The 144179-nt window shown below is 45.4% G+C and overlaps 1 protein-coding gene across 2 annotated transcripts; it reads right to left on the bottom strand.

Moving 5' to 3' along the window:
• Window positions 1-31926: 31926 nt before the first annotated feature.
• On the bottom strand, window positions 31927-132208 carry LOC147441613 (uncharacterized). 2 transcript variants are annotated; one of them, XM_086483187.1, is made up of 9 exons: window positions 132038-132208; window positions 77793-77903; window positions 77331-77555; window positions 77063-77263; window positions 76752-76940; window positions 76467-76553; window positions 33327-33454; window positions 33136-33216; window positions 31927-32331 (listed from the first exon to the last, which is right to left on the bottom strand). In XM_086483187.1, exons 1-9 carry the CDS (start codon window positions 132173-132175, stop codon window positions 31950-31952), a joined length of 1542 nt encoding a protein of 513 aa, XP_086339313.1. In that variant the 5' UTR covers window positions 132176-132208; the 3' UTR covers window positions 31927-31949. The 2 variants fall into 2 exon arrangements, with proteins under 2 accessions (XP_086339313.1, XP_086339314.1); XM_086483188.1 differs by lacking the exon at window positions 31927-32331 and adding an exon at window positions 32361-33007.
• Window positions 132209-144179: the final 11971 nt, after the last annotated feature.

Here is a 144179-nt window from a genome sequence, read left to right as displayed (position 1 = left end):
GGATTTGTAAAGGACCATACTAGTAATATTGGTTTCTTTTGCCATACTTGGGTGACCTTGGTTGTCAAAATTTCTTTTTGTTGTTGTTGGTCCTTTGGTTGAGAAGATTGGCTCGCTCCATTCTCCGTAACACTTTGTCTATCATGTCTTCACATTTCTTGAGAGCTAGAGATGACTTCAATCTTCTTCAGTATGTGTTGTTCTTTTGGCATACATTCGTATCTGCATCGTGTGATTAGCGTGTCTTTGCAGATATCCTTTGCCTTGACTGTGACATTGTCCTTGATTTTGCCTTTCGTGAAATTGCGATTATTTTCAAGCTGAAGTCGTTTGATTGAAGAATGTTTACCTGGCATCTTTGGTAGCCAGATTCTCCGATTTCCTTGATAGTAACCTTGTGCTTGAAGAATTGTAGATGGCACTTCCCATGATGTTTGTGATGTCGTCTTGAGATGTACAAGAGTGTCATTTGTGGGATTTTGTACCGATGATGTTGTGAAGGCCAGTTTGATTTGAAATTTCCTATGTACTTGTGACGGCCTTGTTGGTTGGTCTCCTTTGGCGAGAGGAATATGAGCCTTGTTGCTGTTGCAGTCACTTTTTGAAGCCTTTATTTATTGCATAAGCTGAGATTTTTGGTTTTGGTAACCAAATTTCCTTATGACCTTCATAATAGCCCTGCTCTTCTAGTCTGTATTGGGAGGCTATCCAACCCATGTCTGTATCTTCCATGTGTTGGCTACGATCATCTACCCATATTGGGTCCTTGACTTTGATTTCTTCAGCTTTGATGTAGACCTTTGAAGATTTTTGTCAACGATGATCTCGCAGTGTAGGGTATTTTGGTTGAAAAACTTTCTTTGGAGTCTGCCTTGGACGTGGAAGCGTATTGACCGTTGATGTAGAAGAATTATCTTGAACTTGAGTGGATTGGACTGAAGACTTTGATTGAAGAGGATGTGTGTGTTGGTAGGACATTTGTGTGCTAACTTTAGCTTTTCCTTTGTGAGCAGCCGATAATCTTGGAGCGGTTGTAGGCTGGCTTTCTTGAGACCTAGTTATGATGACCATTGTTGAAAATCCAGGTTCTTCTTCAACTGTCTTTGCCCATTTCTTGGACAAAATCAAATGTGTGCTCATTTTTGATGAATCCACCACTATGAATTTTTCTTTAATGACCTTTGACCGTAATAAGGGTGGCTTCTACAATCCCCAAACTTGTGACCTCGATTCCATGTGATATGGAAACCTTTACCTGAATTTCATACAACTCCGGCTTATCTAGAAGTAACCATAGCCCATAAAACATGACATTCGTCGTGGCAGTGGTGTTAAGTATGGAGCCTGATTTACCCTTGTAATTTTGTGTGGTGAAAAGCGCACATTTGTAAGGCCCCCATTATGAGGAGAAGCCATCGTGCGTGAAGGAAAATCACTCACCGGAAACCAAAATTTTCACGAACAAGAATCAGGGGCAACTTTAGGGGCCTCGGGGGCGGAAGCCCTCGAGACTTTTTTTCCCCCTGGCCGGAATATTCCTTTTCGCCGGAATATTATGGCCGGACGGCGGCCGGAAAGTGGTCACAAAACAACCGGTCGGTTGGCCGGTGGCCAGTAGTCAATGGTCGGTGGCCGGTGGTCGGAAGTCAATGGCCGGTGGCCGGTGGTCGGAAGTCAAAAGCGGACTTGTCTTCTCAAGGGCGGCCACACATGGGCGGATTGGAGGGTCCGATTTGGACTTATTTGCACAAGGGCAGCTACACATGGCTGCCTCTCATAAGAGAGGGCAGCCCTTTTGGCCTATAAAAGGAGGCCATTTCTACACACATTTCATAGTGTGAAGTTGATGCAACAAGGTGAGTGTGAGGTGGTGAGAGTGAAGCAAGGCGGGAGCTCTATTAAGGGTTTAATCCCTTTGTAAACTACTTCTTCTTTTGAAGTGCTAAAGCCATTGAGTGGCTGCTTTCCCGTGGACGTAGCCCACATTGGGTGAACCACGTATATCGTGTGTACTCTCTCTCTCTCTACTCTATAATCTCTTGTGTGTGAAATCTATCTCTCTCCATTAAGTAATCTACTCAAATATCTATTTAGCTATGTCTTATTTCCTAACAACTGGTATTAGAGCAAGGTTTGCTCATAGCTAAATTATCTCAAGGAAAGGATTTCTTGAATTGAGTGGGAATTATGGCGGAGGAAGGGAAGCTCAAGATTGAGAAGTTCAATGGCAAAAACTACCAACATTGGAAGATGCAGATTGAAGACTATCTCTACCAGAAGGACCTCTATTTGCCACTAGGCGGTCTTGCGAAGAAGCCTGCAACAATGGCAGATGAAGCATGGATTGTCCTTGATCGAAAGGCACTGGGAACAATCCGGTTAAGCTTGGCATCAATGATGGCCTTCAATGTTTCGGAGATGAAGACCACGGAGGACTTGATGAAGTCACTTGACGACTTCTATGAGAAACCATCAGTATCCAATAAGGTATTTCTTATGAAGCGCTTGTTCAATCTAAAGATGGCAGAGAATGGTTCAGTTGCAGAACATTTAAATGACTTTAACACAAACATAAGTCAACTTCGATCGGTAAAAATCAATTTCGATGATGAAGTGCGAGCTCTCCTTATACTATCATCTCTACCGGATAGTTGGGACAACCATGTGATGGCTGTAAGTAATTCTATCTCTGGTACAAATACTCTTAAGTTTGATGATGTTGTGGGTGTTCTCCTAAGCGAGGAAATACGAAGGAGAAGCACAGGAGAATCATCAAGTGCTGCATTGTCAGTGGAAACAAGAGGAAGGCCTAAGGAGAGGTTCAAAAGCCAAAAGGGTCGTGATCACTCAAGAAGGAGCAAGTCACGCACAAAGTCAGTTCTTGAATGTTGGAACTGCGGCAAGAAAGGCCACGTCAAGAAGGATTGCTGGTCCAAGAAGAAGAAGGAGACAGAGTCTCAAGACAACAAGCCAACATCGGAGGCCAATGTGGCAGGTAAAGTAGAGCAAGATGCTCTAATTCTCTCATTAGACAATGTGTCTAATTCCTGGATAGTAGATTCCGGGGCTTCATTCCATGCGACACCACACAAGCAACATTTCCAAGACTACACCAAAGGTAATTTTGGGTATGTATACTTGGGAGATGATGAAGCTTGTGAGATTGTCGGCAAAGGTACAGTTTCTGTCAAAACTGCTAACGGAAATGAATGGAAGCTTAAAGATGTTAGGCATGTTCCTTCTCTTCACAAAAATTTAATCTCTACAGGACAATTGGACGATGAAGGTCACAACATTGCATTCGGAAACAAATGGTGGAAGATCTCAAAGGGATCTTTGGTGGTTGCCAAGAGAGAAAAGGCCGTTACACTTTACTTGTGTATTGTTAGCATGCAACCTTCAGCTTGTGCAGCAACTACAGAAGTTGATAGTGCAGTGTGGCACTATCGACTTGGGCATATGAGTGCCAAAGGAATGCAAATCCTTCAAACAAAGAAGCTTCTACCAGGTTCGAAAGAAGTAGACTTAGAGTTCTGTGAAGATTGTGTTTATGGTAAACAAAAGGGGGTAAAATTTCAAAAATCAAGGAATGAAAGAAAAAATTAAAAACTTGAGTTGGTTCATTCTGATGTTTGGGGTCGTGCAAGTACACCATCACTTGGTGGCTCATTGTACTATGTAACATTCATAGACGATGCGACTAGAAAAACATGGGTTTATGTCATGAAGAATAAATCCGATGTATTTTCCATATTTCAAAGGTGGAAAGCCTTTGTGGAGAATGAAACAGGTACCAAGGTTAAATGCCTCAGATCCGACAATGGAGGCGAATATTGCAGCCAAGCTTTTGAAAGCTTTTGTGCTAGCAATGACATTCGGAGGCAAAGGACACCTCAACAAAATGGGATTTCGGAAAGGATGAACAGGACAATCATGGAACGAGCACGAAGCATGCGGCTACATGCAGGCCTACCGCTTGAGCTTTGGGCGGAAGCTATAAGTACGTCTGTGTACTTAATCAATCGGTCACCCTCAACGGCATTGGATGGGGGAGTTCCAGAAGAGGCATGGACAGGTAAACCGGTGAATTATGCATTTCTCAAAGTGTTTGGGTGTGAGGCTTTCATGCACATAGATAGAAGCCTAAGATCAAAGTTAGATGCAAAGTCCAAAAAGTGTTTCTTCATTGGCTATGGAGAAGGTGACTTTGGGTATCGCCTATGGAATCCTGAAGATGGTAAAATCTTAAGGAGTAGGGATGTAATTTTTAACGAACAAAATATGTACAAAGATTACTTGGAAAGAAAACAAACAAAAGAAACAGGTGATGAGTACATGGAGCTTGAGGACGGTGAAGACTCAAGGACTGCAACAAACAGTGACAATGTGCAACAACGTCAATCAAATGAGGAGCCTCAACGTATTCCCCAAAGATCTACAAGAGCAAGTCGACCTCCAGAAAGGTTTGTTCCTTCCTTCAACCATCTCTTGATCTCAGATTCTGGAGAGCCGGAATCATACGAAGAAGCTATGCAACATGAATCCAAAGAAGAATGGACGAAGAGCATGCAAGTGGAGATGGAATCATTACATCACAACCAAACATGGGAGTTGGTTGAGTTGCCTAAAGGTAAGCAGGCACTTCAAAACAAATGGGTGTACAAGCTGAAGGAAGAAGAAGGTGGGAAGAAAAGGTACAAGTCTAGGCTTGTGGTAAAAGGGTTTTCTCAAAAGAAAGGTATTGACTTCAATGAAATATTTTCTCCTGTTGTAAAAATGAACTCAATTAGGCTTGTCTTAAGCCTTGTGGTTGCTCATGATTTAAATCTCGAGCAAATGGATGTAAATACGGCATTCCCTCATGGTGACTTAGAGGAGGAAATCTACATGCTTCAACCAAAGGGGTATGAAGTAAAAGGTAAGGAGAAAATGGTTTGCAGATTAAAGAAGAGCTTGTATGGTTTAAAGCAAGCATCAAGACAATGGTACTTGAAGTTTGATCGATGGATGTTGGATCATGGATTCACAAGATGCAACTCGGATCACTGCGTCTACACGAAGAATTTGGGAGATGGGAAGTTCATCATCCTAATGTTGTATGTTGATGACATGCTGATTGCAAGTGCTAACATGCAGGACATCAAAGACCTAAAAGAGGAGCTGTCTAAATCTTTTTCAATGAAAGATTTAGGTGTTGCAAAGAGGATACTTAGTATGAAAATATCAAGGGACGGGACGAAGAAGAAAATAAAGCTATCTCAAGAAGATTACATCAAGAAGGTACTAGAAAGGTTTGCAATGCAAAATGCAAAACCAGTTTCTACACCTTTGGCTGGTCATTTTAAACTAACGAAGGATATGTGTCCAAAGACACAAGAGGAGATAGACTATATGTCTAAAGTTCCATATGCTGCAGCGGTAGGTTCTCTAATGTATGCTATGGTCTGGACAAGGCCAGACATTGCACATGTAGTGGGAGTTGTGAGTAGGTTCATGGACAACCAAGGTAAAGAGCATTGGCAAGCTGTGAAGTGGATACTTAGGTATCTAAAAGGGACAACAACAAATGATTTGTATTTTGGAGGAACTGATATTTTTCTAGAAGGGTATGCTGATGCATATATGGCAGGTGACAAAGATACTCGAAGGAGCACTACTGGCTATGTGTTCAAGGTTGGAGGCACAACAGTAAGCTGGGCTTCAAAGCTGCAGAAAGTGGTTTCACTTTCTACCACGGAAGCAGAGTATGTAGCAATGACGGAGGCAAGCAAAGAAATTATGTGGCTTCACAGATTCTTAAAAGAGCTTGGATTCAAACAAGACAATTGTGTCTTGTACAGTGATAGCCAAGCGCTATCCATCTGGCGAAGAACTCAGCCTTTCATTCAAGGACAAAGCACATTGAGGTGAGATATCACTTCATACGCACTCTTTTGGAAGAGAGACAGCTAAAGCTAGGAAAGGTGCATACAAGTGAAAATCCTGCAGACATGTTTACAAAGGTGGTCAACAAGGAGAAGTTGAGTTTTTGCTCATCTTCAATCGGCATTCAAGGATAAGAAGCCATAATGGAAAGCAGTCCTCACAGGTTTGGTTTGGAGATCAGTCTCCAAGTGGGAGATTATTAAGTATGGAGCCTGATTTACCCTTGTAATTTTCTGTGGTAAAAGCGCACATTTGCAAGGCCTCCATTATGAGGAGAAGCCATCGTGCGTGAAGGAAAATCACTCACCAGAAACCAAAATTTTCACGAACAAGAATCAAGGGCAACTTTAGGGGCCTCGGGGGCGGAAGCCCTCGAGACTTTTTTTCCCTCGCCGGAATATTCCTTTTCGCCGAAATATTATGGCCGGACGGCGGCCGGAAAGTGGTCGCAAAACAACCGGTCGGTTGGCCGGTGGCCGGTGGTTGGAAGTCAATGGCCGGTGGCCGGTGGCCAAATTCAAAAGCGGACTTGTCTTCTCAAGGGCGGCCACACATGGGAAAGCCATTGAGTGGCTGCTTTCCCGTGGACGTAGCCCACATTGGGTGAACCACATATATCGTGTGTACTCTCTCTCTCTCTCTACTCTATAATCTCTTGTGTGTGAAATCTTAACAAGTGGAATCTATCTCTGCTGTGAAATTGGACTTCATTTTCTCATGCACATCCAACAAGAATGTGATCTTCTTGTTGGCAGCCAAGTAACTGATGTCCTCTTTTCTTTTGGTACTTGTCTTGGACTTTTGTGTCTTGGAAGCTTTGTCATCCTCTTGTATGTTGAACTTCTTTGTCATTTGACTGGTTGTAGCATGTCCCAAGTGCTTACTATCTTCTGATCTATAGCTTTGGGGAAGGTCTATAGCCTGAGCTGCTTGTTGGTCTTCATTGCTAGTTTCTGACTGTGACGCCTTGATTCTTGATTTTAGAAGCTCTCTGTCACTATTTAATTCTTCTAGCACTTGAAGGTCATTCAATGGTGACTTTTCTTCTTGGAAATCTTTTGAAGCTTGTGTAGCAGGATGTTGAGGTTGACTCTCTTCTTCTAATGCAACGGTCGCCATGGCCTTTGGTTCACATTGCTCCATGGGTTCTCTGTTTGAAAATATACATGCATATCCTTCATTGATTGTCCTTGGTAGTCAATCTTGGAGTCGGTCATTTCCTGTTCTTCGGTGGGTTCTAAGACTTCAGCTACATCGTCTTTTAGCTTCTGCTGGTCTTTGATTTCTTCAATCATCCTTGTAGAGTCTACAGTATAGGAATTCTCTTGTAGAATTTCAGCTTCATTCGTTGAATTTTCTTGCATGCCTTTCGCTTGTGACGTGGCATTAAGATTTGATGTTACCTCTGCCACCTCTTCTTGGGTTGACTTACCATCTTCAGAATCTTAGCTTCTTTCACTCTCGAACCTTGAACTGCGAGCTTCATCTTCATCACCTTGTGGATGCTTTGACTTGTCCTCACTGAGGTTCTTTAAGCGATCTTGAATCAGCTGATTCAATTGATCTTTTTTGAAAGCTTGATTCTCTATGATAATGTCGTTGACACCGTTGAATTCAAGCAAATGTGTCTTGAGCCTATCTTTTGTGCTCTGTGACAAGATCTGCTTCTTTTTTGGAGATCTCGTTATGGATTCTTGCTTCCGTTCCCTTGTTGTCACTGTCCGAACTTTGCTTTTGGCTTGTTGCTTCTTCTTTTCTTGGTAGAGCTTTGTTGGGCAGTTCTTGATTAAATGACTAATGGCACACTGGTTGCAATATACCTCTATCTCAGCATGTGCACCCTTTGGACGAGGTAGCTCTCCATAATACTGCTGATAATGGTTTCCTGTGGTACCTAGATACAAATATGACCTCTTCTTTGCATGCATGAACCTATAGATTACGAATGACTTAGGTGTATCCACTGGCTTCGTATCTTTATCCTCCATCATCTTGTCCTTGAGAAGCTCAAAATAGCTTCCATTATTGCGTGCATACAAGATCAAATCACTATCCATGCTTTCTAGTAGTCGTAATGCTAATTCTTCCATCAGCATATGATCTTTGACGTGGGGCTTCTTCATAGCCTTAGGGATATGTTTCCGAGTTGATTTTGGCGAGGTTTGCACTAAGGGTGAAGATCGAACTGAATCTTTGTTTTTTGTTTCCTTGGATGGTGCTTTTGGACGGGGTCCAAGTATGTGACTTAGAGGTTGCCCACAAATGCTAAACTCGTCCATATTTTTCACATCATCTATTTCATAGTGCCTATCGTATTTGTCGACCACAATGACATCTTGACCTGACCTTCTACATTTGGCATTTTGAATTTCCAATGGTCTCTCCTCCGGCTCGGCATCTTCCAATGCTTCTTGAAATTCCACTTGGGCTCCTGAAAAGGACACTGCTTCTTGTAAAACTGGACTTCTTAATCCCACTCTTGAAGAGATTAGGTCTCTTTGTTGAGTTTGAACTCCCCCCATCCGAGAGGGTTCCATATCTGATGTTGGCATCTGTTTAATGCCTGATGATATGACTTCTTGTGCTTTGTTAAGTAGCTCTTGAGACCAAGCTAGTTCTTTTTGAAGTTGTGCTATCTTCATAGCTGGTACTTCCGGCGTATTCCCTGTTTGTGCAATTTGGTGTGCTTGTGCTTTGTCTTGTGCTGGTGCGGTGCACGAGACTTGTGTCGTGTCTTTCCATGTTGTTCCTTGTGTTGTGCCACTCATTTGTGCAGTGACAGCCGTAGTTGTTAACTCTTCTAGCTGCATATCAAGAGGTAAAGCCATGACTAGATGATAGACATTACCAACTTCATATTTTTAGTCTTCCCCTCTTGATCCAAATATTCCAGCTACAAAATATTGGTTACTCTCTGGAGGAACTTCATGATTTGTGGCAGCTTTGTAGTAGAGACCTTCCTCATCTACATAGAGGGTACCAATTTTCCGTTTCCCATCTTGAGCTTTGTACAGAAAAATACTTGGAGGATATGCGTAGAGTTCTGTAAGTTGATCCTTGTACAACATTTCTATCTCATTGTCGATGTATTTTCCGTGCCTCATGTAAATTGATCCCAGACAGTCTTCCATGAAATCTAGATGTGGGTGTAGTACATTCTTCGTTGTTTCAACTTCCACCTGTTGAAATGTCCAAGTTTCCTCTGTATATTTCTTTGTCTTGATGTACAAATTTCGATTGACATCCTCATAGCATGGCAGTCCTTGTAGTGGCAAATCAGATAGATCCAAATTTTCTCTCTTGTAATTTCTGTGGATGTACTTGAAGCTTCATCTCGGCTGGTCTGATTCCTTTGAGATGCCATTGTTTTTGTCTTGACTCCCTTGTTGTACCTGTTCAGTGATAGCTCTAATTGCTTGCCTCAATGCTAATAAAAATTATTAGCATCCTTGTGTCGGTCTTTTTCGCTTGAGGTCCTTCAGCTTTTGTGGATGCCTTAATCTCTGAGTTTTCTGAACTGGGCTTTGCTTGCACTGCTTCAACTTCTTAGCTCCCTTGCTTGCCAAGGATGATACTGACTTGTCTGGCTGCTTGCTTTGCCTAGAGCTTTTTAGCAGGGCTCGATCTATTGGAAGCACTGTGATAAGTTATGCAACTTACCACTATACTGCAACGATTGCTCCCTTCGTAGCGATTCTTGAGTCGAGCTAACCTGTGTTCACTTTAGCACACAATCTGCAAAATTCTATTTAGCTGGCAAACTTTTTCACAATGAATGCAAAAATTCTTGATGTGCCTTTGACGGCCACACTTGTTCCGTGGGCTCGGAAGTGACTTTCAAGTTCGCTTTTAGCTGAACTAAACTTAAGCTAGCACAAGAGAATTATGCACAAGTTGCAGTGATTTGCTAGCAAAAATCTTGTGTTAAAGTTCTCCAAAACTTGCGACTGTTGTTGCAAAATCAAGAGTCCTTGTGTATGGTCTTACTGCTACCAGATTTGTGTATGGACGCTCAAATTTTACACTAGACCGTAGTTAACTTTCACACCTTCCCGCGGGTGACCAATGGTTTTCCCAAAAGATAATTTCAATCTGCTAACTTAGCAGTCTGTAATGGTCAATTAGAAGGCCTAGAGACCAAATCTGGTTTCAAATTTCAGCTTCCCGATGATGAAAATCTCACATGCACTCGTGTCTGCTCTAGGTTGATTTGAGCGGTCTGTTCCAGAGCCTGGGTTGACTCTAGCCGATGACCTCGCTTATGGCTCACTAGCCCCTCTCCGAGGGAAAAGTCAAAACTATGTTCAAAATCGTGACCGTTTTCTCACAATTCTTTCGAATTGTCAGTTTTAAATACACCTGACTTCCGGATGCATTTTGGGGCCTTAAACGATGTTTTTTTTTTCAAAGTTGACCTAAATGGTTGCCAAAGTCATACATTTAGTTCAAGTTTTGCTCTAAGATCTGTAGTGTCGCTCTCAGGCTACGTTTGATATAAAAACTTTTCCAATCCAATACCGTTTGTGAAAGTTACGGCCAAAATAGTGAAATGCAGTTTAGAATGGTCAAAATGAGTCCAAATTCAATTTTAAAAGAAGATTTGGGATCTCTGTGACACTGTGAACACCCTTGTATGGTCAAAATTACAGTTGGACCCTAAAAATGGCATGGAGACATCCTACGCCCAAATTTTTGTTTGCTCAGAATGAAGCACGATTTCGTTTAAAGATTCCCCTTGAGTCTAACAACACCTTGGTATGCTCAGAATTTCAATTGGACCTAAAAATCACCTTGAGACATCCTACAGGTAGGATGTCTTTTTGCTCAGAATGACTTGAAATTTTCATCCCAGCTTCTCCTTGTTGTGCTGATCACAGTGGTGTGCTCACATGTTGGTTTGGAGTCCTAAATCAAGCTGGAGACATCCTACGCGTAGGATGTCTTTTTTGCTTTGTTTTAGCTCAAACTTGCACTATAGCTTCCCCTTGATGTGCTAAACTCACAGCTATTTTTACTTTTTGATTCTGACACCTATAGGTTGGTCAAATGATCAAGAATCTGTTCTAGAAGCCAGATGTCCGATCTGGTGAATTCCCAAGTCAAATCAACTCCAAATTGGACCAAATTTTCCTAGGAGGCTTATCTAAGGCTATTTGACAGCATGGTATGATCACAATAGAATTTTGGTCTCAAAATCATGCAGTAGACATCCTAGGCGTAGGATGTCTTTTTGCTCAGAATGAACCCAAACTTGGACCAAAGATTCCCCTAGTCTTTAGCAGCCCACTGGTATGCTTAGATTTGAGTTTGGATGTCAAAAGACCCCAAAACTAGCTATTCTTGCCTTTGTCCGTCCAAAAACGCTAAAGTGTGTTCAATCTTCACTTTCACTGACCCAAATGAGATGAAATTTATCACATGCACTCAATACAACATTTAGAACATGACTATGGAGTTATCCTATGGTTTGGTCTCAAAATTAGACCTTGGACACAATTTGGGTAGGATGTATGGCAATTCTCCTCTTTTGGCTTTAATCTGTCAAAATTTGGTCAAATTTTCACTTTCTAGGTGAAAATAGGGTAGAACCTACCTTCTAAACACACTGGTAACCTCAGATTTTCAAAAAAATGCCCAGATCACCCTGTAGACATCCTACGTGTAGGATGTCTACTGCTTATTTTTTCATACTGAAGTGCCCATGATGCTTCCTTATGCTCTCAGCAAGTGCAAGTATGCTTCACACTTGTAAAAACATGCAAAAAACACTCAATTTAAGCCTTTGCTGAAATTTTACGTTTTTTGACTCCGCCTTTTGGCTTTTGGTCAACAAAAATAGGGAAAACACTCAAGTCAATATGTTACTAGGGTAAAACCTACCCCCTGAACACACTGGTAACCTCAGTTTCCCAAATTCTTGCCCCAAAACCCCCTGGAGAAATCCTACACGTAGGATGTCTACTATCTTAAAATGCAATTTTTTTTCTTGCAGTAGTACTCCCTATGCTCTGTAGAGCTCTCATCAATAATCACAGAAAATTTTGGACTTCAAATCAGCTTCCAAACACAATTTACCGTCTTTCCTACTTAGCATTTTCCACTTCTCTGATGAGACAACAAATAAGACATGCATAAAGTACTCTAGATCAGCAACAACAATCAAGATATCCTACTTACCCTACTCCTACTCATCATGTGATATGGTGATTATGATGTCTTGGTTGCTTCCTGGCCTCACAAGGACTCTCAAGTCAACCTACCACCACATCTACCACTCCAACTCCTACTCTCTACACCACAACCTACTACTACCTAATACTACCTAAGACGGAAGATCCAGGCTAGAAACACGCTCCCTAGACTCCTCCTAAGACCTAGAGAGTCCACCACCCTCTGATCCTATCTAAATGTAAAATAGTACTCTGGCAAGCCAGAGGGACCTCTATCCTCAAGGACTAGTCTCGGTCACCTACTTAGGGCCCTCGTCCCCGGAAGCGGCGCCAATGTTGGCGGATACGCTACAACGGACGTCAGCATAGCGAGAACTCACCTAACATATAATGTCAACTGAGGACGAAGCTCGACCCGCAGGCGCGTGGAAGCAAGCAAAGGGTGTCAACCTCTACTCGACCGACTAATGACTACTTCCTACAGAGATATCAAATCTACATGCCATTGGTTCTGTGAATGTGAGAGTCTCATATGATGCTACCTCAAGCCAAAAGCCCATCAAAAAATCTCAAAACTTCACGAAACTCAAGGGAAGTCCTACACACACTGGAAGGCTGCTATCCCTAAGGTCTTTGACCACAAATCCTAACCTAATACCCTCCGTGCAGAAAACGTGTGGGATGTCTGGTCGAATTTTACAGGTCACTGTTTCTAAAATCTAACATGCCTAATGTGTAGCTCTACTCGCTCTGATCACGTGGATATGCTAAAATGCAAAAACGGACAACGTTTACTCACCGAAACTCCAAAAGTAGCTGACAAGTGAATCTGCCAAAACACAGACGAAAACGCGTGATGTAAGCATCAACGCGTAGCTCTTCTCGTGGGCAACACGCTGCTGCTATTCGTTTGCAATTCCGACCACCGTAGCTCTTGTAGCACACACACACACACTCTCTCACTGTCTCGCAGTCTCCCAGTCGACACAGAAGATAAGATTATTAGAAGTCGCCTTACAAAGCTTTAGGTTTTGGTTTATATACTAAACCTTAGAAAACCTAATGTCCGGCCAAAATGACCTAATTTGTCCCTAGGCTTCTATAGATCTTAATTACAACACCGTGAGCTTGCTTTGCTCATCCAACAAGCATCTGCGGTCAAAATACAATTGCCGACTTAAAATATGAAGTTCCTGTAAACATTACAAAAGTGGCCCTGATGGCTTAAAATGATAGTAACGGGATATTCGATGATGTCCATGAGCTTGTATCTTCACATTATAGCATCCATCTTCATCTTCATCACTTCATCAACATCTTCATATGGAATCTTTGAGGAATCTTCATGGAATCTTTGTGGAAGCGTTGTTGAAAGGTTGGCCTGTCAACACAAAGGACAGTATACAATCACCTATGCTCTCTTACACAAGACATTAGCATGGATGAGAGAATTCTTGATGAGATTTCTATGTGAAACGTTTCCTCTTAGAATGCATTGAGTGCAAGATACACCTAGCATAGATATGGCAAGAAGTAGTGGGTAGTTTTTACCAAATACAAAGTGAGGATTTCTCAATAGACAAAGTCTCTAAGAGTTCTCTTATAGGAGGGTATGCTGAGTGAGGTATTGTTGAAGAAGCGTTGATTTGTTTTTGTTGGATGCAACGATGGGGCACCTCCCCAATTGTGATCACACTAAAGGAGTAGGGCACCTCTCCAATTGAAAAATATCACTTTCCTTAATGTTCTCAATGCATGTAGATACTAAGGTCTATCGGATGAGAGCCATATGATTTTTTATAGCGTGAGGGAAAAATTTGGCGTTATATCAGACAAAACGCACTACACTTGCATGGTTGACTTTTTTGGGTGAGCAAGGAATTTTGAGAAAACTATGAGAATATCAAGATGATGAAATCATTTGAATATCCTCTTCAATTTAGATGATTGTCAAAAATGGAGAAATGTTGAGCTTAGATAATTGCCCTTTGAGCTCGCAAAATAGAGCAAGAGAAATGTAACATTGCAGTATGTGTGTAACATTGTTTGAAGTTAAAACTGCAACAATGCCTTGCAAAGTTGTTCTACTAAATTGAATGCTCCATGTTTTTTCGCAGAAGATTCTACAAGGACAATATAGTTACAAGGACACCATCTTTGCTACCTAGAAGATTTCGTTGGTCTTTATAACCTAACTTCTTGTTTAGATTTGACACTGCACTAGAATTTGGAACCTTTAAATATTGCCACTGTCCTGCCAAGGGCATATCTTGGGGAGGTCACGGACATGGGCCAGTAAGTGGCCGGCTGCCAGTGTGGAACAGGGGATTCAGTAGCCAGGGGCTATATAAGGGAGGCTGGGCGATGAATCCAGGTTAGGCAGTTCCCTAGGCTTTACACTGGTATCAGAGCTCAGGGGAGGAGGGAGCTATGGAGGAAAGCTTTTCATGGAACGAAGGCGTTGCATGTGTTCTCTCTCTCTCTCTCTCTCTCTCTCTCTCTCTCTCTCTCTCTCTCTCTCTCTCTCTCTCTCTCTCTCTCTCTCTCTCTCTCTCTCTCTCTCTCTCTCTCTCTCTCTCTCTCGGATTTGGAGGTGAGGCATGGCCTTCCTCTCTCTGCGGTCTTTCTCTCACTCTCTGTCGTTATCAAACTGCTAAGGGCAGGACCATGACATCGCATGGACCGGATCCCTTATGAGAAGGCTGAGCGAGGTCGAGCAGAGTTGTGTAGCGATCATGTGGGTGCTCTTAGAGTGGGAGAGATTCAATTCTCAACCTGGCCAAAATCTGGCACAAATGGGTTAAGCGGGGTCGCGGCTCCAAGGGGAGAAAATATCAACCCTGCAACGCATCAAGAGGAGCAACACAGTGCATGGTGCCTCATCTTCTTCCTCGTGCCACGCTACAGCAGGCCACCACCACCGTTTTACTTCTCCTTTTTCTACTTGGGGGCCACCCATGGTCACAAGGTGGCCACTCTTTTAAGGTTTTAAGGGTGCATGCCCACCCCAGGCACACACCTAGCAGTCGCAAGTGACTGCTATGATGCAGAAGGGCTACAAGGTGCGCGTTTTTGAGAGATGTATCATGTGAAATTTTAATAACACGGATAGAGTCTAACGAGGACATGTTGGTTCAAGAACCATGGAGGCTTGAACACACCAATCATGAAAGGGGTTTGATTGGAGAAAGGTTTCAAGAAGAGCACCATGATTCATGCTGAGCAACAGTACAATAGTGACAATGAATGTCGATACACACAGGTGGAATATTTGTTGATTATTGATATGCCTTTTGTCAAGGATCTTGGTATAGCATGCAAGGCATGTGACAAGCTGTTTCCAATCGGACGGTATCCTCAGTGGGTTGACAAGGTCGCTGATACGCAGATTTATTTAGATATGACTTGCTTTTGAGCTTATTTTGCAGAATGATTTTATGAAATTGAAGAAGATAGTACAACTATCTTTCCTACGTCTCTGAACATTGTTTCTAATTGGGACAAAGGAGCAAGGCTATATCCAAAGACACTCATTGTCACGGTTTGTGTAACCCAACTAGAGCATTGACGTTTTCAAGGCCCTCGACATCAAGAAGTAGATCATCCATTGCACCAAGCAACAGTGTCTGGAGAATCATTTCTCGGTTTTCTTTTTGCTTCCAAGTCATTCGATTTTCGAGTCGGCAAGATTTGTCGACAGGTGTACTTACTGATGTACGCAATTGATTTTTGTTTATTGAACATCTGCTTGATAGCTATGATATGCAACAGACATACATACACTTTAGGCACACAAAGCACAAGCATGGCTTGTGAAAATTATTGTAAGCACCACAAATTTGATTGGTTTAAAGAATGGAATCAAGCATGGCTTGAGTACCAACCGCCTTGCTCCACAACACAGCTTCCCAACGGTTTCATTTTGATGCAAAAGCATAGAGAATTGGCACTATTTTGGAATCTCAAGAAGATTGACACATTCTATTGCTTGACTTGATGAAGGGGGCACATTGTTTGGCATGGCCGGCTCCTTCTTACTGTGTCTTGAAGCTGACAAAGGATGCTTACCACACAGTACTGGTTAATTTCAATCGAAATTGCTCGACACGGTCGATTCTTTTTGTCATGATATCTGCAGCCACACGTTAGCTCTCCGCCCAAACATATTTATGTGAAGCAAGGCTTCAATGTAGGAATCTTGCATTGACATTTTTCCCGTTTGGGGTATGCTATGAGCACACGCCCTTGGGGAATTTCTCCATATGCCTGCATGACATTTCAAGGCGTGTATATGATACATACACCACCTTTCTCTCGTGCAACAGAGATGGTTATGATCTGCATTTGTGCGAGCTTTTCCTTCAACATCTCCAGACAACTAGTTACAACAGGATAACCAGGTTGGCTAGGACAATTATGGATATACAGGTTCAGATCTGTTTTTTGCTAAATGCATGCACACTGGGTGTTATGTTCCCTAGTGTTTAGCAAAGGCTGATTTGGAATGGCATGCGTATGCATAACGTGATTGCTTATGAAGCATTTTGCACTCTATGTGCAGTATCTCTCTGAGAGTACTTTTGGGCCTACTAATCACCAATAGAGGTCATGGCTCGGTTTGGGTGCTTGTGGATCTTACAAGTTAACCATGATGGTTATTCAGAACATTGTTGCTTCATCAGCAATGTTGTACGATATTGTGATCTCCATTTACTCATTATCTAGGATGAATGCCTATTAAAAGTGGGGGAAACACACCTCAGTATTATCAGTTACCCAAGGGGATAGGCAGATTACAAAGTGTAATCTGGTGCTAAAGCAAATGAAAAGTGCGTACATTAGCACCAGGCAATCCGATTAATAAGCATTTATTGCTCTACTTGGAGTTTGCGTATCATAAGTTAAAGCATGTTTGTGACTTAGTTTAGTCCATTCATGTTTAAGTTGGTTCTCAACTTTGAACACTAGTTATGGTGGGATTGTTTACCGATGAAATTAGTGAACAAGTCAAGGACTTAAACTTGGATGATGAGATATGTCAGCAAGTTACTTTCATGAAAAGTGAAAGCGATACTCTTTCGGGTACATCTTTGTTGTGATAACTCATTTAGCATGCTCATGTGTGTTATAAATGGAGTCTACACACTCTGATTGGATAGGAACTGGTAACACAAGATGGTTAAAAATGGACAACAATGTGGAAAATCAAGATGTTACTCTTGGTTTCATTGAACCTCCTACTGAACCGTGTTCGGGTCAAGCAAACAGCTGGATCCATGAGGGATTCCACGATGAAAAACATTAGTGTATTATTACTCTTGTTTTCGAGGACGAAAATGCTTCTCCAAGGGGGGAGTAATGTCATGCCAAGGGCATATCTAGGGGAGGTCACGGAACTGGTCCAGTAAGTGTCCGGCTGCCATTGGGGAACAGGGGATTCAGTAGCCAAGGGCTATATAAGGAAGGTTGGGCGGTGAATGCAGGTTATGAAGTTCCCTAGGCTTTATAGCCACCACCTTAGATATTCTGGTCATTTTGGGATAGCCATGTAAGATGAGCGTAGATTTATGATGAGGACATACACTATCCACCTCACCTTTGTATTCAAGTCAAATATATAAAGATGAAGTTAAGAAATTGAGTTTTGGTGATGACTTGATATTGTGATGCTACAAAAGCTCTAGACATATGGAGACTCGAATAGAGTTGCAATATGTGGCAAAGGTGAGATAGAGCCATTACAACACATTGGGATACTATTTTTCACCAAGATGATGACAAAAAGCTTTAAAAAGGTGAAACAATTACAAAAGTACAAAATTAGAAGCTCTTAAATAAAATGGACTCCTTTCCTTTTTTAAAAATTGACCATGCCCTCTTTATACCAAGGACACTTTTGTTCCATACAAATTTGCATTTGAAACACTTGGTTGACACTTCATACTATCCATTAATCATACACATACATTTTATAAAACAATTCAGTAGAGTACCCTTTGTACGAGAAACTCATTTACAAAAATAGTTTGGTTTTGAGGTTTCCTAAGTTGATTTGCTAGGTTACGGGTAGGTATGTTGTTTGGTATTCCTCACAATATGATGTTCAAACAAAACTAAGTAGAAAAGGTGCCTTTTTAAAAGTTACATCTCAAAGAGAATAATAGGTATACATGAGCATACATTCCCACAAACAAAGACACTCACGCATGTTACATTTGATTGCTTGGTGATTGAAGGATTGCATAATCTAGTGTAGATTTTTTTCATGCCACACTAATATTTGACGATATCCTTAGTGTAATATGAGCGTTAAATAATGTTTTAATTCCAAAAGCTCAAAAACAAAAGCTCACAAATATAAAATCCCCCTTTGAGATGATCTTGTAATTTTTTGACATATCACAAGGAGTAGAAACTACCACTAAATGTGGTTAGACCTTCCCTACAAGATGCACAAACATGAGCATAAGCACACATACGAGCCTCATAAGCATTGTAATGTATGCGTGCTTTGCACCACCAACAAAATAAAATGATGAATATGCATGACAAAGATCAATTGATGACAATACATGAAGCCAATAAAATGAAGATGAAGAAGATAACGACAATGACATCAAGAAGGAGACAATTTTGAAGAGGACACACATGACGACCTCTTCACACAAAAATGAATGAATGAATAAATAATTTTGTACTACCTAGGACGATTAGTGAACCTACTAAGTCTCACGTGAACCATAGTGATGAATCCAATTGAGAACTTCTATGATGATGTATCATGGGACATTGAACCATCGTGATGAATCAAATTGAATCGCCATGATATATCAGGTAGATGAATCATGTTAGCGTAGGAGTACACCATGACATGAACCAAAATACATGAAATATTTATAAAACCCTTAGTTTGGCTTAAGGGAAAAATTGTTAGGGTAAGCCCAACTTGTGGCACCATATGGGAAATCCCTCTAGCCACCTAGGAAAGATGATATGATGAGATGGTCCAATAGCAAGAGGATGCAACCTCTCTAGCCAATGATTGTAAAGCATTGAGCCTATTTAAGAGGCTATTCTCTAATCAATCAATTTCACTTTGAGATATCATTGTGTCTATACTCTCTCTCTCTCTATCTATATATATATATATATATATATATATATATAATTTATTTATTTATTTACATACATACATATGCTCTTGCTTGTGGCGTAATCCTTACCCTAATCTCCATCTCTCTAATTGTAACCCTAACACCATGGTTACACTAAGGCTTCATCCTCCATAGCCTAACGTTAAACCATTGGTGATTAGGGAACACGCTTTCTCATCCTCCATGACCTAATGCTAAACCAATGGTGATTAGGAATACGCTTCCCAACAACAATTGTAACCTAATCAGCCTATATTGTGCACATATCCTCATATTTTACACATGGTAAATTGGGTAAGCTCAAAGTGACATTGTTGTAGGGTAGATAGCAGTGAATTTCCCAGTCACATAAGCTAAATAATGTGTGGGAAGAACCTGGATAGATGTTAGTCATATACAACTCGTATTTTGTTTTACGTCTTTTATGTGTTTCTTTTGAATAGGTAGTATACATGAAGACGATGCTAGGTATTGTTGGATTCGGATGGAGTGGGAGAAGCATCCTATATGTGTTTTTTTATTGTATATAGTGTGTGTGTGTGTGTGTGTGTGTGTGTGTGTGTGTGTGTGTGTGTGTGTGTGAGAGAGAGAGAGAGAGAGAGAGAATGTAGACTCAAACTAGATTTGATTGTTAAGCACTTAGAAAGAGCGATAGAAATTCTTTGATTGTTAAGCACTTAGAAAGAAGAAAATCTTCTTTCATAGGCTTCATAAAGTGCTTCTCCCAATCTCAAAGATCCAACAATCCATTCTACAAGTGCTCTTGACCCTTGACCCTTCGTATGGGTTTATGGCTATTATGTGGACACACATAGCTCATCACATGAATTTGCCAAAGGCACCCCTCATGTCTAAAGGCAAATCTCACTAATCTAATACTCTAAAGGGAACTTTCACTAATCTAATACTCATCTCTTGGCACCAAGTGGAGGTTCATGCAAAAGGCCCAGAGCTTTAGGACATAGCCAATATTCAACAACCCTCCCCATTAGCTTTAAATTACGGTAGATACTTTGATAAATACACTCATGTCCTTCAAAGGGCTCTAGCTCAAATAGACTCCCTCTCAAAAAGAAATATCATGGTAGAGACAAAGCACACTTACATATCTCAAGTGAGAAGCAAGTCACTTTTGCAAGAAAGTTACTTTGCTTGTTTTGAGAAGCACACATAGAGCTTGAGCCCTCTGTTTAGCATAATTGGAGAATGCAAAAATATAGGGATCTAAGAACCTCTAATTGAGGTAATTAGAGGCCAATTTGAAATTTGATTTTGAGGATATTAGCATAGATAGTCAATGGTACGTAATGCCAATTATGTTGAGAATTGACCCTAAATCAAGAGAGAAATTGATCAAAGATGTCTCCTAGGATCCGTTTACTCAACACAATCATCAAACTGACGTTTGGAATCAATGATGGCCCTAATGTGTTACCCAATGAGTGTGTAGGGAGAGATTACGTTAGGATTTTATAAGAAGTATCCTATGAAGACAAATCAGGACTAAACCGTAAATGCTAATGCAAGTACTACACACACCTCTTCACTAATCAAGGGCAATATGATGAATGAGGGTAGTGGGCTCATTGGATTCCCAAGAAAATAATAATCAAGTACACATAGACTAAGGAGTACTTAGATTAGTAGTATGATTAAGGGAGTTCTTACTAATCTCATAATCATGTCATACAACCAAGCGGAGATTAACATAGAAGGTCAGATTCGTAAGACATAGCTTGTCTTCAACAAATATGTTCACCTTTTAGTTAAGAATATTTGCCCAAGCATTCATATTCAAGCCATAGCATCAAAAAAGGTACGAAGTTAGTGTGGGGAAGAAGCTAGTGCATTGAGCCTATGGCAAGCCATTCAAGTTATAATTAGGCATTTGTGGTACGTGGCTACAGTGATTGTAATTGATTTTAGGTTGATGTTGTAGCTATGCTTGTAGCCTTTATTGAAGGAAAAGGAAGCCCCATAGTAGGCTTTGCATCATTTCCCCAATTAGTATACATACTAGATAGATTTTTAATACAAAAACTACTAGAAGCTTGCTTCCAAAGAGGATTCTTGAGGAATACACCCATTGCCTAGAAGAGATAGTAACTCGAGAACCTTTCCAGTGGAGGACATTCCCCTATCTTGATCTACAAAAAATCATTGAGGAGAATTGTTGTTCCCAAACTAGGTTATCTTAGTTTTTTCAAATTGTGGCACCATGCTTGGGTGACTTGACCATATATTCAGAGGTGGTCCTCTCCTTATTGGGAAAATCAAGTAAAAAAGTTTAGATGCACGGAAAATCAATCAAGAGGAAATTACCGTCACCTTTTTATAGCATCATCATCACATGAGACTAGTGATGGGACATGCTACTTAGGTATTGATAAGTTACGCATTAAGAATGCTAAGTGGTGCAATGAAGATCTATAATTCTTCTTTCCGGTTTGGGGTTTACATATTGAAGTGTCATGAATATTGTTGAATGACTCTTCATCAAGAATTGGTAGCTTGGGATCTGTAACCTCAAGGGCACTTTACATTTGCCTTTTTGCTCAATGGGAACTCAATGTAATATCCTTTGAAGAAGAGTCCCTGCAAGTATGCTTAATTTGTAATTATCCTTGAACAAGATTCCTTGGGCTTTAATCATTTTCATATTCTTCAATGGGACAATATCATTTCCATCCTCATCTATAAAAGGATTATGGTAGAAAACTTATATTTCTCAACATAAGTAACCATTGAGTCCTCATGTGTAGTATATGTTGTAGACTCAAAGTCTATTCATTGTAGAGGAATGCCTCATCCAAAGGACTCAAAGACTCTCCATCTCGGGAAGCAACTACAACTTCTAATTAGGCCAAAGAGATTCATGCCTTGTCTCCACCTGTAAAGGTGGCAAAGAGCTATGCTCCAATCAAGCAGCTTTATGGTAGTGTCTCCTCACCTTGGTCTAATGTGTCAAACTTAGCTCTAAAGAAACCCTTCCATGATAGGGGACTCTCTCTCTCTCTCTCTCTCTCTCTCTCTCTCTCTCTCTCTCTCTCTCTCTCTCTCTCTCTCTCTCTCTCTCTCTCTCTCTTACACAAACATGAGCCTTATTGCCCAAAACATCCATTCAATAGCCACCATCTGGAATTTTTCTAGCTTTAACTAATTTAAATTAAGGAAGTGACACAATCAAAACGTCAAGCGTAGCAAAGTGTTTATGAGACAGCATCTCTAGTATGAGAGCAAAAAACAAATAAAGCTTTAACCGATTTAAATTAAGTAAAGTGACAAAATCACAATGTCAAGATTAGCAAAGTGTTTATGAGAGAACATGTCTAGTATTAGAGAAAAAAGCATGTAAAGGGGACATCAAAGAAACTCATTGTGTAGAATATTGTAGTTTGGTAAGCAAAATAGGAGGCTTAAAGGATACTATCATGGAAAACAAGATCAATCAAGTAAGAGTCACTCTAACACTTTTGCAAAGAAGGTAAACAATGTGAAGATAATTGAATCCCCATTCAAGCATACAAGTACAAACACTTTATGTAAGAAACCATGAGTTTTAGTGTAAAGCTTCAATACTCCCCTGAGCAAACACTCTTTTTCACACCCCAAGATCCAACATGAACATAGAGTCGGAAAAGCTATATATATCCTAGACACAGTATAGTATTTGTTCCCTTAGATCTGTTCTCAAGTGTGACCATATAGGTAATTTAATGATAGGTTGAAACGTTAATTTTTCAATTGTTTGAAATCATGAGAAGGCAGAGAAAGCCTTATGTAATATCAAACAGCTCTAGGAATTATAAATATCAAGCAATATAGATCTAACCAGGGTACCAATTCAATAAGTTAAAGTGCATATCCAACCATCAGTCCCATCGAAAATCAACCAAGGTAAGTTATAGTCAACAATACAAAATAATCCTAACCACTAGAAAGAAATCATTGTATGGTGAAACCCTAGTCAAATGCAGGTAAGAGGATAATTCTAGCAATGTAGTCCATCTCCAACTTTATAGCCAGTATAGCACATAGGGAACTAGAACCTAGTATCAAAGAGTTACCAAAGCCTCCAAACAAATACACAAGTTTCTAGTAGTAGTAAAGATAAGCAAAGTGGGGAAGTTAGTGAAGACAAACTTAAGTAACAGCCAACCATTACAACTAAATAGGGCCCTATTTTACAATACAAAAATTTCTCGCAGGAGTATCCACTACATTCTGAGAAAGGGCAAAAAGCAGATAAAAAGTTATTTTGAGATAGCAAAGCATCTTCAATATCAGTATAGCCTCATGATTTCTAAGACCTGTGTAAAAAATATTAGGGGATCCAAATAATATAGGCAATGCTTGGCAAGTTAGTACAAAATGCCACAGTTTGGATAAAAGGGCGGTGGTAATGCGTGTGCTAGTCTCCACCCAACCGTGCTATCTTATAGCCTCCCCCTAGCATACACACTGTCCGGCCGTGCCGGTGGCCTTGCCCATAGGAACCATGTCCTTAATAGTGAAAGGGCGGTGGTAATGCGTGTGCTAGTCTCCACCCAACCATGCTATCTTATAGCCTCCCCCTAGCGTACACACTGTCCGGCCGTGCCGGTGGCCTTGCCCATAGGACCCATGTCCTTACAATAGAGCTCAATATTTAATCTAGTTAAAATTGAGAGTAAGAAGGGATACAAGTCATCAAGGTAAGATCCTCAAATTTCATAAACATATGGAATTCCAAAGCAACATCAACAATTACAAGTGTTAACAGATAAACCTTAAGAGTCAAGGCATATTTGACAACCTTTTGGGAGTTAGGAAGCTCCTTGCATTATTTCATTCAGGGTGAGCAGCCTGTAGATTCCAACACTCTCAAAGAGGGTTTAGCCTTAGAACATATTTCCATTTCTGTCATATAAGCCAAACAAAAATAGTATCAACTTAAAAGTATACCAAACCATAATCTATTAACTTTTCAAGTTAAGATCAGAATAGGAATAGCATGCTTAGTTTATGAGAGAGTACCATAGACAATGTATTTTGAGCTTAGTAGAATCCCAAAATTTCAAGCAAAGAAAGTTCATTTATACATTTTAAGGTCATACCATTGGGTGAAGAATCCCTCACCTTAAATACAAGTAGAAGGTGGGAAGAAGTAGGTAGCCATCACTAACCCAACCCATCAATTGCAGCTACACTGATGGCTATAGTCCACTCGCCATGCCATGACTAAAGTGCAGGGAGCACACACGTGTGTTAAAGAAAACCAGCTTCTAGAAGAACAAGTAGGGCCCTAGAGTTATGAAGCAAAATACTGACAATAGTAAGCACAACATGTCAATAAAGTAAAGTTACCATTGGGGTGAAGCCATAACAGGCCTACATCCATAGTCTTGATAGGGAGGTGGTATGTACCTTGTGTAGAATCATCAGAGCCATGGGAGGGAAACCTTCTACTTATGCATGGTCATCAAGCCAGATTCAAGTATCACCTTTTGTATGCATAGTCATCAAAAGGGGATGCCAAATATCCTACATGTGGTGGTTTAATGCCCTATTTCAATCAAGATTAAATCACAGAGACAACAGGTGTTGGCATACCTTCTTAAATGAGGGTCAATCCTGTCGATAGAACATGAGGAGATTTGAATACTAAAGTCAAGCCAAGAAGGAAGGGAGGAGAGTGTGATCTATGCGAGGCGACAGAGAATATGACAAAGGAGAAGAAGCAAAGTATGACCTCGTAGTGTGGAAGGCACAAGTAATTGCCTTCCCATAGTTCCAAGTAGGTGGGAGGGTGAAGCCAAGGGGGGGATCACACTAGATGCAAGCACTCTGTAAGGGAGTTGGTTGATTTTCAAAATAAGAGACCCTTTCTACGGAGTTTCCTTGAGGGACTACTGAGAGGGTTCCCAGTAGATCCAGGGAGCAAAAGAGGGTTTTGGAGGAGGTTCCCATTAGATCAAGGATCCACCACTCCAATAATGGAGTAGTTTTAGTAAGGTAAGAAGCACCTTAAAAGAGCATTATTATAGGCTAAAGATGAAGGGTAAAAACATTCCAAAATTTGTGAGACAGGTGAAAACAAAAGTGATCTAGAAGATTTCATAATCACATAATAGTAAATCAAGATACGTGATATCATAGGACAAAGCCCCATTTTTTGCATAGAGAAAAGTTTAAAAGATACTAGGTCCTTGAGAAAGAGGCTCGTCTAGTAGCACGTGTGTGTGTGTGTGTGTGTGTGTGTGTGTGTGTGTGTGTGTGTGTGTGTGTGTGTGTGTGTGTGTGTGTGTGTGTGTGTGTGTGTGTGTGTGTACTTGAAGCGAAGCTTTAGAAAGAGGCTCAGTAGGAAGCTCTAATCCTTGAGACAATGCTAAGCTCTGCAGGTCAAAAGAAATTGTGTTAATAAAAGAATATATGACTAAAGGTAAGAACTGGTAGCTTCTTCAACCTTCAACCGGCCAGGAGAACCTATAAGGGCCGTGTGAAGATAGTCCCATCCCTCAGGTATTAGTGCCAAGAATAACTATTTAGGACAAAAACCTACGGATATGATATAGTAACTAGGTCTTTGAATAGTATCCCTACTACCCTTGGTGTTAGGCGTGTGTGTGTGTGTGTGTGTTCGAGTAACAATATAACATAAGCACCAAATAATTCTTTCAAATTACAAAAGACTCTAGAAACTACGTCAGTGAAGGTGGTATAATTCCCATTCATAGTATAGAACAAACTTTATACATAAGTACAAGAAGAGTTAAGATCCTGAAGATATATAAATCCACCATCTTCAATCCAAGGAACTTTGAAAACCATAGTTGAGAAGGTAACCCTCACTTGCATCCATGGAAACAACACAACTTTCAATTAGCATTGGCACCATATGCAAGTAATGCATGGGTATCCCACATGTTATAGATGTCACCCAACTTAACTGCTTTCAAAGAAAAATAATAAGAAAGATAGATCTAGTTATATATTTAGAGATGGTTTCAATTACAAGGTGGATAACCAACTAAAGCCCCTTGTGCTTTACAAGCTCTCATGAGATAAGGACGGAGATGAGTTTTTTGAGGCAATTTAGCCTCAAAGTGGGCCACATATTCTTGTTTCTTGCCTTTACAGAGTTTGGCATTAATTGCCGCTATTTTTTAGGGTCAATGAAAACACTCATACGTGCGATCAATCTATACCTTGGAGTCACCTATAACATAAAAAGACATTAGTAAATAATCCCAACACCATTTAGTCGAAGTCGGAGACCATATGTAAGGTGGTAAGTGTTAAAATCTATATTCATTATTTTTTCAAAAAAGCAAGGGATGTGTGCCACAAATGCCCATATCCTCTATGTAATATGTGACCATATACGGCCTTATGAGCAGCTTAATTTACAACCAAAATTACAATAATTCACAACCCAGCCTCTAACCATAACCATATTCGACCACCATCCATTATAACCAACCAGTCATTCGGTGCATTTAATTAGTTATGCCCAAGAACCATAGACACAACAACATGGACCTTAACTGAACAAGAGTGGAACCCTCGATAACCAACCAGAGTCACATTACCTTAGTATAACCACCACGACAGAATTACCAGACCATACAGGCCGATGTCTATTACCCCACAAGTAGGTTACTACACTATTTAGGATCATACACCAATCAACCCCTCTATATAGGTACAGTAGAATAACCATTGTGGCCACCATCAATCATAACCTATTACACAACCATCCAATCATGGCTAAGTGAGCAAAATTTGATGGTATAGACTAGAATTGAGCTCGAGTAGTAAGCTCGGTTTCCAACCCAGAATAACCCTCTACACATACGATATAGACCATATTTGAGCAAGAGTAGTAAGCTCAGTATCCAACCCACAATCACCCAATAGAAGCATACATGTTGCGGTAATTAAAAATCAACCAAATTTACCAGGTCATGGTTTATTACCTACCAACAGGTTAACTTTATAGGTTCTATCACCAAGTAATAGGCAGGACTTCAATCATCTTATTTTAATCAAAACAAAGGTTCAAGTTAATAATCATCCAGTACAGTAAGAGGAAAGCTTTATTCAATGATTTTGATTAAAAAACCATGCCTATGACCGGTTTGTACCCATGCCAGGTCAATGATTATTTTCACCAAGTAGGTCAACATTACCATATAGTGTCTTTCCCAAGTTTGAAGCTTTTTAAGACACCATCAATCCATCATTGCAAGAGGCTACTTTCCTTCCATGTGAAACAACCCGAGCCAATGACAGGACCATCTATATACATCGACACAACAAGCCCTACATTTTGACAGGCAATCACAAACCAAGGGCACTGATACACACTATTACATTTTTTAAAGATTTACCAATAAAAGAAAATCATTTCCAACGGGAAAATAAACCAACCATAGCCAAAAAAAAGATTCAGTAGAAGTCAGATTACAGTACAAGTATGAGGGATGGTACCATAGCATCAAATGAATCATACCACATCAATCGGACAGTAGTCCATAACTCACCTGAGATGGAGTCGGAGCGGCCAACTCTATAATAGCATGCTTATCCTTGCCTTTAGCCATATAGATGATTACTAAACCCGACACCGTTGCAGAAAAAACCTCACTCTCTCAAAGCACACAAGTACTTACACGCTCACAGAAGCCACACAGTACCACGGCCAGCTTCAAGATGAAGATGATACAGCAGCGCCACATCATTAAATGGCCACATTCCCTCTTGAGTTAGTGAGGCGGGCCCAATTTCTATAGCAACCTCATCTCGTACAGAGAACGAGAGACGGGAGAGATAGAGAAATAAGAGAGAGTCAAGAGAGAAGGGGAACGAGAAAGGTAATGCGCAGTATTGCAGACTTGCAGTAGGTCATAGATGTTCCGAGCCGGTTATGGTGGGTGATGGCATGGGCAGGCCATGGCGAGCTGCAGGTGCAGAAACGAGAGAGAGAGAGAGAGAGAGAGAGAGAGAGAGAGAGAGAGAGAGAGAGAGAGAGAGAGAGTCGATACTCAACAAAAAAAACACACGCTATTGTTGATTGTATTCCTTTGTTAAAAAAAAAAACTTACAATATATAGAAAAACTTGTCATGCAAAGTAAAAAAGGAGCTCGAGTTCATCTGCATGCTCTAGGCAGTGTTCCCACGGGCTTGGAAACCCATCAATCCCGAACTAGACAGACCACTTTCATGATACCTCGAGATTTTGGTATACTCAGCACTCGTGAGTTTTAGGTTCTCTCACAACCAAGGATTTCTGGTGTATCCATAACGTGGTGATATGATAGTGAACCCCCCCTTAAACAGATAGGGTGTAGATTAAAAAATTAGCTACCAATAAATGGAGTTTTTGGTTCACTGTCGAACCTTGGGTTTAAGGTGTACTCAATAACCTCACGAGAAGTAGAACAAAATAGGACTTCAACAAAAAACTGATAATTTGGGAGGTCTTACCACTCATGTGTGGCAGTGTCTATAGCCCTTACAATTTTAATTTGACTAAAAAACATGAAAAGAGTTGAACTAAAAAGCTTCATTGTCAACAGAATATATTGGAGATTCGGTATCTCCCTGAATTTGACTTTTACCCTTTTGAAAGCATCTATTTGAAGGATGGTTTGTTTTACCACAGTGAACACAAGGATTCTTCTTGAAACAGTCTTTTGGCTGATGATTGTTGCACCCACAAATGGCACAAGATCTGGTACCAATGGATGGTCGAGATGAAGCTGAGGTAGAAGCACAATTAGTGACTGCATAGGCATTGGAAGTATCAAAAGAACTGATGGGAGATATTGCATTGGAGACTGTATATACACTAGGAATAATAGGAGAATTGGGACGGGATACCCTTCGTTCTTCTTCTTGCAATGAATTAATAATACCACCCAAGGAGGGCAACGGATCTTTTTCCTTTAAAACAATAACAATCTGATGGAATTTATCAGGCAAACTTTTTAACAAAACGGCTATGAGATCTTCTTCTGGTACTGGGGCTTCGACATAAACAAGTTGAGTTTTAATACTCTTCAGCCGGTTTAACTAAAGATGTAATATTTTCATGAGCACGCATAGCAAGAGAGTAAAGTCCATCTTTAGACTCGTCATTGAATACTTAACTTTAGCACCAAAAACCTTCTATAGCTGTATCTAGGCAGTGTTGGCAGATTGCATGTCATCTAGATAATGAATAAAATCATCTTCGAGAGATATCAGAATAATACCTAATGCTTGCTCATCCTTGCGTTGTTGCTCGGTAGATAAAGCTCTGGCCTTTGTCAGCTGATAGCGGCTTGACGACGCTCCACAAATTCTTGCACATCAGATATCCCTTCACTTTGATTTGCCAAGTGTGGAAGCCGAATCCATTGAATTTATCCACCTTTGATGCCATATTCGATATGCCAATGATAGCTTGGTCATGTTTGCTATTATGCTTGCGAAGGCAAGTAATGACCATCGACCTTGGTTAATAGAATTTCGAATTGCTTTTTAACACATCAGTGGATCCATAGCATAAAATAACCAAACCTTCAACACCGCTTTGAAGAGTCGGCAGCAACAACTGAATTTCATTCACTGGCCCATTTGCAGCAGCTTAAGCTTGAAAATAAGCCTCCAAAATCACTTGCTAATCTACTATGAGCACCGAGCATCAAGCACGGAGAGTGTGAATAGGCACCTGATTAAAGCCAAAAGGGGTGGACACTTGAAATTAAGTGTGAAACTAACCAAAAAGATAGCGAGTTCTGTAGCAGAGCACTACTGATGGCGAGATTAGAGCACTGTTGATGGCGAGATTTGCTTGCAACGAGCTGTAAAGGTCGAACTGGCAAGGCTTGCGGGGTCGAGATGTTGTCAGCATGCCAGGGCGACCACTTTGAGGCAGGTTTTACTCGTTTTGATGCAGGTCGACAGCCGGCTCCTCTACTGTGCAAGGGGCTGCTCTCACGACGCTTATCGAGCACAAGCCTCAAGGCTCTAATACCAATGTTGAGAGCAGGTTATGGTGGGTGATGGCATGGGCAGGCCATGGCGAGCTGCAGGTGCAGAAGAGAGAGAGAGAGAGAGAGAGAGAGAGAGAGAGAGAGAGAGAGAGAGAGAGTCGATACTCAACAAAAAGCACACGCTATTGTTGATTCTATTCCTTTGTTTTAAAAAAAAACTTACAATATATAGCAAAACTTGCCATGCAAACTGAAAAAGGAGCTCGAGTTCATCTGCATGCTCTAGGCGGTGTTCCCACGGACTTGGAAACCCAACAATAAAAGAGGTTAAAAAATGACAGAGCGATTCCGCCGCCTTCCTTCATAGCACTTTAATTAGCTACTAATGGTTAGGTTTTTATTAAAGGCACCTCTAAAAATATCCCTATTGATTTTACTCCAATAATTTACCCAAGGCTCCTTAGGTTAAATAGTCCCCAGTTAAAAAACACCACAAGGATATTAACACACGATCCCTAGTAATGTGTGTGTGCGCGCGCGCGTGCCCATTTCACCTTTCGTTGATGGTGATCGTATGTCTGACTGGAATCTTCGGAAAATGCCCTTTCAAGATATTTCTATCGGTCGGGCATATGCTCTTCTTCTACCTCAACCATGGCTTGCTGATCATTTCAACACTCTTTGGCACATGCATAAATCCGATATTTGGTGGAGAAGGCTTCTATCTGCATTATGGGCAAGCCATTTTCCTTTGAAGGAGCGTTTGTTTCTTTGGCGTTGTTTACTTGGTGTGCTCCCTGTGAGTACCTTTCTAAGGATGCACCATATCCGCCCTTCATCCTGTGTCCGTTGCTCATCTGCTGAAGAGGATGTTTGTCACCTCTTGTGGGATTGTTGTATTACTCGAGATTTTTTTTGTTGAGTATCTGCGTGTATATGGCTCCATTTTCCCACGACGATCTTCCAAAAACGGTTTTGGGCTTTTGGTATCTTCTCACCGGCGTTGCAACGCTTTGCAGTCTTCTTCATGTGGGTGAGGTTTTGGGCTTACTGGAGCCTGTGGGCAACAGCAGCGTGATGGCTATATGTTCCATCGCATTCATGCAGATCCCCTGCCTTTCTTCCAACTTTCCCTTGGGCAGTCTTCACGGTTCACCTTGGAAGTTGGTGATATCATTGCAGAGATACATCGGCTTTCCTATGAATGCTTTTAGCTATATTGTACAGCCAAACACTTTGTGTTCCTTCTCTTGTACTTCCATCTTTTTGGTGAGTTTTCCTCTCTTTGAGGTTTCCCATAGATAGATAAAGCAAATTGATTTACAAAAAAAAAAAGAGTGTGTGTGTGTGTGTGTGTGTGTGTGTGTGAATAATCTCCTACCTAAGGCATAGCTAATGTATTGAGATAATTAAGATTGATTAGGCCAAAGAGATCCATGCCTAAGAGCTATGCTCCAATACAGACTGCTCTGTGGTCGTGTCTTCTCAGCTTGGTCTGATGTGTCAAAACCTAGCTCGAAAGCGAGTCTCTCTCTCCCTCTCCCTCTCTCTCTCCCCCATGTACACACACACACACACACTCATTACATGTGCGTGTGTAAATAATCTCCCACCTAAGCACATGCCAATGTATTGAGATCATTAAGATTGATGGCCCTACTTCATTCAAGAAAGAAATAACTGCCCACGTATTTGAAAGAAGCTTGAGACTGATGTGTGCGAATTTCAGAACCAACTTTCAATAATAATAACCATCTAATATCCTCTCAAGGTCGTCCTCCATCAGCTCACCTTGAAACATAAGATGTTCCAAATCTTTTCCAATACTTAAGTGCACCATGTATATGTAAAACAGGTGTTTGCAAGGTCTATAATCATACCCTAATCTGGTGCTGCAAGCAAAATCAGGACATGTGCAAGATGGAGAGCTCGATATATGAACATGATACACATTTGAAGATGTGTGAAATGGTTTCTTTGCAATACGAACAATAAACTCCACACTCCTTTGAGGTACATGTATGAGCACACCTAGAATTACAGGCTTCAAGCATAGAGCCCGGTGCATTCGCGATGCTAAATGACAAGCTTGCACAGAAGACCTTCCAAACATCTTTGACCTGCCAAAGAGAGAGATCAAACAAATCAAAAAAGAAATGTTTATACCAGCTTAGCAACAAAGAAAGCATTTACTTTTAAGGACTCCTTTTTCTGCTTCTTCTTTTGTGTGTAACTAATATGTAGCCGTATATACTTCATCCAATTCCTAAAACGGTAGAAAAGGCTCGCTCTTCCTCATATGCTTACGCAGATCTCTTTCATAAACAGAGTAATGGCCAGTTTTCCCAGCTAGCAAAGTTGCACCCACAATAATGCTTGCCAAACAGAGCTTACTAACCTTGTTCCAAATAAGCAAATTCGCCAGTTTTGTAGTCAGAGGGGATGGCAAGCAAAAATATGTTGGAACTTCCATTTGTTGATTAGGCAAAAAGAAAAACCTGATGAAAAATTTCTTCGGTGCTTGTGGTTTCCTTTGAAGTTGCTGAGTAAGTTGACCAACTATCTTCAAAAGACGTGAAGGAAGTAGTTTTAGACAGTTAGAGTGCTGTGAACTATCCTTATGTGAAACAAAGAAGGCAATCCTAGATCAGAGATTGTTACTTTCGTGATATCTACCATCTCTTCAGGCATCCCCCTGCCCTCTCACTGAAATCTATGTTTTGTCATCATGGCACGATTGTAATTGCTAAGCAACATGGCAGGAAACAACCGCAAGATGTCAAGCACATCAACTACCTGGGAGGTTCAAAACTGTGTAAGTTATGATACGACTTGGTTCAGATTTTTCAATCAAACAAACGCTCCACTTGAAGAAGCAAGAAAATGAAAAAACTTGTAATAGATTTTCATTGTTAATGGTTTACCTGTCTGTCATACCATCTGCTGTATTTTCGACCAAAGAAGCCTTCACAAACGTGGTAGTACCCTCCAACGATTCCAAGTACCTGGGAGGTTCAGAACTAAGTAAGTCGTGATGTGTCTTGGTTAAGAATCTTCAATCAAACAGAGACCCAACTCAAAATAAAAAAGGAAAACCTTATCATTGAGTGTTTACCTGTCTGCCATACCGCCTGATGCACTTTTGACCAGAGGATCTTCCACAAACATGGTGGTACCCTCCAACAATTCCAAGAGCAGCAGCAGCATGTGTTGTGATTCACAATAAGTGAAAGCACAAACTACCTTGAATAGGGATTGTAAGAAAAATCAGAAATTGCCTTAGTGAAATTCGATGGAGTTTGATGTACACGATAACCACACCAGTTTCATTCATATGTGTGCTTTACCTAGAACTCACAAAGTCAGGCAGACATGATGCAACAGTGCATAGTATAACAACACCCAATCTACTTATAGGCCATATGTTTTCCATATATTTTTAGTGTTTCACAAGTCAATACATGTGATGGATTTCCGCCTTGTCCGTCGTGATCTATGTTAGGATCGTGCTTCGATTTGCAGAGGGCAAGGAAGCAACTAGGCTCTCGAGGTGTTTTGTTGTGCATCAGGAGCACTGATCAATTGGAGAAAGACTGTGCCTTTCTAGGTTGGCAGTGCTCCTACGCCTGATTGACACAGTCACCCGGAACGGGAACGGAAACGGGAGGGTCAAGAAACGAGACGAGAACGGGGAGGAGGGGGGCCCGGAACGGTTGACTGAAGTAAGGCTTGAATTACCTACATTCAGCTTAGCCACAAATCAACTCCTAAACAGTCCCAAAACTGCCCCCAAACCTGCCCTCAAACTGCCCCAAATATGTCCCACCAAATCTACCCCCAAATGCCTACTTTTTTGCCCCCAACTGCCTACTTTTGCCCATTCCGCCGTTCCACCTAACGCTCCATCTCGTTCCCCCCCGTTTCGGAACACCGTTCCGGTTACACCTTATTCCAGAATGGCGTTCCATTCCCGACTCCGTTTCGGAAACGGGACTCGTCCGGAACGGCATTTCGGAACGTTTGGGGTGCGTTCCGCCTGTTCCCTGTTACACTGCTGATTGGTCGTCAGGCAAGGGCTTCAAGTGGATCCCCCCAAGGTTTTGGTTGTCAAGTTGGCCTGGATTTGTGTAAGGTGCAACGGAATGAATGTTTGAACTTTGCTCAAGATGAGTGCTCCAAACTGTGCTCAAGGTTCCTTTTACTTACGGAAGGGAGAGCCTTTCGTTCCTTTAGTGAGAGAGTGCAATGGACACAAACAAAGTGAATGGACACTGTGAATGGAAGTGCATGAGACTGAGAGATAGAGAAGAGAATACGACACCAGAGACGTTGTAAAACCCTCCTCCGAAGGCCCCACTGTAAGGTGCAGCAGAATGAATGTTAAACTTTGCTCAAGATGAGTACTCCGAACTGTGCTCAAGGATTCCTTTTACTTACGGAAGGGAGAACCTTCCGTTCCTTTAGTGAGAGAGTGCAATGGACACAAACAAAGTGGATGAACACTGTGAATGAAGGCACTGAGACTGAGAGATAGATAGAGAAGAGAATACGACACCAAAATGTTGTCAAACCCTCCTCAGAAGGCCCTACTCTCTATGGCGAGAGCGGTCTACTATTGATTGCACAAATCTCTACAATGCTTAGACTTGCCGACGATGTCGACGACGATGAGGACAACGATGAGACGGCGGGCTGAAATCTGAAAATGCTAAGGGCTGAAATCTGCAAATCTTTATCTACCGAATTCTGCCTATATGTCAGTGACGATGTCGATGACGACGATGCGACGACGACGCGCTGAAAACGCAGATGCTGAAATCTGCGTTTTCCGGGCTGAAACTGCAAACTTCGCGGGATCTGACCGCACGGCGAGGATCTGTTGCGGGAAGGTGACATCTGCGAGGTTCGGGGGTTCTACTGCGGTATCTAACTGCTGAAAACTGAAAACGCTGATACTTGTTGGGGTTCCGTCGCGAAGATCTGCAAAAACGCTGAAGTATCTTGCAGATGCAAAAACGCTAGGGCTGAAAATGGTCAGGCTGTAATGAATCTACTAACGCTGGGGAGTCTGCTTGGTTTGCTATCGCCAAGAGTCTGCAAGAGCAAAAACGCTGGCTGATTTGGTCCAAAATACGCCAGCCTTCTGCTGTGATGCAAAACGCTAGGCCTCTTGGGGGTTCTGCTGAGAAGTTGCCTGTTGAGCGAGTACTCCTGCTCCTGCTCCTGCTGCCTCTTCTGCCAGAAAGTGCTAACTCTGGTTTGCTTATATATTAAATTAGCAAAATTGCCCAACCTACTTTCCAACAAAAGTCAATTAAATTAATAAGTGAAAAATGTCAAAAATAGGGAAAATAAGTTAAATGCACTGGAAAATTCCCTTGAAGGATTCTAATGGATTCTGATGGGAATGCTTATGATCATGCTGTGTGCAACCAGAGGATATGCATCTACACTAAGTGTCTGGACATGCACGGTCTGCGAACAGACTCACAAAAGTGCCAGATCAGTTCCTATTCTAGACCGACTTAACTGAATTGAACCTTGATCATGCTGTAGCTTGTCCACGGACACATAAGGTTGGATATGTCACGTGACATCCCCTCCTTTTCAAACTGAGGTACTGGTACCGAATTGTATGGCATCGAGGGAGATTGCCAATAGCATCCGGAATCCTGGAAGAGACTCTTCGCCGGCCCACTCTGATGTGTGGGTCGTGCGGTACTTGAGCTTCATAAAGGTCTACAACGCTTGCTTCTTTGGGCCGCCCCGAAAGCGGCACAAAGTCTCCTGTGGCTTCTTCGATGCTTCAACTTCGTCTAGAGTCACGCTTCTTCCGTCTTCAAGAATCTCCACAGCTGAAAATCCCTGAAACCATTTCCAACACAAAACCATGAGCATACATATTCCATGTAAAGTGAGTGGAAAAAATCTTGTCTTCCTAAAAGACTGTGCATGCAATGTAGATGAACCAATAGACGGAGTGCCAAACTGTTCACCGCACACACGCAAACAATGAGATCGACTCTTGTCTTGCTGATCTAAAGCAATCAACTGTGGCAATTCACAACGGAAATGCCCATGCTTGGTGCTCATACTTTCATGTGCTCTTTCTACAAATGTGTCATGCCAAGGAAGAGACATGGAATGTGATTTCCTTGAATGCATACTTTCCAGCTTTTCATGAACAATCCGCATACATTCGTGCTCATTCACGAGTGAAACGTGCTCAACGTACAATATGTCATGCCTAGGAAAAGGGATCACATAAAGACGCTGACTAAAATACAGGAAACGATCACGAATGAAACACTCGAACAATGGGTGTTGACTAATCATTTGAACACATATTACTTCTTGTGAGGGTTCTTTGAACCTAGGCTCGAGAGCCAAGATCGGTGCTTCGTAATTGATTGTCCCTGCAATGAGGTTATTTGTACTAGAGAAAGTATCAACTAACACATCATCCTTGTGAACACTCACATCATCCTCATGCAAATCATCATGCTTGTGAGAAATCACATCTTGATCATGCAAATCATCATGCTTATCATTGTCATCCAAATCATCATGCTCATCATTATCAATCAAATCATCATGCTTATCATTATCATTCAAATCATCATGCAAATCATGTGTCTTGCTTTGGAGAAGAAGAGACTGTGTCACCAGCGTGTGACTACTATATATCCTTTTTGTTGATTTCTTTCTTATTATCTATTTACTTTCACTTTTTGGAAACACCCCTCGGGAAATCTAACTGCCCTGCATTGCATAGCTAGTGTGGAACTGTCCAGAGGGAGTCCAGGTCTGAGGGCAAAAGAGCACTAACGTTGGACAAGGACTATGGTTAGCCAAGTGGGGTCATTGACTAGCCAAAGTGGAATCCTTTGCTACAGAGGCTAAATTTCAGTTCTGGATGTGGCCGCAGTGTACAAAGAGGGTCGGATGACCTAGAAAGATACAATGGCAGCATCTCCTAAAATTTAGGGAACTGCTATTTTGGGACCTGAAAATGTGTTGACGTCATTACCTCCGGAATGACAAAGGGAACATTTTCTTACTCTGCCGTGAAGTCAACTGGACAGCCGGTTGGGAGATTTTTAGGCGGCAACCCCGAAACGGGAAAATGCTTGTAAATGTGCCAAGTGGCACCTTCTGGTGCACTTGCCTCATGCAACAAGAGTTGGCGCTGAATTGAGGAGGGGGAGAGTCTCATTTTCAGTTTTGTCACAGGTTAAGAGCTATGGAGTGCTTGCTTTCCCTCTTATGCACAGTGCGGTGCCAGGAGTGATGCCCTGCACGCTACGCACTGCCCTCTCTCACCCCTATGGCAGTATGTTATGCCCCTCTAGTGGGCTTTTCATTTGACCAATGTACAATTATGTGGGTTCATGCGCGATTGCCGAGGCAAGAGCCTCTTGCACAGGTACTAGATTAGCTAGCGGCTAATCCCCCCGCAGGTACAGGTGATTCGGAGAGGTTTCACGCTCGAAATCTCGTCCGATTCAAAGGGCAAGTAGCCCTACAAGTGCGGGAGCTCGAGGACTTGCTAAGGATGCGACCGGCACGCGAAACGGAGCCCGAAACAGTGAATTACAGCCTGCTGTGTATTTTTGCAGGTTTAGGGTTTTGGCCCTAAACGGACCCTAATACCCCCAGGAGGTTCGGGGACGCAAGACGACCGCTGTACAGGTGATCTGGCGCATTTTCAGGGCTGAAAACAGAGAATTCAGCATGCTGCAAATTCTCGCCAGGTTTTGCAAAGTGCCCATATGCGTCGGGAAAGTCATGTAATGCGTGGGAATACTAGCCGTGAAGGGTTCTAGTACAATTATGCTGCCGAAATCAGGCCAGAACAGTCAAAATTCAGCCAAGGTTGTGCGGGGCAGCTTGGAAAGAACCACAACGTTTATTCCCTCTTTTAAACAATAAAGAAATACCGAAAGGGGCGCCTAAGTTAGGGGCCAATCTGGTGTCGGTCTTCTCATACAGGTGCATTCTAGCATCTGTATCCCATTCCCCTCTCTTGTGTCACTATAGCGCAGGAATAATAGACGACCAATAATGGGTGAAAGCTAAATCAAGGTTTGAAGTAAAGTCTACCGCCCTTTTTGGATTGAACAGGCCGGTTTCAGACTGAGAGAGTCTCCTTTTCCCAAATCTGTGCAAACTGCGCCTGCAGAATAGAAAAGAGTCGCAAGAACTCTTTCATGTGTCGGTCTCTCTGTTCTTGTCTTGCTTTGGTCTCGCGATCAAATGTTGCTTGTCTTTCGTTGTTCTCGCGATCCAATTTGGCTTTAATTTCTTTGGCCTCCAAGTCGTACTTACGCTCTATGGCTGCTACGCTTTCTTTGTAGTCACGATCGATGGCTGCCATTGTTTCTTCATAGGCCTTTCTTTCTGCTTCTCTTTCTTCGCGTTCTAACTTTCTTTCCATAAACAACTGTTTCAACTCCTCCATAGGAGTTAGTGCAATCCTTGTCGTAGATGGGGAAGGGGGAGGGTCGGAACAACCTCTTGGTGGAGAAAATTCTTCTTCGCCTCTCTCATGCTAATCACCTACAAGCGAAGTATCCATTCCGCTTCGAGTGATGACCATCCACTAAAGTCTTGGGTTCTTGTGGTCGTGGGTTCTTAAGTTCACGAGGAACTTGGGTTCTTGGGTGTCTTGGTTCTTGGGGTCTTGAGGTTCTTGAGGTTCTTGAAATTCTTCTTTTGCTTGCAATCTGTGTTTGAGAAGGATCTTCTCTTCACCCGAGCTTTTGCTCTTTTCTGCGGGCGCACCCCTTGGCGGCCTTGCGCTCACACCAAGGTTGCTTTTTTCCACCTCACGTCGATTGGCCGGCCGCTAAGTGCATGGTCCGCTCTCAATGAGTAAAAAAAGGCACAAACGGAGGCTGGACAAGCCCTTCTTTCCTGGGATTCCTGTCACTCTTCAAAACACGAATAGGAATCGACACACCCAAGTGAACTTGGGTTCGTGCGACCACAACAAGCAAAAAAAGTTCTTGTGATTCTTGTGGTTCTTTTGTTGAGTGATACAGAACACTGCCAAAGCTCTGATACCAATGAAAGGTGCAGCGGAATGAATGTTGAACTTTGCTCAAGATGAGTGCTCCGAACTATGCTCAAGGTTCCTTTTACTTACGGAAGAGAGAACCTTCTGTTCCTTTAGTGAGAGAGTGCAATGGACACAAACAAAGTGGATGAACACTGTGAATGAAGGTACTGAGACTGAGAGATAGAGAAAGAAGAGAATACAACACCAAAATGTTGTCAAACCCTCCTCCGAAGGCCCCACTCTCTATGGCGAGAGCGGTCTACTATTGATTGCACAAATCTCTACAATGCTTGGACTTGCCGACGATGTCGACGACGATGAGGACGACGACGAGACGGGCTGAAATCTGAAAATGCCAAGGGCTGAAATCTGCAAATCTTTATGTGCTGAATTCTGATTATATGTCGGTGACGATGTCGATGACGACGGTGCGACGACGACGCACTGAAAACGCAGATGCTGAAATCTGCGTTTTCCGGGCTCAAACTGCAAACTTTGCAGGATCTGACCGTGCAGCGAGGATCTGTTGCAGGAAGGTGAGATCTGCGAGGTTTGCTGGTTCTATTGCGGTATCTGACTACTGAAAACTGAAAACGCTGATGCTTGTGAGGGTTCCATCGCGAAGATCTGCAAAAACGCTGAAGTATCTTGCAGATGCAAAAACGCTAGGGCTGAAAATGGTCAAGCTGTAATGAATCTACTAACACTGGGGAGTCTGCTTGGTCTGCTATCGCCAGGAGTCTGCAAGAGCAAAAACGCTGGCTGATCTGGTCCAAAAAACACCAGCCTTCTGCTGTGATACAAAACGCTAGGCCTCTTGGGGATTCTGCTGAGAAGTTGCCTGTTGAGCTCCTGCTCCTGCTGCCTCTTCTGCCAGAAAGTGCTAACTCTGGTTTGCTTATATATTAACTTAGCAAAATTGCCCAACCTACTTTCCAGCAAAAGTCACTTAAATTAATAAGTGAAAAATGTCAAACATAGGGAAAATAGGTTAAATGCACTGGAAAATTCCCCTGAAGGATTCGGATGGATTCTGATGGGAATGCTTATGATCATGCTGTGTGCAACCAGAGGATATGCATCTACACTAAGTGTCTGGACGTGCAGGGTCTGCGAACAGACTCACAAAAGTGCCAGATCACTTCGTATTGTAGACTGACTTGACTGAACTGAACCCTGATCATGCTGTAGCTTCTCCATGAACACATAGGGTTGGATGTGTCACCTGACACCCACTCTCTATGGGTAGAGCGGTCTACTATTGATTGCACAAATCTCTACAATGCTTGGACTTGCCAACGATGTCGACGACGACCAGACGGCTGAAAACTGAAAACGCTAAGGGCTGAAATCTGCAAATCTTGTACCTACTGAATTCTGCCTCTATGTTGGTGACGATGGCGATCACGACGATGCGACGACGACGCGCTGAAAACACAGATGCTGAAATCTGCGTGCCACAAAAGTGCCAGATCACTTCGTATTCTAGACTGACTTGACTGAACTGAACCCTGATCATGCTGTAGCTTCTCCACGGACACATAGGGTTGGATGTGTCACGTGACACCCACTCTCTATGGCTAGAGCGGTCTACTATTGATTGCACAAATCTCTACAATGCTTGACTTGCCGACGATGTCGACGACGATGAGACGGCTGAAAACTGAAACCGCTAAGGGCTGAAATCTGCAAATCTTGTACCTGCTGAATTCTGCCTCTATGTTGGTGACGACGACGATCACGACGATGCGACGACGACGCGCTGAAAACGCAGATGCTGAAATCTGCGTTTTTCGGGCTGAAACTATAAACTTCGCTGGATCTGACCGTGCGGCGAGAATCTGCTGCGGGAAGGTGAGATCTGCGAGGGTCGGGACTTGATCTGCAGTGTCTAAGTGAAAACGCTGGTCCTATGGCTAATTCTGTCGTGATGATCTGCAAAAACGATGAGATTGTTCTGCAAACCAAAAATGCTAGGATTGTTTCCTGTCCTGCTGCAAATACGCTAGGGAATCTGCAAAGTCTGAGGTCGCCAAGCTGATGCAGAAGCAAAACTCTAGGCTGATCTGAGTCCTTGTCCAAAAACGCTAGCCAGTCCGCTGTGGAGCAAAAACGCTAGGCTATTTGGGGGTGTCCCGCTGAGAAGTTGCCTGTTGAGCAAGGTGCTCCTGTTGCCTCTTCTGCCAGAAAGTGCTAGCACTAGGTTTTTATTTATACAAACTTAGCAAAATTGCCTTACCTACTTTCCAACAAAAGTGACTTAAAAATAATAAGTGAAAAATGTCAAAAATAGGGAAAATAGGTCTATGCACTGTAAAAATGCTACTGATGGGATCTGATGGAAATCTGATGGTCATGTTGTGTGCAACCAGAGGATATGCATCTGATCGAAGTATCTGGACATGCACAGTCTACGAACGGACTCACAAAAGTGCCATATCACTTCCTATTCTAGATTGACTTGACTAAACTGAACCCTTGTCATGCTGTAGCTTGTCCACGGACACATAAGGTTGCATGTGTCACGTGACATCCCCTTCTTTTCAATGTGAGGTACTCGTACCGAACTGTATGGCGTCGAGGGAGATCGCCAATAGCATCCGGAATCCTGGAAGGGACTCTTCACCAGCCCACTCTGATGTGTGGGTCGTGCGGAACTTGAACTTCATAAAGGTTTGTAACGCTTGCTTCTTTGGGCCGCACCGAAAGCGACACAAAGTCTCCTGCGGCTCCTTCGATGCTTCAACTTCGTCTAGAGTCATGCTTCTTCCGTCTTCAAGAATCTCCACGGCTGAAAATTCCTGAAACCACTTCCAACACAAAAACATGAACATACCCATTCCATGTAAAGTGAGTGGAAAAAATCTTGTATTCCTCAAAGACTGTGCATGGAATGTAGATGAACAAAGAGACGGAGTGCTAACCGTTCACCACGCACGCACAAACAATGAGATCGAATCTTGTCGTGCTGATCTAAATCAATCAACTGTGGCAAAACACAATGGAAATGCCCACGCTTGGTGCTCATACTTTCATGTGCTCTTTCTACAACTGTGGCATGCCAAGAAAGAGACATGAAATGCGACTTCCTTGAATGCACACTTTTCAGCTTTTCATGAAAAATCCGCATACATTTGTGCTCATTCATGAGTGAAACGTGCTCAACGTACAATATGTCATGCCTAGGAAAAGGGATCACATATGGACGCGGACTAAGATACAGGAAACAATCACGAATGAAACACTCGAACAATGCGTGCTGACGAATCATTCAAACACATAGTACTTCCTGTAAAGGTTCTTTGGACCTAGGCTCGAGAGCCAAGATCCGTTCTTCTTGATTGATCGAATCTGCAATGAGGTTAGCTTCACTAGAGAAAGTATCAACTAGCACATCATCCTTGTGAACAATCGCATCATCTTCATGCAAATCATTATGCTCGTGAGAAATCACATCTTGATCATCATGCAAATCATCATGCTTGTGAGAAATCACATCTTGATCATGCAAATCCTGTGTATCATGCTTTGGAGAAGAAGAGACTGAGAGAGTCTCCTTCTCCTGAATCCTTTCAATCTTCGCCTGCATATTAGAAATGAGAGATGGAGAATGAACAACTTGCTTTCCACGAATGACAATGGGAGAGTCACTTTTGGCATTGAAAGTGAACGTATTGTCCATCCAATCAATGAGAGGGTTATGCTCACGAAACCATTGAATGCCCAAAATCATATCACATCCTGAGAGAGGAGAGACAAAAAAATTTCTACAGAAAAGCAGCTTATTGAACTATAAACAACACATCAAGGCACTCTTTCATGATGAGAGAGTCCATACCGAGAGCGAAGCCAAAGACCTCGAGAAGAGATTTCTAACTAACCTCTAGGCGGGCTCTCTCAACAAGAGAGGGACTGATCACATCATGCATACTGCCTGGGTCAAACAATATGACAAAACGCTGCCCCGTCATATGACCATAACATTTAATGAGAGACTCATCAATGGGAGGGTCAGGAGAAACTTGGGGCACACTCGTGTTGTCATTGATTGCATTGACAGAGGAAGTGGGTTCTGTGGGTTCTTTAGATTCATTAGAGTCAAACTTAGGATATGTTCTTTTTATGTGACCCTTAATGTGACAATGAAAACAACGACCTTCCTTAGAATAAGTGCTTTGCTCTTCCGACATGATGTATCCTCCTAAAATTCCTTGTGCTACCTTTTCATCTGGAGTAAGCTTAGGCTTAGCAATTGTGTTAGTCTTACCCTTAGGTTCTTAGGTTCATTGGAAGAGTTCTTTTCTAAGAGACTAGTGGAAGAATGGTTAGAAGAGTTACTGTTCTTACCGTTCTGAGGGTTCTGAGAAGTCTGGGAGATACTTGTCGAAGTCTTGTTCTCCTTAAGCTTTCCCTTGTTGTGCTTCATCTCTTGTGCGAGAGCAATCACTACTGCCTTGTTGAGATCGATTGGATCGAGCACCTCGACATCATACTTGATATACTCGTCCAATCCATAAAGGAATGCCTCTTTGCACTCAGCATCCGACTTACGTAATTGGGTACCTAGCTGCAAAACACGATTAGAGAAAGATATAACTGGCATACCATTTTGCTTGAGACCGCGCCAATTGTCTTTCAATCGTGTGAGGTACTGAGGTGGCATAAACCGTGCCTTGAGCTTGTCTTGGAAATCAGCCCAATTGAAGGAAAGGGGCTCGCCTTCCTCTAGGTGCGCGGCTAACTGTGCTTCTTGCCATGTGTGGTACTAATTGATGGCATCAGCGGTACATAGCTGCCGTCAAAACCTTGCTGTTTCCTGTCTTCTTAGTTGTCGCAAAATAAACGTTAAATTGATGCAACCAAGAATGAATAACCGTAGCATCCATTTTACCATCATACTTACTGAACTGGATCTTCTCTGTGACTGGGTTGTTGGAATCCGAATCTCGGCTTGCACCACTTGATGAACTACCAACATCTTTGGCTGGCTCCGACTTCGAGGCAAGAACTTGTCGAACCAATTCTTGAGTGCGGAGGTCTCTCTGATCCTCACGATCGGCCTCCAAGGCCGCTCGTCTTGCTTCGGCTTCCTCCTTTCTTTGTGCTTTTCTTTCCTTTCGTGCATCGCGCTCGCGTTCCAAAGCAATGCGAATCGCTTCTTGTTGTTCTGCTTTTCTTTCTAGTTATGTCATCGCAACGCGATTCGTTTCTTGTTGTTGTGCCATCATCTCCAACATCGACTTGACCATCGTCTCTGTCAGTGACACATCCAACCCTATGTGTCCGTGGACAAGCTACAACACGACAAGGGTTTCGTCAGTCCAGTCAGTCTAGATCAGCAAGTGATCTGGCACTTTCGTGAGTCTGTTCACAGACCGTGCATACCCAGGCACTTAGTGTAGATGCATATCCTCTGGTTGCACACAGCATGATCATAAGCATTTCCATCAGAATCCTTGAGGGGAGTGCATTTAACCTATTTTCCCTATTTTTGACATTTGCACTTATTAATTTAAGTGATTTTTGTTGAAAAGTAGGTAGGGCAAATTGAGTAAGTTTGTATATAAGCAAACCTAGGCTAGCACTAATTGGTAGAAGAGCAAGGAGAACACGGGCCACAGGCAGCAGGTTCCCCCCCCCTCTCTCAAGCAAGATCCCCCCTTGGTGGTGTTTCCCTCCAAGCAAGAACCTCGACATCCTAGCGTTTTTCATCAAGTCATCCTCGCCATGAAGATCCCAGCCACCTGGCGTTTTCAGCCATTGCTTCATTGCCACACCTCTTAGCCATTGGCGTTTTTCATCCAAGAAACCCTCGCCACAGATCTCAACCACTGGAGTTTTTCAGCAGGCCATTGACGCTGCCTTTTTCATAGCATTTTCAGCATCAGCACAGCAACAGAAATTTAGCAAGTAAAGACCGGCAAACCAGCGTTTTTCCTTGCGTCTTTAGCAGCAGCAGATTTCAGCCCTTGGAGTTTTTGGACAGCACTCATTTTTCGGCCCTTAGATCCGTCTCGTCATCCCCGTCATCGACATCGACGTAGCCTAGAATTGCATCAGTCTCATGCATCCACTTTGTACCAGTTTGTGCAATCAATAGTAGACCACTCTCGCCAACGAGAGTGGGGGAGGGTTTTACAACGTCTCTGGTGTCGTATTCTCTTCTCTCTCTATCTCTCAGTCTCACACACTCTCATGCACAGTGTCCATTCACTTTGTTAGTGATCATTGCACTCTCTCTCCCCTTTAGTTGGGATGATTTCCAAGACAAGCTCAAGGCGCGGTTTATGCCACCTCAGTACCTCGCACGATTGAAGGACGATTGGCACGCTCTCAAGCAAAATGGTATGCCGGTTATGTCTTTCTCTAATCGTGTTTTGTAGCTAAGTACCCAATTACGCAAGTCGGATGATGAGCGCAAGGAGGCATTCCTTTACGGATTGGACGAGTATATAAGTACGATGTCGAGGTGCTAGATCCAATCGATCTCAACAAGGCGGCAGTGATTGCTCTCGCACAGGAGATGAAGCACAACAAGGGAAAGCCTAAGGAGAACAAGACTTCCACAAGTACCTCTCAGAACCCTCAGAACGGTAAGAACGGTAACTCTTCTAACAAATCTTCCAACAGTCTCTCAGAAAAGAACTCTCAAAATGAACCTAAGGATAAGGCTAACACAATTGCTAAACCTAAGCTTACTCCAGATGAAAAGGTAGCACAAGGAATTTTAGGAGGATACATCACGTCAGAAGAGCAAAGCACTTATTCTAAGGAAGGTCTTTGTTTTCATTGTCACATTATGGGTCACATAAAAAGAACATGTCCTAAGCTTCACTCTAATGAATCTAAAGAATCCACACAACCCACTTCCTCTGTCAATGCAATCAATGACAACACAAGTGTGCCCCAAGTTTCTCCTGACCCTCCCATTGATGAGTCTCTCATTAAATGTTATGGTCATATGACGGGGTAGCGTTTTGTCATATTGTTTGACCCAGGCAATATGCATGATGTGATCAGTCCCTCTCTTGTTGAGAGAGCCCGCCTAGAGGCTAGTCAAAAATCTCCTCTCGAGGTCTCTGGCTTTGCTCCCGGTATGGACTCTCTCATCACGAAAGAGTGCCTTGATGTGTTGTTTACAGTTCAACAAGCTGCTTTCCGTAGAAAATTTTTTGTCTCTCCTCTCTCATGACGTGATATGATTTTGGGCATTCGATGGCTCCATGAGCATAACCCTCTCATTGATTGGGCGGAAAATACTTCAATGTTAAAAGTGACTCTCCCATTGTCCTTCGTGGAGAGCAAGTTGTTCATTCTCCCTCTCTCATTGCTAATGTGCAGGCAAAGATTGAATGGATTCAGGAGAAGGAGACTCTCTCAGTCTCTTCTTCTCCAAAGCATGATACACAGGATTTGCATGATGATGAGCATAATGATTTGGATGACAATGACAAGCATGATGATTTGCATGATCAAGATGTGATTTCTCACAAGCATGATGATTTGCATGAAGATGAGGTGATTGTTCACAAGGATGATGAGTTGGTTGATGCTTTTTCTAGCGAAGCTAACCTCGTTGCACATTCCATCAATCACGAAGGATTGATCTTGGCTCTCGAGCCTAGGTCCAAAGCACCCCTTCACGAAGAACAGATCTTGGCTCTCGAGCCTCGGTCCAAAGAACCCTCACAGGAAGTATTATGTGTTCGCATGATTCGTACGCACACATTGTTCGAGTGTTTCATTCGTGATCGTTTACTGTATCAGCGTCTTTATGTGATCCCTTTTCCTAGGCATGACATGTTGTACGTTGAGCACGTTTCACTCATGAATGAGCACGAATGTATGCGGATTGTTCATGAAAAGCTGAAAAGTATGTATGTAAGGAAGTCACATTCCATGTATCTTCCTTGGCAGGACACATTCGTAGAACGAGCACAAGAAAGTATGAGCACCAAGCATGGGCATTTCCGTTGTGAATTGCCAGAGTTAATTGATTTGGATCAGAATGACAAGATTCGATCTCATTGTTTGCGTGTGTGTGGTGAACGGTTTGGCACTCCGTCTATTGGTTCATCTACATTGCATGCACAGTCTTTTAGGAAGACGAGATTTTTTCCACTTACTTTACATGGAATAGGTATGTTCATGGTTATGTGTTGGAAATGGTTTCAAGAACTTTCAGCCATAGAGATTCTTGAAGAAGAAAGAAGCATGACTCTCGACGAAGTTGAAGCATTAAAGAGCCACAGAAGACTTTGTGTCGCTTTCGGCGCAGCCCAAAGAAGCAACCATTGCAGACCTTTATGAAGTTCAAGTACCACACGACCCACACATCAGAGTGGGCCAGCGAAGAGTCCCTTCCAGGATTCCGGATGCTATTGGCGATCTCCCTCGACGCCATACAGTTCGGTAATAGTACCTCACTTTGAAAAGGAGGGGATGTCACGTGACACATTCAACCCTATGTGTCCGTGGACAAGCTACAGCATGACAAGGGTTCCGTCAATCCAATCAGTCTAGATTAGCAAGTGATCTGGCACTTTTGTGAGTCTGTTTGCAGACCGTGCATGCCCAGGCACTTAGTGTAGATGCATATCCTCTGGTTGCACACAGCATGATCCTAAGCATTCCCATCAAAATCCTTCAAAAGAATTTTCCAGTGCATTTAACCTTTTTTGACATTTTTCACTTATTAATTTAAGTGACTTTTGTTGGAAAGTAGGTAGGGCAAATTGAGTAAGTTTGTATATAAGCAAACCTAGGCTAGCACTAATTGGCAGAAGAGCAATGAACACAGGCCACCAGTAGCAGGTTCCCCCCCCCCCCCTCTCTCAAGCAAGATCCCCCCTTGGTGGCGTTTTCCCTCCAAGCAAGAACCTCGGCATCCTAGCGTTTTTCATCAAGTCATCCTACCCATGAAGACCCCAGCCACCTGGAGTTTTCAGCCATAGCTTCGTCACCACACCTCTCAGCCATTGGCATTTTTCATCCAAGCAACCCTCGCCACAAATCTCAGTCATTGGCGTTTTTCAGCAGGCCATTGACGCTCCCTTTTCCATAGCATTTTCAGCATCAGCACAACAACAGAAATTTAGCAAGTAAGACCAGGAAACCAGCGTTTTTCCTTGCATCTTCAGCAGCAGCAGATTTCAGCCCCTGGCGTTTTTGGACAGCAAGACAAGAGCACTCATTTTCAGCCCTTAGATCGGTCTCGTCATCCCCGTCCTCGAGATTGACATAGCCTAGACTTTCATCATTCTCATGCATCCACTTTGTACCAATTTGTGCAATCAATAGTAGACCACTCTCGCCAACGAGAGTGGGGCCTTTGAAGGAGGGTTTTACAATGTCTCTGGTGTCGTATTCTCTTCTCTCTCTATCTCTCAGTCTCAGACACTCTCATGCACAGTGTCCATTCACTTTGTTAGTGATCATTGCACTCTCTCATTAAGAACGGAAGGCTCTCAAAGTGGCTTGGCAAGTCATCACTCTTCCTTGTTCACAAAGAGGGCTTGGGATCATTGACCCAACACAGCAAAGCAGAGCCCTTCTTGGGAAGTTCATAGTCAAAGGACTTCTTCCAGGTGAGAAGCCTGGAAGGAGTTCTTGCTACAACGGCTTCATGCTAGGTTGCCTCAGGCGGGAGGCCCTTGGCGACCTTCGACCAGATGCATCTTCACAGAGATGCGCAGAGTTGGTTTGAGCAGGAGACTGGAGGACCGCTTCGCTGTGAGTTTGCTTCGATCTTGGGAGCATTTGCGGCAAGGCCTGGAGTAGCACCAGCCTACTTGCACGGAGGAGCGCCTACGATAGCCCCTTGTTTGGAACCCCATGGTTAGCACTCAGAGAGGCCACTTGGTTAGTAGTCGGCCTCATGTTTCCTGGGGTCCATTGGCAGCCGGACCAGCACGCTCTTTAGGTGACTAGTTAGAGTTTTCAGGCTTGTCAGAGTAGTTACAAGGTTTCCAGCTACTACAAGGCATGAGAGGGATGCAGAGCATGTGCCAAGACATCTCAGAGGCAATTCCAGTTGAGTGGCTCACACCTCTCGAGCCAGTAGCACCCAGGTGGATGGGAGTCTTCACACGACTAGAGGTTCTCATCTCAGTTCGGGCCCGCTCCGAGATTGTTCCCTCCCTTTTTTTTCGAGTTACAAGGTGAGAAATGCTTACAGCGAGTTGCAGTAGAGGCCCCGTAGGTGGCAAAGTGTTGTTTTCAGAGGATCCGAGTGGTGGGCATCTGTGGGAGGACTTGTGTCATCGATCCTGACCCAGCAGCTCTTGAGACTGGACACTGGAGACTGTGGGCTTGGGAGTACTGTCCACTGGCACGAGTACAGTGGGATCCTAGAGAGTGGCTTTGGAGGGACCCTTTCTCTTCTGCAGACCACCCAGGTGTCCCTTTCTTTCAGTACATTGTTCGACTGGGACGTCACATACTGGCAGCACAGAGAGAGGCTCGCCCCGCTACAGCACCTCATTGGCAGGAGGAGGGTCTCACAGCTGAGTTCTTGGCAACCTTTTGAGAGAGGTTGTGGGACTCCAGACAACCGAGGCGAGTCACCTTGTTTTAGTGGCTGGTCGCACACAGAGCTACAGCAGTTGGGAGCTGGCTAGTGCACAGTGGTCTCTCAGCCGCATGTGCAGCTTGTGACCATCTTGTGGAGAGTCAGTGTTACTGTCTTTGGGACTGTCCTTTGGCACAACATGTGTGGCTTTGTGTTCTTCGGCTGATGTCTGCTCTTTCCGCGGCTCGACAGTACACTTCGGGAGCAGCTGCTTGGTCCACCCTCACGGGCCCGGCACTTCAGTTTGAGCTATCTTCCACCAGCAGGATGATAGTGATGCAGGGAGGGTGACCTACACTCCAACCTGCCACAGAGCTTACTCCACAGGAGTGGTGCAGTGAGAGAGAGGAGTGTTGGGAGCTCATCAGTGGCCTAACACTCTGGTTCATCTAGCGGGCCCGTTGCTTCCGCATGTTTGAGGCTCGCCCTCTGCCACCAACAGAGACTGTTCGCGATCTTTGGCTAGAGCTGATCCACACTCTCAGAGGACAGCTCGAGAGACTCCAGGGCAGCTCCGACCGCATGCGGGAGCGCAGAGAGGCTTTCCTTCGACTCTGGCGTCCTGGGCCTTTTTACACCATGGTCCAAGGTGTACTCAGATGGCACTACCAACCACCTGTGTGGCTTTTCCCTCCTCCCATCACTTGATTTAGCCTCTTTGTACATTTGATGTTTTTTCATTGGGAGAGTCTCCCCATCATGTTTGTTTTAGCCCTCTCCCGTAGAGGTGGTTGTAGCCCTATGGGCAGTTTCATTAACTAATAGAAGGATCTTTTTCTCGGAAAAAAAAAAGAACGGAAGGCTCTCCCTTCCCTAAGAACAAAAGGAACCTTGAGCACATTACGGAGCACTCATCTTGAGAAAACTACAACATTCACTTCCGCTGCACCTTACAGCCTCCATAGGATTTGGTACAACTCGTGGCGTAGATGGGGAGGGGGGAGGGTTGGAAAAACCTTCTGGTGGGGAAAATTCTTGTCGCCTCTCTCATGCTCATCACCTCCAAGCGAAGTATTCATTCCGCTTCGAGTGATGACCATACACTGTGATCTTGGGTTCTTAAGCTCACGAGGAACTTGGGTTCTTGTGGGTCTTGGGTTCTTTGGTTCTTGAGGATCTTGAGTTCTTGAGGTTCTTGAGGTTCTTGACGGTCTTGAGGTTCTTCTTTCGCTTGCAATCCGTGTTAGAGAAGGATCTTCTCTTCACCCGAGTTCTGCTCTTTTCCGCGGGCGCACCCCTTGGCGGCCTTGCGCTCACACCAAGGTTGCTTTTTCCCACCTCACGTCGATTGGCCGGTCGCTAAGTGCACGGTCCGCTCGCAATGAGTGAAAAGAGGCACAATGGGGAGGCTGGAAAAGCCCTTCTTTCCTGGGATTCCTGTCACTCTTCAAAAACACGATTAGGAATTGAGATGCCCAAGTGAACTTGGGTTACGTGCGACCGCAACAAGCAAAAAAAATTATGTGGTTCTTTCCTTGAGTGATACAGAACACTGCCAAAGCTTTGATACCAATGTAAGGTGCAGCGGAATGAATGTTTGAACTTTGCTCAAGATGAGTGCTCCAAACTGTGCTCAAGGTTCCTTTTCCTTACGGAAGGGAGAGCCTTCCGTTCCTTTAGTGAGAGAGTGCAATGGACACAAACAAAGTGAATGGACACTGTAAATGGAAGTGCATGAGACTGAGAGATAGAGAAGAGAATACGATACCAGAGACGTTGTAAAACCCTCCTCCGAAGGCCCCACTCTCTATGGCGAGAGCGGTCTACTATTGATTGCACAAATCTCTACAATGCTTGGACTTGCCGACGATGTCGACGACGATGAGGACGACGACGAGACAGCTGAAAACTGAAAACGCTAAGGGCTGAAATCTGCAAATCTTGTACCTGCTGAATTCTGACTCTATGTCGGTGACGACAACGATGACGACGATGCGACAACGACGCGCTGAAAACGCAGATGCTGAAATCTGCGTTTTCCGGGCTGAAATTCTAAACTTCGTTGGATCTGACCGTGCGGCGAGGATCTGCTGCGGGAAGGTGATATCTGTGAGGTTCGGAACTTGATATGCGGTGTCTAAGGGCTGAAAACTGAAAACGCTGGTCCGACGGCTGATTCTGTCGCGATGATCTGCAAAAACGCTGAGGTTGTTCTGCAAACCAAAAACGTAGGGCTGTTTCCTGTCCTGCTGCAAAAACGCTAGGGAATCTGAAGAGTCTGAGGTCGCCAAGCTGATGCAGAAGCAAAACACTAGGCTGATCTGAGTCCTTGTCCAAAAACGCTAGCCAGTCCGCTGTGGAGCAAAAACGCTAGGCTATTTGGGGGTGTCCTGCTGAGAAGTTTCCTGTTGAGCAAGGTGCTCCTGCTGCCTCTTCTGCCAAAAAGTGCTAGCGCTAGGTTTTTAGTTATACAAACTTAGCGAAATTGCCCTACCTACTTTCCAACAAAAGTCACTTAAAAATAACAAGTAGGTAGGGCTTGCTCAGAGACTGTCCCAGCCCTGTTCTTCGAGCTTCAGGGTGGGGGACGACTACAGAGAGTTGCAGTAGAGGCCCCGCAGGTAGCAGAGTGTTGTTTCCAGAGGATCCGAGTTGTGGGCATCTGTGGGAGGACTTGCGTCATAGACCCTGACCCAGCAGCTCTTGAGACAGGACACTGGAGGCTATGGTCTTGGGAGTGCTGTCCACTGGCACGAGTACAGTGGGATCCTGGTGAGTGGCTATGGAGGGACCCATTTTCTTCTGCAGACCGCCCAGGAGTCCCTTTCTTTCAGTACACTGTTCAGCTTGGACGTCATATACTTGCAGCACAGAGTGAGGCCCGCCCCGCTGCAGCACGTCATTGGCAGGAGGAGGGTCTCACAGTTGAGTTCTTGGCAGCTTTTTGGCAGAGGCTGTGGGACTCCAGACAGCCGAGGCGCGTCACCTTGTTCCAGTGGTTGGTTGCACACAGAGCCACAGCAGTAGGGAGCTGGCTTGTACATAGTGGTCTCTCGGCCACATGTGCAGCCTGTGACCAGTTGGTGGAGAGTCAGCGTCATTGTCTTTGGGACTGTCCCTCGGCCCAGCAGGTGTGGCTACGAGTTCTTCAGCTAATGCCTACTCTCTCCACGGCTAGACAGTACACTTGGGGGGCAGCGGCTTGGTCCACTCTCACGAGCCCGGCACTTAGTTTGAGCTATCTTCCACCAGCAGGATGATAGTGATACAGGGGGGGCAACCTACACTCCAATGGAGCCTGCTACAGAGCTTACTCCACAGGAATGGAGCAGTGAGAGAGCGGAGTGTTGGGAGCTCATCAGCGGCCTAGCTCTCTGGTTCATCTGGCAGGCCCGCTGTTTCCGCATCTTTGAGGCTCGCTTTGTGCCACCAGCAGAGACTGTTCGTGACTTTTGGCTAGAGCTGATCCATACTCTCAGAGGATAGCTTGAGGGACTACAGGGGAGCTCCGACCGCATGCGGGAGCGCCGCGAGGCTTTCCTTCGACTCTGGCGCCCTGGGCCGTTCTACTCCATGGTCCAGGGGGTGCTCAGATGGCACTACTGTCCACCTGTGTGGCTTTTCCCTCCTCCCATCTCTTGACTTAGCCCCATTGTACATATGCTGTTTTTTCATTGGGAGAGTCTCCCCACCATGCTTGTTGTAGCCCTCTCTTGCAGAGGTGGATGTAGCCCTATGGGCAGTTTTCATTAACTAATAGAAGGATCTTTTTCTATAAAAAAAAACAAGTGAAAAATGTCAAAAATAGGGAAAATAGGTCTATGCACTGTAAAAATGCTACTGATGGGATTTGACGGAAATCTGATGGTCATGATGTGTGCAACCAGAGGATATGCATCTAATCTAAGTGTCTGGACATGCACGGTCTGCGAACAAACTCACAAAAGTGCTAGATCACTTCCTATTCTAGACTGACTTGACTGAACTGAACCCTTGTCATGTTGTAGCTTGTCCACGGACACATAGGGTTGGATGTCACGTGACAATTCGTCTCTAGAGTAGCAGACTGCCCCCTCCTCCTATCCATTACAAGGAAGATGCTACACTGGAGTTTTGCACGGCTCTCTTTGGCTGGTAGAGTGGTAGTGGCCAACCAGGTGTTGTTGGCTACTATGTGGTACATCACGTCCTGTTGGATATTCTCGAGTACCTGTATCAGCTAGTTGGAGAGACTGATCAGGAATTTTTTGTGGTCAAGGCGCGACACTCAGTCAGCCAGAGCCAACCTGTTATGGCAAGTCATCACCTTACCATGTTCTCAGGGAGGGCTAGTAAAACCAGCCCGTAGGGCGGTGGACTTTGACTTTCACCCGAAACTTTACTTTAAGCTTTAACACACACACACACACAGAAACCTTGCAGAAGAAACTTGTAACGGAAATTAACACTTGAAAGCACACACAGCTCGGAAACTAGAATGTTTCGAGCAGACGCCGACAACCTGTAGGCCCCAAAAACTGGCGTCCCTTTCAGTATTTCTTTTATTCCTTTAGAGAGAAAAGTTACAAAACTTGAGTCCTGGGGATCTTCATTTGTATCCAACTAGATTACACCAGTTCTGGCAAAATTTTGGAAGCATAACGACCCCAAAACTCGCCCTGAACAAATCCCCCTGCTGGAATTCACATCCAAGGACTTAAAACCCTTTGTTTCCAGCCCAAAAACAGCAATTACAGCTCACTATATTTACTGGTTTTTACCCTGTTTTCAGACCTAAACAACCGGGAACTATTCTCTAACAGCGGGGAACTGTTTCCAATGCTTATGGCATCCATACCACTGCAAAACAGTCCAAAAACAGCGCATAACCAGCAGTGAAAATGCACCTGTAAGGTGAGGTTATCACCCTCACCAGTGCCTGCTTTTGGAGTAGTAGTTAGCTACTCCTGTTCCTGCTCAAAGAAGCTCTTGCCTCGGCACAGAAGCATAAGACCACACAACTGTACATAGGTCAAATGAACAGCCCTCTTGTGGGGCACCACGTTACTGCATGTAGGGGAGAGAGAGAGAGAGAGCAGTGTAGAGTGTGCAGGACATCACTTCTTGAACTACACTGTACATGAGAGGGAAAGCTTGCACACAATAGCTGTTAACTTGTAACAGGTTCTCAATGAAGCATCCCCCCAGCATAAATCGTGCGCCCCCTCTTTTGCGCTTGACCTGTAATGCATCTATGAACAAATAGATGCAAAAGGAGAAGAGTTCCATGGCTGCCAAAACCTGCGTATCACTGAAAACACAGCAAAACAACCCTCTAAACACGCATCTAATACCTTCCAATGCTGAAAATGAGCGCCTTGGTCCTAGGTAAAGTCATGGGAAGCTCAAAAACGCAGAGAAATGGCTGAAAATCAGAGTTATAAACCTTCAAAACTGCTCCAAAAGTCAGCTACGAGTTCTGTTCTCCCAGACTTGGTAAATTGGCGAAAAGTGCCAATTGGCACTCATGCATGCAATTTCCCCGCATTGGGCTTCCGGCTTAAAAATATCTCAATTGGTGCATCAATGGACTTTACAGCAGAGTAATAAATTGTTCCCCTTGTCATTCTGAAGCTAATAACACGAACAGATATCGTGGCCCAAAATAGCAGGAAATGCTTCCATTGGACTCTCACTGGTCATCTTTCACCACTGTTACCACGTCCAAAAATTGCAATGTAGCCCAGTTCTCGGGTGATTTTCTCTAGGTGACCCCACCTTGTCACCGTGCCTCCATTGAGTTAATTTCCTAGTATCGAGATGACTTTGAACCGAGTCTAAACACCCTTTTACTACTAGAATTTGAGTGCCGACCAACTTCCCATCTGCGGATGAAACTATTGTTTCACACTGGCCATACAATGTCTGACCATTTGCAACTTCAAAAAGAGGGTCCCAAAAAATTAAACAAAAATCATCGAAAAGAAACCAACAACTCAAGTTAGCAATTGCCATGTCCTCGTGACATAGCGCCCTCTTGCAATCGGAAACGTCCTCGATTGCGTGCCATATTTACATGCCATAGATGATTTACTGTGGTAAGCACCCTTTTATCATCGCATGTATCCGCAAGAAAGACTGTCAAAACATGTGTACAAATGACTTAATGAGACCTTCATACTTTTGTCAAACAAGGTACACTGCTATTGCACTGAATCCATGAGTACATTTAATGTGCTAGTTCTATCATTACCCCTCCTTTGCAGACGTTGGGTTGGGACATACGTAGGTTGTAACCCAAAGGCCTCAAGGTAAAGGTGCAATACATTTGGTGACTCTGACAGTTCATGCTTTTCCATCCACTTTGCATCCATAGGTGGATAGTTCTTGAACTTCACCAAGTAGCATCTTGCAACCTGTCCCTAGCTTTTACGTGTGCAAAAGACTCTTGCCTCTGCAAACGAGCATAATTCCACAACACTATAGCGTACTACCCACGACCAAGTAAGCTCAAATTTCAAGATGATTTACCAATGCGTCAAAGAATCCAAGCAATCGCCTCAGAGAATCGGCGAGCAACGTGCCACCTGGCAGACCCACATAACTCCCGCAGGAGATCTAGTGGCCAGTCTACCACCGTGAGGCCTCTCCCTATCTCATCTTGGTTCATACTTGCAAACCCTAAAAACACAGCAGAAAATCAGCCCTAATTTGACCACTTTTTGGTAGGGCGAACGCTGCAAAGGTTATGTAGAAACATGCGGAATTTCTTGTCTTCCTGTGAAGAGGAACCCTCTTCCATAATACCCTTCCCTTTGTCGGCCATAGTGTAATTCCAAGTTCCTATACTCTGTGTCTTCACCAAACCAACCGAGGCTCACTTCTTGAGGAAAAAGTGATTCTATCCCGGCAATGGAAACATGAAACCGGCCTGTAGGGCGATGGACTTTGACTTTCACCCAAAACTTTACTTTAAGCTTTAACACACATACACAGAAACATTGCAAAAGGAACCTGTAACGGGAATGAACACTTCAAAGCACACACGGCTCGAAAGCTAGGATGCTCCAAGCAGACACCGACAACCTGTAGGCCCCAAAAACTGGCGCCCCTTTCGGTTTTTCTTTATTCCTTTAGAGGGAAAAGTTACAAAACTAGAGTCCTGGGGATCTTCACCTGTATCCAACTAGATTACACCTGTTATGGCAAAATTTTGGCAACATAACTGCCCCAAATGTCACGTGCACATCTAACCCTATGTGTACTTGGACAAGCTACTTCATGACAGGGGTCCAGTTAGCCTAGCTTAGAAAGTGTTATGGCACTTTTACAGTGCATAGACCTATTTTCCCTATTTTTGACATTTTTCACTTATTACTTTTAAGTGACTTTTGTTGGGAACTAGGTAGGGCAAATTAGCAAAGCAAGTATATAAAGAAACCAAGCACTTTCTGGCAGAAGAGGAAGAAGAAACTTCGCGTTCAACAGGCACCTTCTCAGCATTACCACCTTCCCACAACCGACCTAGTGTTTTCAGACCATCTGAAAGCCTAGCGTTTTTGCATGACAGATCAACCCTGGCGTTTTGCATTGCAAATCAGCCCCCGCAACAGCACAATAGCAGATCAGCCCTAGCATTAGCAGATTTCCACAGCAAGACAACATTCAGCCCTAGCATTTTTGCATCAGCATAACCATCCAGCGTTTTGCAGATTCTCCGCGATAGAACCTCAGTTAGCATCAGCGTTTTCAGTTTTCATCAGCTAGACACTACAGGAGAACCCCCGAACCTCCCAGATCTCACCTTCCCGCAGCAGATCCTCGTCGCACGGTCAGATCCAGCGCAATTTACAGTTTCAGCCCGGAAAGCAGATTTCAGCATCTGCGTTTTCAGCGTGTCATTGTTGCATCGTCGTCATCGCCGTCGTCACCGACATAGAGTCAGAATTCAGCAAATAAAGATTTGCAGATTTCAGCCCTTAGCGTTTTCAGATTTCAGCCTGTCTCGTCGTCGTCGACATCGTCGGCAAGTTCAAAGCATCGTAGAGATTTGTGCAATCAATAGTAGACCGCTCTCGCCATAGAGAGTGGGGCCTTCGGAGGAGGGTTTGACAACATTCTGGTGTCGTATTCTTCTCTCTCTATCTCTCAGTCTCATGCACCTTCATTCACAGTGTTTATCCACTTTGTTTGTGTCCATTGCACTCTCTCATTAAAGGAACGGAAGGCTCTCCCTTCCGTAAGTAAAAGGAACCCTCGAGCACAGTTCGGAGCACTCATCTTGAGCAAAGTTCAACATTCACTTCCGCTGCACCTTACATTGGTATCAGAGCTTTGGCAGTGTTCTGTATCACGCAAGGAAAGAACCACAGAATTATTTTTGCTTGTTGCAGTCGCACATAACCCAAGTCTACTTGGGTGTGTCGATTCATAATCGTGTTTTTGAAGAGTGACAGGAGCCCCAAGAAACAAGGGCTTGTCCAGCCTCCCCTTGCTCTCGTCTCACTCATTGCGAGCGGACCGTGCACTTAGCGACCGGCCAATCAACGTGAGGTGGGAAAAAGCAACCTTGGTGTGAGCGCAAGGCCGCCAAAGGGTGCACCCGCAGGGAAGAGTATAGCTCGGGTGAAGAGAAGATCCTTCTCTAACACAGATTGCAAGCTAAAGAAGAACCTCAAGACTCTCAAGACCTCAAGACTCCAAAACCTCAAGACTCTCAAGAACTCAAGACCACCAAGAACCACAAGAACCCAAGTTCCTCGTGAACTTAAGAACCCAGGACTTCAGTGTATGGTCATTACCCGAAGCAAAATGGATACTTCGCATGGAGGTGATGAGCATGAAGAAGGTGAAGAAGAATTTTCCCCTCCAGGAGGTTTTTTTGACCCTCCCCCTTCCCCATTTACGCCAAGGATTGCACTAACTCCTACGGAGGTTTTCGACAAGATGTTGATGGACAGGAAGTTAGAAAGAGAAGAAAGAATAGCAGCCATAGAGCGTAAATAGGAAGAAAGAATGTTAGCCATAGCGCGTGAGCACGAGCAAGTACGCTTGGAAGCCAAAGTAAGAAAAGCCAAATTGGATCGTGAGCGCGAAGAAAGCCGAGCAGAATTTGATCGCGGGAACCAAGAAAGACAAGCAGAATTTGATCGCGAGAACAAAGCAAGAAAAGAGATGAGCGCCGACACATGCAAGAGTTGTTGCGACTCTTTTCTCATGTGCAGGCACAGATGCAAGAGAATCAAGAGAAGGAGACTCTCTCAGTCTTTTCTTCTCCAAAGCGCGAGACACATGATTTGCATGATAATTTGCATGGTCAAGATGTGATTACTCACGAGCATGATGATTTGCAGGATAAAGGTGTGATTATTCACAAGCATGATGATTTGCAGGATAAAGATGTGATTGTTCACAAGAATGATGGGCTAGTAGATACTGTCTACAGAAGTTAACCTCATTGCAGATTCGATCGATCACGAAGAACCGATCTTGGCTCTCGAGTCGAGGTCCAAAGAACCCCCACAGGAAGTATTATGTGTTTGAATAATAAGTCAGCACGCACTGTTCGAGTGTTTCATTCGTGATGCTTTCCTATATTTTAGTCACCGTCCTTATGTGATCCCTTTTCACAAGCATTACATTTTGTACGATGAACACGATTCACTCATGAATGAGCACAGATGTATGCGGATTACTCATGAAAAGATGAAAAGTTTGCACCCAAGGAATTCACATTCCATGTCTCTTCCTTGGCATAACACAGTATCAGAAAGAGCACAAGAAGGATTGAGCATCAAGCATCGGCATTTCCATTGCGTTTTGCCACAGTTGATTGGTTTAGATCAAAAAGTCAAGATTCGACCTCATTGTTTGCGTGTGTTTGATGAACGGTTTGGCACTCCGTCTATATGTTCATCTACATTGCATGCACACTTTTTACAGAAGACTAGAATTTTTCCAGTCACTTTACGTGGAATGGGTATGTTCAAGTTTTTGTGTTGGAAGTGCTTTCAAGAATTTTTACCCTCGGAGATTCTTGAAGAAGGTAGACACATGACTATAGACGAAGTTGAAGCATTGAAGGAGCCACAGAAGACTTTGTGTCGCTTACGGCGCGGCCCAAAGAAGCAAGCGTTGCAAATCTTTATGAAGTTCAAGTATCGCATGACCCATGCATCAGAGTGGGCCGACGAAGAGTCCTTTCCAGGATTCCAGACGCTGTTAGCGATCTCCCTCGACGCCATACAGTTCGGTACTAGTACCTCACTTTGAAAAGGAGGGGATGTCACGTGCACATCTAACCCTATGTGTATGTGGACAAGCTACTTCATGACAAAGGTTCAGTTAGCCTAGCTTAGGAAGAGTTATGGCACCTTTATGAGTCTGTTCGCAGACCGTGCATGTCCAAATACTTAGAATAGATGCATATCCTCTGGTTAGACACAGCATGACCATCAGATTTCCATCAAAAACCATCAGGAGCATTTTTACAGTGCATGGACCTATTTTCCCTTTCTTTGACATGTTTCACTTATTACTTTTAAGTGACTTTTGTTGGGAACTAGGTAGGACAAATTAGCAAAGCAAGTATATAAACAAACCTAGCGCTAGCTTTTTTTGGCAGAAGAGGCAGCAGGAACTTCGCGTTCAACAGGCACCTTCTCAGCAAGACCACCTTCCCACAACCAACCTAGCGTTTTCAGCCCATCTGAAAGCCTAGCGTTTTTGCATGACAGATCAGTCCTGGTGTTCTGCATTACAGATCAGCCCCGGCAACAAGAGGATAGCAGATCAACCCTAGCGTTAGCAGATTTCCACAGCAAGACAACATTCAGCCCTAGCGTTTTACCATCAGCATAACCATCCAACGTTTTGCAGATTCTCCGCGACAGAACCTCAGTTAGCATCAGCATTTTTAGTTTTCAGTAGCTAGACGCCGCAAGAGACCCCCGAACCTCGCAGTTCTCACCTTCCCGCAGCAGATCCTCGCCGCACGGTCAAATCCAGTGCGGTTTGCAATTTCAGCCCGGAAATGCAGATTTCAGCATCTGCGTTTTCAGCGCGTCGTTGTTGCATCGTCGTCATCGCCGTCGTCACCAACATAGAGTCGGAATTCAGCAGATAAAGATTTGCAAATTTCAGCCCTTAGCGTTTTCAGATTTCAGCCTGTCTCATTGTCGTCCTCATCGTCGTCGGCAAGTCCAAAGCATTGTAGAGATTTGTGCAATCAATAGTAGACCGCTCTCGCCATAGAGAGTGGGGCCTTCGGAGGAGGGTTTGACAACATTCTGGTGTCGTATTCTTCTCGCTCTATCTCTCAGTCTCATGCACCTTCATTCACAGTGTTTATCCACTTGTTTGTCCGTTGCACTCTCTCACTAAAGGAACGGATGGCTCTTCCTTCCGTAAGTAAAAGGAACCCTTGAGCACAGTTCGGAGCACTCATCTTGTGCAAAGTTCAACATTCACTTCCGCTGCACCTTACACCAAAACTCGCCCTGAACAAATCTTCCTACTGCAACTCACTTCTAAGGACTAAAACCCTCTGTTTTCAGCCCAAAAACAGCAATTACAGCTCACTGTATTTACTGGTTTTTACCCTGTTTTCCGCCCTAAACAGTCACGGAACTGTTCTCTAACAGTTAGGCACTGTTCCCAATGCTTCTAGCATCCATACTACTGCAAAAAAGTCCAAAACAGCGCATAACCAACGCTGAAAATGCACCTGTAAGGTGAGGTTATCAACCTCACCAGTGCCTGCTTTTGGAGTAGCAGTTAGCTACTCCTGTTCCTACTCAAAGAGGCTCTTGCGTCGGCATAGAAGCATAAGACCACACAACTGTACATAGGTCAAATTAAGAGCCCTCTTGTGGGGCATCACGTTATTGCACGTAGGGGAGAGAGAGAGAGCAGTGTAAAGTGTGCAGGACATCACTTCTTGCACTACACTGTACATGAGAGGAAAAGCTTACACACAATAGCTCTTAACATGTAACAGGTTCTCAATGAAGCATCCCCCCAGCATAAATCGAGCACCCCCTCTTCTGCACTTGACCTGTAATGCAAGAGTGAACAAATAGATGCAAAAGGGGAAGAGTTCCATGGCTGCCAAAACCTACATATTGCTGAAAACGCAACAAAACAACCCTGTAAACACGCATCTAATGCCTTCCAATGCTGAAAATGATCTCCTTGGTCCTAGATAAAGTCATGGGAAGCTCAAAAATGCACAGAAATGGCTGGAAATCAGAGTTATCAGCCTTCAAAACTGCTCCAAAAAGTCAGCTATGAGTTCTGTTTTCCCAAACTTGGTAAATTGGCCAAAAAGTGCCACTTGGCACTCATGCATGCAATTTCCCCTCATTGGGCTTCCCGCTTAAAAATCTCTCAACTGGTGCATCAGTTGATTTTGTAGCAGAGTAATAAATTGTTCCCCTTGTCATTTTGAAGCTAATGATGCGAACAGATTCCGTGGCCCAAAATAGCAGTTTCCTAAATTTTAGGAAATGCTTCCATTGGACTCTCATTGGTCATCTGACCATCTTTCACCACTGGGACCACGTCCAAAAATGCAATGTAGCCCAGTTCTCAGATGATTTTCTCTGGGTGACTCCACCTTGTCACAGTGCCTCCATTGAGTTAATTTCCTAGTATCCACCAACTTATTAAGTGCGGCGAGGGGACCTAGATGACTTTGAACTGAGCCTAGACACCCTTTTACTACTAGAATTCGAGTGCCGACTAACTTCCCATCTGCAGGTGAAACTATTGTTTCACACTGGCCATACAATGTCTAACCATTTGCAACTTCAAAAAGAGGATCCAAAAATTAAACAAAAATCATCGGAAAGAAACCAACTACTCAAGTTAGCAATTGCCACGTCCTCATGAGCCCTGGAAGGAGTTGTTACTACATCAGATTCATGCTCAAGTTTCTCATACATCCGGCCCTTGGGGCCCGTCCATCAAGTAAATTTTTACAAAGATGCGTCAGGTTGGCCTGAGCAGGAGTTGGACCGCTTTGCCACGAGTCTGCTTAGGTCCTGGGAGCAGCAAAGGAGTAGCCTGGAGCAGGACCAGTCCGCTTGCATGGAGGAACGCTTGAGACAGCCTCTTGTTTTGAACCCCATGGTTAGCACATAGAGAGGACACTTGGTGGGCAGCAGGCCTCATGTTTCTTGGGGTCTCATGGCGGAGGGTCCAGCTTGCACGTTCGGTGACTGGCTACAGTTTTTAGACCTTCCCGGGGAGGTCTAAAAAACAAAGAGGCCACTTGGTGGGCAGCAAGCCTCATGTTTCTTGGGGTCCCATGGCAGAGGGTACAGCCTGCATGTTCGGTGTGACTGGCTACAGTTTTTAGACCTTCCCGAGGAGGTTCAAAGCATCCAATTACAAGGCATGAGGGGGGTGCAGAGTGTCACAAAGTGATGCCGTGGCGGACAGCAGAAACCCTAAAAAAACCTAAACCCTAATTTCTGCCACAAACCCTAATTTCCGGAAATCGCGGAGGTAAAAAAATTTATTTTATTTTTTTTGGTGGTGTGGTGGCTCTCAAGAAACTTTCTGATCAAAAACAGTATTCAGAGAAGGAATTACAAGAGGTGGTTGATGCACGGATTGCTCAGCTTTTTGACGCGCAAAAGAAAGCCAAAAAGGCACGGCAAAAAGCAGAAGAAAAGCACTGACTTCTTGGGATATTTGGGTCGTCGGTTGACATTTGACAAGGCAAAGAAACAAAAGAAGCGTGTTAGATTTGAAGGAGTACCCAGTTCTTCTTCTTCTTCTTCTGGAAAAAGGGTCTTGTCCAGCATAGTACTTCACCGTATTGCTCTCCACTGTTGTTGGATTTGAAGAAAGACGGATCTTGGAGAATGTGCATCGATTATAGCGCTCTCAACAAAATCACCATCAAGAATAGATTTCCGATTCCTAGGATCGATGATATACTCGACAGGTTACACGGATCCTCGAGCTTTAGCAGGATTGACTTGAATAGTGGATATCATCAGATCCGAATCGCGTCGGGAGACTGTCCACCTTTTACGAGTCACTTCAGCATTGCTACCACCATGAAGGAGGTAGAGAGATACTTCTTTGGGCCGAAACTCAAAAAGGATGTGGAAGAGTTCGTGCGCAGTTGCTTAGTATGCCAGAAGGTCAATTTTGACAGGCATAAGGCACAGGGATTGTTAAAGCCTTTACCCATACCCACCCGCCCCTGGAAAAGTATTGAAATGGATTTCATTTTTGATCTCCCGAGAACACAGAATGATCACGATGATTTTCCGATTACATGGGACGTCTGATACGATTGTCTCCGACAAGAGACCCCAGATTTATGAGTTTGTTTTGGAAGGCAATTTGGGAGAACATTGGCACGCAGTTGCAGTTGCAGTTCTCGTCATCGTTCCACTTGCAGACTGACGGGCAATTTGAGATTGCCAATTCAGTGATTTTAGATTTATTGAAGTCTTGTATCTCGGATCAGAAGACTCAATGGGAAAAGAACTTACCTTTGGTGGAATTTGCCTACAATAACACAATACACTCTTCGACGGGGAAGACGCCATGTGAGATTGTTGAAAGTGCTGCGAAGGTTCCATCCTTCCTGAGCACGAAAGATTAGATATTTGAAGCGGATGAATATTCGTGAGATTTGGATACGGCTTTTGCCAAGGTTCGCGAGACTTTGCAGGAGTCTCAAGAACGACAAAAAAAGGCAGCGGATCGCCCATCGCGACTTGAAATTGAAGGAGGATGATTGGGTGCTCTTACGTTTTGAGAAGACACGCCTACGAAAGAAAAAGGGAAAGGAGAGGCTTTTTCCAAAGCTTAGTATGCGATACTACGGACCTTTCCAGATCACTGACAAGATAAATGATGTCTCCTTCCGATTGAAATTGCCAGATACTTGGGAGGATTCACAATGCATTGCATGTGAGTTTCTTGAAACCTGTTAAGGATGATGGGGAGCCTGATGAGCAACCCGAAGTGAAAGAAAACGAGGAGACCCTTGTTCCTGAACAGATTTTGGCACATAATGATACGAAGAAAGGTAAAGTCCGAAGGCGGTTCTTGGTTAAGTTCAAGAACTTTCCTGCATTTGATGCGAAGTGGATGGAGGAGGAGGACCTAGCAGATACTCCTCGGATTGTGAAACTTTACCTTGATGTTTTGGTTTAGCATAGTCTACTCCAAACGGAACCCAGAATTCAGCTTGGCTGAAGATCTGGTGCAGTGGGATGCACAAGAGGGGAGTCACTCCGCTCCCTTGTCAACAGATGCCTCGATTTTGATACTAAAGTCACTGATGTCTCTTTGAGCTTCAGAGATATTGATAGCTGACAGTATTCTGCTGGATGACTATATGAAATGGAATTCCTGATTATGATACTGATTTGTTCTTGACTTCTTGTGAGTGCAGGAACTGATGGACGAAATGACTGCAGCATTTTGGTCTACTTGATCTCGAATAGACATGGTTGCAATAGAGGTTAGTCAATTGGACATTGATGAGGTCCCGATTGGACCTAGATGTGATTGCTAGCTACATTGCCGATAAATCATGGTCTAAGATCCGAATGAATGTTGAATGTCATGTGATGTCCTGTGATGTCGTGTGATGTGACTGTCGATTTGGCACATGTGCTAGATGTGTGTCCCTAGTACGTAGGTACTAACAGTCAGTGTCTCCTAACACGGTTTATGGCTTTTGTCGGTTTTGCAGGCGTAATCACGGTCAATTACAATGCTTTCAAGAGGGGGGTATGTCACAAAGTGATGACGTGGCGGATAGCAGAAATCCTAATTTCTGCCAGAAACCCTAAAAAAACCTGCAAACCCTGATTTCTGCCACAAACCCTAATTTTCGAAAATCGCGGAGGTAAAAAAAAAAAAGGATATTTTTGAGCGACGCAAATCTTAGCCTTTGGCCAGAAAAGCATAATTGCTTTTTATTGCTCTCATTGAGAGAGAGAGAGAGAGAGAGAGAGAGAGAGAGAGAGAGAGAGAATTTGCTTTTGCTTTCAGAAACTCTCTGTGAGAGAGGGAAAAGAGCTTTTGCTTTCAAGGCTTTTGATGGGGCTCTGCTTTTGGGCATCCCTTGTAACCTTTAAATTAGTAGTGAGGGCCTCACTTCTCAGAGCATCTGGACGCAGAGTCTGAGAGTGAACCCCGAGCCACTCTCTTGTACTTTGATCTGATTAATATATAAAAAAATACCGAAAGGGGCACCAAACTTTGGGGCCAATATCTCTAGGCACGGAACTCCGCCGGGCGAGTGTAAATCTATTGTGATCTGTGACTTGTTTTGAAGTGGTTATTTGGTGCTGTCCTCGCGGTTGATTCTTGACTTGGAGTGTCCAAGTCTGTTACACAGAGCATGTGTCAGGATATTACAAAGGCTATCACAGTTGAGTGGCACACTCATTTAGAGGCCGCAGCTCCCAGATGGATGGGGACCTGCACACGCTTGGAGGTCCTCATTGTCATTAGGACTTGCTCAGATACAGTGGCCCCCCCAAGTTTTTCGAGATTCCAAGGGAGGGTTGTCTCAGTAGAGACGCCACAGGTTGCAGAGTGCTATTTTCAGAGGATCAAAGTTGTCTATGGAAGGACTTGTGTCATCAATCCTGACATACCAGATCTTGAGTCGGGACACTTGCGGCTTTGGGCTTGGGAGAGCCGCCCTCTGGTACGAGCGCAGTAGGACCCAAGAGAGTGGTTCGGGCGGGATCCTTTCTCTCCAGCCGATCACCCAAGGACTCCCTTTTTCCACTACATAGCTCGTTTGGGATGACACATACTAACAGCACAGAGAGAGGCTCGCCCAACTGCAGCACTTCACTAGCAGGAGGAGGGTCTCACAACTCAGTTCTTGTCAATTTTTTGGGAGCAGTTGTGGAACAACAAGCAGCCGAGAAGAGTGCTGGTAGCACACAGGGCTACAGCAATTGGGAATTGGTTGGTACACAGCGGCTTCTTGGCAACATGTGTAGCCTATGGCCCTCCTATGGAGAGTCAGTACCATTGTTTGTGGGACTGCCCCATGGCACAACACGTTTGGCTTCGGGTTCTCCGGCTGATGCCAGCTGTCTCTACAACCCGACAATACACTTGCGGTGTTGCAGCTTGGTCCACGCTCACGGTGTCAGGAGTTTTTTGGAGCAAGGGATTGTGCATATGTACATACACATGCATGGTGCATCAAATAAAGAATTGCCCATTTTCCAGAGCCAGGTGGTTATGTGGGGACCACACGTGTACAGGTAGGACAGCATGTACATAGTACATCGATTTTCACTATCACCAGTACCAATGTGTTTTTTCTACAATATTGCGGAGTTGGTAGCGCGTAAAACTTCTCGAGGAAGCTATCCGCGGGCTGACGACATGAGGTAAGCAAGTGCGTCAGATGGCATCTATTGGCGTCAGGAGGCCGAATGGGGTCAATACTTGCACGTGGATAAGTACGGACACAACGTGGGTATTTTCATGAGGACCATTTTTTGGGGCCACTTCACGTGGTGGTGGGATGCATTATTGAAAAAAGTTGAGTGCCAGGTGTGCGGATGGATGCAGCAGGGTGACAACTATGTACTGTGAGGTCAGTTTTTGGCCTGTTCGGGGTCCGTTTGAGGTCAACTAAAAGGCCAAGGGTGCCCAAGTAATAAAGCTAAGTGTGGAAACTGAAAAACAAGAGAGAAGACCAGAAAAAACGTGGAGAAGAGAGGAGGAACAGCCGCAGGTGTGTTTTTGGGGTTTTTGGAGCTTGTTTTGGCCGTAAACTGCTCATCCGAGGTCGGATTTGAGCACTTTGACATTGTAGACTAGGGTTTTGGGCCGTTCCGGACACGATGGCGCTGTCCATTTTGCCAAATTCCTCACTCTTTTTCTGCTGTTTTGACTGTGTAAGTTTCTCCTATGAGCGAAGCTTCTGCTCCAATTTGTGATTGTATCTGGTATCTTTTACCCATATTGTGTGAGCGATTTGCCCCATTGGTGTTGGCCCAAGCTCATTTGTATCTAAACGTCAGAAGTTCTCCTCTTTTGAGCTGAGTTTTTTGGGTGTGTGTGTCTCTCTCTCTCTCTGTGTGGAGTGGGTAAACAGATAGTCTTTCTCCTCTCACTCCATCGGTGTGTTCCCTGTCTCGCCAGGTGGGTTGTGTAAGCCGAGTGGTGCCCCATACTGTGTGTGTATATCATCCCAAGAGTGTATTTCGGGTCGTTATAGAGGTGTTCTGTGTGTTTCCATCCCCCTCACATTCTTTTGGCGCCCCCACGGAGGATCTTCTTCGAGTACCTTCAGCTTCGGGATTACAGGTTGCTGATTACAAAGCACGGGTTACAGGTTACAACCTACAGGGACAGGTACAGGTACAGGTACAGGTGATTCACACAGGTACAGGTAGCTGGAGTACAGTGATATACTAGCAGTGGTGTCACTTGCAGTTGTTGTGGGTATGCATCACCTGGCGCCTGCTTGAGCGCATTGTCTGCTGGATTGTACGTTACTTGTGGAAATTGCCATTGTACGCCTTTGTGGAGCCATATTTTGGTTTTATTTGGTAGTCCCAGCCATTTCTGAGACTTGGTCTGCAAGATAGTCATTTCTGAGACTTGACTATACGAGATTTGCATAAGCCTTCGTGTGAGGGTCGATAGCGTGAGGTTTTATTGAGCTGGGGGATTCTCAAATGTGGAGATCCTTTCGGTGATACAGGTAGCTGGAGCACCCTTTTCGTGACCTCGCCATAGGCTATGTACTAGTGAGTCCTATTTGATGCTCGGGTTCTATTGTTGACAGTTTATATATACATATACAGTCTATATTTTGGGTTCCTACTGCTCTACTTCTGGGGAAACTCTGTCAAAATTTTTCCAAGTTATGATGGCTGGTTTTTTGGTCTTTTGAGCCATTTATGCTATTATGCTGCTGAAATTCTGGCAAAATCAGAGGATAAGACAGGTGTGCTTTCTTGGAAGCTACATGGATGGCTTTTAATGGATAATCACGACGGACCTCAATTCACTCCTTCTCATTTAACTCAGAAAATCCAGATAAATGTTCATGTGTCCAGGAAGATTTTTTTCCAGCAGCGCATAGTCTTTATGTTCGGGCCAAGAAGATTAAGAGAGATCCTGGAATGTCCTTTGCCTGTTGTAATTCTGATGATTAACTATGAAAACTCATTTGATGTACATGTGTTTATCCTTATCTAAAGCTGAGCTCCATTGAAGTTTCTGGGGATTGGGTAGTGAAAAGTTTTGGGTTCTTGCACGTGTGTTCGAAGGGGTTCTCAAAGCATTAAACTTGGGTAGCCATGGCTTTCTCCTATCCGGAGTTTCATGGAAGAAGTGATGAAGATGTAGAAGACTTTTTGGAAAAGATGGAGGTTGTCTGCATTAGCAACCAGATTCATGACCCAACACAAATGTTACGCCTTCTCCAAATCTGTTTGAAGAGTGATACGCGAGTTTGGTCCGAAGCATTTGAAGAGGAGTTGCGTGTGGCTCATCCACCTGTAAGATTGAGTTGGGACAATCTAAGGCATGGATTGGAAGTGGAGTTTGTGAAGATAGAAGATCCTGACAAAGTCTGGCAAGAAGTACAAGGTTTGGTGCACAAGGAAGGTGAGCCAGTAGATGCATACATACGTAAGTTCTCATTGGCATGGGAGAGGATGTGCAAGGCCTTAGCACCACAGGTACCCCCGCCTGACATGATGAAGAAGGACAGGTTCTTGGCTGGTCTTTGGGAGAATATACGTTGGAGAGTGGAGCTAAAGAAGCCTAGGACATATGAAGATGCATTGGAGGTGGCAAGGAACAAAGAGTGGAAGTTGAGGAAAATGATCCATCTAGGAGTAGAGTCTTTGCCCGTGAGGTCTGAATTTCAGCCTATGGATTCTTCTCAAGGTCGCATGCTAGGGGTTCATCATGAACCAGTGGTTTCTGTTACTCCTCAAGTTATGCCAGCAATGGTCACTACAGCAGTCCAAGATGATGGCCTAAGGCAAGACATGAGGCAAGTGGTAGATTTGATGAGGAATCTCAGCCTAAACATGCTAGGCCAAGTGGGAACTAATCGAGGTCGAGGGAGGTTTGCAAATCAGCCAGGAGGTGAAGAGAGACCTAAGAATGGTGTTGGACAAAGCAATGGTAGGTTCTGGAGGCAGACGCCCACGTGTTATAATTGTGGAGAGTTGGGCCACATCAGCCCGCAATGTGATAAGCCACCAAGGATGGGGGGGAGATATGTATCCATTGCCAAGACAGGTGTTAACTAGGTCAAATGATTATGGAATTGAAATTAAGGGAGACGAAGGAACCAGTGGATTAACCCAGGAGGAAAAGGAAAAGACAAAAGTGTTAAGTGTGGTTACCTTGGAGAAGGCATCAAAGCTAGAGGATACATTAGTGATTCCTATTGGGAAGAGGACCATAGAGGAAAAGGAAGGAAGAAGTGCCCAAGGTCCTAGTAAAAAGAAAGGAAAGAGCCATGAAGGCGAGGATGTCAAGGCCAAGAGGAAAAGGAGGGCTCGTCGCAAGTTTCATGTTTCAGATTTTCCACTAGGGGATGGGCAATTAAGCTATGACTTGAAGGAGGATCTGACGAGGAGGAAAGCCGATGTTACTTTTGGGCAGCTTATAGAGATGGTGCGTAAGCTAAAGCGACAGTGGAAGAGGATGGTTAACCCAATGGAGAATGAGCCAGAGAGAGGTTCAGTGAAGGTGTTGGCCATGGATGAGCTACTAGACATTTGTCCAATAGTAGATGTGTGGCATAAAAGGAAAAATCTGGGACAAGGTTATGTTAATGGTGGAGCCCAAATATGTGTCATAACACACTCATGCGTTGAGAAGATGGGTCTTACAGTGACTGGGGTATCAGGCTTTCGAATCAGATTAGCAAACCATCAAAAAGTAAAATGTGTGGGTGTTGTAAAGAGCTTAGAAGTGGAAGCATATGATGCAAAGGCAATGGTTGATTTTCATGTGATGCCAGCAGGGTTGGGAGCATATCCTATTATACTGAGCAAACCATGGTTACGTGCAGTGGGAGTTGTTCAAGATTGGCGACGTGGTACGATTAGCCTCTATGGAAAGACAGGTGCCAAGAAGCTATATAATATGGACACAAGGAAACGATTGGAGGAGCTTTATGAAGATGAGGATGAGTCTAGTGATGAAGACTATTCCACAGTGACTGATGAGGACAGTGATAGTACTACCAGCAGTGATGAGGATGCTGATGTTGCATTTCTTTTGATAGACAAAGGAATCTAGGAGTCCGGTGTTGTTGCATTTGCAAATAAGATTGAAGATGAAAGCGAAGGGCCTTATGAAGTAATTGAAGGGCTGATACAAACCAAGGTTTAATTGTCAAAGAAGAAGGAATTGATGACACAAATGATCAGTGGAGAATTAGTGGAGACCTCTAAGCTATGGAGAAGGAGATATATTTGCACATGCTAGCTAGTTTTCCTGATTTGTTCATCACTTCATATGAAGAGATCAGAGGGTTCAAGGGTGAAGAGATGCATATAGAGTTGAAAGAAGGTGCTAAGCCAGTGCGGCAAAGGTTAAGAAGGATGGGTCAAGCACAAATGGAAGCCTTGAGGGAAGAGGTGGACAAGTTATTGAAGGCAGGGTTCATAGTCCTAGTGGAAACCACAGAATCGGTGAGTCCAGTAGTAGTCAGTCCAAAGAAGGATGCAAAGTGGAGGATTTGTGTAGATTTCAAACCCTTAAATGCAGCCACTAAGAAGAACCCATACCCTCTCCCATTCATCGATCAGATCTTGGATTCAGTGGCAGGTTATGAGAGGTACAGTGTGTGTGATGGTTTTTCAAGCTATTTTCAATTGAAGATTGCTCTTAAAGACCGCACAAAGACAAGTTTCATTACGCCATGGGGCTGCTACTGCTACACAGTATTTCCATTTGGGTTGTCAAAAGGACCTTCCTTCTATCAAGAGAGAGCAAATTGGGTGTTGGCACCATTCATAGGTAGTTGTGTTAAAGCTTTTATGGACGACTTCTGTGTTTACAGCAGTAGGGCTGAACACCATGAGAAGTTGCAGATGGTATTGGCTCGATATGATGAATGTGGAGGACAACTAAATCCCACGAAATGTCATCTAGCACAGCCAAGGGTGAAGTTATTGGGCCATATGGTGTCAGAAAATGGCATTGAGGCTGATCTAGACAAGGTTAAGTCTATTATTCTTCTTCCATCACCTACGAGTACAAAGCAATTGGCAACCTTTATACACAAAGTGAAGTACATGGCACGGTTTATTCCATTCTCGTCGCAGCTTCTTTATCCATTACAACAAGTGGCAAAGCATGATCCATTGCAATGGAATGACCAGTGCGAAGGGGTGTTTCAAGAGGTCAAAGAGGTGTTAGGGGGGTTGTCAACCATGCAAGCTCCTGATCGGGAGAAAGTTTTTTATGTAAATCCATCAGTAGGGGATGATGCCATTGGAGCCATGCTATTGCAAAAAGGGAAGGGCGGCCATTATATGAGGCCAGTATATTGTGCAAGTCGAGTGAAGTTGGTAGCAGAGAGAAAGTTCTCGGAAGCAGAGCTAGTGATGGCCAGTGTAATATTTGCTTGTCGACGATTTCGTCATTACTTGCTACCACGACCTTTTGTTTTCTTGACGAGTTATGCCTTTTTGCCACAGTTAATTAATGGTACTAACATGTCAAATGTGGTGAAGAAATGGGTGATTGAGCTGCAAGAGTTTGAGTTCTCTTTCCTAGTGGAAGACAGTACAAGGGCTACCCTAGCTGATTTGTTGACCTACAAGGAGAATCCCCTTATTGTTAAGGAAGAGGTGGTGAGAAAGGTAGTTGAAGAAGTGCCACAGATCAGCAATGCACATGTGTTGTTCTTTGATGGCTCATACAAAAAGAGCCATGATGCGGCTTCAAGGGGTATAGCACTTTATGATCCAGAGGGGAAGCTAGTATGCAAGAGGGTTCAAATTGGATGCTCATAGCAACAATGAGGCTTAATATGCTACGTTGGAAGCTGGATTACACATTTGTTTGAAGCATGGGGTTAGAAGGTTGAGCATAAAAGGTGATGCCTTGTTAGTTGTGAAGCAAGTGCTGGGTGTGTGGAAGAGCAAGAACACCTCATTGAAGGAAATGTGTTTCAGAATTAAAGGCCTGTTAAAAAAGTTTGAAGCATGGAGCATCAGACACATTGAACGTGCTCTAAATGGCGAGGCACATGAAGCAGCTCAAAGCATGATTGGGGAGCTATTTGTGTTGAGGACCAATTTACCTCTTTATCATGGCCGGGAAAGTTTGGCTCAAGAAGAGTTTTTGTTAACAGGAATCATTCCAAAGGAGATTCAGAAGTCTAAGAAGTATGGTTTTGTGCGTAGAGCATACAGGTACAAATTGATTGCTGATGTCTTATACATGAAAGGGATTGATCTCGTGTTGAGACGTGTACCTTGGCGGGAGGAGCTTTACAGAGTGTTGGAAGAGAATCATGAAGGCGCATGTGGCGGCCATTTTGCTCTAAAGATCACTTTGCATAAGATCTTGCAAGAGGGGTATGTCTGGCCTAGTTTGCACAAGGATGTTCACCATTGGTGTAGGTCTTGCAATAGGTGTCAAGCATTTGGGAAGAGAGTGTTGAAGCCAGAGCTACGAAAAAACATTATGACGTTTGATGTGTTTGAAAAGTGGGGGATTGATGCAATAAGCCCGTTACCTATCACAAGCAGGGGCAAAAGCTATATTTTGACTGCAATGGACTATCTCTCTAGATGGGCAGAGGCTATAGCAGTAAAACAGATCACTGCAAAGGATGTGGCAAAATTTGTGTATGATGAAATATGTTGCAAGTTTGGGGTGCCACTGGAGCTACTTTCAGATAAGTGGCCTGGCTTTAGAGCTAAACTGCTAGATTTTTTATGCGCAAAGATGAAGATTAGGCACCAGCATACCACTCCTTATTACCCGCAGTGTAATGGCTTAAATGAAAGATTCAATGGTGAGTTGGTACAAATTCTTTCGAAAGTGACAGAGCACCAAGGAAAGAATTGGGATTTGGAATTGCCTAGTGCATTATGGGCTTACCGTACTTCGGTGAAGACAGGTACAGGGTTTACTCCATTTCATTTGGTGTATGGAAAGGAAGTACTATTGCCTGTGGAGGTAGAATTGCCTGCAGTAAAGATGCTAGAGAAGCTGCTTGGGCCGCCTAGTGATGCATTCAAAGAGAGGCTCTTGCAGTTACAAGAGGTTCAGTTGGATAGGATGAGCGCATTGGAACATTATGGGCAGATGCAGGATAAGGCTTTGGCAAAGATAAATGAAAAGGTCAAAAGTAAGGGTATCAAGAAGCATGACTTGGTTTTGCGCTACAACAGTACGCTGGACAACACCTTCCAAAAGAAGTTTCAAATTAAGTGGGAAGGCCCTTTCAAGGTAGTGGAGTGTTTTCCGAATGGTACATATCAGTTGGCTAACTTGGATGGGATTCTACATAAGTCAAGGGTAGACGGATTGCGTCTTAAATTGTATCATGCTAGATTAATGATGGTGGAACAAGATGAGATGTCTGCAGAACAAGTAAGGTGTGTGAGGGATGAGGAGGCCTGTGATGCGGCAAGTCTCATATCGCTTTTTGCTGCTATTGATCATGAATGATCTAGCAGGCTAGGGGGTGGGCAAATTATGTCAGGAGTTTTTTGGAGCAAGGGATTGTGCATATGTACATACATATGCCTGGTGCATCAAATAAAGAATTGTCCATTTTCTAGAGCCAGGTGGTTATGTGGGGCCCACACGTGTACAAGTAGGACATGTACATAGTGCATCGATTTTCACTATCACCCGTACCAATGTGTTTTTTCTACAATAATGAGGAGTTGGTAGCGCGTAAAACTTCTCGAGGAAGCTATCCGCGGGCTGACGACATGAGGTAAGCAGGTGCGTCAGATGGCATCTAGTGGCGTCAGGAGGCCGAATGGGGTCAATACTTGCACGTGGATAAGTACGGACACAACGTGGGTATTTTCTTGTGATAATTATGTAGAAAGGTCATCATGAGGACCATTTTTTGGGGCCACTTCATGTGGTGGTGGGATGCATTATTGAAAAAAGTTGAGTGCCAGGTGTGCGGATGGATGCAGCAGGGTAACAACTATGTACTGCAAGGTCAGTTTTTGGCATGTTCAGGGTCCGTTTGAGGTCAACTAAAAGGCCAAGGGTGCCCAAGTAATAAAGCTAAGTGTGGGAACTGAAAAACAAGAGAGAAGACCAGAAAAAACGTGGAGAAGAGAGGAGGAACAGCCACAGGTGTGTTTTTGGGGTTTTGGTAGCCTGTTTTGGTCGTAAACTGCTCATCCGAGGTCGGATTTGAGCACTTTGACATTGTAGATTGCCGTTTTGGGCCGTTCCAAACGCGATGGCGCTGTCCATTTTACCAAATTCCTCACTCTTTTTCTGTTGTTTTGGCTGTGTAAGTTTCTCCTATGAGCAAAGCTTCTGCTCCAATTTGTGATTGTATCTAGTATCTTTTACCAATATTGTGTGAGCTATTTGCCCCATTGGTGTTGGCCCAAGCTCATTTGTATCTAAACATCAGAAGTTCTCCTCTTTTGAGCTGAGTTTTTTGGGTGTGTGTGTGTCTCTCTCTCTCTGTGTGGAGTGGGTAAACAGATAGTCTTTCTCCTCTCATTCCATCGGTGTGTTCCCTGTCTCGACCAGGTGGGTTGTGTAAGCCGAGGGTTGCCCCATAGTGTGTGTGTATATCATCCCAAGAGTGTGTGTCGGGTCGTTATAGAGGCGTTCTGTGTGTTTCCATCCCGCTCACAACGAGCCCAATACTCCACTTTGAGCTGGCTTCCACCAGCAGGATGATAGTGATCCAGAGGGTCGACCTACACTACAGCTTGCCACAGAGCTCATCCCCCAGGAGTGGTGCAATTACAAAGTGGTATTGGGAGCTCATCTGCGGCCTAACACTCTGGTTCATTTGGCGGGCCCACTGCTTTCACATCTTCGAGGCTCGGCCTGTTCCACCGACAGGACTGTTCGGGACATTTGGCTGGAGCTGATACACACTCTCGGGGGTCAGTTTGAGAGACTTCAGGGTAGCTCCAACCACATGCGGGAGCGCCGAGAGGCTTTCTTGCGACTATGGCGCCCAGGGCCTCTCTTCACCATGGTTCAAGGTGCGCCTAGATGGCACTACCGGCCACCACTGTGGCTTTATCCTCCTCCCATCTCGTGCTCTAGCCCTCGTTGTACACATTTTTTTCTAACTGGGAGAGTCTCCCCATGTTTCTGTTGTAGCCCTCCTCGTTGAGGTGGTTTTCCTTCGGGCAGTTATCATTAACTAATGGAAGGATCTCTTTTCTTGCCAAAAAAAAAACTGATACAATCTTGGTGGATCCACCAGCAGTTATACCTGCCACATGTTAGAGAGGCTAGCAATTACACCTACCAAGTACATGCCGACTCTCCCTCCTCTTACTCCTCAAATATTCTATGTTACACCTGTGAAGACTAGCAGTTACATGTGCCCTTTCTTACTTCTAAGATAATCTATGTTACTTTACATAGCCCCATGGCACCTATAAGCACTCCGCATGAGAGGTTTTTACACATCGTAATTTTTCACATCAAGAGATTTCTATGTCTTTTATCTTTAGAATTTGGAAGTACACATTTAGTAGTAGAAACTCGTAATCAGGACAACTGCTGCTGTTGAGGCTCTGGCTCCATTGTTCTAGTATGAAAGAAAATATTTCAATCTGCAGTCAAACATGACTATAGAGTCTTACGGGTTGTGGCAGTCCAATTGCTTCTCATAATCTCTACATCTAGATCATACTGCTCAAAGTGCACTACAATACACTCAAGCATGATGAAACTATCTTAAACACTTTAAAGCTCACTAAGATATGAGCACTGCTATTCAAACCAGAAAAAAAAAATGCTTCTTTGCCTACCATCTGATTCTTCCGAAGCCACTGTATCAAGTCGAACATGGTAGATATCTTTGGCCTTGGAATGTTGGTACTTGGACCAAGAGAATCTCCTAAAGCTTCTGTTTTCTGGCCTTCAACACCCTCATGAGCATAAGTACTGTCTCTACAGTCTGCATCTTCTTTCCCTTCTTCACTCTTCACAGAGGATAGCTGCCAACCACCATGAGAAGCCATATCCTTAGCCAGGAAGGTTTATGAATGTTATTCCTAACAAGACACATTGATCAACTTGATTGTGTCACAAAAGTAAAGCAGGGTTCTTTGATGCCCACTCTCTCTTTGTCCCTGCAGCATTCTGAGAAAGCAGCACTTGAAGCTTTTTCTCTAGCCAGTGGACTTGCGAGTACAGTGTGAATCGTCTTTTCCACATCATCCTCATCCTCAACCGTTAAGCTGGCTAGATGTAAAATCTCTGATGCGTTCAATCCCCGCTCCAGCATTGCATGCACGAGGTTTATTTGCAAATGGGTCACCTGATAATGAAAGCTACCTTAGATAGAACCTTTGACTATTTTTAACTTGATAGAGCCAGACACATACACTCTGAAAACCCAGTCTCCTGTTATCCGAGGTAAAGAGGTCCTTCGCATTAATTGAAGAGCACAACTTCATGTTTGCCCTCATGGTGCCCGTAAAAATAGCTTGAGTTGTAGCTGTTGTTAAACCCACAAGCTTAGAGAGACTACACCAATCCACACGATCCACTGTCCTCTCAAAATCTAGTATGTTACTAATTACTGTGTCTTGGCCCATTTGAAGAACAAACTGGAAAAACCAGACATCATTAGTATACTGCAACGTTGATCGAATAAAATGAATGGATAATGAATCAGCCACAATCCAATAGCTTTAGTAGTTCAACTCCCTACATGAGAGTGAGAAAATGAAACAATAGAGTGCTTGTATTGACTTCGTTATAGAAGTTGGTGAAGAGATTCATAAACATGTGCTAATTTGGAAATGCACATACAGTTATGTGACATTTTGGGAGCTGTGACTTACAGATATATGTTCAACTGATAGCCGTCTATATTTCCATAACTTCCAGCAATTTTTCCGACGAAGCATATCTGTAGATTGAGGCCTTGATGTAGTGCTACCCAAAAACAATTCCTGCAAAAAGAAAGTCTGCTTCAACCATGACTAAGACCCAACCTAGCACATAACATGAAACTCAGTAAGTTAAAATGATATATACATACCTTCATAAGGTCAAAAAAGTCTGCACTTACGAATTATAAGAGAGGCACTCACAAAAATACAAAAGCAAGGGACACAAGAAAACAGCTAAAGAAAAAACAAAATTACTTTATTTGTTTCTAAACAACAGTAAATAAAAACAGACCATTATTCACCTGAAAATGCTTTTAGAAAAGCATAAGCAAAATAAATTCAAGTATTCTGGAATAGGCAGTGGTTGTAACAACCCTGGTGCCTTTTGTCTATCAAACTTGACCTTTTGGCAAACTACGCATGCTCGCACAAAGGCATCCACATCTCTCCTTAAAGTAGGCCAGTAAAAGAATGTCTTGACCGCTTTCACTGTTGCATCAATACCACATTGCCCTACATACAGTGGGACATGACTTTCTACCATAACCTTATGTCACAATGGCCTAGTGACACATAACCTGCCATGCATCATCATAAAACCACCCTCGAGGAGATAGTGCTTATGGCGTTGTCCATCATGTAACTATTCATAGAGCCTTGCAAAATCTTCATCATTAGCATATTGTTCCTTCATATCATCAAGCTCATCATGATAAGGAATTGACACAGCTGAAATTTGTGGCTGTCACAAAGTGATGACGTGGCTGCCCAGAACTGAAACCCTACTGCTGCTGGAAACCCTAACCCTAAAACCTGCAAACCCTAAAATCTGCCAGAAACCCTAACCCTAACCCTAAAACTTGCAAACCCTAAAACCTGCCAGAAACCCTAACCCTAACCCTAGGGCAGCAAAACTGGAATCCCGAAAAAAGCGCAAGCTTGATGACGTGGCAGAATCCCGTAAATTGCGGCGCATGTTGCGTTTGAGAGAACTTCTTTGCTTCATTTTTGAACTGGATAAGCTCTCTTGTGAGAGAAAGAAACCTTGCTTTAATTTTAGGCTTTTGATTTGAAGCTTTTGGGGCTCTGCTTTTGGCAACCCTTGTAAACAATAAATAAGTGGTGAGGGCTCACACTCTGGAGAGCATCTGGACGCAGAGTCAGAGAGTGAGAGCCGATCCACTCTTGTACTTTGAACTGATTAATACATAAAGAAATACCGAAAGGGGCGCCAGACTTTGGGGCCAATATCTCTAGGCACGGAACTCCGCCGAGCCAGTGCAAATCTATTGTGAACTGTGAACTATTTTGAAGTGGTTATTTGGTGCTGTCGTGATTGATTCTTGACTTAGAGTGTCCAAGTCTGTTACAATGGTATCAGAGCATGGCCGATTTCTCTTCTACAGGAAATCCGATCCCAAATTTTTTTCCGCAGCACCTATGGCTTCACACAAGGATCAGTCGACTCCCTCTGCATCCGGAGATGCGAGCAAGGATCACAATGAAGATTCTGGTTGAGTATGGCCCGCCACTGCCTACTCAAGCGGAGCAACGAGAGATGAAGAGTCGTCAATTGATTGGCGATCCAACAAAGATCATGCTCAGTTTTGCGAAGGACCCGAAATTGGCAAAATATATGAGCGAGACTTCTTTTTCAGGAAGTGCACGAGCAGTGGCAGAATACCACAACACCACCCCCGAAACCTGCTCTCAAGAAACCTTCTGCTCACAAGCAATATTCATAGAAGGAATTAGAAGAGGTGGTTGATGCACGGATTGCTCAACTTTTTGATGCGCAGAACAAAGCCAAAAAGCATGGAAAAAAGCAGAAGAAAGGCACGGACTTCCCGGGTTATTTGGGTCGTCAGTCGACATTTGATAAAGCAAAGAAACAGAAGAAGCGTGTTCGATTTGAAGAAGTACCCAGTTCTTCTTCTTCTTCTTCTTCTGACAGTTCTTCTAGCTCTTCAGATTCGAGTGAAGAAGACAGAAAAGGCAAAACCAAAGCAAGAAACAACGCTTCGGAAAGGGCAAGAAAAAGGCTAAGAAGTTAAAATCTCGCCCAGTGAGTGACAGTTCTACAAAGGACTCATCTACAGACAGTTCAGACTCTGATGACGGCAACTTTTATGCGAACAAGAAGAATTTTTATAAAGCCAACCAACATGACTTTCTGGAAGATAAAAGCAAGAAAGTCCGAGAGTTTAAGGAAGGTGGACAATCCATCAAATTTGACACTTTTTCAGGATACAAAGATGCTCTGAAGGCTTTGTCTTTTATACAACAGTTTGACATCGCTTTCGCGGGAGGACGCTACTCAAAGCACTCCAAGATTCGGAGAGCTGCCTCTTATTTTAAGGGGAATGCTCGAACTTGGTGGTCCACGCTTCTTCTAAACAGGACTGCGCCAGTTAAATGGCTGAAATTTAAGAAGCTTTTTATTGCTTCTTTGTTGACGCGAGAGTATGAACGTGATATACGAGCTGCTTGGAACCATCTTCAGATGACCAAGAGAGACACAGTGGATGCTTACTGTGAGAGATTCTGGAGCTCTTTTCTACCCGCCTCTTCATTCAAGAAGATCTCGTTCACAGAACAAATTGAGCGGTTTACCTTGGGTCTACCTATAGAGATCCAAGATCACTGCTTGGAACAGAAATCAGCTTCTATTCAGGAGTTGATGAATCATGCGAAACGGGGCTTTGCCATTCACTCTTGCAGTCTGACCTACCCCACCGATGATGTCATGACACAAGGAGCCGAACAGACTTCAACGAATGAAAGTAGAAAGAGAAAGAGCAACCCAAAACAGAAGGATGCACGACCCAAGCTTACTGAGGAGAGAGCTCGCTTCATCAGGGAGGGGAAGTGCTTTGGATGCAGGGAACATGGACATATCTCCGCGAAGTGCCCTAACAAGGCACCGAATGAACAAGATGAAGAAAGGCCAGAAAGTTCTAAAGCAGCTGAGAGACGTGGCAGAAAAGGCAGATCAAAAGCAGAACTGGTACCACATGGCCTGGGACCTGAACCGATTCAAATGAATGAAAGTACAAACTTTGCCGTTTTTGGGGCAAAATGAAGGATCAGGAAGCTGTTTTGAAGGAGCCAAGGCCAACTTCTTTTCACTTGGAATTGGCGGCTCGATTTGGAACTACGCCCGACAAGCTAAGGCCACAGGCGGAGGTAGTTCGAGTTGCACCCGGACGGGATGTTGCCATTACGCCGAGCATTGGCAAACGTCGTTTGCAATGACAGGGGTGATCAGGGCATGCGAGTGACGTTCTACTCGAAATCCCTTGGTACCACAAGAACTACGCCGTGGTTGACTACCGGGCCGAGAAAGCGACTTTGACAAATGAAGGGCTCAGAGATTGTACTTGATAAACTTAAGTTTCTTTACTCATTCTTTTGGAAGAGAACTGAACGATGAATAAAGGTTGAATATGTTTTGACCTGAACAAAAGAACGCCAAGATTTTTCTCCACACTCATGCCGATTGCTTTTTAGAGGACCTGAAGATCATCCCATTGATTTGATACTTGGAAGCACACCACCGAACAGGCCACCTTACCGTGTGAGCCGAGCATAGAATGAAGAGATTATGAACCATGTCATGTGACACATCCAACCCTATGTGTCCGTGGACAAGCTACAGCATGATCACGGTTCAGTCAGTCAAGTCAGTCTAGAATAGGAAGTTTATTCGTAGACCGTGCATGCCCAGTCACTTAGTGTACATGCATATCCTCTGGTTGCACGCAGCATGATCATAAGCATTCCCATCGGAATCCATGCGAATCCTTCAGGGGAACTTTCGAGTGCATTTAGCCTATTTTCCCTATTTTTGACATTTTTCACTTATTATTTTTAAGTGACTTTGGTTGAAAAGTAGGTAGGGCAAATTGAGTAAGTTTGTATATAAGCAAACCTAAAGCTAGCACTAATTGGCAGAAGAGGCAACAAGAGCACCTTGCTCAATAGGCAACTTCTCAGCAAGACCAACCCCCGCAACTACTCTGGCGTTTTCTCCACAGAAGACCTAGCGTTTTTGCATCAAATCAGCCTTGGCGATTTGTGCACAGCAGATCAGCCCCGGCGTCGTCAAGACACAGCAGATCAACCTAGCGTTTTGCATTTGCAGAACAACCGGCAAACAGAATTGCAGATTTTCAGCCCTTAGAGTTTTCAGATTTCAGCCCATCTGGTCCTCGTCCTCATCGTCAACGACATCGTCAGCAAGTCCAAGCATTGTAGAGATTTGTGCAATCATAAGTAGACCGCTCTCGCCATAGAGAGTGGGGCCTTCGGAGGAGGGTTTTACAACGTCTCTGGTGTCGTATTCTCTTCTCTATCTCTCAGTCTCATACACTTTCACGCACAGTGTCCATTCACTTTGTTTGTGTCCGTTGCACTCTCTCATTAAGAACGGAAGGCTCTCCCTTCCATAAGAACAAAAGGAACCTTGAGCACAGTTCGGAGTACTCATCTTGAGCAAAGTTCAAACATTCATTCCGCTGCACCTTACATTGGTATTAGAGCTTTGGTAGTGTTCTGTATCACTCAAGGAAAGAATCACAAGAATTTATTTTGCTTGTTGCGGTCGCACAAACCCAAGTTCGCTTGGGCGTGTCGATTCCTAATCGTGTTTTTGAAGAGTGACAGGAATCGAGCGTTTCACGGTTATACATACATAAAACAAGTGGTAAATCAACCAATTTTAGCCCTGCGCTTGCTGGCTGCTGCTGTACTCTCCCGCTGCGCCATCACCATCGCCTCCCCCCCCCCCCCCCCTCCCTCGGGTGCTGCCCGCTGCCCTCCCTCGCGCTGCCCTCAGCCCCCGCTGCCCCCCGCTTGCCTGTACCCTCCCGCCTGCCCTCTGCCCCCGCTGCCCCCCCCTCGCACTGCCCTGTTCCAGCCATTCCGCCCGCCCTCAGCCCCCTGCTGCCGCCGCACGCCCTCAGCCCTCAGCCCTCAGCCCCAACCCACTTTACCCCCCCCCCCCCCCCCCCCCCGACTCGGCCCGTTCACCCATCAGTTTGGGCCCTCCGCCTCGGTTGCTCCCTGCAGATTCGGCATTATAGGCATCTGTTCCACCTCCTTGGAGCAGTGTTGGCGTGCCCTTTTGCAGCATCCTCCCGTCGTCCTCTTCTTACGCCACAGCAGTAGACACAGATGGAGGCTCCAGCTTCGCCACAGAGGGACTCGCCAGAAGCCCCTTCGCCCGACCCCGCTGAGCCCACCATTCGACTTGCTCTCTCGCCTACAGAGCAAGAGAGCCTTGCCGCCGAGGTAGAGCAATTGCAGGCGACCTCGGTCATCTACAAGATTCTCGGCACCCGACCTAGCAGAGGAGAGCTGCGAGACCTTCTTCAGGCCCGCCTTCTCGCAAAGGTGGGAAAGATTTTGGATGTCCAGATTCTCGGACAGGGCTACTATCAAATCGAGTTTGAGTCCTCCGAGATGGCGTCCAAGGTCATAGCTATGAGTCCACTGGCCATCCGAGCCTCACATGCCCACTTTCGACAGTGGCGACATGGTTTTGACCCAGCTTCGGATGTTCTAGTAGAGGAGGCAGACATCCCCATCTCAGTCTGCTTTCCGGGTTTACGGAGGGAGTACCTACCACTTCTTTCCAGGATCGGTTCCGCCATTGGGACTGTCCTGGAGACACCTCGCACGGCAGCATTAGTAGCTGCCAAGGCAGCTGGCATTCCCTCAATTCGAGTTTTGGTTAGAGATACCCACACGCTCCCGAAGGTTATCCTTCTACCTCGGGTGAGTGGGGGTTGGTTTCGACAGAGTGTGGAGTACTCAGGCCTCCCGAACCAGTGCTTCATTTGCCGCCACATGGGCCATCTAGCGAAGGCCTGTCCACGGAGGAGGCCACGACCTGCACCACAGCCTCAGCCCCAGCCTGTCTGGGCTAGCCCGCAGCCACACCCAGCGGCACAGCATACAGATGCAGAGCCACCCCCTCCGAGCTTGGGGCTCCAACGGAGGAGGGGTGGCAGCAGGCCCGTGGCCGCCGACGCCAGGGGCCACAGCGTCAGCCTGGCACTCAAAGTGGCCCTCACGTGCCAACCCAGCAGCAGTGGGTTCCCACGGGGAACCGGTTTGGTCCTCTTGAGCATGAGGAGATCCCTACGCCAGCCTCCACCTCCGCTTCTCCCTCGACAGCCGCACCCCCCCCCAGAGTTCCCTCCCTTTGCCTCATCCTCCCCGCCTTCTGCTCCCGTCGCCTCTCCACCCCGCCCCTCTACCTCTGTCGCCCCATCCCGCCTCTCTTCTCCTCCACTCTCCCCAGCTCCCTCTCCTCCTCCTGATCTAATTCCTCAGTCGGCTCAGGCGACTGGTCCTTCTCCGGCGGCAAGGAGATCTCTTGGCAACGCCTTTGCCACAAGTCGCCCAGCGCGAGAGGGTCAGCCCTTCTTGCGGCCCCCTCTGCAAATTCAGACATCCTCCCTTGCAGCCATCCCTCGTGGGCTGACGAGCATTGACATCAGACACCGCTGGGACTTCTTCGACTACGGGTTCACTCGTTTTCTTGGCGACTCCGCAGCAGACCATGAGGCAGCCTGTTTCAGGGTCCATGTTTTGTTCCTCGCCGCTAGGGGGATAGAGGCCCTGGACTCAGCAATTGGTTTCTCCTTCCCCCTCTGTGGTACGACCGAGACAGAGTGGTCCCTTGACTCAGTGGTGGGATAGTTGCATACACAGGTTTTAGAGTTCTCTCACCACATGGGAGAACTTGGAGTTACAGATATGCTGCAGACTTTGTGGCCATTGGCCAAGTTTGCGGTGACACTCCCAGACTCAACAGGATGTAGGCACATTGTGGTGTACTTCTTTGCTGATACGCAGTGTTTGCCTTGCTATGTATACATTCATGAGGACTCCTGGACAGAGGAGGTTGCGCTACGTACGGCTCGCTCTGTTTGGGCTTGGGCTAGGCACTCACTGCAGTCACGCCTATCTAGAGGACGCTCGGATGTGGATTACTCCCCATCCAAGCCAGCCTCGAAGATAGCCCATCTTGCTGCTACGGCAGCGTCTGTTCTCTCTCGCTCCCCATGAGGATCGTCTCATGGAACATGCAGGGACTAGGTGGGCCCCAGTTTCAGCGACAACGCGGCCGATTGCGTCAGGAGCTTCAACGTTGCCTTGTGGGAGGAGAGATTGATCTCCTTATGCTTCAGGAGCACCATTTGTGTGAGAGCCGCATTCGGCGTTGTGGCCAGATTTTGCATGGACGGTATGATACCTTTTGGTCAACTGCTTTTGGACCTGGAGGCATACAGGGAGGGGTATGTATCACTATTGCGGACTCATTGCACTAGGCCATTGTAGGCAGAGGATTATTGTGCCAGGCAGGGCTCAGTGGATTACTATGCAGGTTCAGGGTGGCCTTGTGGGCTTCCTGAACATCTATGCGCCCAATGTGGCGAGTGCTCGTGCAGAGTTTTGGTCATAGATTGTTGAGTCTTTGCCGTAGGCCGATCATTGGTGTATAGGAGGGCACTTCAACATGTTGGAGGACCCTTCTGACAGGATTGGTGGCAGCCATGCTACTGTGCATGGAGTCGAGTTGGCTGCTTGGGAGAGGTTTTGTATGACTTTGAGGGTCTCGGATACATGGCAGCACTTAGGTTTTGTGAGGCCCCCAGACAGTCTTGCCTTCTCTAGATCGGACCGCAGAGTGGGAGGAGTGAATCTATCGCAGATAGATCGCTCTACACTAGTGACCACTTTAGTGACTCGGGGGGTTCAGTGGGCATCCTGGCAGGGACTTCCTTCTCGAACCATGCACCAGTGATCCTCAGTGGCAAACAGGCAGAAGAGTGGGAGCACAATGCTCCGCATCCCAGAGAGGGTCTTGTTGGACTCAGCACTCAGAGAGAGGGTTGAGGCTCTCTGGACAGAGGGTATGGACAGACAGGATTCACCTACAGACAGAGTGGTCTCAGGCCTAGCTCAGCTTAGCCACTTTTTTCTTCAGGAGTCTCTGGCTCGCCGGGCTGCAACAAGAGAGGGGGAGCAGCCTCTCAGACGGGGCATTGCTTCACTGCAGAGGATGCAGGAGCAGCATCCAGACAGTCCATGGTTGGAGGAGCAACTACAGCAGGCTCGACAGGAGCTTGCTAGCACAGAGGAGAGGCGTCATGAGTTTGCCTTACACCGACAGGCATCTCAGTGGACTCAGGTGGGTGACAGAGTGACTGGTACTTTTTTTGAGACAGTGGGGCCTCGGCATTCGCATGCCAAGGTCAATCTGTTGAGGAGGCCCGATGGGTCAGTTGCTTGTGAGCCCGAGGATATGCGTGCACTCGCTACGGACTTCTACCATGAGTTACTGTCGGCTGAGCCTCAGTCAAAGCGGCAGGATGCATGCACGGAGCAGGTTTGGGCAGAGATGCCATGTCTTGTGACAGAGGAGATGCGCCAGAGGCTAGAGATGCCACTTCAACTTGAGGAGCTGCACACAGCTCTGAGGGCCCTTCCTCGTGGTAGCTGTCCAGGTGAGGATGGGTTAACTCCCAGCTTTTTCTTGGAGTACTGGGACCTGCTTTGGCCCAGATCTTTGTAGTGCTTTTCAGTACATTTTGCACACAGGAGTGATGCCTGACAGCATGAGTGAGGGCCTGATCTACCTCATTCCCAAGGAGGGTGGCTCCTTGGATGAGATTCGACAGTGGCGCCCCATCACCATCCTCAACTTAGCCTACAAAATTCTTGCCAAGGCTCTGAGTTTGAGGATTCAGCCACTTTTAGAGAGTCTTATACATGGGACTCAGACAGGTTTTGTCAAGGAACGCAGTATCCTTGACAACATCTTTACTTTCTGGGAGGCTTCTGCCCTGGCACGGCTCCGTGGTGAGGACCTTGTGATTCTTCTTCTCTATTTTGAGAAGGCCTACGACCGAGTTGACTCGGACTTTCTAGAGGGCACTCTACGCAGGATGGGCTTCTCAGATGCTTGGATCAGAGGGGTGTCAGCTTTGTACAGGCAGGCTCACAGTCAGGTGCTTTTGGCAGGGGGGAGAGGTGCGTGCTTCATGCTCACACGCTCGGTCAGACAGGGCTGCCCTCTTGCCCCTTTTCTCTTTCTGTTCTATGCGGAGGCGATGAGCAAATTTTTGGTGTCACAGCAGGTTGGTCCTCGGGGCATAGCACTCCCTATTCGGGGAGAGGAGCTACTGGACGTTGAGTTTGCCGATGACTCAGCCTTGTACTTAGATGGCCAGGAGGCCAATCTTCACAGATGTGAGAAGGCTCTGGAGACCTTCTGTTGTGCATCGGGCGCACTAATCAACTGGAGAAAGACAGTGGTTTTCTCGGTTGGTAGTGCACCTATGCCAGATTGGATGCCAGGAGAGGGTTTCAGGTGGATTCCCCCAGGGACTGCAGTTCGATACTTGGGTTGTCAGGTTGGTTTGGACTTGTCTCCCGGGTCGCAGATTGCTCCTCTCCTCCTGTCCATCACGAGGAAGCTGTTACATTGGAGCTCACCACGTCTGTCGCTGGCCGGTAGAGTAGTAGTTGCCAACCAGGTGCTGTTGGCGACTATGTGGTAAATCACCTCCTGCTGGATCTTCTCGAGTTCTTGTATCAGCCATGTAAAGAGGCTGATCAATAACTTCCTTTGGTCAGGGCGTGACACTCAGATGGCCCGAGCCAAGGTGGCTTGGTCGGTGATCACGCTTCCTTGTTCTCAGGGAGGGCTTGGGATCATTGATCCAGCACAGCAGAGCAGAGCCCTTCTAGGGAAGTTCATAGTGAGAGGACTTCTTCCAGGTGAGGAGCCCTCGAAGGAGTTCTTGTTACAGAGGCTTCGTGCCAGGGTGCCTCAGTCAGGAGGCCCTTGGCAACCTTCGACCAGATGGATCTTTACAGAGATGCGCCGAGTTGGTTTGAGCAGGAGACTGGAGGACCGTTTCGCTGTGAGTTTGCTTCGTTCTTGGGAGCTCCTACTGCGTGGCCTGGAGCAGCGACAACCGATGTGCACGGAGGAGCGCCTACGACAACCCCTCGTCTGGAACCCCATGGTTAGCACTCAGAGAGGCCACTTGGTTGGTAGTCGACGTCATGTTTCCTGGGGTCCCAATGTAGCAGGTCCAACGCGCTCTCTAGGTGATTGGCTAGAGTTCACACGTTTGTCAAAGGAGGTACAGGGTTTCCAGCTTCTGCAGGGCATGAGAGGGGTGCAGAGCATGTGTCAGGACATCTCAGAGTCAGTTCCAGCTGAGTGGCTCACGCCTCTCGAGCCAGTAGCACCCCGGTGGATGGGAGCCTTCACACGACTGGAGGTTCTCATTTCAGTCAGGGCCTGCTCAGAGACTGTCCCAGCCCTGTTCTTCGAGCTTCAGGGTGGGGGACGACTACAGCGAGTTGCAGTAGAGGCTCCGCAGGTAACAGAGTGTTGTTTTCAGAGGATCCGAGTTGTCGGCATCTGTGGGAGGACTTGCGTCATAGACCCTGACCCAACAGCTCTTGAGACTGGATACTGGAGGCTTTTGGCTTGGGAGTACTGTCCACTGGCACGAGTACAGTGGGATCCTGGTGAGTGGCTATGGAGGGACCCCTTCTCTTCTGCAGACCACCCAGGAGTCCCCTTCTTTCAGTACACTGTTCGGCTTGGACGGCATATACTAGCAGCACAGAGAGAGGCCCTCCCCGCTGCAGCACGTCATTGGCAGGAGGAGGGTCTCACCGTCGAGTTCTTGGCAGACTTTTGGGAGAGGTTGTGGGACTCCAGACAGCCGAGGCGAGTCACCTTGTTTCAATGGCTGGTCGCACATAGAGCCACAGCAGTAGGGAGCTCGCTAGTGCATAGTGGTCTCTCAGCCACATGTGCAGCCTGTGACCATTTGGTGGAGAGTCAGCGTCACTGTCTTTGGGACTGTCCCTCAGCCCAGCAGGTGTGGCTACGAGTTCTTCGGCTGATGCCTGCTCTCTCCACGGCTCGACAGTACACTTGGGGGGCAGCGGCTTGGTCCACCCTCACGGGCTCGACACTTCAGTTTGAGCTATCTTCCACCAGCAGGATGATAGTGATGCAGGGGGGACGTCCTACACTCCAGCCTGCTACAGAGCTTACTCCACAGGAGTGGTGCAGTGAGAGAGGAGTGTTGGGAGCTCATCAGTGCCCTAACACTTTGGTTCATCTGGCGGGCCCGCTGTTTCTGCATCTTTCAGGCTCGCCCTGTGCCACCAGTAGAGACTGTTCATGACTTTTGGCTAGAGCTGATCCATACTCTCAGAGGACAGCTTGAGGGACTACACGGCAGCTCCGACCGCATGCGGGAGCGCCGCAAGGCTTTCCTTCGACTCTGGCGCCCTGGGCCTTTCTACACCATAGTCCAGGGGGTGCTCACATGGCACTACTGTCCACCTATGTGGCTCTTCCCTCCTCCCATCTCTTGATTTAGCCTCATTGTATATATGCTGTTTTTTCATTGGGAGAGTCTCCCCATCATGTTTGTTGTAGCCCTCTCTTGCAGAGGAGGTTGTAGCCCTATGGGCAGTTTTCATTAACTAATAGAAGGATCTTTTTCTCGGAAAAAAAAAAAAAGAGTGACAGAAATCCCAAGAAAGAAGGGCTTGTCCAGCCTCCCCTTGTGCCTCTTTTCACTCATTGAGAGCAGACCGTGCACTTAGCGGCCAGCCAATTGATGTGAGGTGGGAAAAAGCAACCTTGGTGTGAGCGCAAGGGCATCAAGGGGTGCACCCATGGAAAAGAGCAGAACTCGGGTGAAGAGAAGATCCTTCTCGAACACAGATTGCAAGCGAAAGGAGAACCTCAAGACCCTCAAGACCCTTAAGAACCCAAGACCACAAGAACCCACGATTTCAGTGGATGGTCATCACTCAAAGCGGAATGGATACTTCGCTTGGAGGTGCTAAGCATGAGAGAGGCGAAGAAGAATTTTCCCCACCAGGAGGTTTTTCCGACCCTCCACCTTCCCCATCTACGCCAAGGATTGCACTAACTCCTATGGAGGAGTTGAAGCAGTTGTTTCTAGAAAGAAAGTTAGAACGCGAAGAACGAAGAAGAAATGGCAGGCCATAGATCGTGACTACGAAGAAGAAATGGCAGCCATAGAACGTCATACGACTTGGAAGAAAAAGAAAGCCAAGCAAGATTTGATCGCGAGAACAAAGCAAGAATGCAAGAGATGTTGCGACTCTTTTCTCAAGTGGAGGCACAGATGCAAGAGATTCAGGAGAAGGAGACTCTCTCACTCACTCCTTCTCCAAAGCATGACACACATGATTTACATGATGATGATTTGAATGACAATGATAAGCATGATGATTTGAATGATATTGATAAGCATGATGATTTGGATGACAATGACAAGCATGACGATTTGCATGAAAAGGATGTGATTGTTCACAAGAAGGATGATGTGTTAGTTGATACTTTCTCAAGTGAAGCTAACCTCATTGCAGATTTGATCAATCACGAAGAACAGATCTTGGCTCTCGAGCCTAGGTCCAAAGAACCCCCTCAGGAAGAACCGATCTTGGCTCTCGAGCCTAGGTCCAAAGAACCCTCACAGGAAGTATTATGTGTTCGAATGATTAGTCAACACCCATTGTTCGAGTGTTTCATTCGTGATCGTTTCCTGTATTTTAGTCGGCGTCTCTATGTGATCCCTTTTCCTAGGCATGACATATTGTACGTTGAGCACTTTCACTCATGAATGAGCACAAATGTATGCGGATTGTTCATGAAAAGCTGAAAAGTATGCATTCAAGGAAATCACATTCCATGTCTCTTCCTTGGCATGACACATTGGTAGAAAGAGCACATGAAAGTATGAGCACCAAGCATGGGCATTTCCGTTGTGGATTGCCACAGTTGATTGCTTTAGATCAGCAAGACAAGAGTCGATCTCATTGTTTGCGTGCGTGTGGTGAACGGTTTGGCACTCCGTCTCTTTGTTCATCTACATTGCATGCACAGTCTTTGAGGAAGTCAAGATTTTTTCCACTCACTTTACATGGAATAGGTATGTTCATGGTTTTGTGTTGGAAATGGTTTCAGGAATTTTCAGCCATGCAGATTCTTGAAGAAGAAAGAAGCATGACTCTCGACGAAGTTGAAGCATCGAAGGAGCCACAAGAGACTTTGTGTCGCTTTCGGCACGGCCCAAAGAAGCAAGCTTTGCAGACCTTTATGAAGTTCAAGTACCGCACAACCCACACATCAGAGTGGGCCGGCGAAGAGTCCCTTCCAGGATTCCGGATGCTATTGGCAATCTCCCTCGACGCCATATAGTTCGGTACCAGTACCTCACTTTGAAAAGGAGGGGATGTCACGTGATACATCCAGCCCTGTGTGTCCGTGGACAAGCTACAGCATGATCAGGGTTCAGTCAGTCAAGTCAGTCTAGAATAGAAAGTGTTCTGGCACTTTTGTGAGTCTATTCGTAGACCGTGCATGCCCAGTCACTTAGTGTAGATGCATATCCTCTGGTTGCACACAGCATGATCATAAGCATTCCCATCAGAATCTATCCGAATCCTTCAGGGAAACTTTCCAGTGCATTTAGCCTATTTTCCCTATTTTTGACATTTTTCACTTATTATTTTTAAGTGACTTTTGTTGGAAAGTAGGTAGGGCAAATTGAGTAAGTTTGTATATAAGCAAACCTAGGCTAGCACTAATTGGCAGAAGAGGCAGCAGGAGCACCTTGCTCAACAGGCAACTTCTCAGCAAGACCAACCCCCGCGACTACTTTGGCGTTTTCTCCACAGAAGACCTAGCGTTTTTGCATCGGATCAGCCTTGGCGATTTGTGCACAGCAGATCAGCCGCGGCGTCGTCAAGACAGCCTAGCGTTTTGCATTTGCAGAACAACCGGCGACAGAATTGCAGATTTTCATCCCTAGCGTTTTTGCATCTGCATTATACCCCAGTGTTTTGCAGATTCTCCGCGATCGACGGAACCTCAAGTACCATCTGCGTTTTCAGTTTTCAGCCCTTAGAAACCGCAGATCAAGTCCCGAACTTCGCAGATCTCACCTTCCCGCAGCAGTTCCTCGCCGCACGGTCAGTTTCCGCAAGGTTTACAGTTTCAGCCCGGAAAACGCAGATTTCAGCATCTGCTTTTTCAATGCGTCATCGTCGCATCATCGCCATCGACATAGAGTCAGAATTCAGCAGATAAAGATTTGCAGATTTTAGCCCTTAGAGTTTTCAGATTTCAGCCCGTCTTGTCGTCGTCCTCATCGTCGTCAACATCGTCGGCAAGTCCAAGCATTGTAGAGATTTGTGCAATCATAAGTAGACCGCTCTCGCCATAGAGAGTGGGGCCTTCGGAGGAGGGTTTTACAACGTCTCTGGTGTCGTATTCTCTTCTCTATCTCTCAGTCTCATACATTTTCACGCACAGTGTCCATTCACTTTGTTTGTGTCCGTTGCACTCTCTCATTAAGAACGGAAGGCTCTCCCTTCCATAAGAACAAAAGGAACCTTGAGCATAGTTCGGAGCACTCATCTTGAGCAAAGTTCAAACATTCATTCCGCTGCACCTAACAAACCAAGTGAAAGACCTCTTGGAAAAGGATCTTGTCCAGCCTAATACTTCAGCGTATTGCCCTCCAGTGTTGTTGGTTTTGAAGAAAGACGGATCTTGGAGAATGTGCATCGATTATAGAGCTCTCAACAAAATCACCATCAAGAACAGATTCCCGATTCCTAGGATCGATGATATAGTCAACAGATTACAGGGATCCTCGTGTTTTAGCAGGATTGATTTGAAGAGTGGATATCATCAGGAAGGACAGGATTTTTCGAGAGTACAGGCTATTTGTTGGCACTTTCTTTGACGATATCATTGTTTTCTCCAAGAATGAGGCAGAACACAGAGATCATCTGCTTCAGGTCTTTCAAGCATTACGAGATCACAAGTTAGTGATTAATGCAAAGAAAAGCGAATTTTTTTGCCTACCAGAGATACACTTTTTGGGACACATTGTCTCAGCAGCAGGAGTGCAAATGGATCCGGCCAAGATAGAGACTATAAGTGATTGGCCCGATTTGAAGAATGTCCATGAAGTTAGAAGCTTCTTGGGACTGTGTTCGTACTACAGGCGGTTCATTCGAATGTTTGCAGAGGTTGCTTCCCCTTTGCATATCTTGACACAGAAAGGAGTCCCTTTCTCGTGGGGACCCACAGAGGTGACTGCCTTTCAGACATTGAAAGAGAAATTGGCTACGGGACCAGTTTTGACTTTGTCGGACTTGCAGAAGTCATTTGAAGTATATCTGAGGCTTGTGGTCGTAGTCTGGGTGCGGTCTTAATGCAAGAAGGCCATGTCATTGCTTACGAGAGCCGATTGTTCTCAAGGCCGGAGATGGCATCACAGATTTATGAGAAAGAGCTTTTGGCGGTTATCCATGCTCTTACTCAATGGCGGCATTACCTACTCGGAGCGGATTTTACTCTCTTTACAGACCATCAGAGTTTGCGCTTCTTCTTGTCACAGAAGCAGCTTTCGGAAAAGCAGATGCGGTGGGCGAACATCTTGTCACAGTTTCACTTCCAGATTGTCCATGTGCAGGGACAGAAGAATGTGGTGGCAGATGCTTTGTTTCGACAGCCGTTGGTTCTGGCTATTTCCGCAATACATCATAGGAGCTTCGAGGATATGGTCGACCAGTATGCCACACATACAAATTTTACAGATATTTTCACACGGATCCGGGATGGGGAGACAGTAGCAGGATACTCCATTCGAGAAGGCTACTTGATGAGAAAAACCATGTTGTGCGTTACACAGCCGTTGAGGGAAAAGGTTATGATTGAATGCCACTGTCCACCTTTTACAGGTCACCGCGGCATTGCTACCACCATGAAAGGGGTAGAGAGATACTTCTTTTGGCCGAGACTCAAAAAGGATGTGGAAGAGTTTGTGCGCAGTTGCTTAGTATGCCAGAAGGTCAAGTTTGACAGGCATAAAGCATAGGGATTGTTACAGCCTTTACCCATACCCACCCGCCCCTGGGAAAGTATTGCAATGGATTTCATTTTTGATCTCCCGAGAACACATAGTGGTCACGATGGTATCTGGACTGTTATTGACAGATTTAGCAAACAGGCTCATTTCATTCCAGTGAAGAAACCAGTCAACCGGATCACTTAGCGAGACTGTTTGTGGCCAAGATTTTCAAATACATGGCATGCCTGAGACGATTGTCTCCGACAGGGACCCCAGGTTTACGAGTTTGTTTTGGAAGGCAATTTGGGAGAACATTGGCACGCGATTGCAGTTCTCGTCATCGTTCCACCTGCAGACTAACGGGCAATCTGAGATTGCCAAATTCAGTGGTTCTAGATTTATCGAAGTCTTATATCTCAGATCAGAAGACTTAATGGGAAAAGTACTTACCTTTGGTGGAATTTGCCTACAATAACACGATACACTATTCGACGGGCAAGGCGCCATTTCAGATTGTGGAAGGTGCTACGAAGGTTCCACCCTTCCTAAGCACGAGATAAGATTTTTGAAGCGGATGAATATACGCGAGACTTAGATACGGCTTCTGCCAAGGTTCGCGAGACTTTGCAGAAATCTCAAGAACTTCAAAAAAAGGCAGCAGATCGCCATCGTTGCGACTTAAAATTGAAGGAGGATGATTGGGTGCCCTTACGTTTTGAGAAGGCACGCCTAAGAAAGAAAAAGGGAAAGGAAAGGCTTTTTCCAAAGCTTAGTATGCGATACTACGGACCTTTCCAGATCGCTGAGAAGATAAATGATGTCTCCTTCCAACTGAAACTGCCTAATACTTGGAGGATTCACAATGCATTTCATGTGAGTCTCTTGAAACCTTTTAAAGGTGATGTGCCTGATGATGGGGAGCCTGATGAACAGCCCGAAGTGGAAGAAAACGAGGAGATCCTTGTTCCTGAACAGATTTTTGCACATAAGGATACGAAGAAAGGTAAAGTCCGAAGGCGGTTCTTGGTTAAGTTCAAGAACTTTCCTGCATTTGATGCGAAGTGGATGGAGGAGGAGGACCTAGCAGATACTCCTCGGATTGTGAAATTTTACCTCGATGCTTTTGGTTTAGCATAGTCTACTCCAAATGGAACCCAGAATTCAGCTTGGCCGGAGATCTGGTGCAGTGGGATGCACAAGAGGGGAGTCACTCCGCTCCTTTGTCAATAGATGCCTCGATTTTGATACTAAAGTCACTGATGTCTCTTTAAGCTTCAGGAATACTGAGAGCTGATAGTATTCTGCTAGATGACTTTATGAAATGGAATTCCTGATTATGATACTGATTTGTTCTTGACTTCTTTTAAGTGCAGGAACTAATAGACGAAATGACTGCAGCATTTTGGTCTGAATGATCTCGAATAGACATGGTTGCAATAGGGGTTAGTCAATCGGACATCGATGAGGTCCCGATTGGATCTAGATGCGATTGCTAGCTACATTGCCGATAAATCATGGTCTAAGATCCGAATGAATGTTGAATGTCATGTGATGTCCTGTGATGTCGTATGATGTGATTGTCGATTGGTACATGTGCTAGATGTGTGTTCCTAGTACGTAGGTACTAACAATCAGTGTCTGCTAAGAAGGTTTATGGCCTCTGTCTGTTTTGCAAGCGTAATCGAGGGCGATTACAATGGTTTCAAGAGGGGGGTATGTCACAAAGTGATGACGTGGCTGCCCAGAACTGAAACCCTATTGCTGCTGGAAACCCTAACCCTAAAATCTGCCAGAAACTCTAACCCTAACCCTAAAACCTACAAACCCTAAAACCTGTCAAAAACTCTAACCCTAACCCTAGAGCAGTAGAGCTGGAATCCCGGAAAAAGCGCAAGCCTGAGGACGTGGCAGAATTCCGTAAATTGCGGCGCATGTTGCGTTTGGGCGTGAGATTGCTTTTGCGGCAGAGTTGCTTTATTTCTACGCAATTCAGAGAGAGAGAGAGAGAGAGAGAGAGAGAGAGAGAGAGAGAGAACTCCTTTGCTTTATTTTTGAATTGGATAAGCTCTCTTGTGAGAGAAAGAAACCTTGCTTTATTTTTAGGCTTTTGATTTGAAGCTTTTGGGGCTCTGCTTTTGGCAACCCTTGTAAACAATAAATAAGTGGTGAGGGCTCACACTCTGGAGAGCATCTGGACGCAGAGTCTGAGAGTCAGACACGATCCACTCTTGTACTTTGAACTGATTAATACATAAAGAAATACCGAAAGGGGCGCCAGTCTTTGGGGCCAATATCTCTAGGCACGGAACTCCGCCAGGCCAGTGCTAATCTATTGTGAACTATGAACTGTTTTGAAGTGGTTATTAGGTGCAGTCATGATTGATTCTTGACTTGGAGTGTCCAAGTCTGTTGCAGTGGCTTTCTTGATAAGGCATCAGCCACAACATTCTTCTTGCCTCCCACATGCTAGACAGTACACAATCTCCTCTTCATTCTTCGAATAGCCTATCACGTCATCAATCCAATCAATCATCCTATTGAACGTAGCAAGAGCATTTCTAATACCAAATGGCATTACTAGAAACTCACGTAGACCAGATGTCGTTCTACTCGCAGTCTTGTGTACATCCTCTGGCCTCATACGAATCGAATGGTATCCACTCTTAATATCTATCCTGCTGAAAATTGCCGTACCCTCTGAACGGTCAAGAATATCATCAATCCTTCGAATAGGAAACCTGTTTTTTATCGTATTCTTATTCAACACACGGTAATCAATACACATGCGCCATGAGCCATCTTTCTTCTGCACTAAAAGCACTGGAAAGCAAAAGGGTGAAGAGCTAAGTTGAATCAGCCCTTTTTCTAACAGCTCCTCTACTTGGCTCATAATCTCTTTCTACTGGGCCACACTAACCCAAAACTATTTGGTGGGCTACAACCTGGCACCAAAACTATCGCATGATCCTCAGGCCTCTCCAGCGACAAAGAAGTGATAGCCAAAGCTGATACAATAGGGACAGACTCTCCTTTAAGCTTTACATCCAAGATATGAGTTTTGCCCCTATGCTGTAGGGCGATCTTTTTGTTGAAGACATCCAATACTCCATGTATTGAATGTCATGGATGATCTTTTTGTTGAAGACATACAGTACTCCATGTATACGGAACATCCATGTGATTCCCAACAAAGCATTGCACCCTTCCAAAGGCATGATATAAAATTCATTTGTGTCCACATACAACGAAATATGCAGACACAGCTTTCTAATGATGGAAAACACACTCTGAATGGCAAGGACATGCCAAACCTGCTTTTGCTATGTACCCATCTCTTCAGCTTTAATGCCCAACTTGATAGCCAATTCTGGTGAGATAAAGTTTGCCTTTGCACATGGATCGAAGAAAATAAGCGTTGTTTGGTCCCTGACTTTAGCCCACGCTCTGCATAACTCACTCGCATCAGAATTTGGTCTTTCATCCACCATATCTAGCACTAAACTATGCGTGGATTTGGGCTTGTTTCCTTTCCTGTCCTCTTTATCCTCTCAGTCAACTGGCCTCTTCTTCTGTGGACAATCTGCAGCAAAGTCGACGATGCGGAAGCGTAGAGACCAAGGGGAGAAAGCACGAGAGAGAGAGAGAGAGAGAGAGAGAGAGAGAGAGAGAGAGAGAGAGAGAGAGAGACTATTGAACCAACCAACCTTGGCAATGAAATAATGAAAATAGTAAATACAATGGGGGTTGAGGGTTGCTTATATAGCAACCTCAGTGAATTGCCCTACCCACACTTTGACAAATAAGTAAAATAAATACCTAAAAGCCAAACTAAATAATAAGATCACATTGGGCAGTTCACTTGAGAAGCCAAAACTCTGACCGGAAGAAGACGAAAGACGAAAGCAGGACTAGTACCAGATTTTGTGGGAGCCGCCGACCCGGACTAGACAAACGAGATTTCCGAACTTTGCAGAGCATGGGGCAAAGTGAAAGACCCGGAAACCCTTATTTTCTTTGATGGAGGAGCCAAGGCCAACTTTATTTCGACCGAATGGGTGGCTCAGGATGTTGCCATTACTCCTGTCATTAGCAAACTATGTTTGCATTGTCAAGGGTATTTAGGGCACGAGGACTTTTACATCATGCTTTTGGAAGGGTGTGACGTCCTCCTAGGAATCCCTTGGTTCCTCAAGAAGAGCGCCGTGGTCGATTATAGGGCAAGGAAAGCCATCTTTCAAGAATGAGAATGTCACAAAATGATGACATGGCACTATTGCGCACAAGATGACGTGGACACCTTGTACGGATAGGACAGTACTGCAGTTGATGACGTGGCACACAATACGGAGGCCCCTAAAACGCGATGACAGGCAGCTGACGTGGCAGTACGAACTTCCGCAAAATGTGTTGCTGAGGTGGCAGATAGTACGGATTTCCATAATCTACGTTGACTGCTTTTTCTAACAGAATTTGAGGACCGTTTGCTCTTGGGGCAGTTTGATTTTGAGTTTATGGCTTTTGAGGCTCTGCCTTTGGCGTCCCTTGTAAGAATAAAAAGGGCCCAAGGGCCTCACTCTTCAGAGCATATGGACGCAGTGTCTGAGAGCCGAGGACCCGCAGGATTGTATGTTGATCAAACAATTAATATAATAAAGAAATATCGAAAGGGGCGCCAGGTTTTGTGGCCAATACCTCTGGGCAGGGAACTACATCGAGCTGTGTTGACCAAATTGAATTGTGATTTTAAAGTTTTGAAGTATTTTAAGTGATTCTCTCATGTGTCGTGCCAGATTCTCGACTTGGTGTGCCCAAGCACGTGACGGTGGTATCAGAGCACGGCCGATTTCTCTTCTACTGGGAAATCCGATCCTCTTACCGCGACACACAAGGATTCAAACGACGAATCCCGCAAGCATCAGACGAACCCTCTTGATGCTTCAAAAACGAGAGGCGGTACGGAAAATTCAAGTGGATTAGCAGAGCACGAGTACAGGCCACCTCGGCCTACGCAGTATCAACTCATGGAGATGCAACGTCAACAACACGTTGATGAGTGCGCAAAGCAGATGCTCCAGTTTGCCAAGGATCCATAGTATGCCAAATTTTTGACCCGGCACCCGATTGACGAGGTGCACACCCATTGGAAGAAAGCCATTGATTCCCTGATAAAGTCAACTCGCAAGAAACCTCCTGCTCCACGGATGTTTAAGAAAGATGAACTGGAGGATGTGGTGGAAAGTGTCACAAGACGGGCACCACGTGCCAATAGAAAAGAACAGACTGAACAGACTTTTAGCACTTCAATAACAACTGAACTGAGAGAGAGAGAAAGAGAGAGAGAGAGAGAGACGACACGCGACACGGAGTGGCGGAATTCCACCCCAGAGAGTATTGGCCCCAAACCTTGGCGCCCCTTTCGGTATTTCTTCATATTGCATCATCAAAGTACAAGCCGGTACTCCAGACTCTGCACCTTCTCCAGGAAGCATGCCAGAGAATCAACCCTAGCCTCATATTTAAAGGCCCTTGGCCTAAAAAGCAGTTTACATGAAAAGCTTTCAAACTCAAAAGCTTCTAGTCCAAAAAGCAATTTACATGAAAAACTTTCAAACTCAAAAGCTTCTGGTCCAAAAAGCAATGCCAAAAGCTGCCAGCGTAAATCACGAAAATCCGTACAGCCTGCCACGTCATCATGCCAACGCAATTTTCGAAAATCAGCCACGTTGTTGCAGTTTTAGGGTTAGGGTTTGCAGGTTTTAGGGTTAGGGTTTTCAGAATTAGGGTTTCAGAAGTTAGGGTTTCTGGAATTAGGGTTTCAGCAGTTAGGGTTTATGGCAGAAATTAGGGTTAGGATTTTCTACTCTCAGGCAACCACGTTATCACTTTGTGACACTTCTGTTACTTGTTCTTCTGTAAGTTGGCTCCATTCTTTAGGCTTTGACACGTCAGCAGTTTGTTACATCTCCCCTTCTTGAAAGAGAGTAATCGTCCTCCATTACGGCATATCTGCAAAACAACTCAAGTTAGCTCAAAAATTTCCGAGAGACATTCCGAGGGACAATCAGTTTGCTCTTTTTATTAAGGAGTTAGCTTCTCCTTTCTGTTCTTTTGATCAAGGAGTTAGCTTCTCCTTTCGGTTGTTTTGATCAAGGAGTTAGCTTCTCCTTTCTGCTCTTTTGATCAAGGAGTTAGCTTCTCCTTTCGTCCAGATCGGAACTCTTGATATTCCGGCGTAGTAAAATTAGCCATCACACCCAGACCAGCCTGATCTTCCACGGGTGTCTTGATGCACTAAAATTACGTACCCAGATAATCTCATCCAATTAGGAATATTCAGTAATTGGCACATCACAATGCAACACAAATGCTTACATATGCATGTTACAAGACACTACAAACAGCGCTACTGAGCACTTCCCCGAGACAAACGGTCTGCAGTATGAAGCTACTCAACGACTACCTCGTCACTCCCCTCGCAAATAACCTAAAAAGGTCCGGGCCATGAGCTCAGAGGACTGTACAACCAAACGCTCCCCAGACCGCAGTCTGCGTCGCTCGGAGGTTCAAGCATACAACCAAACGCTCCACAAGCATCGGCCTGAGTCGTTCGGAGGTTTTCTAGCATACAACGAAACGCTCCCCAGGCATCGGCCTGCGTCGTTCCGAGGTTCAAACAATATCAAGATAGTATTTCTCACTCCTCCACTCGGGAGTAAAAATCACCAATCAAAAAAACAAGTATTGAAACCAGAGTCAAACATTTCAAATCGACACCAAGACAGGTTCAAAACAGATACCATCCATTTCAAACAAATTCCAAACAGGATCACCAAACAAGATCAAACAGAACTCAAACTTAAAAAGCAATCTCGACATCAGTCAAGCTCGAAAAGTCGACTGACTTTCCATCTTGAGACCTATACCAAAAATTAGGGTTAGGTTCCTTCCATGAGGTCGGAGCCGAGCACAGCATGGTCCATCAGCTCTTGGACAAACAGTGTTTCTTTAGCGGCGATGGTAGTCCCAAGAAATAGCAATCACACTGAACCTCCAAGGTCATCTGATCATGAAGAGACATCTACTTGGAGATGTCGAGAAACTTCAAGTTATAATCTGCTAGGGTTTCCATGGCAAGCATTTCAGGATACTCCACTCTGCCAGAAGTTGCACTACGAAGGAAGATGTCAGAAACCATATAACTTCGGGCAAAAATTTTCTTGAAAGCTTGCCAAGTACTTGGAGTATGCTGCTTGGTAGTTGTAGACATCAACATCTGCATGGCACTGCTTCTGAGAAAAAAAACAGTGACTTGAAACAAGTCTGGATCCTTCTCTTGCAAGTGATCTTAATTGGCTTATGCCTTGTAAGACACTGCGTTGAAGACGGGAGCGCGCCCGATGCGCGATAAAGCAAGGGTGGCAGTGGCTAATAAGTCCGGGTTGGAGGGCGAAGATCCCTCAAACAATAGCTTTGTCTGCTCTATTTTTGTAGGACCGGTATGCTTTCAAAAAAGCACACGCCTGATGCTCTGATACCACTGTCACAAGACGGGCACCACGTGCCAATAGAAAAGCACAGACTGAACAGATTTTTAGCACTTCAATAACAATTGAACTGAGAGAGAGAGAGAGAGAGAGACAGAGACAGAGACGACACGCGACACGGAGTGGCGGAATTCCACCCCAGAGAGTATTAGCCCCAAACCTTGGCACCCCTTTCGGTATTTCTTTATATTGCATCATCAAAGTACAAGCCGGTACTCCAGACTCTGCACCTTCTCCAGGAAGCATGCCAAAGAATCAGCCCTAGCCTCATATTTAAAGGCCCTTGGCCTAAAAAGCAGTTTACATGAAAAGCTTTCAAACTCAAAAGCTTCTAGTCCAAAAAGCAATTTACATGAAAAACTTTCAAACTCAAAAGCTTCTGGTCCAAAAAGCAATGCCAAAAGCTGCCAGCGTAAATCACGAAAATCCGTACAGCTTGCCACGTCATCATGCCAGCGCAATTTTCAAAAATCAGCCACGCTGTTGCAGTTTTAGGGTTAGGGTTTGCAGAATTAGGGTTTGCAGGTTTTAGGGTTAGGGTTTTCAGAATTAGGGTTTCAGCAGTTAGGGTTTCTGGCAGAAATTAGGGTTAGGGTTTTCTGCTCTCGGGCAACCACGTCATCACTTTGTGACACTTCTTCTGTTACTGTTCTTCTTAGGGTTTAGGCTCCCCGGCCACATCTATAAGTTGGCTCCATTCTTTAGGCTTTGACACGTCAGCAGTTTGTTACAGAAAGACGAGTCAACCAACTATTGGGGTCAAAAGAAAAGCAGTTGAAGAAACGTAACAAGGGAATTGACTTCCCCAGTTACTTAGGCCAAAAATCCTCTTTTGAAAACGGCAGAAATAGAAGAAGCGTGTACGCTTTGAAGGATTGTCCAGTTCGTCCTCATCTTCTTTTGACAGCTCGGACAACTCATCCTCTTTTGACTCGAGTGATGAGGACAGAAAGGGCAGAAACGACGAAAAGATCATATGTTTTATGCAAAAAGGAAGCACTTTTACAAAGCCAATCGGTATGATTTCCTCGATGACAAGGGAAAAAAGGCCAAAGAATTCAAAGAGGGAGGACAAGCAGTAAAGTTTGAGTACTTTTCAGGGTTTCGAGATGCTCCCAAGGCTTTAGCCTTTATCCAACAATTTGATATAGCATTTTCTAGAGTCCGCTATACAAAGCACTCCAAGATCAGACGGGCAGCATCCTTTCTGAAAGGCAATGCATGGACATGGTGGTGCACTCTTTTGTTAAGGAAACAAGCACCGACAACGTGGTTGAAATTCAAGAAACTTTTTATTTCTTCTTGGTTGACTCAGGAGTACGAACAAGATGTGAGAACCGATCGGAACCACCTTCAAATGACCAAGGGTGACACTTTGGATGCTTACTATGCCTTCCGACCTCTTCTTTCAAGAAGATCAGTTTTAAGGAGCAGATTGAGACGTTGTGTTGTGGACTTTCCAAAGAAATTCGAGACTACTGTCTTGAGAAGAAGTCAGAGTCCATCCAACACTTGATGGGACATGCTAAGCGGGGATTCGCTATGCATTCGGGTAACTTGACTTACCCACCAGATGAACCTTCGACAAGTCAGAACTAAAAAGACGACAAAGAGATACACGATCTTGATTGACAGAAGAACAGCAAGAGGAATATTTCAAAGCAGGAAAATGTTTTGAATGTGGAGAACAAGGACACATCGCTTCACGGTGCCCCAAGAAGCCACAAGAATGAAAATGGTTGATAAATCGGAAATAGAGCAGGACGAGGAGATTTATGAAACTAGCATTATTTTTTTGGTGAATTTATGAAATAGGACTTTTTGGAAGATGATCTTGAAAATAATGTTTCATAAAAGACCCTGCTATTTGTGAACATATAGCAGGATTAAGAATGAGATGATGATGAATCTAGAGCAATGACAGCTCTCGAATGAACCTAAAGTGGAAGAGAACGAGGAGATACTCGTTCCGGAACAAATACTCGAAAAGAAAGAGAAAGGTATTGCCTCGCGCTCGCTGCTGTTGTTCCCCCTGCTGCGCCATCGCTAACCTCCCCCCCCACCCCAGCGCTGCCCCCCACCCCCACCAGCCCCCGCTGCTCCGCCTACCCCCTCGCTATCCCTGCTCGTCTGCCTGCTGCCCCCCCCCGTTTTGCGCTGCCCCTCTGCCCGCGCGCTGCCGCTTGTCGCGCCGCCATCCCCTCCCCCATCTCCCCCGCCCGCTGTCGCCTGTGCTCTCGCACTTCCCGCCTTTGCCCCCCCCCGGCCCGCCTGCTTTCCTTCTTCCCGGTTGCTTCCTGCAATTTGGCACCTGCAGCGCTGACTTTTTTGGGCAGTGCTCGGCGCCCCCAGTTGCAGAATCTCCCCACCGCCCGTTCTTTCACCATAGCAGTAGACACAGATGGAGGCTCCAGCTCCGCCACAGAGGGACTAGTCTGAAGCCCCCTCGCCCGACCCCGCTGAGCCCACCATTCGACTTGCTCTTTCGCCGACAGAGCAAGCGAGCCTAGCCGCAGAGGTAGAGCGATTGCAGGCGACTTCTGTCATCTGCAAGATTCTTGGCACCCGACCTAGCAGAAGAGAGCTGCGTAACCTTCTCCAGGCCCGCCTTCTCGCAGAGGTGGGCAAGATTTTGGACGTACAGATACTCGGACGAGGTTACTATCAGATCGAGTTTGAGACCTCCGAGATGGTGTCCAAGGTCATCACCATGAGTCCACTGACCATCCGAGCAGCACGTGACCACTTTCGACAGTGGAGACATGGTTTCGACCCTGCTTCGGATGTTCTGGTAGAGGAGGCAGACATCCCCATCTCTGTCTGCTTTCCGGGTTTGCGGAGGGAGTACTTACCACTTTTATCCAGGATCGGCTCAGCCATTGAGACTATCCTGGAGACACCTCGCACGGCAGCCTCAATAGCTGCCAAGGTGGCTGGCATTCCCTCAGTTCGCATTTTGGTCAAAGACACTCACACGTTCCCGAAGGTTATTCTTCTGCCTCGGGTGAGTGGGGATTGGTTTAAACAGAGTGTGGAGTATTCGGGACCCTCGAACCAGTGCTTCATTTGTCGACAGATGGGCCATCTAGCGAAGGCCTGTCCACGGAGGAGGCCTCGACCTGCACCACAGCCTCAGCCCCAGCCTGCAAGAGCTGGCCAGCACACACAGACAGAGACACAGCGCACACATGCAGAGCCACCCTCTGAGCCTGGGGCTCCAGCGGAGGAGGGATGGCAGCAGGCCCGTGGTAGACGACGACAGGGGCCACAGCGTCAGCCTGGCACTCAGAGTGGTCCTCAGGCGCCTACTCAACAGCAGTGGGTTCCCACGGGGAACCGTTTTGGTCCCCTTGAGCAGGAGGAGGTCCCTGCTCCAATCCCCACCCCAGCTTCACCCTCGACAACCCCTCCCCCCCTAGAGTTCCTCCCCTCTTCCTCATCCTCCCCCCCGCCTCCTGCTCCCACAGCCTCTTCCCCCCTCCCCTCTACCTCTGTCGCCCCCTCCCGCCCCTCTTCTCTGCCGCTCCCCCCGGCTCCTCCTCCCCCCCTCTTGCTCCAGTTCCACAGTCGACCCAGGGGGCAGGGCCTTCTCCGACGGCTAGGAGATCTCTTGGCAGCGCCTTTGCCACGAGTCGCCTAGCGAGAGAGGGACAGCCTTTCTTACGGCCCCCTCTGCAGGTACAGGCATCTTCCCTTGCAGCTATCCCTCGTGGTCTAACGAGCATTGACATTCGGCGCCCATGGGACTTCTTCGACTACGGCTTCACTCGTTTTCTCGGCGACCATGAGGCAGACTGCTTCAGGGTCCATGTTCTGTTCCTTGCCGCTAGGGGGACAGAGGCCTTGGACTCGGCAATTGGTTTCTCCTTCCCCCTTTGCGGCAGGGCCCAAACAGAGTGGACTCTCGACTCAGTGTTGGGATGGTTGCACACACAGGTCCTAGAGTTCTCTCACCACATGGGAGAACTAGGAGTTACAGACATGCTCCAGACTTTATGGCCATTGGCCAAGTTTGCGGTGACACCTCCAGACTCAGCAGGATGTAGGCACATTGTGGTTTACTTCTTTGTTGATACACAGTGCTTGCCATGTTATGTATACATTCATGAGGACTCCTAGAAAGAGGAGGTTGCTTTACGTACGGCTCGCTCTGCTTGGGCTTGGGCAAGGCACTCATTGCAGTCACGCCTATCTAGAAGACGCTTGGATGCGTATTACTCCCCATCCAAGCCAGCCTCGAAGATAGCCCCTCTAGCTGCTACGGCAGCATCTGTTCTCTCGCTCCTGATGAGGATCGTCTCATGGAACGTGCAGGGACTAGGTGGGCCCCAGTTTCAGCGTCAGTGGGGCCGACTGCGTCAGGAGCTTCAGCGTTGCCTTGTGGGAGGAGAGATTGATCTCCTTATGCTTCTGGAGCACCATCTGTGTGAGAGCCGCATTAGACGTTGTGGTCAGCTCTTGCGTGGACGATATGATACTTTTTAGTCAGCTGCTTTTGGACCTGGAGGCATCCAGGGTGGGCTATGTATGACTATTGCGGACTCTTTGCAGCAGGCCATTGTGGGTAGAGGGATTATTGTGCCATGCAAGGCTCAGTGGCATGCAGGTTCAGGGTGGCCTAGTGGGTTTCTTGAACATCTATGCGCCCAATGTGGCGAGTGCTCGTGCAGAGTTTTGGTCACAGATAGTTGAGTCTCTGCCGCAGGCAGAACATTGGTGCATAGGAGGGGACTTCAACATGTTGGAGGACCCTTCTGACAAGATTGGTGGTAGCCATGCTACTGTGCATGGAGTTGAGTTGGCAGCTTGGGAGAGGTTTTGTATGACTCTGAGGGTCTCGGATGCGTGGCAGCACTCTGGTTTTGTGAGGCCCCCAGACAATCTTGCCTTCTCTTGATCGGACCGCAGAGTGGGAGGAGTGAATCTATCGCGGATAGATCGCTTCTACACTAGTGACCACTTCAGTGACTTGGGAGGGTCAGTGGGCATCCTGGCAAGGACCTCCTTCTCGGACCATGCACCAGTGATCCTCACAGTGGCAGACAGGCAGAGGAGTGGGAGCACGATGCTTCGCATCCCAGAGAGGGTCTTGTTGGACTCGGCACTCAGAGAGAGAGTAGAGGCTCTCAGGACAGAGGGCTTGGATAGGCACGATTCTCCTGCTGACAGAGTGGCCTCAAGCCTAGCTCAGATTAGCCGTTTTTTTCTCCAGGAGTCTCTGGCTCGCCGGGCTACAACGAGAGAGGCGGAGCAACGTCTCAGACGGGGCATTGCTTCGTTACAGAGGATGCAGGAGCAGCATCCAGACAGCCCTTGGTTGGAGAAGCAGTTACGGCAGGCTCGACAGGAGCTTGCCAGCACAGAGGAGAGGCGACATGAGTTTGCTTTCCAATGATAGGCATCTCAGTGGACCCAGGTGGGCGACAGAGTGACTGGTGCTTTCTTTGAGGCAGTGGGACCTCGGCACTCGCATACCAAGGTCAGTCAGTTGAGGAGGCCCGACGGGTCAGTTGCTTCTGAGCCCGAGGATATGCGTGCAGCTCCTACTGACTTTTACCGTGAGTTACTGTCTCCAGAGTCCCAGTCAGAGCGTCACGATGCATGCAGGGAGCAGGTTTGGGCACAAATGCCTTGTCTTGTGACTGAGGAGAAGCGTCAGAGGCTTGAGCTGCCACTTCAGCTTGAGGAGCTGCACACAGCTCTTAGGGCCCTCCACCGTGGTAGCTGTCTAAGTGAGGATGGGTTGACTCCCAGTTTTTTCTTGGAGTATTGGGATCTGCTTGGCCCAGATCTCTGTAGTGCTTTTCAGTACATTTTGCATACAGGAGTGATGCCTGACAGCATGAGTGAGGGCCTCATCTACCTCATTCCCAAGGAGGGTGGCTCCTTGGATGAGATTCGACAGTGGCGCCCCATCACCATCCTCAACTCAGCCTACAAAATTCTTGCCAAGGCTCTGAGTTTGAGGATTCAGCCACTTTTAGAGAGCCTTATACATGGGACCCAGACAGGTTTTGTCAAGGAACGCAGTATCCTTGACAACATCTTTACTTTTTGGGAGGCTTCTGTCCTAGCACGGCTCCGTGGTGAGGACCTCGTGATTCTTCTTCTTGATTTTGAGAAGGCATACGACAGAGTTGACTGGGACTTTCTAGAGGGCACTCTACGCAGGATGGGCTTCTCAGATGCTTGGATCAAAGGGGTGTCAGACTTGTACAGACAGGCTCATAGTCAGGTACTTTTGGCAGGAGGTAGAGGTGATCGCTTCATGCTTACACGCTCGGTCAGACAGGGCTGTCCTCTTGCCCCCTTCCTCTTTCTGTTCTATGCGGAGGCGATGAGCAGGTTTTTGGTGTCACAGCAGGTTAGTCTACGGGGCTTAGCACTCCCTATTCGGGGAGATGAGCTACTGGACGCTGAGTTTGCCGACGACTCAGCCTTGTACTTAGATGGCCAGGAGGCCAACCTTCACAAGTGTGAGCAAGCTCTAGAGACCTTCTGTTGTGCATCGGGCGCACTGATCAACTGGAGAAAGACAGTGGCTTTCTGGGTTGGCAGTGCTCCTGTGCCAGATTGGATACCAGGAGAGGGTTTTAGGTGGATTCCCCCAGGGACTGCAGTTCGGTACTTGGGGTGTCAGGTTGGTTTGAACTTGTCTCCCGAGCAGCAGATTGCTCCCCTTCTCCTGTCTATCAGGAGAAAGTTGTTACATTGGAGCTCAGCACGACTTTCTTTGGCTGGCAGATTAATAGTTGCCAACCAGGTGTTGTTGGCGACTATGTGGTACATCACTTCCTGCTAGATCTTCTCTAGTTATTGTATCAGCTAAGTAGAGAGGCTAATCAGGAACTTCCTTTGGTCAGGACGTGACACTCAGATAGCCCGAGCCAAGGTGGCTTGGTAGGTCATCACTCTTCCTTGTTCACAGGGAGGGCTTGGGATCATTGATCCAGCACAGCAGAGCAGAGCCCTTCTTGGGAAGTTCATCGTCAGAGGACTTCTTCCAGGTGAGGAGCCCTGGAAGGAGTTCTTGCTACAGCGGCTTCGTGCTAGGTTGCCTCAGGCAGGAGGCCCTTGGCAACCTTCGACCAGATGGATCTTTACAGAGATGCGCCGAGTTGGTTTGAGCAGGAGACTGGAGGACCGTTTCGCTGTGAGTTTGCTTCGTTCTTGGGAGCTCCTACTGTGTGGCCTGGAGCAGCGACAGCCGATGTGCACGGAGGAGCGCCTACGACAGCCCCTCGTCTGGAACCCCATGGTTAGCACTCAGAGAGGCCACTTGGTTGGTAGTCGGCCTCATGTTTCCTGGGGTCCCATGGCAGCAGGTCCAGCGCACTCTTTAGGTGACTGGCTAGAGTTCACAGGTTTGTCAGAGGAGGTGTAGGGTCTCCAGCTACAGGGGTGCAGAGCATGTGTCAAGACATCTCAGAGTCAGTTCAAGCTGAGTGGCTCACGCCTCTCAAGACAGTAGCACCCCGGTGGATGGGAGCCTTCACACGACTAGAGGTTCTCATCTCAGTCAGGGCCTGCTCAAAGACTATCCCAGCCCTTTTCTTCGAGCTTCAGGGTGGGGGACGCCTTCAGCGAGTTGCAGTAGAGGCCCCGCAGATAGCAGAGTGTTGTTTTCAGAGGATCCAAGTAGTGGGCATCTGTGGGAGGACTTGTGTCATAGACCCTGATTCAACAGCTCTTGAGACTGGACACTGGAGGCTGTGGGCTTGGGAGTGTTGTCCACTGGCACGAGTACAGTGGGATCCTGGTGAGTGGCTATGGAGGGACCCCTTCTCTTCTGCAGACCACCCAGGAGTCCCGTTCTTTCAGTACACTGTTCGACTGGGACGTCATATACTAGCAGCACACAGAGAGGCCCGCCCCGTTGCAGCACCTCATTGGCAAGAGGAGGGTCTCACAGTTGAGTTCTTGGCAGCCTTCTGGGAGAGGTTGTGGGACTGCAGACAACCGAGACGAGTCACCTTGTTTCAGTGGCTGATCACACACAGAGCTACAACAATTGGGAGCTGGCTAGTGCATAGTGGTCTCTCGGCCACATGTGCAGTTTGTGACCATTTGGTGGAGAGTCAGCGTCACTGTCTTTGGGACTGTCCCTCAGCCCAGCAGGTGTGGCTACGAGTACTTCGGCTGATGCCTGCTCTCTCCACGGCTCGACAATACACTTGGGGAGCAGCGGCTTGGTCCACCCTCACCGGCCCGGCACTTCAGTTTGAGCTATCTTCGACCAGCAGGATGATAGTGATGCAGGGAGGGCGACCTACACTCCAGCCTGCTACAGAGCTTACTCCACAGGAGTGGTGCAGTGAGAGAGAGGAATGTTGGGAGCTCATCAGTGGCCTGACACTCTAGTTCATCTGGCGGGCTCGTTGCTTCCGCATCTTTGAGGCTCGCCTTGTGCCACCAGCAGAGACTGTTCGCGATTTTCGGCTAGAGCTGATCCATACTCTCAAAGGACAGCTTGAGGGACTACAGGGCAGCTCCGACCGCATGCGGGAGCGCCGAGAGGCTTTCCTTCGACTCTGGCGTCTTGGGCCTTTTTACACCATGGTCCAGGGTGTACTCCGATGGCATTACCGACCACCTGTGTGGCTCTTCCCTCCCCCCATTTCTTGATTTAGCCCCATTGTACATATACTGGGTTTTTCATTGGGAGAGTCTCCCATCATGGTTGTTGTAGCCCTCTCTTGAAGAGGTGATTGTAGCCGTATGGGCAGTTTCAGTAACTAATAGAAGGATTTTTTTCTCGGAAAAAGAAAAAAGAAAGAGAGAGGTAAAGTGAACTGCGGTTCTTAGATAAGAACCATCCGGTATTGAATGCCAAATGGATGGAGGAGGAGGACCTACCAGATACTCCTGAGATTTGAAACTTTACCTTGACACTTTTGGTCTAGCATTGGCTATCCCAAGAGTTCCCAGAAGTTAGCAGGTTGAATCTGGTGCAAGTGGGATTGCACAAGAGGGGAGTTACTCCGCTCCTCTGTCACAGATTACTTGGATGGATTAAAGTCACTAATTTTCCTTTGGACTTCACGGATACTAATGTGCTGACAGTATTCTGTTGGATGGCTTTATGAAAGAAGTACTTCGAAATGGGATCCCCGGAAATGATTACTCGCACACGACAATGCTTGAGTGGAATGATTGACGAAATGACTATAGCATTTCGGTCTTGAAAATCTCTATAGACATGATGACAATAAGGATAAGTTAATTCGACATCAGTGAGGTCCGGGATGGATCTAGATGCGATTACTAAATACATTGTTGGCAATCATGGTCTGAGATTTGAAATAAATTTTTATGTGATTGATTTGATTTGTCATGTGATGTGATGTGATGTGATTGTCGTCTTTGTACAAGTGTTGGGTTCGTGTCGTCTAGTGTGTCGATACTTAGAGTCGGTGTCTACTAAACTGGTTTATGGTTTATGTAAGGTGCAGCGGAATGAATGTTGAACTTTGCTCAAGATGAGTGTTCCGAACTGTACTCAAGGTTCCTTTTTTCTTATGGAAGGGAGAGCCTTCTGTTTCTTAATGAGAGAGTGCAATGGACACAAACAAAGTTAATGGACACTATGAGTGAAGGTGCTGAGACAGAGAGAGAGAGAGAGAGAAGAGAATACGACACCAGAATGTTGTCAAAACCCTCCTCCGAAGGCCCCACTCTCTACGGCGATAGCGGTCTACTATTGATTGCACAAATCTCTACAATGCTTGAACTTGCTGACGATGTCGACGACGATGAGGACGACGACGAGACGGGCTGAAATCGAAAACTGCTAAGGGATGAAATCTGCAAATCTTTATTTGCTGAATTCTGGAGTCTATGTCAATGACGATGTCGATGGCGACGATGACGCGCTGAAAATGCAGATGCTGAAATCTGCGTTTTCCGGGCTGAAACTGTAAATCTGACCGTGCGGCGAGGAACTGCTACGAGAAGGTGAAATCTGCGAGGTTCGGGACTTCTACTGCGGAGTCTGACTGCTGAAAACTGAAAACGCTGGTGCTTGTGGAGATTCCGTCGCGAAGACCTGCAAAAACGCTGAAGGCCCTTGCAGATGCAAAAACGCTAGGGCTGAAAATCCTCCTACAACTGCCGGATGTCCTGCAAATGCAAAACGCTAGGCTTCTTGTTCTGTCTTGCTGCTGCCGGGGCTGATCTGCTGTGCACAAAACGCCACACTGCCTGTGGATGGAAACGCTAGGTCCTTGTAGATGCAAAACGCTAGCCTTGCTGATGTGGGGGGTCTTGCTGAGAAGTTGCATGTTGAGCAAGGTGCTCCTGCTGCCTCTTCTGCCAGAAAGTGCAAACTCTGGTTTGCTTATATATTATCTTAGCAAAATTGCCCTACCTAGTTCCCAACAAGAGTCACTTAAAAATAATAAGTGAAAAATGTCAAAAATAGGGAAAATAGGTCTATGTGCTATAAAAATGCTACTGATGGGATCTGACTGGACTCTTACGGTCATGCTGTGTGCAATTGGAGGATATGCATCTAATCTAAGTGACTGGTCATGCACGGTCTCCGAACAGACTCACAAAAGTGCCAGATCACTTCGTATTCTAGATTGGCTTGACTGAACTGAACACTGGTCATGCTGTAGCTTGTCCACGGACACATAGGGTTGGATGTGTCACGTGACATCCCCTCCTTTTCAAAGTAAGGTACTGGTTATAGTTACCCGTAATGGAAAATTGGAACGAGAAACGGGGAACGGGGAACGGCAACATGCATGAAATGTCATTCCCTGTTTCGAATATTCACGTTTGAAACACGGAACGGGGATTCGGAAAGGAAAATTGGGATGGGAACGAGGAACGGAGACCTGAAAATAGCCATTCCCTGTTACTATGGTACTGGTACCGAGCTATATGGCGTCGAGGGAGATCGCCAACAACATCCGGAATCCTCGAAAGGACTCTTCGCCGGCCCACTCGGAGGTGTGGGCCGTGCGATACTTGAACTTCATAAGGGTCTGCAACGCTTGCTTCTTTGGGCCGCGCCGAAAGCGACGCAAAGTCATATGTGGCTCCTTCAATGCTACTTTGCATACCATTACTAGAATTCATTGCACTTCATCTATTAAATTTGCTTTCTGCAAAATAGAAAGCTCAGTTGTACATATAAGAGGTGGAGATGGTATATTTTTGTCACCAAGCAAAAGCACATGTTTACCATTGGCCATAAAGGATAAGGAGTTGTGTTCATAACTAGTGTGCAATGTGTTTCCTAAACCATGCAACCACTCCCGTCCTAAAACTACATCAGCACGGTCCATGTTCATAACTTCGAAGTCAAGGGTCATCGTATGATCTTCAACAATAAGCTCAACCCCTTGAACTATCGTGTCCCATGCTTCTTTATCATTCCCAGACATCTGCTCCACCACATACTTGTGAGAGCAGGGAGTCTGTGTAAGCTTCAATTTCTTGACTAGCTTATAGTTCAAGAAATTATGAGTTGCACCATCATCCACTAAAATTGTCACGTGACACATCCCAACCCTATGTGTCCGTGGACAAGCTACACCATAACAGGGTTTCCGTCCAAGTCCAGTCAAGTTAGATTCGGAGTGATCTGGCACTTTTGTGAGTCTATTCGTAGACCGTGCATGCCCAGTCACTCAATGTAGGTGCATATCCTCTGGTTGCATAAGCACAAGCATAAGCATTTCCATCAGATTCCATCAGTGTCAGTTTGGGGGGTTTTCAGATGACTTTATCCCATTATTCCCTATTTTTGACATTTTTCACTTATTTATTAAGTGACTTTTGTTGGGTAGTCAGTAGGGCAAATTGGGTAAGTTAATTTATAAACAAACCCAAGTTAGCACAGATTGGCAGATAAGCAGAGAGCACAACAGGCTTCCCCAAGCAGCAGGTGTTCTCTCCCTCTCAGCAAGAACCTCCCCATCCCATTGGCGAGGCCCAACCATCAAGCCTAGCGCTTCCATCACAGAGCCTCTCTCCCTCGCCCGCATTACCAAATCTGCCATCGCCAATACTTGGACTGCCTAGCGTTTTCCTCCATGCTAGAGATCGCCAGAAAGTGACCAAGGCCAGCGTTTTCTACTGGTTGAGGTCAGCGTTTTTTACAAGTTACTAACGCCAGCAAGCAGCCAGTTTTGGCAGCGTTTTTGGACCAGTATTGGCAGCTCTCAAGCAAAACGGTACGCCGGTTATGTCTTTCTCTAATCGGGTTTTCAGCTCGGCACTCAATTACGCAAATCGGATAAGAAGCGCAAGGAGGCATTTCTTTACGGATTGGACGAGTATATCAAGTATGATGCCGAGGTACTCGATCCACCCGATCTCAACAAAGCGGTAGCCATTGCTCTCGCCCACGAGATGAAACACAACAAAGGAAAGCCTAAGGAAAACAAGACTTCTCAAGCAACCCCGCAGACTTCTTAGAACACACAGAATGGTAAGAACGGTAAGAATGGTAAGAATGGTAATTCTTCTAGCCCTTCTTCCTCTAATTCCTCGGAAAAGAACTCTAACAATGAATCTAAGGGTAAAGCTAAAGCACCTGCCAAACCTAAGCTAGCCCCTTATGAAAAAGCTTCTCAAGGAATCGTAGGAGGATACATCACAGCTGAAGAACAAGTGATTTATGCTAAAGAAGGTAGATGTTTTCAATGTCACATTAAGGGTCACATTAAGAAAAACTGTCCTAAGACAATCACACCTAAAGAACCAAAGGTACCTGCAACTACCACAAACTCTGTCACAACACAACCTTCATCTTCTCATGACTCTGACACACACATTGACGAATCTCTAATGAAGTGTTATGGTCATGTCAAACGACAGCGTTTTATCATATTGTTTGATCCAGGTAGTATGCATGATGTGATTAGTCCCCCTCTTGTTGAGAGAGCCCGCCTAGAGGTTAGTCAGAAATCTCCTATCGAGGTTTCTGGCTTCGCTCCTAGTATGGACTCTCTCATCACGAAGGAGTGCCTTGATGTGATGTTTACCGTTCAACAAGCTTCGTTTAGTAGGAAATTTCTTGTGTCTCCTCTCTCAGGATGTGATATGATTTTAGGCATGAAGTGGTTTCGTGAACTGAACCCTCTCGTTGATTGGGAGGCTCTAACTCTCACTTTGCATGCCAAGACAGATTCCCCCCTCATCATTCGTGCTAAGGAGGGCTTGCATTCTTTGCCTCTCATCTCACATGTGCAGGTAAAGCGTGAATTACGATGAGCAGCACAAGCGGCATTCATATATGCTGCCCCGGTTTCCAAGAGCATTCAGGCTCCAGGTAAGTATTCGGAGTTGTTTACGAAATTTACACATCTCTTTTGCAGGATGATCTTCCACCTCGTCTGCCACCGGAGCGGCCGGAGGACCATCGCATCGAGCTTATGGAGGGAGAGCAGCCTGTCAGTAAGGCTCCCTACCGTTTGAACAAGTCACAGGAGGAAGAGTTAGAGCGACAACTCACGGAGTTGGTGGCTAGAGGACTCATACGTCCTAGTGTAAGTCCTTTTGCTGCCCCTATTTTGTTCGTTCGCAAGAAAGATGGTTCGTCTCGTTTGTGTGTTGATTACAGGGCATTAAACAAGATGACCGTCAAGAACAAGTTTCCGATGCCTCGCATTGAGTATATCCTCGATAGGCTCAATGAGGCAAAGGTTATCAGCAAAGTCGATCTCAAAAGTGGATACCATCAGGTACAGGTATTCAAAGGCGACATTTTCAAGACCACCTTTCACACCGAGCGAGGGCAATGGGAATATATTGTTATGCCTTTTGGATTGACAGGAGCTGTGGGTACGTTCAATCGTCTCATGGTAGGTCGTTTCGGCGACATGGTAGGTGTATGTGTGTTCATCTTTTTGGATGATATTCTCATTTTTTCTGCATCGTGGGAACAACATGAAAGAGATGTCGAAAGGGTATTAACTCGTTTGGATGAATGTCAGTTGTACATTGCAGCTAAGAAGTCTGAATTCTTTCTTACTGAAGTCACTTATTTGGGTTATATCACTTCTGCAGAAGGCGTCAAGCTAGACCCCGCGAAGGTGGAACAGGTTCGTAATTGGGATTTGCCCAAAACTACATATGATGTGCGTTCTTTTCTTGGTTTATGTCAAGCATATAGTTCGCACATAGAGAATTTCGCACGCATTGCTGCACCTATGACTGATGTTTTGAAAGGGGTAAAGACTCGCCGTCAGCGCGTAGACTTGCCCGAGGCAGCCATTGAGGCTTTCGCAGCTCTCAAGGTTGCCGTGACAGAAGCACCGTGTCTTATCCTTGCCTCTTGGGATGACCCCTTTGAGGTCTGGACGGATGCGAGCAATGTCGCCATAGGCGCTGTGCTCCAGCACCATGGTCGCCCAGTAGCTTTCCTTAGCCGGAAGCTCAATAGTGCGGAAAAGAATTATTCAGTTTATGATAAAGAACTTTTGTCTGTCATTCACTCTCTTAAACATTGGAAGCAATTTTTGTATGAAAGAGAGTTTACAGTGCGCACAGATCATCAAGCCCTCAAGTGGCTCCAGTCTATGCCTAGTGCACATTGGAGTGATCGCCAAGCGTGGTGGTCACAATTTTTTGAGCAATTTGGTGGTTTGATTGAGTATGTGCCTGGAAAAGCTAACCCTGTTGCAGATGCGTTGAGTCGCAAAGGACAGATTTTGGCTCCACATTTTCTATACAGGGTGAGTCTTTCGACAGCATGAAGAACCAGTATGCAGATTCGGAGTTTGGTAAGTATTGGTTGCAGGTTCTTGCTTCCCAAGGGCCCAACAACTATCTCATTCATGATGGATTGTTATTTTTTCGTCAGCGTCTATGTGTGTTGCCCTCTCTTAGGCCAGCCATATTGCATGATGCACATGACTCTCTCACGGGTGGGCACAGGGGAATGAACACAACATTGGAAAAGATTGAACGGTTTTTCTATTGGCCTAAAATGCGAAAAGATGTTTTTAGTTATGTCACCCATTGCACTATTTGTCAAAAAGTGAAAGCTCCTCGGGGTAAGCAGCAAGGCCTCTTGCTTCCGCTGCCTATTCTCGAGGGACCTTTCCAGGATATCTCTATGGATTTTGTGACTAACTTACCACCAAGTCAGCATTCAAGGATCACTCAATGTTTAACTATTGTTGATCGTTTCAGCAAATTCTGCATGTTGATTCCTTGTAAGGCCACAGTTACTGCACAAGATGTTGCACGATTGTTCATAAAGCATTGGTACCTCCTCTGTGGTTTGCCAAAGTCCATTGTTTCAGATAGGGATGTTAAGTTTACGTCCAACTTTTGGCGTGCACTCTTTGAAAATTTTGGCACAAAGTTGAATTTTTCATCCTCTTTTCATCCACAGTCAGATGGTCAAACGGAAATTTATAATCAGTTAGCTTTTGATGTGTTGAAGTCTTATGTTCATGATCAGCAGTCTCAATGGGAGCTCTTTCTCCCATTGGTACAGGCTATTCTCAATGATTCCTTCTCTTCTGCTATTGGTCGAACTCCGTATGAGGCAGCTTTTGGCCGCCAATTCCAGTCATTGTTGACTCGATCGGTCAGTCAAATGCCTAATGCCAATGTTGAGAGTCAGTCATTGGATGAGATTTCTGAGAGTGTGAAGCTTCGGCTAAGCAAGGCTCAGGAATCTTATTCTCGACAAGCTAACAAGCATCGTCAGGAGGTCTCGATCAAGGAAGGAGATCGGGTGTATCTACGGATTATGAAACAGCGTCTTAAGCAAGTTGGAAAGAAATGTCCTAAATTATCTTTTCGTATGTATGGCCCTTTTCCAGTCATCAAAAAGATTAATGAGGTTTCAATGAAATTAAAGTTGCCTAACTCATGGTCAATGCACAACGTTTTCCATGTTTCTTGGTTGAAAGTGTTTCAGGGGACACCTCCAAAGGACGTTTCGGAAGAAGAAGAGCCGGAGATCATCGATGAAGCAGAGGTCATGGAGCCGGAGCAAGTCTTGTTGCATCGGTTTCGCCATGGTTCGAAGAAACAAGTATGACAGTATTTTTTGAAGTTCAAAGATCGAGAAACCCATGAAGCGGTGTGTGTACACGAAGAGTTCTTCAAGGATTATCCAGAGTTGTTGGCAGCCTACAAGGAAGCCATGTAGCTCGGTACCAGTACCTCACTTTAAAAAGGAGGGAATGTCACGTGACACATCCCGATTCCCAACCCTATGTGTCCGTGGACAAGCTACACCATAACAGGGTTTCCGTCCAAGTCCAGTCAAGTTAGATTAGGAGTGATCTGGCACTTTTGTGAGTCTATTCGTAGACCGTGCATGCCCAGTCACTCAATGTAGGTGCATATCCTCTGGTTGCATAAGCACAAGCATAAGCATTTCCATCAGAGTCAGTTTGGGGATTTTTCAAATGACTTTCTCCCATTATTTTCTATTTTTGACATTTTTCACTTATTTATTAAGTGACTTTTGTTGGGTAGTCAGTAGGGCAAATTGGGTAAGTTAATTTATAAACAAACCCAAGTTAGCACAGATTGGCAGATGAGAAGAGAGCACAACAGGCTTCCCCAAGCAACAGGTGTTCTCTCCCTCTCAGCAAGAACCTCCCCATCCCCTTGGCGAGGCCCAACCATCAAGCCTAACGCTTCCATCACAGAGCCTCTCTACCTCGCCGGCATTACCAAATCTGCCATCGCCAATACTTGGACTGCCTAGCCCTCCCCATCCCCTTGGCGAGGCCCAACCATCAAGCCTAGCGCTTCCATCACAGAGCCTCTCTCCCTCGCCGGCATTACCAAATCTTCCATCGCCAATACTTGGACTGCCTAGCGTTTTCCTCCATGCTAGAGATCGCCAGAAAGTGACCAAGGCCAGCGTTTTCTACTGGTTCAGGTCAGCGTTTTTTACAAGTTACTAACGCCAGCAAGCAGACAGTTTTGGCAGCGTTTTTGGACCAGTATTGGCTGCGTTTCTGGATCAGTTTTGGACAGCGAATTTCAGCCTATCACAACCTGCTGTGGCAGCGTTTTCAGCCAACCTATCGACACCCAAAAACGCAGCCTAAGTGCAGGAAAAAGCAGCGTTTTGCTTTCAGCAATTCAGCCCTGAAACCGCAGCAGAATCCCAGATCCCTTCAGCGTTTTTCATTCCATATTCAGCCCGACAAAAAACACTCAAGTTTCAGCCACAAAGAAGATCCCAGATTCAGTCTCAGTCGCCGCCGTCTTCATCGTCATCGGCATAGTCCTAGTGCATCAGTCCATTGCATTTGCATTGTACGCATTTGTGCAATCAAAGTAGACCACTCTCGCCGACGAGAGTGGGGCCTTCGGAGGAGGGTTTTACAACCTCTCGGTGTCGTATCTCTTCTCTCTCCTTCTCTCAGTCTCATTCACTTGCACGCACAATATCCACTCACTTTGTTCGTGACCACAACACTCTACAAGACGGAAAGCTCTCTCTTTCCCTAAGAACTAAAAAGAACCTTGAGCAGTAAAGATCACTAATCTTGAGAAAAAACAACATTCATTCCGCTGCACCTTACAAAAATACGAACATGTTGTCCGTTAATAGTGCCATGCATGCGAATCAAATCATGGGGGCCAAAGGTGGGCTGCCCCATTGAAGCAGGCACACAACACTTGTACTTTTCTTCCATATGAAGAACCTCTACAGCACAATATTTAAGAGATGAATCTAATGTGAAGCGTTGCACCGTGTGCATGGCCTTTTCTTTGCCTGGCAAAAGAGGACAATCTTTCTTGTTATGTTGGTCCAAAAGACATCTAAAACACAAATTGTGTTTCTTTGCACGCTCAAAATCAGCAGTGTTGAGAGACCCACGCGGAGTATCTCGTGATTGCTTAGACTTCTTAGCCTCTTGTGGGCATGGAGAGGTAGATTGTCTCTTATTCCTCTTGGAACGTGTGGGAGATCTACCTCACCATTGGCTCTTAGCCAAATTGCTCTTAGCAAAAGTATTCTTAGGGAACATTTCCTTTCCTCTCTTGGTCATCATCGTATCTTTGTGCATGACTAATGGCTTCTTCCAAAGTTTTTGGATGTTGGGTCTTGACATGAAGACGATAGTCTTTGTCAAGACCCCTATTAAAACCCCGTATCTTTTGGAATTCATCTAGACCTTTTAGTTTTAATATAATTTCCCGATACTTTGAAAGGTACTGTGTGAGAGAGAGGCCAGACATGCGGCATGCATCCCATGCTAACCAATCCTTATCTTCTTCATTGGAGTCCAAAAACTCTTTGGACAAAGAAGCTTGAAACGCAACCCAAGACGGAGGACGAGCATCTATTGGAAATGTCATCCACCACTTATAGGTCTTGCCTTTAAAAGATAGACTTGTTTTCACAGCCGTCTTTATATCCGGAGTGTGTCTCAATCTATGAATATCACTCCATTTGTGTAAGAACGTATTGACCGCATCATTGTTGCGATCGCGCTCTTCCCCGTGAAACTCAGGAATGGTGATATTCTGAAGTAATGCATTGCTATCTTCTGCAGCACTTGTTTCTTGGACTCCTTGAGTCGTGCGAGCTTGGTTCCCTTAAACCGTGTCACTTGTGGCTCCTTGAGTTGTCTATGAATTCATAAATTTCACAAGTAACTCTGTAAGATTGGTAACATTTGCATTGAGTGCAGAGAGGTTTCTTTCAAGTACGCTTTGGCGATGTTCCAAAGTCTTGAAAGAAGCCATATCTACAAGCCCATGATCTCCTAGATCATCATCATCATGCATATTAGTGTCAGCAGCACCCGTGGTGCCCTGATTTTGATCTACGTGCTCAAAATCAAACGTGTGTAGGTGGGATATCCTCACTGGCCATGGTAAACACACACTAATGCAAAGAGAAAAAAAAGAAACGACAACTTGTACCTTGAGAAATTGAAGTCCTTGTGTTTTGTATGCTCCGCGATTTGCGTTGCATGCGAACCTCGCTTTGCTGGAATTTGAGCGCTTCACTTGTAGTTCCTTGTAAGAACACTTTTGATAATTCTTCACAAAAACTCGTCGTTTTTGTGAAGGCTTTTTTTCACTTTGAAGCTACCTCCTTGAGGAAAAAAGAATTTTTGGAGGAAAACTTGCCTTCCTCCAAGAAGTGAAAAGGAAGGGTAAAGCTACTTCTTTGAAGTTTGAAGCTTTCCCTTTCCTTCTAGTTTTCCTTTCAACACAAGTAGACTATCTTTCCTTGTTGTACACAACAAGGGCCAATAGCTTGATGGTAAAGTGTTGGCCTCTTACCCTCATGGGGTGGGTTCAACCCTCCATGCGAGGGTTAAGCGGGCCTTCCTACGCGCGCAGCCAACGGAAGCCTTCGAAGCCTCGGTGCCGTCGAGTTGCCGGTCGAGTTTGCCTTGGTCGCCCGCCTTAGTCGTGCGCTGTGGAGGGCGTAGATGGGTCAGCCGCGGTCTGCTGTCGCTGTCTATCCACGCGCTGCCCGCACAGAAAACTGTGCCCGTCTCCTTTTTGTTGCACAGCGGAGACGTCACTGTCTGCGGAACGTGGGAGAGAAGTAAGGCGTCGCACGCACATGCAAGCCACTTTTAGCCTCCTCCCAAAAATAGCTCGGACACCAATGAAAGGGCGGTGGTAATGCGTGTGCTAGTCTCCACACAACCGTGCTATCTTATAGCCTCTCCCTAGCGTACACACTGTCCGGCCGTGCCAGTGGCCTTGCCCATAGGACCCATGTCCTTACACCTCGACTCAAGAGCCAAGATCGGTTCTTCGTGATTGATCGAATCTGCAATGAGGTTAGCTTCACTAGAAAAAGTATCAACCATACCATCATCCTTGTGAACAATCACGTCATTATCCTGCAAATCATCATACTCGTGAATAATCACATCTTGATCATGCAAATCATCATGCTCGTGAATAATCACATCTTGATCATGCAAATGCTTGTCATTATCATCCAAATCATGTGTGTCATCATTATCATCCAATTCATCATGCTTATCATTATCATTCAAACCATCATGCTTATCATAATCATGCAAATCATGTGTGTGTGATGCTTGGGAGAAGAAAAGACTGAAAGAGTCTCCTCCTCCTGTTCCTTTTCAGACTGCACCTGCACATTAGAAAAAAGTCGCAACAACTCTTTCATGTGTTGGTCGCTCATCGCTTTTCTTGCTTTGTTTTCACGATCAAATTCTGCTTTTCTTTCTTCGCGCTCACGATCCAATTTGGCTTTTCTTACTTTGGCTTCCAAGCGTGCTTGCTCTTGCTCACGCGCTATGGCTGCCATTCTTTCTTCGTATTTCTCCTTTCTTTCTTCGGCCGCCAAGCGCGCTTGCTCACGCTCAATCTCAATAGCTGCCTTTCTTTCTTCGCGTTCTAACTTCCTTGCTTTGCGTTCTAACTTCCTGTCCATCATCATCTCGTCGAAAGCCTCCATAGGAGTTAGTGCAATCCTTGGCGTAGATGGAGAAAGGGGAGGGTCAGAAAAACCTCCTGGTGGGGAAAACTCTTCTTCGCCACTCCCATGCTCACCACCTCCATGCGCAGTATCCATTCCGCTTCGGGTGATGACCATACACTGAAGTCGTGGGTTCTTAAGTTCACGAGGAACTTGGGTTCTTGTGGGTCGTGGGTTCTTGAGTTCTTGAGTTCTTGAGGTTCTTGAGGTTCTTGGGTTCTTGAGGTTCTTGGGGGTCTTGAGGTTCTTGAGGTTCTTCTTTAGCTTGCAATCTGTGTTAGAGAAGGATCTTCTTTTTCCCGCGGGCGCATCCCTTGGGGGCCTTGCGCTCATACCAAGGTTGCTTTTTCCCACCTCACGTCGATTGGCCGGCCGCTAAGTGCACGGTCCGCTTTCAATGAGTGAAAAGAGGCACAAGGGAAATCTGCCAAAAGTACCTCATAGAACCCGCTGGCTCCCTGTCGCTGCTCCCCTCGCACGCCATCGCTCCCCCCCTCCCGCTGCCCTAACTGCCTTGCTACCTGCCTGACAGCGCTGCTTGCCCTCGCCTCTGCCGCCCCCTGCCTGCCCCGCGCTGCCTACCTGCCACTGCCGCCCCCGTCACCCCCTCCTGCTGCCGCCAGCGCTCCCACTTGCCCCAGCCCGCTGCCCCCCCCCTCCCCCCTTCTGCCCGCCCGCCTCGGTTTCACCCCGACAGCCCTGCAATTCGGCCCATTCAGCTTCGTTTCAATTCTTGGGGCGGTGCTTTCTGCGCCGGATTGCAGCATCCTCCCGTCGACATCTTCTTACGTCACAGAGTGACACAGATGGAGGCTCCAGCTTCGCCACAGAGGGACTCGCCAGAAGCCCCCTCGCCCAACCCCGTTGAGCCCACCATTCGACTTGCTTTCTCGCCGACAGAGCAAGCGAGCCTTGTCGCAGAGGTAGAGCGATTGCAGGCGACTTCGGTCATCTACAAGATTCTCGACACCCGACCTAGCAGAGGAAAGCTGCGAGACCTTCTCCAGGCCCGCCTTCTCGCAGAGGTGGGCAAGATCTTGGATGTCCAGATTCTCGGACGGGGTTACTATCAGATCGAGTTTGAGACCTCCGAGATGGCGTCCAAGGTTATAGCTATGAGTCCACTGGCCATCCAAGCATCACGCGCCCACTTTCGACAGTGACGACATGGTTTTGACACGGCTTCGGATGTTCTAGTAGAGGAGGCAGACATCCCCATCTCAGTCTGCTTTCCGGGTTTACGGAGGGAGTACTTACCACTTCTCTCTAGGATGGGCTCCGCCATTGGGACTGTCCTAGAGACACCTCGTACGGCAGCATCAGTAGCTGCCAAGGCGGCAAGCATCCTCTCAGTTCGAGTTTTGGTCAGAGATACCCACACGCTCCCGAAGGTTATCCTTCTGCCTCGGGTGAGTGGGGGTTGGTTTAGACAGTGTGGAGTACTCGGGCCTCCCGAACCAGTGCTTCATTTGCCGACAAATGGGCCATCTAGCGAAGGCCTATCCACGGAGGAGGCCACGACCTGCACCACAGCCTCAGTCCCAGCCTGCCAGGGCTGGCCCGCAGCCACAGTCAGCGGCACAGCGCACACATGCAGAGCCACCCTCCGAGCCTGGGGCTCCAGCGGAGGAGGGGTGGCAGCAGGCCCGTGGCCGACGACGCCAGGGGCCACAGCGTCAACCTGGCACTCAGAGTGGCCCTCAGGTGCCTACTCAGCAGCAGTGGGTTCCCACGGGGAACCGCTTTGGTCCTCTTGAGCAGGAGGAGATCCCTGCGCCAGCCCCCACCTCCGCTTCACCCTCGACAGCCGCTCCCCCCCCAGAGTTTCCCCCCTCTTCCTCATCCTCCCCCCCACCTTCTACTCCGTTCGCCTCTCCACCTCACCCCTCTACCTCTGTCCCCCCATCCCGCCCCTCTTCTCCTCCGCTCCCCCTAGCTCCTTCTTCCCCCCCTCCTGCTCAAGTTTCACAGTCGACTCAGGAGACAGATCCCTCTGCGGCGGCTAGGAGATCTCTTGGCAGCGCCTTTGACACGAGTCGCCTAGCGAGAGGGTCGGCCCTTCTTGCGGCCCCCTTAGCACATTCAGACATCTTCCCTTGCAGCTATCCCTCGTGGTCTGACGAGCATTGACATCCGACGCCGCTGGGACTTCTTCGACTACGGGTTCACTCGTTTTCTCGGCGATTCCTCAGCAGACCATGAGGCAGCTTGCTTCAGGGTCCATGCTTTGTTCCTCGCCGCTAGGGGGACAGAGGCCTTGGACTCAACAGTTGGTTTCTCCTTCCCCCTCTGTGGTAGGGTCGAGACAGAGTGGTCCCTCGACTCAATGGTGGGATGGTTGCATACACAGGTCCTCGAGTTCTCTCACCACATGGAAGAACTTGGAGTTACAGATATGTTGCAGACTTTGTGGCCATTGGCCAAGTTTGCGGTGACACCCCCAGACTCAGCAGGATGTAGGCACATTGTGGTGTACTTCTTTGTTGATACGCAGTGTTTGCCTTGCTATGTATACATTCATCAGGACTCTTGGACAGAGGAGGTTGCTTTACGCACGGCTCGCTCTGCTTGGGCTTGGGCTTGGGCTAGGCACTCACTGCAGTCACGCCTATCTAGAGGACGCTCGGATGCGGATTACTCCCCATCCAAGCCAGCCTCGAAGATAGCCCGTCTTGCTGCTGCGGCAGCATCTGTTCTCTCTCGCTCCCCATGAGGATCGTCTCATGGAACGTGCAAGGACTAGGTGGGCCCCAGTTTCAGCGACAACGCGGCCGATTGCGTCAGGAGCTTCAGCATTGCCTTGTGGGAGGAGAGATTGATCTCCTTATGCTTCAAGAGCACCATCTGTGTGAGAGCCGCATTCGGCGATGTGGTCAGATTTTGCGTGGACGATATGATACCTTTTGGTCAGCTGCTTTTGGACCTGGAGGCATCCAGGGTGGGGTATGTATGACTATTGCGGCTCATTGCAGCAGGCCATTGTGGGCAGAGGGATTATTGTGCCAGGTAGGGCTCAGTGGATTACTATGCAAGTTCAGGGTGGGCCTTGTGGGCTTCCTGAACATCTATGCGCCCAATGTGGCGAGTGTTCGTGCAGAGTTTTGGTCATAGATTGTTGAGTCTTTGCCGCAGGCCGATCATTGGTGTATAGGAGGGCACTTCAACATGTTGGAGGACCCTTCTGACAGGATTGGTGGCAGCCATGCTACTGTGCATGGAGTCGAGTTGGCTGCTTGGGAGAGGTTTTGTATGACTTTGAGGGTCTCGGATACATGGCAGCACTCTGGTTTTGTGAGGCCCCCAGACAGTCTTTCTTTCTCTAGATCGGACCGCAGAGTGGGAGGAGTGAATCTATCGCGGATAGATCGCTTCTACACTAGTGACCACTTCAGTGACTTGGGGGGATCAGTGGGCATCCTGGCAGGGACATCCTTCTCGGACCATGCACCAGTGATCCTCACAGTGGCAGACAGGCAGAGGAGTGGGAGCACGATGCTTCGCATCCCAGAGAGGGTCTTGTTGGACTCAGCACTCAGAGAGAGGGTAGAGGCTCTCTGGACAAAGGGCATGGACAGCCAGGTTTCACCTGCAGATAGAGTGGCCTCAGGCCTAGCTCAGCTTAGCCACTTTTCTCTTCAGGAGTCTCTGGCTCGCCGGGCTGCAGCAAGAGAGGCGGAGCAGCGTCTCAGATGAGGCATTGTTTCACTACAGAGGATGCAGGAGCGGCATCCAGACAGTCCATGGTTGGAGGAGCACTTACAGCAGGCTCGACAGGAGCTTGCTAGTACAGAGGAGAGGCGTCATGAGTTTGCCTTTCACCGACAGGCATCTCAGTGGACTCGGGTGGGTGACAGAGTGACTGGTGCTTTTTTTGAGACAGTGGGACCTCGACACTCGCATGCCAAGGTCATTCAGTTGAGGAGGCCCGATGGGTCAGTTGCTTGTGAGCCCGAGGATATGCGTGCAGTTGCTACTGACTTTTATCGTGAGTTACTGTCAGCTGAGCCTCAGTCAGAGCGGCAGGATGCATGCAGGGAGTAGGTTTGGGCACAGATGCCATGTCTTGTGACAGAGGAGATGCGCCAGAGGCTAGAGATGCCACTTCAGCTTGAGGAGCTGCACACGGCTCTTAGGGCCCTCCCTCGTGGTAGCTGTCCAGGTGAGGATGGGTTGACTCCCAGCTTTTTCTTGCAGTACTGGGACCTGCTTGGCCCAGATCTTTGTAGTGCTTTTCAGTACATTTTGCACACAGGAGTGATGCCTGACAGCATGAGTGAGGGCCTGATCTACCTCATTCCCAAGGAGGGTGGCTCCTTGGATGAGATTCGACAGTGGCGCCCCATCACCATCCTCAACTTAGCCTACAAAATTCTTGCCAAGGCTCTGAGTTTGAGGATTCAGCCACTTTTAGAGAGTCTTATACATGGGACTCAGACAGGTTTTGTCAAGGAACGCAGTATCCTTGACAACATCTTTACGTTCCAGGAGGCTTCTGCCCTGGCACAGCTCCGTGGTGAGGACCTTGTGATTCTTCTTCTCGATTTTGAGAAGACATACGACAATTGACTGGGACTTTCTAGAGGGCACTCTACGCAGGATGGGCTTCTCAGATGCTTGGCTCAAAGGGGTGTCAGCTCTGTACAGACAGGCTCACAGTCAGGTGCTTTTGGCAGGAGGGAGAGGTGAGCGCTTCATGCCCACACGCTCGGTCAGACAGGGTTGTCCTCTTGCCCCCTTTCTCTTTCTGTTCTATGCGGAGGCGATGAGCAGATTTTTGGTGTCACAGCATGTTGGTCTACGGGGCTTAGCACTCCCTATTCGGGGAGATGAGCTACTGGACGCTGAGTTTGCCAGGAGGCCAATCTTCACAGATGTGAGCAGGCTTTGGAGACCTTCTGTTGTGCATCGGGCTCACTGATCAACTGGAGAAAGACAGTGGCTTTCTCGGTTGGTAGTGCTCCTGTGCCAGATTGGATGCCAGGAGAGGGTTTCAGGTGGATTCCCCCAGGGACTGCAATTCGGTACTTGGGTTGTCAGGTTGGGTTGGACTTGTCTCCCGAGCAGCAGATTGCTCCTCTTCTGCTCTCCATCAGGAGAAAGTTGTTACATTGGAGCTCAGCACGACTTTCGTTGGCTGGTAGAGTAGTAGTTGCCAACCAGGTGCTGTTGGCGACTATGTGGTACATCACTTCCTGCTGGATCTTCTCAAGTTCTTGTATCAGCTAGGTAGAGAGGCTGATCAGGAACTTCCTTTGGTCAGGACGTGACACTCAGATAGCCCGAGCCAAGGTGGCTTGGTCGGTCATCACGCTTCCTTGTTCTTAGGGAGGGCTTGGGATCACTGATCCAGCACAGCAGAGCAGAGCCCTTCTTGGGAAGTTCATAGTCAGAGGACTTCTAGGTGAGGAGCCTTGGAAGGAGTTCTTGCTGCAGAGGCTTCGTGCCAGGGTGCCTCAGTCAGGAGGCCCTTGGCAACCTTCGACCAGATGGATCTTTACAGAGATGCGCCGAGTTGGTTTGAGCAGAAGAATGGAGGACCGCTTTGCTATGAGTTTCCTTCAATCTTGGGAGCTCTTACGGCGTGGCCTGGAGCAGAGACAGCCGACGTGCACGGAGGAGCGCCTACGGCAGCCCCTCGTATGGAACCCCATGGTTAGCACTGAGAGAGGCCACTTGGTTGGTAGTCGGCCTCATGTTTCCTGGGGTCCCATGGCAGCAGGTCCAGCGCGCTCTCCAGGTGACTGGCTAGAGTTCACAGGTTTGTCAGAGGAGGTGCAGGGTTTCCAGCTACAAGGCATGAGAGGGGTGCAGAGCATGTGTCAGGACATCTCAGAGTTAGTTCCAGCTAAGTGTCTCACGCCTCTCGAGCCAGTAGCACCCCGGTGGATGGGAGCCTTCACACGACTGGAGGTTCTCATTCTAGTCAGGGCCTGCTCAGAGACTGTCCTAGCCCTGTTCTTCGAGCTTCAGGGTGGGGGACGATTACAGCAAGTTGCAGTAGAGGCCCCGCAGGTAGCAGAGTGCTGTTTCCAGAGGATCCGAGTTGTGGGCATCTGTGGGAGGACTTGCGTCATAGACCCTGACCCAGCAGCTCTTGAGACTGGACACTGGAGGCTATGGGCTTGGGAGTGTTGTCCACTGGCACGAGTGCAACGGGATCCTGGTGAGTGGCTATGGAGGGACCCCTTCTCTTCTGCAGACCACCCAGGAGTCCCCTTCTTTCAGTACACTATTCGGCTTGGACGTCATATACTTGCAGCACACAGAGAGGCCCGCCCCGCTGCAGCACATCATTGGCAGGAGGAGGGCCTCACAGTCGAGTTCTTGGCAGCCTTTTGGCAGAGGCTGTGGGACTCCAGACAGCCGAGGCGCATCACTTTGTTTCAGTGGCTGGTTGCACACAGAGCTACAGCAGTAGGGAGCTGGCTTGTACATAGTGGTCTCTCGGCCGCATGTGCAGCCTGTGACCAGTTGGTGGAGAGTCAGCATCATTGTCTTTGGGACTGTCCCTCGGCCCAGCAGGTGTGGCTACGAGTTCTTCAGCTAATGCCTACTCTCTCCACGGCTAGACAGTACACTTGGGGGGCAGCGGCTTGGTCCACTTTCACGAGCCCGGCACTTCAGTTTGAGCTATCTTCCACTAGCAGGATGATAGTGATACAGGGGGGGGCAACCTACACTCCAGCCTGCTACAGAGCTTACTCCACAGGAGTGGTGCAGTGAGAGAGCGGAGTGTTGGGAGCTCATCGGTGGCCTGACACCTTGGTTCATTTGGCGGGCCCGCTGTTTCCGCATTTTTGAGGCTCGCTTTGTGCCACCAGCAGAGACTGTTCGTGACTTTTGGCTAGAGCTGATCCATACTCTCAGAGGATAGCTTGAGGGACTACAGGGGAGCTCCGACCTCATGCGGGAGCGCCACGAGGCTTTCCTTCGACTCTGGCGCCCTGGGCCTTTCTACACCATTGTCCAGGGTGTGCTCAGATGGCACTACCGTCCACCTGTTCATTGGGAGAGTCTCCCCATCATGTTTGTTGTAGCCCTCTCTTGCAGAGGTGGTTGTAGCCCTACGGGCAGTTTTCATTAACTAATAGAAGGATCTTTTTCTCGGAAAAAAAAAGAGGCACAAGGGGAGGCTGGACAAGCCCTTCTTTCTTTGGTTTCCTGTCACTCTTCAAAAACACAATTAAGAGTCGACACGCCCAGGTGGACTTTGGTTACATGCGACTGCAACAAGCAAAAAAAAATTCTTTGGTTCTTTCATTGAGTGATACAAAACACTGCCAAAGCTCTGATACCAATGTAAGGTGCAGCAGAAGTGAATGTTGAACTTTGCTGAAGATGAAGCTCCGAACTGTGCTCAAGGGTTCCTTTTACTTACGGAAGGGAGAGTCTTCCGTTCCTTTAGTGAGAGAGTGCAATGGACACAAACAAAGTGATGAACAGTGTGAATGAAGGTGTATGAGGCGGAGAGATGGAGAGAGAAGAATACGACACGAGAATGTTGTCAAAACCCTCCTCCGAAGGCCCCACTCTCTATGGCGAGAGCGATCTACTATTGATTGCACAAATCTCTACAATGCTTGGGACTTGCCCACGATGTCGACGACGATGAGGACGACGACGAGACAGGCTGAAATCTGAAAATGCTGAGGGCTGAAATCTGCAAATCTTTTTATTTGTTGAATTTCAACTCTATGTCGATGGCGACGGCGATGACGACGATACAACAACGACGTGCTAAAAACGCAGATGCTGAAATCTGAAAACACTGATGCAATTCGGGGACTTGTCGCGATGAATCTGCAAAACGCTAGTAGATCGTGCTGATGCAAAAACGCTAGGACTGAATTCTGATCTTGCTGAGGAAATCTACTAACGCTAGGGCTGATCTGCTATCCTGCTGTTGCCGGGGCTGATCTGCAATGCAAAACACCAAGGCTGGTCTTGGTGGCCAAAACGCTAGGCTTTGCAGATGACTGAAAACGCTAGGTCTGTTGCGGGAAGGTGATCTTGCTGAGAAGGTGCCTGTTGAACGCGAAGTTCCTGCTGCCTCTTCTGCCTGAAAGTGCTAGCGCTAGGTTTGCTTATATAGTTGAGGTTCTAAATTGCCCTACCCAGTTCCCAACAAAAGTCATTAAAAAATAATAAGTGAAAAATGTCAAAAACAGGGAAAATAGGTCTATGCACTATAAAAATGCTCCTAATGGATTCTGATGGAAATCTGACGATTATGTTGTGTGCAACCAGAGGATATGCATCTACTCTAAGTGCTTGGGCATGCACGGTCTACGAACAGACTCACAAAAGTGCCAGAACACTTCCTAATCTAACTGAACTGAACCCATGTCATGAAGTAGCTTGTCCACGTACACATAGGGTTAGATGTCTCATGTGACACGTTTTCTATTCTAACGTTTTTTTTCTCAAAGCATATTCTATTCTAATGTCTTTTGCTAGTTGATCAAGTGTGATTTAGAGCTTCACGGTGCTTGTTTATGTATGCTATTATTAAACATTGAAGAGTCCTTGAGGAGGTGTATGACTCGCTTTAGTTGTCCTTATTAAAGAATCATATATAAAAAGGTTGATGTATTTTATTTTTGATTTTGAAAAATACGTTTTGTACGCGTATTGTACACCACGTATTAAACGTCCTGTCCTGTCCCGTACCGTGGCTGCTATGGCCATTTCCGGCGGATTCTGCGGTCGCTCCACAATCGGGCTACCACGTCATCAAGGAGGGGTTCTTATACTCCCTAGCAACGACGGCGCCGTCGTTGCTAAGGGAGGGGGGAAAGCTAAAATATAGGGGATGTTATATATGGCAAAACACGTGGAGATTGAAAGCAGAAGAGTATTCGAGAAGAGGAAAAAGGGATATAGGGTAATCGAGAGGGGAGGAAGAAGGGGAACGGAGGTTCTTTCTCGCTAGCTCTCGGAGCTCACGGAGGTGCTTCTCTCTAGCTCTCGAGCTGAAGGAAGGGGAAATCGTTCTCTAACTCTCTTTCTCTCTCTTGCATAAGCAAGGAGAGACCTTTCTCTTGTTCTCGGACAAGCAAGGACGAACACTCTCATTCTCAAAGCAAGAAGGACTCTCTTTCCCGCTCTCGGAATTAGGCAAGGGAGCTTGTGAAGGAGGGGAACGAAGAAGGAGGTTGTTGTTACATGAAAACAGAAGGAGAACAGGCAAAGGCATCGAAGGCTCTTGCTCTCGGAACTAAACAAGAAGCTCTCTCTTTGTCTTTCTCTCGTTCTCGAAATTAAGCAAGGAAATCTCTTTATCTTGATCTCGCTTTCGGATCTAAGCAAGGAACAAGTTGAAGGAAGCTCAGCAAGCCAGGGCTCAAGCAGATCGGACGAAGTTAAGCAGGGCTGAATCTGGAAGCCCATCACAGGAGAAATTTTGATCATCGACGCCAATTTAGGTTTAATTAATTTGTTTTGATGAATGACGGAGCCGTTAACGGCCCGGAGGAAACTGTAAAGGGAGTTTAAACTCCTAAACCATCATTTGATTTATTTAACAGGTGTCGTTAACGGCACTGCTTCAATAATTGTGCGTCAATTCGTCGCTGTTATCAATTTTTCAAGCGGCTTTTGTGCGTCGGTAGCATTACCAAGCAACTAATGACTATTGTTTCATGCGGTGCGGCAACTCTTGGCTCTCACTTTTCCCATAGCCAGCAGCCCGGCGCTGACCTGGCTCACGTTTCGAACCCATATCCCCCGACAGCAGGGATATATGGTGGGATCTCAGGAATACCCCGTCCGAAAAATATCATAATGGGGATGTACGTGCGGTTGATGTTCTTGCCATGATGGGGATGTACATGTAACTAATGTTCTTGCCATCCCACTATCTACAAACCTTTAAAGAATGCTTTGTCACAGGCCAAATTGAGTCAGCAATCTTCAATCTGCTGACAGGAGGGTTGCAGGCAGATATAGGCGTTGTTACTTGTCTTAACTTGAGGAGAACTCATAGGAAGTCCAAGTCGCGGAGTATCTCATTTTTGCACGGTAAGTGATATCCTCAACCTTTATGTCATACATGATGCCATTTTAAGTGCAAAGCATTGACAAAGAGAAAAACTGAGACTACTGTTTCAAATTATTAGATTATCCCGTATGAACACTATGATTTAATCTCTAGAAAACAGTGATAAAATTAAGCATGCCTGCCAAAAAGGAAACCCAGTTCTTCAGTGTTTGTATCTACTAAAACCCTACAGTTTTTCGGATTACACAGAACAGCTCAACTTCATTTGGAATATTTAAAACCTGATGGGCAGCGGTAGGGAAGTCCAATTGAGTCGCCTCCCTACGAGACGAATTGAAGCATGAGAAATGTACCCCGGTGATGCGCACAGAACAACACCTCAACCACCATAGCCATCTGCATTGGGCAGTCCTCCGCATCGAGACTTCACCCCATGTTGGAACGTTGGTAGCTGTGAGCTACTCTTGTTATATTACATTTTCTACACTTTCAAAACCAAGTTAAATTAAAAATTAAAATTTAGAAAAAAATTACCAAAATACCCCTGAAATTTGTGGAATCATTACCCCTCTAATTTCCAAAATACCCTCAAATAGGGTAAATTTTGACAGTCAATCCCAAGTTTCCCTTGAATTTAATCGAAATTCCCAGTATACCCCGCACTACTTTTACATGCATGTTAATGCCAACATTTCGGAACTATTTTCTAACAATTTTTCTCTCGAGGCACTCAAGATGGGCTCTAAAGAGTCAACCACATGAAACCTGCAAATATTGGGCAAAAGAAAAAGGGCATTTGGGAAAAAGAAAAAAACTTAGAGGGGTATTTTGAGAATTTTGACAATTTTCAAGCGTACTTTGGTAATTTCCCCTAAAATTCATAATGGTCTACCCTTCACATCATAGACAGAAAAGGGTAAAATGAACTATAGACTATAGAAAAAATACAATTCATACTAAAATCCATGTAACTTAAAGTTAAACATAGAAAAAAAATGTAAAATATAGGAAAATTTACCAAAATACCCCTCTAATTTGTGGAAATTCTCAAAATACCCCTCAAATTTCAAAAATTCCCAAAATATTCCCAATATTTTGTCATAAATTCTCAAAATACCCTGGTTGTGCGAGTAAGTTTCTCCAATAATAAAAAATTTTGTAGGTCTTCACAAGAAGAGTGATTGTCTATCGTACAAGATGCTAAAACTACAATTTGAGTTGGTTATGTAGGCTTTGGAGATGAATTGCTTCATTATTTTTAGACATAATTGCCTTTTTTGCGATGGTAACTGGTGACAAATTACATACTGAGCACTCAAAAACGGATCTCAATTTTCAAAATCGAATGAAGATTAGAAAATCTTGAACAATCCAACCAAAATAGATACAAGGGTATTTTGGGAATTTCATCAAATTAGAGGGGTATTTTGGAGATAATCCATAAGGTAACCTAGCACTTGTCACTTTTCTCCAAGTTCTAAGGCTAAAAGGGGTTGGAAAATGGACGAAGAGGGGCTTATATGCAGAAAGGAGGAGAAGGCAAATCTAGCAGCTACACAGTGAGCTTATTGTTGAGAGGAGGCCAATACTAAATTATATGCATGTAGATGTTAACATTACCGTTTGGTGTCAAAAGGAGCTAGCTTGGTTGGTTGAGGAAACCTCCTTGATCAGGTTATGGGTTCAAGTGCAGTCAAGCAACCCAGTGCACTCATAAGGACGTTTGCTTTGACCAGCACAAGATTTGTGCGATTGGAACAAAAAAGTGATTACACATTGGCATATAAAGCACAAATTGAGACTTAGAAGTTTTATACGTTGCAAGAGGCCTTGGATTATCCTATCTTTGATGTAGTAGTTGACCATAAATTGCACCGGTGAAGAATAATGAGCAATTTTGTTTATTTATAAAAGGATTGAAATAGATAGCCATTTACAACTACTCTAGCCCTCACCTTGCCAAAGAGCATCTTCACATGCATGATCAGCTAAGCCCCAAGGCTTATCAAGGAATTAAAATTCTCGAGCCTACATAGGCCTTACCGAAATCAATCTTGACAAATAGAAAATTCTTGTGAGATACCTCATCCCTGAGATACCTCAGTGTGCTTAGTCCTTCCCATATTTTGATGATGGCATGTAGTATGAACCCACACTTTATGGAACCCTTTGCCCCTTATAGATCCATTCCAATCGAGAAGTGGCTTATAAAAGTGCAATATTTTTTGCAAAAAAATATTGTAAGCAGTGTGGAGGATTGTGAGGGGATGACACTTACAAGTCATCGTTTTTTGTAGTCACCTTAGGGTGTTTGCACACCCAAAATTGCTAGCACATCCCTTTTTGAAAAAACTCAGGCATACAGTTACACACCATCGGCTGAGGTGCAATTCTAAAATTTTGGTAGCTTGTGAAATGCCAACGAGAGGTTGTATCTCATTGGTTTGTAGATGTGAGTTGAGGGTAGCTTCAGCGATTCAACCTCCGCCCATTCTGGACAACGAGTACTAGCTACCCAAGCTTTTGGGCTCTTGTTTGACTCTTAAACTTGATGACTAGAGGAGTTCCACCAAATGCACAATTTTATTCGAGGATTAGATCCTTAGCATAAAATTCAATTTGAAACATAGGATCCTACATCCAGGCCCACATCTATTATCTGATTGGCGATAAAGGACATGAAAAGACATAGCACAAGATACAACACATTATGCATTTGTCAAGACAAGGGTAGGACAAGGGGGGCATGAAAAACTAAAGCATGAGAGTTTAGGGGTCTCCTAAAGGTAGACTAGGAAACCTTTAAGAGGAGAATTGGTGGGTGGAGAAGAGATACTTTAGTTCCCTAGCCTCACATTAGTATCAGAGCAAGGAAATCATAAAAAATTATGAGTATTGCATGTGCATTCTCTCTCTCTCTCTCTCTCTCTCTCTCTCTCTCTCTCTCTCTCTCTCTCTCTCTCTCTCTCTCTCTCTCTCTCTCTCTCTCTCTCTCTCTCTCTCTCTCTCTCTCTCTCTCTCTCTCTCTCTCTCTCTCTCTCTCTCTCTCTGCGCGCGCGCGTGTGTGTGTGTGTGTGGGGGGGGGGGGGTTCTCTGAGGCATGAGCCACACAAGAAATGACACTTACAACCACAAGGGGCCAAGGGCAAACTGCATAGAATTGATCAGCTCTGGCTCCAAAGTTTCTCACGGTACAAAAGAGAGGCGTTTTTGTTTCTTGGTTGGCTGCAACCAAGCAGCACAGGCGCGTTGTCATAGTGTAGATTGTGTGTAGCCGGGAACACACGGGGTGCCTGACTGTGAGAGTGTGTCTAGCAAAGATGGCGTAATCGGAGAAGAGAGTAGCAAAATGGTGTTATCACGCCTGAAGAGGAGAGAGGGTGAGTAGAAGCACCAATACATAAAAGACACAAACCCAACACTATTTATGGCCAAATCGTTTACAAAACCCTGCGTTGAACACGCTTTTTCATGAAAGAGAGCTATGGAGATATGATTATGAGGGCTTTTTAATGACGCCAAGGTGAGAGAGGCATATGAGATAGTTATGGATCTTGATACTTTAGAGCTATCAAGCTTCTTGCTTTAGATCTTTACTATGATCTCCACATAGCCTTGTTGTGTGTATGCCATCATCAAGGCATTCCCGAACAACAATTACTTTGTTTGATTCAATTCCTACTACCTATAGCCTCCCAAAGCTCTCAGCATCAACTCGCTGCCTGCAATCAGTACCTTTTCTCTCTTGTTTCTGACGAATCCCCAGCTACAATAGGCTACGTTACTCCCAGTATGTAGCTTGCCATCCACCTCTTTCCATGCAAATAGGGCCGCCTCCTCCTTTCCCTTGGTGGCCTAGATCAACACCCAATTCCAACTGGTCTGCTCACGGCCTTGCACTTTCTTTCATATGCCACCATCCACTCAACTCATGGTGGCTCCAGGAGCTCTCCTCTCTGCAGGTCTCCCCATCGTAGCCCTCGTATTTGCCCTCCAACTGCTCACCATAATCCTTGTCTCTAGCCCCAGACTGGCTCTGCAGGTCCGGACCCTCTCCCTCATCTCCCTTCCTCTCCCTTTATCTTGCAACCCTCTTTCGTCAACTTTGTAGTTGCCCCCCCCCCCCCCCCCCCCCCCCCCCCCCCCCAGCGAGAGCTTGACTCCTCATTCCCCCTTTTCTACAAAGCAGCACGCCATTCACGGATTGCCTCCCTCCTCATGTAAGTTCTTTGCTCTGTAGCTTCTCTAGAGAGACCCCTTCTCCATCTCATGCACTGGCGGCCCCTCTTGCTCTCAACCTCCATGCACTAGCGGCCCCTCCTTTCCTGCCAACTGATGGAGCCCTTCAACCCTTGAGAAACCGCCCCCTTCTTCTGCTCCTCGCCGGTCCTCTGGCGGCCTCCCTCCCATGCAAAATGGTCGCCCCTCTTTTCTTACCTCGGAGCCTACTCCCCCCTTGCATGCAGTCCACGAGTCAATGTCCCCTCCTTTTTTATTAATATTTGTAAGCTATTTTGAGCCTCCAAAAAAAAAACCTTTCTTGGTTCCCTTTCCCACACTGTCGACTACTCACCTCAAGTTTGCCCCAAAAAAGCATGCTTTAATCCTTCAACTCCACCTCATGCACACCCTTCGACTCTTGAGTTCGATCACCTTTGAAAAATGATGTGTAGCTTCCTTTCACAGCATTTGTCTTGATGCCCGCCTCGAGCGCGACTCACAAATGAAATAAACTTGAGCAAAAATAAGGCACGGTCGCTAGGAACGCCAACAAATTTTCACTACAATTGCCTCCTAGTTGATGAGCTACTATCCACCAGTCTCCAAGCATTAGAACTCGCCCAAATAGTGCAAGCACCCAGTATCATATCATGGTACCATCCTCTGTACAGGAATATCCAACCTCTGTAGGAGATCCAATTGATTGAGCTTGAAAATCCCCTCTGGTTTGCTAAAGCAACCGTCTGGCATACACATCATGACCGAACCTGTCGAACACTACATCAAGAATAGATTCCTTCCCCGCCTTTGCTGATGCTGCCCTCTAATGAGCAGCCATACATTGCCCTTCTACCTGAATATGCTTTCCGATGCACTATATTTGGCATATCCTTCTACAAATTCATTGCAAAAGACACATTCCAAAAAGCTCCTCAAGCACTTTTTTACGTCTCGATGACTTGCTAAGCATATCCTGCAAATCGGCTCGATCTGCATGTTTTGGCCATGTTTCCCGCCGTGGAAGCGCAGCGACACGACAGCGTGAAACAAACTCCTCTCTCTCTCTCTCTCTCTCTCTCTCTCTCTCTCTCTCTCTCTCTCTCTCTCTCTCTCTCTCTCTCTCTCTCTCTCTCTCTCTCTCTCTCTCTCTCTCTCTCTCTCTCTCTCTCTCTCTCTCTCTCTCCCCCCCCCCCCCCCCCCCCCCCCCATCGTCACATGCTCGCCATATCTTGGGAGCTATGAGTTTACATGTGGGCTCCCTTTAGGGATTAATTCCTTTGGCCACTTCCCCTTCAAAGCGGATGTCCCACACTGCATTCGCAAAGAGTAAGCCCGTGAATTCTACTATATAAGTTCTATTTTTTCAAAAAAAATTGCAAAAATTTGATAGGATCCAATCCAAGTTTTGGGGAATTTCCAACATTCATACTTATAAAGGCTGCTCAGTGTTGTCAAGGAAGCAAGCTCAGAGCATAAATTTTTACGGTCTAAGCTTCATCATTTTTGTGTTGAGAGATCTTTGTAGGTTGTTTTTGCTCACATGCAAGGGCATGCACTACATGCTTCAGATACTGATTCTTGATCGGGATCCATTTCGAGATTTTTCATTGAAGGTCATCAAATTCGCTACAATTTTTGCAAGGCTTGCCCACACACACACTTTTGTTGCTCAACCAAGGGGCTTCTTTGAGGTGATGAGTAGACAAGTACCACTACTTTTGCCATCCCTTGTTGAAGCCAAGTTTTTCTAATTTGCTAGGCCCATACTTTCATACGATCTTTTTATCATATCATTAGGAAACGATATTGTAGAAAATCATACGTTTTATTTTGAATGTACGCCACAACTGGGCCAGATGCGGCTATGTCGGCATCAGAGAACAATTTTTTTCCAATTGAGCACGACTTAGTTGATATGAAAAATTTCAATTCTCTCTCACGAAGAAGTCAAAAAATTCAAACAAGTTTGGCCACCATAAACACAAACTTAGCTGCACTCACAGAGGTAGTGAACCAATTTATGGTGTAGATGGCAAAGAATTGGACAAGAGTGGTCACTCAAGGAGTCAATGAGGGATCACCACCATTGGAATCTCTCCCTACAGGGTACAATAACCCCAAAATTTCATGCTAGATGAAGGAATTAAGGCCCCCTAACGTACAAAGTTGAAGATCGAAAACAAAAAAAAAAACTTACTTAATATATTCTTAAATAAATGGACCGATATTCATCATCTGCAATCCACACCATATGTTTCACGTCCTAGAGAGATGAGTTTAGCTTTGTAGGGCAAGACATACAAGCGGTGGATGTTTATCCCACCAACAAGAAAACCCAAGATGTGGGTGTAGTTTTGGCACATTCCCATCAATGAAGCAGATAAGAACTGAAAGGCATGGGAAAATTGTTATATGGAGAATTCCTCTATAACTAGTTACATTTCCAAGTATCGTGAGATTGTTCTTAAGTTGGATGGGTAGAAAAGTTCCAAAAAGTTTGAGGCTTTCTTCTTGGTCTCCATCTTGATATCAAGATTTTCATTACTCATTTGCATCCATAGACATTGGAAAAAGCAATTACACAAGCTTTGGTATATGATGTAGATTGGAAACGGTTGCAATAGACACCGCTCATCTCAAATGTCAAATCTCCCACGAGGGGTACACGCTCTTTAGATTCTCTATCTACTGCTAATTTTGTACAAGCAAAGAGATAAAATTAGTGCTTCTATTGTTTGTTAGATTCCCATACTAAAAGATATTTCCTTCTACTCTAAGCAACATAGTAGGATAACATTGAGATCCCTAATCATCCAATAGAATCTCCATAGTTATGGGATATTCCTCAAGTTGGGTAGTTTATCCATTCAATTTTGTTTATCGTTATCGATGTTATTTATCTGTATGGTGTGGCTAGATAACTTTTTACAAGATGTATTTCTTTGGAGCAATATACGATTATTATTTTACAATAAGAGAGTGCAGTAGATGTCACTAAGAGTGTGCAATAAAAGTCACTATATGCAATATATGTCACTGAGAATGTGCACTAGATGTCACTAAGAGTATCTAGTAGAAGTGTTGCTAATTTTGAGTTTTCTCGTTAGTATTATTATTCCAGAATAGTAAAAGTGTTTTGTTTGATGATAGTTGGGCCACATATCGGGTCACCTTTTGCTATTCAAACTACACGCATGTGTAGCATTCAGAGTGTGATGCATTTTGTGATGTAACAAACCTAATGTGGATTTGCCCTATCAAGACACTACGAGTGTGAAGTATGTACCTCGACCACATTTGGGATCGTGTTTAGCTTCTCAAGTTATTAGCATTGTGGAGCCATAAGGGCAATTAGTTTAAGCAAAGGGATGTATGTGCAGTTGTGGTGCATCAATGATTGGCCACACTACAACATCTATCAAATTATAGATTTAAGAAGTTTAGGGACCCCACTACATTAAACACGGATATTCCACAAAAATCTATTCTTTTTTTATGAAGAACAACACCATTTTTTGGATTTACTCTACATGTTGAGGATAAATATACCCACAAACTTCGACATAGGGCGTCAACCTTTTTTAGAGTGTCACAAGCAAGTCGTATGCTCATCACTTGCGACTCATTTTCATTAGTAAGAAGCATTCCAATTTTCAAAAGGAATTACTTGAGCATAGTGAGCAATAAATCTTGCTAAGTTAGAGCGTCTCACTAGAGATAGGCTCTCACATTCACAGAGAATTGAAAGCAATGCCTACTCAATTAGAATCTCTTTATTGAGATAGGCTATACTATTAGCTAACTAATGACAACAATAAGTTTTGATTAGTTAGATTGTCTCGCTTGAGATAGCCTTAAGATAGGCTCTACTATCAATTAAGAAGAGTAGCGAGAGAAATTATTTTTTCTTCATTACAGCATCTCTTTTGAGATAGGCTCTGCTATTAATAAACCAATGACAACAATGAGTTGTGCTCAATTAGCACGTCTTGTTTGAGGTTGGTTCTACTACTAGTCTGCGATCTAACCAGAGATATCTAAGAACAGGTTCCTTTTGGCCAAAAAAATTGTTTCATTAGAGTATATTTGAATTCAATCATTCATTTTAGTTTTGTCTATGCACAAATAGTTCCATATATGAGTGATAGATTTGGTAACTATTAAGTAGATCAATGGACTTGATGTAGATTTAGCACCTAAAACATTACTATCCTTACAAAGAGTTGTTTCATTGATGTTTTGAGGATGAAAACTCTCCTTTAAGGGGACAACACTATCAAGACAAGGGTAGGACCAAGCTCGCATGGCCAACTAAGCATGAGATTTTAGAGGTCTCCTATGTAGCACTAGTTTTGTAACTTAACATGACATCAAAGTGTCCTTTTAGGGTTTCGTAAAAAATTTAAATAGTCATATCATATGTATGTGTTTGTATAAGTCCTTACTTTACCTCAAAGGTAACACCACACTTTATGTGGAAAAAATAAGAAACACTCACAACTCTTGATTGTATGGTCATGAGAAGCTCTCAAATCGAAAGGAGTGTTGAATTTGATCGAAAACAACATATTTGCTAGGTGAGGTTTTGTACCCAAGGTACATAAATCTACAAACAAAAAGCCTATATTCTTGTAAACATTAATGACCTCTTAAAAAAGGTCTATGGTTGTTGTGGGCCCAATTTTTTTCTTTTGAACATAGAATTAAGTACAAAAAGTGCATTTTTTGCATTTTGCTGACCTATTATTGATATTTATATGCATACACCCATCATTACATTTATAAATGCTTCAACTTTACACACTTCAATTCTTTAATTTTATTTTCAAGCATAGATAGCATCAAAACATGTCTCCATAAGATAATTTGGAACACACTTATGAAGTACAAAAACTACACGGGTTAAAAACCGGCTTCCACAATGTGGCCTTTCATATGGCATATAAACCTATCAAATTGGTTCCAAATTGGAATTTCACACTTATATTTGGACCTACTCTTGAAATGTACTAGGTGTTTTGAGTGAAATTTAGCAATTTGAAGACAATATAGTATTAGCTCGAAATGATTTTGATTTGAGTAAAATGGAAATTCACTCCCACCTTTGTGTTGTGTGTTATTTAGTATATTAGGTGTCCCAAAACTAAGGGAAGAAGAGTTAAATAGTAGTATGTCTATAAGAACACTCAGAATTGACTTTTGATTACAAAGACACTCCAAATATTCATAAAAATATGAATTTTACTAGCAAATTGAAAGGAGTGTTGATTTTATCGAAAACAACATATTTGCTAGGTGAGCTTTTGTACCCAAGGTACAAAAATCTACAAACAACAAGCCTATTTTTCTTGTAAACATTAATGGCCTCTTGAAAAAGGTCTATGGTTGCTGTGGGCCCAAAAAAGTGCATTTTTTGCATTTTGCTAACCTATTATTGATATTTATATGCATACACCCATCATTACATTTATAATGCTTCAACTTTAGACACTTCAATTCTTTAATTTTATCTTTAAGCATAGATAGCATCAAAAGCATCAAAACATGTCTCCATAAGATAATTTTGGAACACACTTATGAAGTACAAAAACTACATCGATAAAAAACCGGCTTCCACAATGTGGCATTTCATATGGCATATGAACCTATCAAATTGGTGCCAAATTGGAATTGCACACTTATATTTGGACTTAATCTTGAAATGTACTAGGTTCTTGAGTGAAATTTAGCAATTTGAAGACAATATAGTATTAGCTCAAAATGATTCCGATTTGAAATGGAAATTCACTACCACCTTTGGGTTGTCTGCTATTTAGTATATTAGGTGTCCCAAAACTAAGGGAAGAAGCGTTAAATAGTAGTAACTCTATAAAAGCACTATTCATAAAAATGTGAGCAAATTGCTATAGAGAATCTTCTACAAATGGGCCATAGCTTCCAATACATAGGCTTTCCATTTTTTCAGAATCTTAACAATACCTTTAGAACTACCCATGCTAGCTATGAGCACTTTAGAGATCACTAAGTTGTGTTTCAAGGTGATTTGATGACAATTTTGAGAAAATGGCCAAAAACAACACTCATTTCTTTTTGGCTCGAGTTAGGTTTAAAAATGTTATTCAAACCGAACTCAAAAGGTGGAATCACTGGCCAAATAAAAAATAAAAAAATTTCTAAGATTATAAGCTAGCTTTGTGGCTATAGAGAACTCTAGAACCTCCTTGGCATCTCAAGTAATAATTCTAGGAATTTGTTGCGTCAAGAGGACACAAAATTATCCAAGGATATAAAGGTATCCTATTACCAATCTAGTGCTAAAGGTAAGCTAAATAGCTTATAGGAGGAGTACGGTTGGGTGGACAAGACAAGCTTTAGTTCCTTGGCCTCAAAACATTCTTTTGTTGACACATTTATCTCTATCAGTCTGTCAACGAATCTAACACTTACTTTTAGATTCAACGAAATTTAACTATGGAAGGAGAGAGCTTTCCTTTAAGAGAGAGAGATAGCAAGGAGAATATAGGTTGTGCCAGGTTGAATTCTTTACACAAACACATATTAAAAACATTTCAACCATGCACATAATTCAAAGAGAATAACCAATTAAGATTGACGACTCAATGAGGACTAAATTTTCTTGGAGCGGGTCCCCCCTCCAAAAGGACTTGTATTATAATCCCCTCAAAAGAGAGCTTTGTTACAATACATGTTTGTGCTCTTGTAGAGCCTTTCTTGAATCAAGAAGATGGTTTCTTCAAGATTCCATGGTATAACCCTCCTTCCCAAACCCTAAACACCCCAGCAGCAAGAAAGGAGTTGCGGGGAAAGAGGAAAATGAAGGTGGAGAGAAGTATTTTTCAAGCAAGAGTATTGATATTCCATGTACACTGGCTCATGGGCAAGCTCTTAGCATAGCTCAACAATAGAGTAATAGAGATGGAGAAGAAGAAACTTTCATTGGCTTGGATTTGCATCCATAGCCAAGAGTTTGAGCATAGAGTCTGTCTCCCATGAGAGAGAGAGAGAGAGAGAAAGCTTGCTTTGCAAATCTTGGGCACTTGAGAGAGCGCATGAGAGGATCAAGAGCATAAAAAATGCAACAAAACCAAGACTAGAGTCAACTTGCTAAATGAGGAAGGGTTGATCTAACCTTAGCCTTATCTTTTCCCTTTAATTTAGTAGTAGCCTTATCTTTTCCCTTTAATTTAATATTAGCCTTATCTTTTCCCTTTAATTTAATAAAAACCATAAGCTTACCTTTTAATTAATTAGTTGGGGCAAGACCTTTGCACAAAACTTGGAGGCTTATGAAGCTGACCCAAGGCTACAATCTACCTGCTAATTTAGGACCTGCTAAATTAGGATACTCTTTTGAAAAAATAAAACTCACCCTTTGGGCTTTAAAAATTTCACCTCTTGTGCAAAACCTTAGCATAGTGCCTTGTGCCGCTAAGCTGCTCCCAAAACTTGCTAAATTTAGATCTGTTAAGTTTAGACAATTCATGGCAAGTTAAAACTTCACACTAAGGCTTCCCAAATTTCATACTTGGAGTCTAAAGAGTTATTCTAATGACTTGAGCTTAGCATAGTCACTTTCTATTTTTTGACTCCTATAATTGCTCGCAATCCTCTCCTTTGTCACGTACCTTTGATCAAGGCTGCTAGGGATACATTTATCCTTCCTTGACTTGCACCTATGATTGAGATTATTAATTAGCAATTACCCTTGCTCTTTTATGGACGTTCCCCTTTTGGTACCAAGCCTTGACCAGGTTGGTCCATTAGCACCTAATCAATTTCACTTGCTCTCGTTTTATTTTCCCCGTACTTAAGTGGCCAATTTAAGCTGGAGAATACTTTTAGAAGGTTAGAAATTAATATTTATGACATTACCTCTGCTTTGAAATCATAGTCTTCCTTGAATATGGGGTGGAGAAATAAATTCATAGCTAGTCTTGTTGCTTTGGGTAGAGGATCTCTTTTTACCCGCCATCAACATTCTGCCACAAGGGAGAGACTAATTCCACTTGGTGCTTGGAAGAAGCATGTCTTTACTTAGCCCTAATCATCTTTCATAGTAGATTGGAAAGGTCTACTAGATGCTTGAGAGACTTAGCTACCGCAAGCTTGATTCATGGTATGAATACACTTAAAACTTATGAGCTTTTAAAAGACATCTTAGAGTCAAAACAATACAAAATT

This window comes from Adiantum capillus-veneris, chromosome 15, assembly GCF_014529385.1.
Source record: "Adiantum capillus-veneris isolate H3 chromosome 15, ASM1452938v2, whole genome shotgun sequence".
Taxonomy (NCBI): domain Eukaryota; kingdom Viridiplantae; phylum Streptophyta; class Polypodiopsida; order Polypodiales; family Pteridaceae; genus Adiantum; species Adiantum capillus-veneris.
This window is presented reverse-complemented; position numbering and strand designations above follow the sequence as displayed.

Excerpts from the sequence above, each read along its gene's own strand:
- LOC147441613 (XM_086483187.1), bottom strand. The coding sequence starts at position 132,175 with ATGCGGAGGACTGCCCAATGCAGATGGCTATGGTGGTTGAGGTGTTGT. Across the intron at positions 77,556-77,792 it reads TATCAGTTGAACATATATCT|TTTGTTCTTCAAATGGGCCA; the intron begins GTAAGTCACAGC and ends TGGTTTTTCCAG. Across the intron at positions 76,941-77,062 it reads GCTGCAGGGACAAAGAGAGA|CTATCCTCTGTGAAGAGTGA; the intron begins GTGGGCATCAAA and ends GGTGGTTGGCAG.